General features: G+C 43.7%; 2 protein-coding genes across 3 annotated transcripts; one reads left to right on the top strand and one right to left on the bottom strand.

Annotated features, from left to right (window-relative positions):
- Positions 1–51,456: 51,456 nt before the first annotated feature.
- CEMIP2 (cell migration inducing hyaluronidase 2) lies at positions 51,457–143,939 on the bottom strand. 2 transcript variants are annotated; one of them, XM_075560550.1, is made up of 24 exons: positions 143,826–143,939; positions 118,193–118,529; positions 112,868–113,008; positions 111,464–112,025; positions 107,196–107,365; positions 100,891–101,079; positions 98,676–98,845; positions 97,268–97,477; positions 96,707–96,912; positions 96,493–96,562; positions 90,806–90,934; positions 88,496–88,584; positions 83,671–83,802; positions 82,618–82,653; positions 81,214–81,369; positions 76,940–77,117; positions 75,412–75,627; positions 71,333–71,541; positions 64,894–65,076; positions 62,582–62,801; positions 59,200–59,298; positions 56,907–57,058; positions 53,791–53,894; positions 51,457–53,461 (listed from the first exon to the last, which is right to left on the bottom strand). In XM_075560550.1, exons 2-24 carry the CDS (start codon positions 118,524–118,526, stop codon positions 53,265–53,267), a joined length of 4,152 nt encoding a protein of 1,383 aa, XP_075416665.1. In that variant the 5' UTR covers positions 118,527–118,529; positions 143,826–143,939; the 3' UTR covers positions 51,457–53,264. The 2 variants fall into 2 exon arrangements, with proteins under 2 accessions (XP_075416665.1, XP_075416664.1); XM_075560549.1 differs by lacking the exon at positions 143,826–143,939 and adding an exon at positions 142,768–143,327.
- LOC142458002 (large ribosomal subunit protein uL24-like) lies at positions 132,470–132,914 on the top strand. The gene has a single exon (XM_075559068.1). The coding sequence runs from the start codon at positions 132,477–132,479 to the stop codon at positions 132,912–132,914; it is 438 nt and encodes a 145-aa protein (XP_075415183.1). The 5' UTR covers positions 132,470–132,476.
- Positions 143,940–144,179: the final 240 nt, after the last annotated feature.

Genomic DNA, 144,179 nt, shown 5'->3' with positions numbered 1-144,179 from the left:
TGGTGCTGACCCTTCTGATGGATTTTTCAATCAAATCTGGTCATGTGCCATGCCTTGCCCACCGGTTTCACAGTCTACCTTCAGGATTCCTTGAGGACTTCATTGCTTCGCTCCCCTTGCTGTTCCATTGTGCTCCATTGCTATAGTGGAGGGTGGGGGATGGGGGGGTCAAACTGGGCACAATACTGGCACCGTGTCTCCAGTACTGTCCCCCATAGCACTGTGGGTCAGTGATGGGGTGACGTGTCTCGTGGTGTGTCCAGTCCCACAGTCCTCTCTGTGCAGTGGCTGCTCTGAGCAGGAATGTCGTCCTCTGGGCTTGGTGGGCCAAGATGCAGATCTCTCTCTCTCTCTCTCTCTCTCTCTATCTATCTATCTATCTATCTCTCTCTCTCTATCTCTCTCTTTTTGCTCTCCTGTGGTCTGGGCAGACCCACCACTCTTCCCAAGCTGTATCTTCAGTGCTGTCCTTTGTGCTGCATTCTTCTGGGAAGGGAGTTATTTCTGTTAGTTCACTGCTTCATGCATGTGTACTGCCCTCCAGGCTTGGCCCCCAGGTTGAGGTCCGGTCCCTCTCTCACTTTCTCGTATACAATACCCTTCCCCTGTTCCCCCACTATCCATGTCCTCCTTTTTCCCCCCTTTCCCCTCCTTTTTAGTTGGCTTGGGCTCTCTTTTCTTATAAAGATTTACAGCATTGGAAGCCCACAAGGGCAGTTCTACTCTGTCCAGTAGGGTCACTACAGTTCAGAATGGAGGTTTCAAGGGCATTGGAGATGTTTGTTTGTTTCTTGTTTTTGTTTTTTGCCATTAGGTGTTTTCTGACTCATAGCAACCCTATTGTTAGGTGCTGTGTTGACTAGAGAATCAAATCCAGAGACACTAATACATGTGGAAGAGAGAGTTTTGTATCAAAGAGCAATTGTATATTGAGAAAACATTCCCGCCCAGTCCAAGTCCATAAGTCCGATATTAACCCGTAAATTCCTCTTCAGACTCACACAGCACATACAATGATGCTGAAGGAGGGGAGATCACAGGCCAGTGGGTATAAAGCCTGTGGATCCAATGGCAGTGAACACATCTCCTGTGCTCTGAATGCCATCACCATGGCTCCATGTGGCTTACCAACAGGAAGGCGAAACAGAGTGTGTCCTGCCTCTTCTGATGGTAGAATCAAAAGAAAGAGTTCCCAGAATTCTCAAGAGAAGGTCACACCCATAACGAGGCATCCATCGGGCTGTGACATGATTGTCAGGCTAGACTCCACTTACAACCTAGTTATCAAGTTGGCATGAAATGATGTAATGACCACAGGCCCCATCATGTTGTCTCTGATTCACAGTAGCCTTGTGGACAACACAATGAACACTGCCCAGTCCTGTGCCATCCTGACATTTGCTGTGGCGTGGGAGACCTTTGTTGAAGCCAGTATGTCATTCCATCCCTTTGAAGTCTTCCTCTTTTTCACTACCCTTCTACTTTACCAGCATGATGCATTTTGCCAAGGACTGGTCCTTTTTGATAACATACCAAAGTCCATAAAAAGAAGTCTCTCTGTCCTTGCTTCCCGGGAGCATTCTGGGTGTGCTTCTATTGGGACAGATGTGTTTGCTCATCTGGAATTTCAGTGCTCTCACTGCCCTTGTGGTTTGACGGACGTAGAAAGCCCTGTCTTTCTTCTGAGGATCTGATGGTGGTTTCAAACTGCTGACCTTGGAGTTAGCAGCCTAACATAAAGCCACTATGCTACCAGGGATCACTACAGGAAAACAGAAATAATTAAAGAAGAAATTTTAAATTTTCTTGAAGCAAATTAAAACACTACATAAAAGATATTTTAGCCACACACAAAAAAGCAGGGCTTGGATGGCAATGTATAGCAATCTTTAGAGAAACAAATCCACAGAAATCCATATATATAAAAGAGAGTTTTCTATAAAGGTTAAATGCACATCAAGTAAACATCCCAACCCAGTGCTGCCCAAGCCCACAAGTCCCACATTAGTCCATATGTTCAACACCAATCCACAAAGTCCTCCTCCGTCCCCCAAAACACACACAATGATGCTGACTGCAGGAGGAAAGCAGAATCAGTGAACATGTAAGCATCTCAGCACTGGAAGGGGTCTCCACACAACTGCTCCAGCACCCAGGGCTGCACCGGGGTAGGTCCATGTGGCTTCTCCTCAGGGATGTCTTGCAGGAAGTGAGCTTTGCCAGATGAAGCAGGGAACTGGCTAAGGCAGCTGCACCCTGGTCCAACCATCACAAAGTAAGAGACCGGAGAACTAGAAAGGCGAGGCTCACTGAGCTGTTTATCTCTCCGCCCTTCAATTAACCCCACATGTGTTTATCGGCCAGGTTGGCACAATAAACTTTAACTATCTGAAGCAATATACGCACACATCAAAAACTAAATAAGCAAGAACCAAAATCAGCACCTTAATCCAATATCTCTAGCAATTAGAAAATAACAGGGAAATAACCCTGCAGACACTAGAAGAAATGCAATAATGAAAGTTTGAGCATAAATAAATAAGAAGAATAAAACAGAAAAAATTAACGAAACTACAGATTGGTTCTTGGAAAGGCTTACTAAAACCAACACTGGCAAGTTTAACAAATGAAAGAGGGAAATGCAAATAACATGAAGGTAGGCTATATCACTGCAGAGCCAACTGAAATAAAAAATGATAATAACAAAATACCAAGACCAACTGTGCTTCAACAAATTTGAAAAGCATAGGAAAAAACTGGACAAATGTCCACCCGCCCAAACTAAATCAATCTGAGGAAGCAATTTTGAACAGATCCATCAAAGAAGAAATTGAACAGATCATAAAAAAACCCTCCCAACAGACAGCTTCATGGAAAATTCTCTCAATTCAGACAAACATGTGCACAAACACATGCATGAGGAAATGACAAGGGGCCCACTTCTTACCTCTTCTGACCAAGGATGGGGAAAGAACCTAACCCCGCGTCTGCCCAAAGATGACCCCTGTGACGCAGAGCAAAGACACGCCTCCACCCTTCATCTTTCTGGTCTTCTTCTGACACCAACTGTCCCTCCCACAGCACTTTATTTCCCAGGTGGAAATAAAGGATAATCCACTGCAGTAGCCACATAGAACTCACAGACAACCCTCATGCCTATAGAGCGTGTCAGGGAAGTTACCATGTTACAAGTCAACATCAAAAAGCATGAAGGACGCTGTTATTTTGTCTGCAAAGCCCCTTCTCAGCCCTGCTGGCGGGCTTGTCTCTCTCTGGTCCACAGTCTGTCAGTCACACTGCCCCTAGTTCTCTGCCATGCCCAGTGAAGTGTTACAAAGCTCTTTCAGATGCCCAGAGGGCACCCTCCTCTACAAGGCAGCATCAGCTAGACTTCGCCCATTCCATGGTCTGAGAAGCTTGCTGCTCTGCCACACGGTCTCAGTGCCTCTGCTAATGTGGCCTCGGGTGGCTCTGCTGCCACTGCCACGTCACACAGGAATCTCACACAAGCTCATCAGCTGGCTGTTCTTCCTTGATGGTCACGGAATTCTCTCTGTTCCTGCTTCTGAGGTGGTTCGCTTTTCAATCACTATTATAAAAAGTTACAAAAAAATTTCCATATACAAAGAAACGGTCTTTGAAGCTTACCAGGGAGGGACAGGGAAAAGAAGTTAAATTGCTAACTAGAGGGTAGATACATATCAATTTGCCTAAAGGGGGTGGAAGGAAGGATTCCCATGAAAGGGTAAAGATAAAAGAAGACACAGGGAGGAACACAGTGTTTAATGTAGCAACAAAACATACTATTACACATACATGCCTTCAATACTGTAATAATAATAATAATAATCTACAAATGGATACATAGACATGCAAGCAAACAGTTGTGGAAAGGTAATTGGGACTATACCCATGAATATGAATATCTATATATTTATATATCAGAGTATATTTCTAATACATATTTATATATGCTGCAAACACCATGGTGGCCTAGGAGATTACAAATTGGGCTGCTTTGGTAGTTACATAATTTCCTGTCAACTTGATTTATAGAATTGTAGGGGTAGCGTCTAGCCTGTCCAACAGGACACAGGCTGATAGAACCTCCCTGTGGGCATGGCCTACTCATTAGGAGGGTCCTGGAAACCTCCCCTTCTCTCTGCTTTTTGCTTTGTGTTGGTGAGCCAAGCTGAGATCTGCCAGAGCCAGGTGATTCCTCCACCGCCACTGGATCCACAAGACCTTGTGCCCACCGGCCTGTGATCTTCCTGCAGTTTGCATCATTGCATGTGGCTGCATGAGTCTGAAGAGGGAGTTACGGACTTATGAATTTGAGTTTAGACTTATGAACTTGAGTTAGACTGGGCTGGGATGTTTGCTTGATATATAATTACTTCTTGATATAAAGCTCTCTTTTACACATATATGAGTGACATTGGATTTGTTTCCCTAGTCCCCCCAGACGAACACAGCTTCTAACTGCCAGATCAGCAGTTCAAAACCACCAGTCACCCCACAGTAGAAAGATGAGACCTTCTACTTCCATAAAGATTTACAGTTTCAGAAACTCACCAAGGCAGTTCTACTCCGTCCTGTGAAGTCATTATAAGTCAGAATCAACTTGATGGCAGTGAATTGTGAGAGTAAATATATCCATGAATATTATGGAGCATATGAGGGGCAAAGTTATGAGAACATCTTAACATCATAGCCAAACACCATGAGAAATGATTTGTCCTGCACCACGGTCTCAAAGGAAAAAATAGGTCAACTGGTACAGCACAGTCCATGAAAACAATCTTTCATCTCCTACTTGGTGAGTAGCAACGGAATTCTGAAGTGCTGTGAGCAGTTATTGAAGATGCAACCATTGGCCCCTCCCCAGCCTCCGCACAGCATGAAGAGAATGAAAGAGGCAAGGAAATAATGTTGTAAGGGGCTAATGAGTGACATGATCCTCAGCCTCCATAACCCTGGGACAAGAACTAACTGGTGCCCAGCTGCCACTGCTGACCACAACAGGAGGCTGCAAATGGTGGGGTACATCTGTCGCCCGCTGACTTCACTAGGGGGAAGGAGAATCTAACTCCACACCGGCACAAGGCCAATTCCTACAAGGCAGAACGCCGGCATTCCTCTATCCTCCATCTTTCTTAGTCTTCTTCTGACACCCACTGCCCCTAACAACGCTCTACTTTTTTGCTGCACTCAAGAATCCATTAAAATAATTCATATAGAATTCACAGACAATATTTATTTATGATTATGGAGGGTTTTAGGGAAGTTAATAGGTTATAAGTCAAAACCAAGAAACATTAAGGATGCAGTTCTTTGGTGGGCCATACCTAGCCTCGGCTATGCCAGTAGACACCTCTCTCTCTGGTCCCTCAGTCTCTTAGCCACAGACACATGGCTCTTTCACCTAATGGAGTAACTATTACAAAGCTCCTTTAGCAATAATAAATAACCAAAAGGCAATCTACAAGTTTGTTTCCTACCTGACAGAACTAAGCCTTACTCGAGTATTCAGTGGCTGTCTCATGGCTGTCCTCCTGCTTCTCTGCTGCCTCTCTGTGGAGGGGTCTGGGAAGGCCTACACTACTTGTTCTTCTGTTTGGTCATCAGGGTATTCTCTGTCCCTGCTTCTAAAATGGTTCCCTTTATACCCAGAGGAGGGGCAAACCTGACCAACCTCCGTAAGGTCAGCAGTTCACCCTCTGGAGAAAGATGATGCTTTCTACTCTTATAACGCAATTCAATCGTGGAAACCCACAGGGGCGGTTCTACTCTCGTACAGTCACTACGAGGTAGAGCTGATTCCGTGGCAGTGAGTTTGGTCTGCTATTATACCTTATTTGCATGCTCACCCAGTCATTTGGTGAGAGTTGCAAAGACAGTGAGTCACTTCAAATAAATTCACCTGACCACAGCAGTCATGGAGAGAGAGAGAGAGAGAAAAAGGTGTGGAACAAATCTCAAAATCATTTTCTGAAAGACCAAGCTTATTGGTATGATAGACTGATGGAACCCCCAAGCTATAATCCTTAGACACCCTTCAAATCTAAAACTAAACTCACTCCTATGACTCAACTTTCAGCCAAATGATAGCGAGGTACATAATCCTTAGACCCATCAACCAGATGAAATTAAAGGGGCAGTGATTACTCCCAGATAAACCTCATAAGGCAGGAAGGTATAGTAAAGAAGATGAATGGAAATGGTAAATAGAGGGAGGGAGGGGGAAGAGTTATGTTATAAGGGTTACAATCATTTTCACAAAATAAAAAAACATGTGAATTGTGCAGTGTTTAGCCAGTTCTATACATGAACTTTCCCAAAATCACACTAAAAGGGTTTACTTATTTTTAATGTGGACAACAAAAGAAGGGCAATTTGTTCTATGAACTACTTCCAAAAGTTAAGTTAAAACACTGAATTTTAAAGATAGACAATCAATTGGAAAGGTTCTTTCTTGGCAAGAGAACTTACCAGACCAAGAGAAGCAGATAGCACATAGCCATGGAAGTTGCCTGAAACAGTGAGAAAAGTAAGATTTCTCTTGCCAAATGTTTGGTGACTAGGAGTTATATTTCTTTATATAATGGGTTGTCAGCAAAAGAACTTCTGTTTTGTTTTTGTTTTTAATATAATGACTTTTTCTTGTAATACACACTAAGCAAACACTCTAGAAGAAGTAATGGTTTGATATTACAGTTTCAGGCAAAGTCGTCCTACCCAACTTACTTGACACTGTATTTTCTTGCCAGAGAATGTTCTGCACGAGCCTTACTTGCACTCATGTGAATATAAATCCAAAATTGTTTACTTTCTTTCTGCTATGTGAGAGGTTAAGAGATAGAGCACTTTTTAAGACTCTCTATTTTTTCCTTCATCAATAGAATCTCCATATTTCTTTTTTTTGGCAATTACATTCCATTTTTAAATTTTATTGGTATATAATTTGCATATCATACAATTTAATAGTTCAATCAAATTAAGAAGAGGTGAACAATCATCACCATAATCCATTTTAGACTATTTTCTTCTTTCTTATACTCCTTGTTATTAGATCTTCATTTCCCCGCTATACCCTCAAGAAACCATTAATCCAGTTACTGTCTCTATAGATTTACCTGTCCTGGATTTAATTTACAGAATTAATAAATAAATAAGTAACAAAGTAAAACAGAGACAAACCTCAATTGAAAAGAAAGCAGAAAATATTAAAAAACAAAACAAATTTAAAATTGGTCAAAAGGGGATCGAATGATAAGGTGTTAAATTTTAACCTAACTGCATCTGCAATAATCTACTTTCCAAAGCATTATGCATAACAAGGCTGTTAACACCCCTGGTCTATAGTCAGAAGGGATTCATCAGAGGCTTAATATATGTGTATTTCGCTGTTATTTTTTTTAACTAAAAACCACTGTAAAATGTGTCAAAGGGGAGATCAAGTGCGAAGGTATTATATTTTAACATGGTTACATTTGAATCTCCATATTTCTAAGCACTGTCTCATCTCGCCTTACTTTGCTCTAAAGTGGTTTTATTCTGCTACGTCTGAAGTGCATTTTGAAAGAAGATATTATGAACTCCGATAAGGTTGCAAGTTGTTAGAAAAAAGAGGCAAAAATATGAAAACCATTTGCCCAACAAACTATAGTACCGTATTCAGTGCACAAATTATTTACATCCAAAAGGTTACTTATTATTTACATAAACTTGTCTTTTATTATCCAATGTTCATATCAGGGTACATCTCAGAGGTGCTATGGAGCAGATGATTACCTTTTTGAAGTTACAAAATAAGTTTTTCTGTCTTTCAGTAAATGAACCCCAGAATTAATTAACCTATAGGGGTAGAAAATAGGACAAGGGGGGCAGGGAGGAGGTACAGAAGGGGGGCTGATAAAAAGCAAGATGATCTCAAGGTACCCAAAAGAAATAGGATGTTTGGGAAGTGATTATGGAAGCAATCGTACAATTCTGTTTGATGAGATTGAATGATGACATTTGGGTTAATTCCCAAGTAAGAATAAATCGAACAACAAATGAATAAACAAGCATAGGTTCAGGAATGGTTGGGGGCTCACACTAAATCCCAGTTCCAACTTAAGAACAATTAATTGTTGCATCATGGACCTGCTTGATACTCACCTCTAGGAAGGGGACACGGAGGAGATGTGTGCTATAGCAAAATGTGGTGAAGAAATTAGATGGTGTCCGGCTATCAGATAAAGTAGTATCTGGGATCCTAAAGGCTTGTCTCCGAACAGCAGCCATCTAAATGAGAAGTCCGCTAAGTCCACATGAAAGAAGCACACAATCATGAGTCATAGAAGGACTGTGAAACATATAATCCCAAATTAGCATCAGACCCTAAAGTCTGAGTGCAGCCTTCTGGTTCCCAGAAGGCTATGGATGACATCAGGAGAGCAAGATGCTTAGGTGTCACTATACAGGAAACAAACCCCCAGGGAACTCCCTCGATCCACAATTGAGGAATAGAAGGAAAGTGGTCACTAAACTGAGTTTAGCATAGAGTTGAGCATAGAAGTTCAAAGGCATGCTAGACCTCATCTAGTTTCCAAAGTCTTACGTATTTTAGGGTTGTATTGTTTGATTTGGTTTTTTATTGTACATGTTAGGGGCTTTTTAGGGATATTATGTTATTGGGGGGTCACCCTCTTGAAGTTGTGGTATTTTTGGTTTTGGGGGTATGAAAACCAGAACTGATGAACCTATAAATTCAGCAAGTGGAATTTGGGTTTTGGGGGGATAGGGACACAGAGGGAGTGGCAGGGTTAAGGAGTAATGACATCAAGGGGTCCATATAGACAAAGAATGTTTGGAAACTCATTGTGGTAGCAAATGTACAATTCTGCTGGACATGATTGAACTATAGAGTGATTTCATCTATATATTAATCCCTATTAATAAAAAGAGAACAAAAGAAAGAAGATACACAAGTAGAGAGCATTATTGGCCAAGGGATCCTGAGCAAGGAAAAGAATCCCGAACACAGATGGTGGATGAGCAAAGCGCTGCCCCAGAAGCGAGGGGAAATAGAGGAAAGGAAGGCTGCAAATTCCGATGTCTGGGTCAGGAGCAAAGGGGAAAGAAGTTAAGGGAGGAAAGCCTCATCTACTGAGAACATGGGCTGCTGCTGAGAGAGCTGGGAGCCTTATGATGATTTGTGTAGTTGTCGTGGACAAGTAAGAGGTTGCTCGTGAGAAATGTGCTAAACGCTAGTGGAACAATGTTAGAGATACTGCTGAAGACTACATCACAGAAGACTACATCTCTCTCACAGAAGACTACATCTACTCACAGAAGACTACATCTCTAAGACACATATCCTGAGAGTCATTCTTTTGTGTTTTGATAGCCTGGTGACATAGTGTTCAAGAGTTGGGCTGCTAACTGCAACGTCAGAATTAAAATTTTAATACCATTCTCTCTTCTGGTTTTAGATTTCATTATCTACAATCCTTGGGTCACACGAGCTATTGCGCTCCTGTGTACACCTAGCTGACCCCTCATTTAGATGGCTACGTTTTTTAAGACAAGCCTTTAAGGCTTGCTATTGGTTCTGATAGCCTGACATTATGTGATTTCCTCGCCATGCTTTGCTCTACCAACTCCACCTTCAGCGAACACTTCCTTCAGGCAAGTATCAAGCAGGGCCACAGCCTAAGAGCTAATTGTTCTTAGATAAGGATTGATTTTAAGAACCAGTTTCTTTTGAGTCCTTTCCTCCAGGGAAAGCATCCCACCACAGCAAGAGAATATCTATTGGTTGTAGCCAGAGCTCTTCTGCCAAAGTTGTTCAGAAAGGACTTTGGGGCCAGGGCGTGGTGCCCCAACAGACTGGACTGGAAAACGCTCCTAAGGGCCAGCAAACGATCCCTGAACTAACTACAAGCTTTTCTCTTGTGAACTGTTTTGTTCTGTTCTTTGTCAGTGGTTTGTTTTTGTTATTTTGTTGTCTGGTTGTATACTGTTGCTTTGTTTTCCTCTGTCTAGTTTTTGTGCATGTTAGTGACTTCACAGGTCTGTCTGAATAGGACAGGCTGGATGAACTATCTGGAGGAAAAACAACGGGACCGACAGTTCCGGGGGGACTTGGGGTGGGGGGGTAGGGAGGGGTCAGGAAGTGGTGTTAACAAACCCAGGGACAAGGGAAAAACATGGGACCGCAAATGGTAGAGAAGGGGGAGTGGCAGGACTGGTGGGAAATGATCAAGGGTAAGGTTGCTTAGAGAAGAGGTATACTCTAGCCCAGGTGGCAATGAAGCATGGTAGTAGGGCAGGAGGAAAGTCAAGGGAGATGGAGGAAAGAGCTAGGAGTCAAAGGGCATTCATGGAGGTCTAGACAAAGACATGTACATGCAAATATATATAGGAGGATGGGGAAATAGATCTATGTGTCTATATTTATACGTCAAGTATTAAGGTGGCGGAAGGACCTTGGGCCTCTATTCAAACACTCCCTCTATGCATGAATACCTTCTTTTATTAAATTGGAACTCTATGATGCTCACTCTCCCGACACAACGGCTGGAGCCAAAGTGGGTGAACAAGTAAATGTGGTGAAGAAAGCTGATGGTGCCCGGCTATCAAAAGAGATAGTGTCTGGGGTCTTAAAGGCTTGAAGGTGAACAAGGGGCCATCTAGCTCAGAAGCAAATAAGCCCACATGGAAGAAGCACACTGGCCAGTGCGATCACGAGGTGCCCAAGGGACCAGGTATAAGGCATCATGCAAAAAAAAAAAGACATAAGTGTGTGTATGTATGTGTATCTGTATATACGTATGTATATGTATGTATATATATATATATATATATATATATATATATATCTCATATTAAATGAAGGGGGAAGTGCAGAGTGGAGACCCAAGGCCCAAGTTTCGACCAATGGAGATCCCCTCATAGAGGGGTTTAGGAGAGGAGATGGGTTAATTAGGGTGTGAGGTAGTATCGATGAAGAACACAGCTTTCCCCCAGATCCTGGATGCTTCCTCCCCCCAACTACCATGATCCGAATTCTACCTTGCAGGGCTGGATAGGACAGAGGCTGTACACTGGTGCATATGAGGGTTGGAGGTACAAGGAATCCAGGGTGGATGATACCTTCAGGACCAAGGGTGTGAGGGACGATGCTGGGAGAGTGGAGGGTGAGTGGGTTGGAAAGGGGGAACTGATTACAAGGATCCACATGTGACCTCTTCCCTGGGAGAGGGACAGCAGAGAAGGGGGGAAGGGAGACTCCGGATAGGGCAAGATATGACAAAATAACGATGTATAAATTACCAAGGGCACATGAGGGAGGGGGGAATGGGGAGGGAGGGGGAAAAAAAAAGAGGACCTGATGCAAGGGGCTTAAGTGGAGAGCAAATGCCTTGAGAATGATTGGGGCAGGGAATGTATGAATGTGCTTTATACAATTGATGTATGTATATGTATGGATGGTGATAAGAGTTGTATGAGTCCCTAATAAAATGTAAAAGAAGAAAAGAGAAAAAAATGATTAGGGCAAAGACTGTACAGATGTGCTTTATACAATTGATGTATGTATATGTATGAACTGTGAAAAGAATTGTATGAGCCCCAATAAATTGTTAAAATAAAAAAAAGAAAAAAAGAAGAAAAGAAAATCACAGTCCGCACTTGACCCTGCAACAAAAGAACAGCAAGTTCCCAGACCAACTCCAACAAACCACTTCTGGCCCAGAACCATAACCTTGTTTCAATACATTTGTATGACCACTCCTTGGAAATGTGTCACCTATCCATAATTCTCTCAATTTACTTTCTGGTTTACAAGTATAAAACCGTAAGCCTCCCTTTTTTCCCCCAGAGCTGACCTTGGCTACTCTGGTCCCAGTTTTCTCTCTGCTTGATCAAGCCAAGTAAAACGTTCTCCTTTCACTTTCATTCAGGCTCTGCCTATGTTTCTTAAAGTGCCCCTAGAGAGAACTAAGTAACACTGATCCAGCCGTTCTCAACCTGGGGTGACCCAATCATAACAGTAGCAAAATTACAGTTACAAAGTAGCAACGAAAATAATATTATGGTTGGGGGGAGGGTCACCACAACATGAGGAGCTGTCTGAAAGGTTGAGGACCACTGCTCTAATTCTACTCTCTCCTTCTCTCCCTAGAAGTTACCAGTAGTTTAGTACCCCATCCATGGCTTCAAAATTTATCACCAAGGTATATTATCCATAAATTTTATTTACTTAATGCTATAATTTCTCTATAAATATCACTTGGATTTCATGTCGTGTGATTCTGAGTGGTTTGGAGATATAAATAAGGGTCACCTTACTGTACCTATTCAAGGATTTGTGTTTTTCTATATATATTTTGTTTTTGAGACTTGTCTATATTATTTAGTTGAATTCCAATTAAAATTATAGTTCCTGAATATCAAGTATAGAAGGTTTCATAGTAAGGTCAAGTAATGCCTTGTTAGGAGAAAGATTTTTCATTTTACTAGTTATTTCATTAAAAGCAAAAACAAAACTTTTTTCCAAATAAATGCTTTCAATTACATATTCCTAATTAAACTGAAATGTTTGGGTATACTGATCCAAGATTCACTGCCAACAAGTTGATTCCAACTATTAACAAAATGAAATCCAAATGCTTAGTATAGTTTATTCCTTTACAGAACAAAAATAAATAAAGAGAACACATTAATTCTCTATTATAAATATTCTAACAGATGCACTTTTCTAAAACAAACATACAATTCAGTAGTCTTTGGACAATAGATTTTAAAACCAACTTCTGAGTATTATAGGAACATTCTATGCTAACAGGAATGCAAATATCCCCCAATCTTCTGTATTATGCAAGGGGGTACCCCAAAATGGAAATTTTTTTCAAAGCTATGTATGTAGATTTTTTTTTAACAAAACAACCTATCACCTTCAAAGTACTCTCCATTACACTTAATACATTTGTCAAATCTGTGATTCCATCCTTGGAAACATTTTTCAAACTTACATGTTTGAAAGGCTGACAGCACCTCCCTCATTCTTTTCTTCAGTTCTATGTTATCAAATTGCTGTCCTTTCATGTCCCTCTTCATTCACAGAAATAAAAAAGAAGCCGCAGGGAGCACGGTCAAGTGAGTCAGGTGCATGGGGGAAGAGCAGCATGCTGTTTTTTTTGCCCAAAACTGGTATACTGAGAAGGCTGTGTGAGCAGGTGCATGATCTTGGGGCAAAACCAGTCCCCCATCTGCCACAAATTAGGCTTTTTTGATCACACACTGTTACACAATATCTTCAGTACCTTTCTAGAAAAAGCTTGATTAATAATCTGACCTGGTGGAGCAAATCCAAATGCATTATTCCTCTCACATCAGAAAAACAAATGAGCATCATCTTGATCTTTGATTTCACTTGGTCAGCTCTTGGGGGGGTAAGATGATGACGGGGTCCTTCTACTGGCTTGATTGATGCTTGCTTTCGGGGTGATAAGAACAGCACCAAGTCTCAGTCTCTTTGGAGCTGTTCTTTCAAAGCATGGCATGTTTTTTCCTGGTTCTTTGACCTGGTCAGTCAGAACCCAGGGCACACATTTTGCAGGGACCTTTCTCATTCCCAAATCTTCTGTTAAAATGTGTCGAACCAAGCTCCAAGATAGTCCAGATAACTTCCCCATCTCTTCAATGGTCCGTCATCAGTCTTCAAGTACAAGACCATGAAATGTCAACATTTTTTGTCCATTCTGGACATTGACAGACATCCCGAACTAGGTTTGTCATCAATAGACATTTCACCTTTTTTGAAATCAGAAAACTACTTGTACACTTGAGTTTTTTTCCCCATAGTACTGTCCTTGTAAGCTGTGTTCAACATCACAACAGTTTCTGCAGCATGTTTCCTGAGCAGGAAACAAAATTTCACAGCCTCACACTGTTCTCTTAAATTAGCCATCACAAAAACAAAACAACAACAACAACAAAAAAAAAACCCCGAGGTTTGAGCAAAACTACTTTTATAAAAAAAATTCACTGTGACCAAAGAGAACCTTCCCAGGTAATGCCACTGGGTGCACTAACTCAGAACAAGTTGATAGATGCTCACCTAGCAAAAACACACAAATAAATGCATACTAGGAAAGTTCGTGTTTTGGGGTTTGTTTGGGTTTTTTTTGGCAGGAGGTGGGGCTGGGGTACCTCCTCGTGTTTCTAATCTAAAAAATATATAAGTAACCAAGTGTTTGGAATTCTCAAAACGCTCTTAAATCAGTATCACTGAAACATGTAGCTGAGAGATGCAACTATAATTTTAATGAGGCTGTTGAAGATAAAGTGAGTTAAAAATATTATATAATATATAGGATATGATCAAATGCATGTACATATATCCATATGATCTAATTTTAATTCAATGTAGTACTTCATTATCTGAAGATCCTACATTTTTATTCACACCTTAGCTGCAGAAGTTAGATTCTTTGTTCTTCCCCTTTATTACAGGCTCTAAGAATTCCATGCACATCTCTGGCAATGAGTGTCTCTGGGCTTCTTCTATATAAAAATTTGGGGTCATGTGCATTTTAACTTTATTCAAACTTACTACCATCAAGTCAATTTTGATTCATCCCAGTGTCATTGAGTCTATGTTGACTCATTGTGATCCTATAGACAGACTAGAACCATCACCTATAGATTTCTGAGACTGTAACACTTTTCTCCCACAGATTGGTAGATGGCTTTGAACTGCTGGCTTAGTGGTTCATTAGCAGTCTCACCACTCCACCAGACACCTGAACCTTGACTTACAGCAACCCTATTGCCTAATTGTCCTAAAAGGGATTTTGTCCATATGTTGTTGCACATCCAAAATATGAGACTGGTCTCACAACCCCACTCACACATAGACTTTTTCTCTTTTCAAGCTTGAGGTCAGCATTTGTTAGGTTATTATTGGCCATAGTAGTTTCTCTTTGTGAATTGCCTCATGTTAATTTTCTCAGGATTTTAATGTTCTTTGAATATTTAGAGGAATTCTGGGTAGAATTTTTTTTTAAGTTTTACCATGTGTCAAATCTCTCCTCCCAGTCTTTAAAACATTTTATTAGGGGCTCATACAGCTCATCACAATCCATATATACATCAATTGTGTAAAGCTCATCTGGGGTTCAGTGTTATATACAGTTTTTATTCTTTTGAGGATCTCCATTAAATGTTTGACCTACATACTAAACCAAACCAAACTCACCACCATCAAGTCAGTTCTCACTGATAGCAACAGGGTAGAAATGACCCCTGTAAATTTCTTAGATTACAACTTTTTATAGGAGTAAAAAGCTTCATCTTACTCCCTCAGAGCACCTGGTGGTTTCAAACTGCTGACCTTGAGGTTAGCAGCCCAAAACATAATAAAACATAACCACTACACCAAAATCTGGAGCAGTGGCTCTAAAGGTATGCACTACAGACTAATGATAGCCATCTCACCTGGGAAGAAATGCAAATTCTTAAGTCACAGCCATTTCTAATGAATCAAAGACTCCGAAGTTGGTGCCAAAACCCATGTTCTCCAACTGACTAAATCATTGTTTCTCCAGGAATCCAGAGTTCTGCTTCCATGGAATTAGGGTGATCCACCCAGGCTATCAGTCCTCAGGTGTCCTTTTGAATCTACAAGGAACTGGTTGCCTAGAGTTACCTTCCAGTCAATCAATAACTTAGTAAGCAGCTTAGTGGTTATCATTTCACCTTGTTCTTTGAATTCAGTGAGTTCTTTGGGGGGAATTATTTACATACAGCCTGTTTCCAGAAGCAGGAATTCCAGGTCTGACTAACACTTTTTTTAGGGCGCATGCTTTCTACTCACAAAAAGAGCTACACTCTTAGAAAGCCACAGAGGCAGTTCTACCACGTCTCTCTGAGTCGTGATCAACTCGATGGCAGTGAACTAGAGCTCAAACCATTGTCCTTGATGACTATTTCTGTAACCTCTCCTGGGCTTGGATGATCCCTCTTGAGAAATTAACATAACAGGGATCCTTTAACCCAATTTCACTATTATCTCTTTGAAGCACTCAATTGGAGTTTTCATAATAAATATATGCTGTGACATCCTTTTTATGTTTCTCTCAGCAATTTAGGTTTGGGGCACACGTAACTTTGATGCAGACCAACTTTGAGACGCACTGGTCTAGAAGTCCCCATCTCCTAAACCCAACAAACACTTAGCCTTCTTTTCATACCCAACGAAAAGTGTCCTTCACACTCGTTTCTGCTTCCACCCTGTCCCTTGCTGTTCTTACATAAAATTTTGCTTTTGCAGATAGTCTTTCTCTCTCTCTCTCTCTCTCTCTCTCTCTCTCTCTCTCTCTCTCTCTCTCTCTCTCTCTCTCTCACACACACACACACACACACACACACACACACGGAAATGGTGAGGAGGCCACTTGTGATCTCCTCTAACCCAAAAAAGGGAAGGAGAACTCAACTCCACCTCTACCCATGGATGGTGGCCCCTGTGCTGCAGAGGAAAGACACACTTCTACCCACCCACCCCTGTATTTCTTAGTCTTCTTCTGATACCAACTATGCCAGGGAAGTTCACACATTACAAGTCAAGATCAAAAACCAGGGTGAAAGAGATAAGGCATCAAGAAGCCCAGGAAGGAATAGTATATTTGGAGACTGATTGCAGAAGCAATTGTACAATTATGCTTGACATGATTGAACTGTGGAATGATATGATGTGTATTAATTCCTAATTCTAGCAAAAACAAACAAAAAACAACTATAGATCCAGGGGTGAGTTCTGGGCTCACAGTGAATTCTAGCTTCAACTTAAAAACAATTAGTTCTGATATGGCCTGGCTCATTACTCACCTTTAAATAATGAGCACTGAAAGCAAGCAGGGTACAGCAAAGTGTGGTGAAGAAATTGGATGGTTTCTGGCTATCAAACGGAACAGTGCCTGGGGTTTTAAAAGCTTGTATTCAAACAAGAAGCCATCTAAGCAAGGAGTCAACTAAGCCCACACAGAAGAAACACACCAACTTGTGTGATCCAAAGATGACAATTACAAAATCTGAATATGGCGAAGAGGGAAATATCAGAGATAAAATTATGAACACATCATTGGTAGAAGACTCTGGAAGACCGTGGGAAACCCAAAACCCATCTGTATGTATATAGTCAGACAGAACTGATGGCAGATCCTCTTTAGCCAAAGGCAAGAGTCCAGAACAGTCTTTCTATCAGACAGAGACCATTTTAATATTCATTTGGCTGGATTGAACTTGATACTTGTCCAGTTGACCTCCCTATAGACATGACCTGAATTTGTTCTGGGTACAAGTATCTCTTAGATGTTCTATGACATAAATTTCTGCCCTGGCTTCTTGAGTGTTCATGGGGGTCCTCTACCTCTCAAGCATTATTTGTATTTTGCTTTATACTAATATGATCTTATCCTAACCACCTTAGCATGATGTGATTTTCATTGTCTTCGGTTGGGTTTCCCAGTGGTGAAGCACAGGAGGAGTGGGTGTATAATGATAACAAGGTGTTATAGGGAATGCAAGGAAGGGTTGGGGTGGACACTAGGGAGGTAAAAGGGATTTGGGGAGTAAATAATGAAGGTGGGAAGAGGGAGGGAGCACTAGAATTGTGATTGCCCAACTCATTTTAAAATCAACTTAACCATGAAAGTGGGGGAGATGCTCTAAGATAGATGTGGTGCTGATTGTACAATTCCCCTTGATATGATTGAATTATTGAACTATTCAATTATATGTTATGTAAATTGTGTGCCAAAAAAACTGTTGGGGGTGCAGAGCATTAAGGACACAATTATTTTATCTGCAAAGCCTCTTCTCAGCCCTGCTGGCGGGCTTGTCTCTCTCTGGTCCACAGTCTGAAAGTCACACTGCCCCTAGTTCTCTGCCACGCCCAGAGAAGTGTAACAAAGCTCTTTCAGATGCCCAGAGGGCACCCTACTCTACAAGGCAGCATCAGTTAGACTTGGCTCATTCCATGGTCTGAGAAGCTTGCTGCTCTACCACACGGTCTCAGTGCCTCCGCTAATGTGGTCTCGGGTGTCTCTGTTGCCACTGCCACATCACACAGGAATCTCACACAAGCTCATCAGCTGGCTGTTCTTCCTTGATGGTCACAGAATTCTCTCTGTGCCTGCTTCTGAGGTGGCTCACATTATACCAGTGGAGGGGCAAAGCTCTCCCTCTCCTAATGTGAGAGTCCTCTATACCTTATGTGGTAGTTACATCATTTCATGTCAACTTAATAAGTGTAGGGGTGGGATCAAGCCTGTCAATCAGGTCGCAGCCTGATTTATACCTCCTTGTGGGTATGACCTTCTCATGAAGATTCTGGGAATTTCCTATCTTCTTTCCTAGAGGTGGGACACACTCTCTGTCTTTTACATTCCTGTTGATAAGCCACATAGAATCACGCTAATGGCAGCATGAGTCTTGGAGCTTGAGAAGCCATATGGAGACCCACACCAGCACTGAGATGCTTCCACTGCCACCGGATCCACAAGACTTTCCACTCACCAGCCTGCAATCTTCCTGCATCCGGCATCATTGCACAGCTGTGTGAGTCTAAAGAAGAATTTATGGACTAGTATCAGATATATGAGTTAATATTGGACTTTTGGACTTGGACTAGTGTCAGACATATGAGTTAATATTGGACTTATGGACTTGATCTGAACTGGGCTGTGATGTTTTCTCAATACACAATTGCTCAAATGGGTGTATAAGCAAATGTGGTGAAGAAAGCTGATGGTGGCCAGCTATCAAAAGATTCCACATCTAACACCTTAAAGGTTTGAAGGTAAACAAGTGGCCATCTAGCTGAGAAGCAACAAAGACCACATAGAAGAGAGACACCAGCCTGTGTGATCATGAGGTGTCCATAGGATCAGGTATCAGGCATCAAAGACCCAGAACAAAAAGTCATTTATGAGAATAAGGGGAAGCACGGAGTGATACACAAAGGCCACCTGTAGACAACTGGACATCCCCTCACAGAAGGGTAACAAGGAAGGGACAAGTCAGCCAGGGCTCAATATAGCACTGACAAAATCCCTCAGGACCAATAATGAGAGTTACGACACCCAGAGGGTAAATGGAAGGTGGGGGAAGAAAGGGGGAACCTATCACAGTAATCAACATATAACCCCTCCCAGGGGTACAAACAACAAAAACATGGGCAATGGGAGACAGCAGTCAGTGTAAGACAGGAAAAAAAATAATAATTTATAAATTCTCAAGGGTTCATGAGGGATTGGGCAGTCGATGAGCTGCTTTCAAGGGCTCAAGTAGAAAGAAAATGTTTTGAAAATGATGATGTCAACATATATACAAATGTGCTTGACACGTTGGGTGGATGGATGGATTGTGATGAGTCCCCAATAAAATGATTAATATATATATAATTTATCTTTGATATAAAGCTTTCTCTTACACACATATGTGTCTCCAGATTTGTTCCTCTACTCAACCTGGACTAACACACCTTATTTGCATGATCCCACCCATACTTTTGTTGGGAGTTACAAAGACTATGAATAGAAGCCATACCAAATAATTTCCTTCACCACAATATTGTATATATAATACCTATAATATAGACACATAAAATATTACTGTTAATCAGGTATTTTAATAAACACCTGTCAAGAATAATAGTTTCTCTTTCTTTTTAAAAACAGCTTTATTGTTACATAACCCACATATATAATTTAATAATTAAAGCACACCAAGAAGAGTTGTACAATCAATACTGCAACTGATTTTAGAACATTTTCTTCTTTCTTGTACTCATTGTTATTAACTCCCCATTTCTGCCATACTCCCAAGAAACCATCAATCCAGTTACTATATCTATAGAGTTTCCCATCCGATTATACACTGAAAAACAGACTAAGTAACAAAAAAGCTAACAATAATCACAAAATGAAATAGATCAAAAGGGAAATCAAATGATAGGGTATTAACTTTTAGCCTAACTATATCTACCATAATCCACTTTCCAATGCAGTCTGTGTGATGGCAAGGCTATACTCATCCTTGTGGGAGCCCCAAATGCAGTCATAGATCTATGGCTCATATCTCTGGTTCACATTGTCATTTTATGTTAGAGAATATTGCAAATCATCTCCCTGGGGCATAAGGTAATTCTGTTGATAGTGTCATTAATTTAGCCAAAGGTATAGGATTTGAAACACAGTTTCAAAATGGAGATTATACAACTATAGGCTGACTATAAACCACGATACATGGATTATTGACTTGTATAGATTAAGAATTACAGTTTCTCTGGTGTTTTACATCTCAATACTTGCTTATTTTTGTTTATTCACTGGGGATCTCAAGTGCAACTTTTCCTAATATGTGCTTAAGATTGTTGACTTTGCTCTTACATGTGCACCATTATTTGGGTTTAGAAGTCAATGTTTGCAGTTATTTTCTATCATCTCCTTGAAAATATTATTTTGTTGTAATCTGGCATCTATTAAAAATGAAAAGTCTAATGCAAATTCCTTAGCAGAAATTCTGTTTTTATCTCTGGTGGATTTTGGGTGGTTTTTTTGTTTGGTTTTTTTAATGTTTGAAGTTTCGTAAAATTACCATCTGGGCCTCTGTGTGCAATTATTTCTGTTTATTGTTTTCAGTATTCTGAAAAATCCTCAGCCATTCTCTTTGAACAGTGCTTTTCACCATCTTTTTCTTTTTTTCTTAAATTCCTGTTGGATATTCTGGGAGGTGGGGGCCTTCAAAAATTCATGGAAATTTTTAATTATCTTTTCATTCAATTTGTCCCATGAATTTTCTGAAGCCAACTTATGTGTTGAATACTATCCATCTGTTTTCCATGCCTCCCATCAATTTCCTGGTTTCTCTCTCTCTCTCTCTCTTTCCCTCTATGCTGCATTCTTAGTGTTTTCCTTAACGCATTATCCAATGCACTCAATTTTCTTTCCCTTTTTTCAGCCTAGAGTTAATTAAATATACTGTATGTTTTAGTTCATTGTCTATATGTTCCATGAACAATATATCTAGTTGGTTTTATTTTATGCATTTGTACTTTATTTATTGATCTCACAAATTTCCACCTTAGACAGGGTGCTTGCTATATTATCATATTTCTATATTGCTCTTTTTTTTAGGGACTGAGGAAGATCCCAATGGAATATATATTGCTCTTTATTATCCGTTTTTTCCCAGTTTTATTAATAACTTTATTTTTATAGTAACTTTTTATTCGTTTTATAAGTTTTATAGTAACTTTATTTTTATAATTTTTATCATTGGGGGTTAATACAATAGCATCCCATAGTTCAATAACAGCATTGACTGTACAATTGCTTCCACAGTCAGTTTCCATTCTTTCCCTGCCTGGACTCCTGGATATCATCTCCCTTTACTCCCCCTGCTCTCACTTTATTTCTGCCTCTTTTTTTCTAGATTAATTCTTAATTTTTAATTATTACTACTGGAATACCAAACACATGTTTCAAGTCTTATATAATATCATAAGTCATATTATTTAATTATTCCTAAAGCCATTGCATTGCCATTTGTTAGCTATCAGGTTTAGTGTAGATTCATACGTGCATTTTGGAATTTGCAGTCGCAAACCCGTCTTAGGTGAAATGTCTTTCCCCAGCCCCTTGCCAGGCAGTCTCAGTTTTGAGGTTGCTCTTTCCTGCCCCCCAACTTTAAGTGACAACTTGACACCAGCTCACTTCCTCTATCTGCTGGTGGTTACCCCAGATACTGAAGATCTCCCAGGGTTTGAGACAAGGCTCACTTTCTAGTTGTAAGCTTACACAGAGTCTTTCTCTTCGAGGCGCAAAGCTTTGTAGAAGTGCTAGCCCTACCTAATGATCACAAGAGAACTTCACTCCATCTCACTGATCAGAAGGGGAGTCTCACTCTAGCACCCAGTCTCAGGATACCTCTGCCTGCTCTCAGAGCTTCAATTCAGGCAACATAACCCCTGTCATAGTTTTGTGCTTTTGTTGTGTCTGCTTCAAAGAGATGCTAATCATTTACTTAATATATTCACGACTTTTATCAGGAGCCCTGGTGACATAATGAGTCATATGTTACCCTACTAACTGAATGGTCAGCAGTTTGATGCCATTAGCCACTCCTTAGGAGAAAGATGAGGCTTTCTGCTTCCATAAAGATTTATGATGTTGAAAGCCGTATATGGAGTGAATATTCAAAATATTCACCAAGAGTAGATAGTATTTCCATATTCTTTTCTTTGATAATATGTGTTTGGAGGAAAGTGAGGCTTCAAGAATACGTTTATAGTGCCCTCTTTTCACACAAACTTGACAAGGAATCTGCTTCATTACGCGTTTAAGGCCCAGGAAGGTGTACAATATGATGTACAGTAGTCACGTTAGCCTTCATGTGACAGTTTTAACTGCAGGGTCTCAGTGCTTCTTCTGGAAGATGCTACAATTATTCACTGTAATTCTTTGTAGCATGTCTTCATCACAAAGAAAATTTCCGCCACTTTGAAGTCACAGTTCACATGCAGCAGGGGGGATTGTAAAGATATAGAGACTAACACAGCTGAGTAAGGCCTAAACTACTGTGGGCAAACATTCAACACACGTGTATGCTGGGACTGATCAGGCTCATTAATTTTGGTGTCCTTTAACACTGCATTGGCAGCAGCTCCTGGCTATCTCCGTAAAATGTACTAGGCTGTCACTTCCAATTAACCAGAGTTACCATGCAATGAGAATTGCTTACCATCCAAAGATTACATGCTGGACCCCATCAGCAGCTCCTCGGGAGATGGGAGAGGCTCTCTCCTCCCTTAAAGAGTTACAGTCTGAGAAACCCACAGGGGAAGTTTGACTCCACCCTACAGGATTGTTATGAGTCGGAATGGACTCAATGGCAGTGAGAAGGAGCAGTGGTGACATACTGGGTTGCACATTGCTCTGCTAACCCCAAGGTCAGCAGTTCAAACCCACCGGCAGCTCTGTGCCAGAAAGATGAGGCCTTCTACTCCCATAATGGTTTACAGTCTCAGAAACCCACAGGGAGTCCCATTCTGTCCTGTAGGGCTGCTATAAGCTGGAATCGACTCCATGGCAGTGAGTTTGGTTTTGATAAGGAGAGTGTTCCTACGGGGCCGAAGTGGCAGTGCACCCAGCCTTGCAGGTGTAATATGTGAGATGTGGGGCTGCTAACAGAAAGGTCAGCACATTGAAACTGCCAGTCTCTCTGTGGGGGGACAAGTGAAGCATTCTGGTCCCCTGAAGATTTACATCCTCTGAAATCCATGTGGGTAGTTCTGTCCTGCCCTATAGGGTCACTATGAGCCAGAGTCCACTCAGTGGCAGTGAGTTTGGTATGTTTGGGGGTTGTTGTTCTTTTTAAAGATGTTTCTGAGACAAATTTCTCCAAGAAAACATTCTTTTTGGGTGAGGCTGGGAGAAAAATAAGGTTAAGTGAATTTGAAAACACTGAATTAGAATCACTCAGGTGTTATTGTTTTAAACCTTCCTATCAGACTTATCATACCAGGGAGCTTCGAAGGTTCTCAGAATAGTTACATTATCTTTTAATTCCCTTTTCCCCATGAACTTCCTGAAGCCCTCTCATACATGATAAATTTCTATTTTCTGAACTCCCTAAGCCAGAAAGGAACAGCCTATAGGACAGGTATTCCATTGACCATCCTTGGAGAAGTATTATTCTTGAAACAGTGATGGATACATTACATAAGTACGGGAGGAGGGGAAGTGTGCATAATGTTTCAGGGAATGCTACCCAACAAACTTTGTCTATCAAATGCTACATAGCAAATATCTTGGACTCTGTGGACTATGTGGTCTCTAGGGCATCTGTTCACTTCTTCTTAATGAGTGATTGGCTAAAAAACTGGTTGCAAAAGAATGCTGGGGATGCTTTGTAACAAACAAGCTTTCATTCCACAAACACTGATTGAATGCCTATTTTGATGAAATATTATTGGATCAAAGAGTGCTTGGATTAATATGTATGTGGAAGGTCATGATGCTTAGGGCGATTGCACCGCATAAAGCCCAATGGCTATCATGCAGAGTGCATTGGAAAGTGGATTATGCAGATGGAGTTATGTTAAAACTTAACACCAAATAAATAAATAAATAACTTAACACCTTATAACTTGAGCTCTCGTTTGGCCCATTTTAAAGTTGTTTTAAGTTGTTCTTTGTTTTGTTTTGCTTTTGTTGTTGTTGCTATTTGGTGTGCTTTCCTATATATGAAATCCAGGCTACATAAATCTATAGAGGCAGTAGCTGGATTAATGGTTCTTTGAGGGTATGGCAGAGGAGGTTGGGGGGAAAGGGAGAGGTAGTAATAATGATTACCAAAAATGAAGAAAATGTTCCAAAATTGGTTGTAGTAATGATTGTCCAACTCTTCTTCATGTGATTGAATTCTTGAATTGTTTGAAATTCGGATTATGTGCTAATAAAACGTTTAAAGCTCAAAATAAAATCGTAACTATTTTTAAGTCTGTAAGTGCTTTGGTTTACTTATATAGATGGGTTTTCATTATACATTCTGTAAAATCAGTATGTTGAGTGTCAACATTCCACAGAGGAGGAAACTGTGTGTCAACTACCTTGGGTCACTGTGTCAGAGGTGGCATCTAAGAATGGACAGTACCTGGGCACACCCCAGTATGGTATATCTGAGTCACTTTGTGAGATTGCCTCATAAAAATATTCAAAAGAAACCACTGCCCATGAGCCAGTTTCAGCTCATTGTGATCCTCTGCGGGGTTTCCGAGACTGTCAGTCATTCTGGGAGCAGATAGCGTGGAGGGGCTGGTGAGTGTGAACCGCTGACCTTGCAGTTAGCAACCCACCATTTACCCAACAACACCCCAGGGACTCCTTGTCTAAAGATGGGACCACAAGAAAAGTTTCAGGAAAAATGAACTAGCTAAACATTGCCTTGGGAATGGAATGAAAACAAATTTAGCATTGCACTGTCAATGTGTTCCAAGATGAGAGAGATTCTTGAGTGTCTCATAAGAGGCCCAATGTGTCTTTTTCCTCATCTAGCTCCATAGTCCTCTCACTGAACCCAAAACTTGGCCAGTAACAAGGAAAGATAGAGGTGCCCTCTGACTCTGCTGTGTGTTGTTTTGAAGCCCTGGTGGAAAAGCTTTATTTAGATCTGTCTCCCCTTTATCCGGCAACACTTTCCAAACAAAGGCTTCATGGCTTGGTTCCTTTCCAGGTACTGTTGATTCCTGTAACCAAGTTAGCCCCAAGCATGCTTGGGCTTAGTTCAAATCAACACTGCCTCTATTCCTATGCCCGTTTCTCATGCTGTTTAGACTATTGTATTTGGATATTTGCAACCCACGGTTACACAATGTCCTTCCCTAGGAAAAGACAATACCAAAAGGATGGCCAGCGTTGAGTATCTGACAGCTCCAGAGGCCGGGAAGAGGAAGTGACTTATAATGAAAAGGGAGATCGGTGCTTGTGTTTACTTTCCCAAGCTCTACTCCATCATCCTTTCTAATCAGAACCTTTTTGACTAAGCACTAGATGTCAGCCAGTTGCCAAAAAACAGGCCAGTGCTGACCCTGTAACACAATAATACCCAGTTGCTGATGTGTCTTGTGGTCAGACAGAGGACTGCCATTCCCAGAAGGGTGCATGCCTTGCAAGTCCTTAGATTTGCCTGAGCTGCTGGCCACAGACCAGGGCCCTGGAATGTTTAAGGGAACACATGTTCCCTGTCTAAGCCATTTGTTTCTCTTTCTATGATGCCAATGGCATGTTCCCTATGAAATCCATCAGAGAGCCAGAATGCAGGGAGGGCTGCCTTTTGTCCAATTGTCTTCCACCACTTGCTCCCACCCCTAAGCAGGGCTTTGAACCTCCTTCAGTCTACAAAGTGAAGCCAGAGTGGACCCCAAATTTTAAAACCTGGGTAAAACAAAGCAATAACCAGGACGGGGAATGTCACTACATTCAAAGTAGCAGAGTGGGTTGTTACCATCTCTGAGTGGAACACCACTCCAAGTCAGAATCGTTTCCGGCTCTGTCGGTCAAGAGATTTAGTTGCTATGCAACGTATACACTGCCCTGGTTTTCTAAGAAGGAGATTTAAGGTCTAGCAAGCCATTGACTTTCCATTTTTCTTGTTCTGGTTATTGTTCCAGTTTGTTGACATTTTACAAATTGGGGTCCACTTCAATTTCTCTTTTGTCAACTGTGACTGAACCTGGAACACTGGTTTGAAGTCCTAGATGGAGGGAGGCAATGTATTCAGACTGCTCAAGCAAAAGTCTTCCTTCATAAGGGCTGGTTAGGGCTGGAAGAAATTGGGACCATTCTTCAAGTATGTGACTTAAATGAAAGTGAATTCCTGGGATTTCCTTTCTGTGGGGATCAGTCAGTCTAGCTAGTTCTTCCAGGAAAAGTTTTTGCTACTATATTATCACTAGTTCATAAGCATGTGTAAATTTAGCCTACACCAGATCTCTGGAGAGTGGCACATCTAGGCATGGTATTATTTCCACAGGGCAAACCATTCTTGACCCCAAAACAGATACATTCAAAGTGATGTGAAATGAAAGTGACAAGAGATAGGAGTGACTGATAGATATAGATCCAGGAAAAGAGGAGTTTAGTCTTGGGAAAGAGTTTAGTCTTATGTTCTTGCATAAGGCTCCCATATACAGTGCAAGCCCTAAATCAATTTTTGAGTCACCACACCACAGATTCAACCTCCATTGAGTTATTTCTGATCATTGACCAAAAAGGCGAAAACTTTTCCCTCAGGCAGAGTATTTTTGAAAGTGAATTGTTTTAGAATTACCAAATGTCCCTTAGAGATTACTAATAATGCTATATATATTTTAGCTACATGATTGATTTTAAACTAGCATTTAGTCATAAGCCATAAGCTAAGAAAAAAATCATTCTTAGCATGTGGCACAGCTTGATATTTGCCCACAAGAGGTGACTGCTGTATTGAAGAAATCACATGGTGTCAGGCTACCAGAAAGAATCGCATCTAGGGTCTTAAAGTCTTGTCGTAAAGCAAGCAGCCATTTAAATGAAGTGTCAGTGAAGTCTACATGGAAGGAGCACACCAGTCTTCGTGGTCCAAGGATTATTAATAATAAAATCCATAATGAGAGGAGGGAATTATAGAACTTAAATTCTGACCACACAGTTTGTAGAAGGCTCTCAATGAGAGTGAAAGCCCAAAATCCATTTGCGGAGCCCCCAAACTAATTAAGCCTATATTGACCAGAGATGTGAATATTCCTTCCCACAGTACATTGGGAAATGGATTCCTCCCACCAGCCCATTGAGGGCCAATCGCCCTTAGAGGTTTACCTGAGTGTGTCCTTGATAGAGATCATAGTACTGGAGATTTCGTAGTTGTGAGTCATGCCCTGACGTCTTAGGGAATCCCCTAGATCAACATTGTAAGCTCCTCCGTCTAGCACCAAGTAAGTGTCCCAGTCATGGCCCCATCCTACTTTGGGAGTTCCATCCATAACTATGACACATTGATCTGCCATCAACATGATTTTGTAACAGTTTAGGGACCTCTCCTGTCCTTCTTAAAGCTCTTTCTTAAAGCTTCTCATCTAAGCAAACCCTTGAACACCTGGACTCATGTCTTTCATCCAGATGACATGTCTCTGTAGTTACCTTGTCTTTATCCCATTTAAGACTTAATAGACGTTCTCTTAAAAGATGGTAATGAAAAGTCTTAAGGTTCACAGTAACAACAAACAAAAAAGAAACTGGATCGCTACCACTCCCCTAGACAGCCCAAGGTGGGGCAGTCTAGCCTGTGAGCACTTGCCTGGGTGTGCCTCAGTGTACTAGGGTCACATAATCATGAGTCAAACCCTGAATGCCTTGGTAAGAGGATCCAGAACGAAATCTTGCAACCTTTTCGATCAGCAATAGTATATGTATTTCAAACATGGTCCCTCTCTTGCTTCTGTAATCCCACCTGCAACTGTGATGAATTCATCTGCTGCCAATCATAATTTGGTAATAATTCCATTTATGCTCCATGTTCTATTTAAGTGGACAAATGTCTATACATCTTTGGATATCATTATGACCTCCTGCTGATGGTCCCCTCATCCAGATAAATTGTCTTTACCTTGGCTTTGTCCTGTTAAGACTTAAAAGGTGTATCACTGAAAATTATATTTGAACTTGCAGTCTCATTTCTCCCCTAGAAAAAATGGGGCTCTCTACTACTGTAAAGGATTACAGTTTCAGAAGCTCACAGGGGCAAACGCTGCCCTGTCCTTCAGTGTCGCTATGAGAAGGCATTGCAATGACAGCTGTGGGTTTTGTCTGGGGGTGGTTTCTCCCCCAGACCAGGAGCATGCAGTGCACAATAAATATCACCTGGTCAGCATTTGGAGTCACGCCATCTAAGCACAAGGTTTTGCTTACTATAAACCCCAGGTTGATTAGTTAAGTTGCACACACACACACACACGCGCGCGCGCACGCACGCGTGCGCGCACAAACACACACAAAGGATAACACATTTGATTATTAACTGATCTGACACGTGTGACTTGATTAACTAGCGATTGGATCGATGAACCTCAAACCCTAAAATTACAGATTTTCTAAATCCTTTAACACATAGATTCTATGAAAGACTTTTCACTCCCATCTAAATGAAGAATTAAAAAAAAAGAACTGATAGAAATTAGACTCAGTTTCACCTACTAGTAAAGCCATACTTTTTATGGTTTGTTGCAAATACTGGTTTGGGTCATCTGGGGCCAAATGAAGGCCTCTTAGGCATTTCAGAATTTACTTTAAGTTAGGAAAAAAGCTATACATGTTAAGATTAAAATGTATCAAATACCGTGTCGGTTGGAAATTGGTAGCAAAAATAATAGTCACAGTTAAGTTTAAATTTACCTCTAAATTTTATTTATCTTATTTCTATAAAATGTAATGCCCATAATTCATCGTTTTAAGATACAGTCTCCCACATAGTTTTAGTTCTGAAATTAGGAGGCCATTATACAACCCTACCAGTCAGGCACTCCATGGGACATCTTTTTGTTTCTGCCAATGAAGAGGGGCATGAAATGATGGCAATTTGATGACGTAGAAGAGGTGGAAAACAACAATAAGAATAATGAGGGAGGTGCTGTCAGTCATCCAAACAGATGAGTTTGGAACAAGTTTCCAAAATGGAATAGCAGATTTGACAAATGTATTGAGTGTAATGGAGAGCACGTGGAAAGTGACAAGGTTGTTTTGTAAAAAAAATTTTTTTTAATATATTGCTTTGAAAAAACTTTGTTTTGGGTATAGATAGATAGATAGATAGATAGATAGATAGATAGATAGATAGATAGATGGATAGACATGAGTACTGAGCAGAAAATACTCACCATGGAAAGAATGACCATGCTTCCATATTTCCTTGTACATGCTTTATAAGAATGAAGGAAAAAGATGTCTACAGTTCCTGATATATTTTATATATGATTATACAAAAGAATTACTTATGAAAAGCTAAGGATTTCAAGTGAAGAATAGTTGAGAATTATTTCAAAGGAATGAGGCTGATTTGGTCAATTCATAGAGAGTTTTGCTGTCCAGTGATACATAACATGATCATAAGTCTTTTAATGGAGACAATCATAAAATGGATAGAACCATCAGGTTGATGAAATAAAGCTTCTCATCCTGACCAATTGCATCTAGTTTGATAAGAGTTGGAAGTCATCTGTGGTACTGTACATAGGACTCACACAACCCTCCAGAGTCAAAGTCATTTAGGGTGTCTCACATCACATTCTTGCTGTTGCCTCGAGAGGTTCCACGTCAGAGCAGCCCGATGCGAAGCAGAGCCTGGCGAGGCCCCTATCATTAGTCCACCCATGACAGCGTGCTTAGCAGTACCTTAAAGCCTTGTTTAACAATAATAATAATAGAGCAAACAAACAAAAAAGAGGTTTTTTCTGGAGTTTTCTATCTTGGTTAGTGATTTCTGCATGCACCTAGCTTCTCATCTCAAGACCATAAACGCCTGTGCCATGCCCTCCCCTTCAACTCCCCAAGCTATCTTTCTGGCCTCTCCAAACTAAGGATTCTCACAACACCCTGGTGCCCTGCCTTCCACTCAAGTTTTCCTGCTTGCAAAACCCTCTGCTTCCACTAGGACCTCATAAGCACTTTGACAGGAACTTCTAGAAAATAATAGTTCTCTTTTAGGAAATCCACATGGGATATTACTACAACATTTTAGTTCTAAATCTAAACCTGACAGCGACATTCGATTATTTGAAACGCCTTCTTTCCCGAGAGAGAAAGACAAGCCATTTATGCCTGCAAAGATGCAAAGTCTCAGAAACCCAAAGGGTAGTTCTACCCTGTTCTATAATGTTGCTATTCATCAGAATCGGCTCTATGGCAGTGAGTTTTTCCCTTCCTGAAAGATTCTTCTGCCTGAATTCTGAGATGGGATTTTCTACCCTGGTTTTCCGCTAAGATCTCTGAATTTTTTCTGGGTCAATAATCCTGGAACCATTCCAACTGTTTATACCTTAAAAGTCAGGGTTCAAATCCACCCATGCTTGTGTTGCATCTCATCCAAAATCTACACCTCCTTCTTTAGCCTCAGTAAACGTCACACACAGTCCAAACTTCTCATGAAATCTACATCTACATAGCGTGCAAGGACCTTGATTTCTGTTATCGCAAACTAAAACAAACTGCCCTTCACTGAAATACTCAGTTCAGAGTCCCATTATCTACAGAGTAATCCGAATGAGAAATGAGGTCATCTTTTTTCATTATTTTTCCTCTTCCTCCAAAACAGGTATTCATCATGCAGTCCTGTTAAATTTAACCCTGGCATCTCTCTTAAAATGTTTAATCCTATTTTGACATGTATTTACTGAAAACCTTCTGATAGTAGCTAGTCAGTTATGTCCTTCCTACTTTCTGAGTTGAAACTAGTTGAAAAAGAGAGATAAGAGAATGTGATTTAAGTGATCTGTCTAAATGAGGCTTCTTGCCATGATTCTCATTCTCTCTCTCTCTCTCTCTCTCTCTCTCTCTCTCTCACACACACACACACACACACACACACACACACCATCTAATCTTGCTACCCAACCAGAAACAGAGTCTACATAGCTTATGTGTCCAGCAAACAACATGGTAAAATGGTGCTGCCCTGCCTTGTACCCTTGGAGCTTAGAAGGTTTCTGGAAAACAGGTAAAGGGCATCAACCCGGATGGCTTCTTTTTGGAGCAGACGAAAAGGAGAACATCCCACCCCTTGGGCAGGCTAGTCTAAAACATAACCCAGAAGAATGTAATCTGCAGTGAGTGTTTCTCCAATTTCAAAAAGCCAGATAAGACGTCTACACACTTCCTGGAAATAGTGCATTCTTGTCTTGGATAACATACTATCAAAAATTATGCTTTCAAGGTTAAGTATCAAGGAAGCAGATGGACACTGGGTCGCTACTCAAATCTTCCCTCAAAACAGGAACACTTTATTCTAATAACCTGGCATTCTGTGATGCTCACCTCCCTGACACAATTACTGAAGACACAATGGGTGCATAAGCTATTATGGTGAAAGAAACTGATAATGCCCGGTATCAAAAGATATAGCATCTGGGGAATTAAAGGCAAACAAGTGGCCATCTAGCAGGGAAGCAACAAAGCCCACATGGTAGAAGCACACCAACCTGTGAGATCATTAGGTGTTGATAAGATCAGGTATCAGGCATCAGAAGAACCAAAACAAATAACCATTTTTGATGCAAACAAGGGGACTTGGAATGGAGACCCAAAGCCCATCTAGAGACAATTGTACAGCCCCTCACAGAAGGGTCACAAGGAAGGGACAAGTCAGCCAGGGTGCAGTACAGCACCGACAAAACACACAATCTCCCTTCAGTTCTTTGATGCTTCCTCTCCCCCACTATCATGACCCCAGTTCTATCTTACACATCTGGCTAGACCAGAACATGTACACTGGTACAGATAAGAGATCTCGACACACAGAATCCAGGACATATAAACCCCTCAGGACCAATACTGAGAGTAGCCATACCATAAGGGTAGGGGGAAGATGAGGGGAAAAGGGGAAGAAAGGGGACCAATCACAATGATCAACGTACACCCCCCACCCCCCACACCCAGGGAGATAAGCAACAGAAACATGAGTGAAGGGAAATAGCAGATGGTACAAAATGTGAAAACAAAAATAATTTATAAATTATCAAGGGTTCATGAGGGTGGCAGTGTTGGGGATGGAGTGGGGGAAAGGGGAGTTGATACCAAGGGCCCAAGTAGAAAGTGTTTGGGAAATGATGATGGCAACATATGTACAAATGTGCTTGATAACAATGGATGAATGTTACAAGAGCTGTAAGGGCCACCAATAAATTGAAATATTAAAATTTTAAAAATTGGCTTTCATTCATAAAAGTTTACTTTCACTTACCAAAAAAGAGAAAAAGATAAGGCACTCATGTTCCTGTGAAGAATGTAAAGGTCAGAGAGGATATAACAGGAAATTTTCCTGAACAGTGCATTTACTCCTGAAGAATCAAGTTGGAGTCCTTATAAAAGAATGAGAACAAGGACCCTCCCTCCCCCTATTTTCTCCCAGGTACTGTTCTTTGCACTAAAACATGGAAATTAGAAAAGCCAGTGCAGCTGAGGCATCATGTTTATGTTCAGGTTTTATCTTTCCCATTGCTAGTGCCCTACTGGACTGTCCTTGGAATTCTTTCTCTCTGCTTCAAGTCTAATTAGCCCCATATATATATCCAGAACTGACAAACAGACGAGGCGAGATAGTTAAGGTTTATTGTACCAACCTGGCTGATAAACATATGTGGGGTCATTTGAAGGATGGAGAGATAAATGGCTTAATGAGCCGCGCCTTTCTAGTTCTCCAGTCTCTTGTTCACTGATGGTCGGACCAGGCTTCAGCTGCCTTAGTCAGGTCCCTGCTTCAGCTGGAAAAGCTCACTTCCTGCAAGACATCCCTGAGGAGAAGCCACATGGACCTACCCTGATGCAGCCCTGGGTGCTGGAGCAGCCGTGTGCAGACCCCTGCCTACCCTGAGATGCTTACATGCTCACTGATTCGGCTTTCCTCCTGCAGTCAGTGTCATTGCATGTGTTTTGTGAAATGGAGAAGAACTTTGTAGATTGGTATTTCACATATGGGCTAATGTTGGACTTACAGGCTTGGGCAGCACTGGGTTGGGATGCTTTCTTAATGTACACTGACCCTTTATATAAAACTCTCTCTTATACACATTGAGTTTCTGTGGATTTGTTTCTCCAGTCTGCCCAGACTAACACACAAGGGGTTATGTACATTAACAAATAGTCACTTTAATGCAGCAGTTCTCAACCTGTGGGTCATGACCCCTTTGGGGGGGTGGAACGACCCTTGCCTAAGTCCATCAGAAAACACATATTTTTACATATTTATATATATTTATATTACAATTCATAACAGTAGCAACATTACAGTTATGACATTGCAACAAAAATAATTTTATGGTTGGGAGTCACCACAACACTGAGGAACTGCATTAAAGGGTCAAGGCTTTAAGAAGGGTGAGAACCACTGTCTTAAATGTCTTACCAGTATAAAAATGTGCGTGTCATTTATATCCATGTAGAATAGCCAGAAGTCTTCTTTCAGTCATTCTAACTCAATTCTCAAGGAAAGCGAAGGCAGGAAGAGGGACCAGCAGTGAGTCAGGCAGGGGTCCTTAAAGTTTCTGCCCAGGCATAGCACACTTCACTTCCATTCATTAGCACTGGGCAAATGAAGTCATGTGACTTCTTAAAAGTTCAAACGCCAACCGTCAAACTAAATCCTATTACAGACTCAGACACGAGGAGAACTAAGGTCTGGTGGCGCACTTCTAACAATGACACGTTCCTCTATCACCTTAATATACCTTCCTTGCAGTGGACAATGTCCACTTCCCAGCCTGGCATGCCACGCGGTGGACAGTCTAATCTCAACCTTCACTTCAGCCTCATCCTTCCCCTGGCATTGCCATGTGTGCCCGGACTCCATTACGTTTGACGACACAAAATTCCCTCATCCTGCCATCTCAGCTTCCCAGAACGCATCCACGCGTTGTCCCTCGTCTGGAACAGCCTTCCCCGTACTCGTGCTCCAAGTTTTTCTTGATGCTCATTTCCTCTGGCCCTTCACCTTTTAGTTAGAATAAGTCCCTCCATACGCGATCCTATTTCATGTTTTCAAAACTCATCCGCTGATTGAGTTACTGAAGAAGCAAACTCCGTGCCAGGCACTGTGCTTCACGGGCTAATAAAAACGATGCATAAAGACTCCGAGGACACAATGTGGAGCTTCTCTGGAGAACTGAAAGTATGTACATAAGAAATGCAGAGCCACGCCCACACAGAAGCCAACTGAGAAGGCAAAAGGGAAAGGGGCGGGCTAGACCCCATATCTGCACGGCACACCAGGCCCGGAGGACGACGTCCCTGCACAGAGCTGCTAAGGCACAGAGAGGATTGTAGGGCCGACAACAGCTCAAGACATGATGTCCCCTTACGGGAGCATACCGCGACAGACGACAATACTGGGGACACACGGCATAGAGTTAGTCCGGTCTGAAGAGCCCACAGCGGGGCAAACCAACAAGAGAACATAACAGATCAGCAATGGGAGCAAAGCCAAGCCATAACCCCCTACAGAGCCCGCAAAATAGACTTTGGGCTAGGAGGCCTCCCGGAATTCCTCCGGACCAGTGAGGAGACAATCATAAAGGTCAGCAGACAGACCTGGAATATTTTTTCTTCCTTTCAATCTATTGTTTGGTCTATGTTATTGTTGGTTTACCTACTTATGTAAGCTAGGCATGGGAAGCAAGTTCGAGGAGAAAGCAACAGGACCAATGGTCCCAGAGGGACTTGGGAGAGAAGGAGGTGGGGAAAGGGAGTGGTGAGCAAACAACACTGTAGACAGAGGATCCACTAGGAAATTAAAATCAACAAGGAGGACGTAGAGATCCTGTGCTGTGGGAGCAACAGCAATCTAGCTGAGAGGAATTACTAAGAGGCAGGAGTAGGGTGAGCATGATGGGGCAGGAGGAAGGTCAAAGGAAACAGGAATGACCTAGGAAGCAAAGCTATGGTGAGAGGTGTGTACATATGTAAATACATTAATTCATAAAAATAGAGGTATTGACCTATGTACATATATTTATATGGCAATACACCAAGGGAGTGGATGAACTTTCGGCCTCTGTTCATGCCTTCCCTCAATGCAAGAACACTTTATACTAATAATCTAGCATTCTGTGATGCTCAACCTCCTGGCACAATCACTAAAGATAAAATGGGTGCATAAGCAAATGTAGAGAAGAAAGCAGATGCTGCCTAGCTATCAAAAGATATAATGTCTGGGGTCTTAAAGGCTTGATGTTAAACATGTGTCATCTACCAGAGAAGCAACAGACCCACATAAAACCCATAACAAACAAACCTTATTGTTCAGAGACAAAGGGGGGTCAGAGCAGAGACTTAAAGCTCATCTCTGGGCAATGGGACATCCCCTCACAGAGGGGTTTCAGGGAAGGGATGAGTCAATCAGGGCACAGTAAAGCACCCATGAAACACACAATATTCCTCTGGTTCCTTGAGGCTTCCTCATCCCCCACTCCCATGACTCCAATACTGCCTTTCATTTCAGGTTAGACTGGAGCATGTGCATAGGAACATATAAGAGATAAGAGCTCATGACACACAGAATCCAGAAACAGGAATGGGAATAATGATACCAGAAGAGGAAGTGAAAGGTAGGGAGAGGAGGGGAGGAAGGGGGAATATATTGCAATGATTGACACACACAACCACTCACACACACCTTCAGGGGGATGAGCAACATAAACTATGGGGAAAGGGAAACAGTGGTCTGTGCAAGATAGATCTATGTGCATATATGTATAACTTTAGTATGTATAACTTTAGATCAATGTGCATACATGTATAACTTTAGTATGTATAACTTTAGATCTATATGCATATATGTATAACTTTTAGTATTTAGGTAGCAGATAGACACTGGGCATCTATTCAAGTACTCCCTCAATGCAAGAATACTTTGTTCTATTAAACTGGCATTCGATGATGCTCATTTTCCTGGAACGATCACTGAAAACATAGCGGTTGCATACGCAAATGTGGTGAAGAAAGCTGATGATGCCTTGCTATCAAAAGATATAGCATCTTAAAGACTTGAAGATAATCAAGTGGCCATCTAGCTCTGAGGTAACAAAGCCCACATGGAAGAAGTGGACCAGCCTGTGTGATCATGAGGAGTCAGTGGGATCAGGTATCAGGCATCAAAGAAAAAAAAATCATATCATTGAGAATAAGGGGGACTGTGAAGTGGAGACCCAAAGCCCATCTGTAGGCAACTGGACATCCCCTTAAAGAAGGATTTCAGGAAGGGCACAACTGAGTCAGGGTGCAGTATAGCAACAATGAAACATACAAATTTTCTTTAGTTCTTAAATGCTTCCTCCCCACCCCCAATCCCCACTATCATGATCCCAATTCTACCTTACATATTTGACTAGACCAGAGGATGTACAATGGTACAGATAGGAACTGGAAAAACAGGGAATACAGGACAGATAAACCCATCAGGACCAATAATGACATTAGCGATACCAAGAGGATAAGGGAAAGGTAGGGTAGAAAGGGGGAACTGATTACAAGGATCTACATATAGCCCCCTCCCTGGGGGACAGACAACAGAAAAGTGGGTGAAGGGAGACATTGGACAGTGTAAGATATAACAAAATAATAATAATTTATAAATTATCAAGGGTTCATGAGGGAAGGGGGAGAGGGAAGGAGGGGTAAAATGAGGAGCTGATACTAAAGACTCAAATAGAAAGCAAATGTTTTGAGAATGATGATGGCAACAAATATACAAATGTGCTTGACACAATGGATATATGTATGGATTGTGATAAAGAGTTGCATGAGACCCCAATAAAATAATTTTTAAAAGGAAAAACTATCCAGAGGGCAGGAAGGGATAGGAAAGGTAAATGAGAAAGGTAAATGCAGAAGGAAGCAGGAATAGTGTTGCTTGTGGGGATTACGATCAATGTCATGACACAAAACATGTATAAATTATTGACTGGAAAATCAGTTTGCTCTGTAAAACTTCAATCAAATTACAATAAAAGGTGTGTTTTTTAAAAGAAAATAATAATAATTTATAATGTATCAAGGGGTCACGAGGGTGGGGGATGGGGAGGAGAAAAAATGAGCAGCTGATACCAAGGGCTCAATAGAAAGTAAATGTTTAGAAAAGAATGATGGCAACATGTGTACAAATATGCCTGATACAATCCATGTAAGGGTTGTTATAAGAGTTGTCAGAGCCCCCTATAACATGATCTTTACATAACAAAGGTAAAATAAAGTAGCAGGGGGAAAAAAAGAAATACAAGAGAATGTGTGGCACATATTATAAAACAATGAGTGGACCATGCATCTTGAAGTGAGTACAAGGGAATGTTCATTTCCTATTTTTGTAATCCATCAAGGTAACTGGTTCTTTAAGCTGACCTCTAAGATGCAACCATTTCTGAGTGGGGTGGGCTCCTGTGTGTCCCCTAATGCTATTTCCTACTGTCGTGTTCTATCCTTTTGACATTCATTTGGGCTTAATCTTCTTATTAGGTGTCAGCACTAATGTTGCAGGCCAATTCTGAGGGGGTTAGTATTTTGTTGACATTCCATACCTAGTCATTTTTATATTTTTGTGGTTTGGGGTCCACGTGAAATGAAATGAGAGCAAATTATATGCCAGGAAAGTACTAAACAGAAAAAGTTGACCTACAACATCTCTACGTCGCTTCAGGAGCTTTGGTAACACTGTGAGTAAGGGGCTGGTCAGTAGTTCAAAACCACTAACCACTCTTGCTGAGGAGCATAAGGTTGTCTGCTCCTGTAAAGACTTACAGTCTTGAACACCCTATAAAGAGTTGTGTGTATTAGTCGACCTGATAGCAGTGTCTGACTTTTTTATTTGGTACAGAAGTTAGGGACAACCTAGGTTAACATTCTCCACTGGGAAGCCTCTAACGCGAATAGAAGAACTGGCAAAGTAAACGAGCTGAACAAACGTTTTCAAAGGTAGGCTCAAAAAGTCCAAGTAAGGTATGATGGTGAGCTGGACAAAGACCTGGAATTAGAAGACCAAAAGGGAAAAACATGTTCAGCATTTCTCAAGCTAAAATAACTGCCCGCCCCTGCAAAAAAAAAAAAAAAACCTTCAAGAGGTACAGCATTGAAGAATGGGCAGAATATTAAACAACACAGATGAATGAAGGGAATCTGGATGATATGAAGAAGAGCTCATTAGCAAACTGTGGTATGCAGGCCCCACAACCTTGCTTGCTGAAAATGAAGAAGACTTGAAACACTTATTGATGATCCAAGTCTAAAACATCAACATAAAGAATATTCACAACTGAACCAATAAGCAAGAGTAATCAACGGAGACCATATTGACATTTTCAAAAGTTTTAATTTACTTGGATTCACAATCAACTTCCATGGTTAAAAAAAAGTCAATAAATCAAATTACATACTGAATTAATCAAAGTTACTGCAAGACATCTTTAAAATGTTAAAAGGCAAAAAAGGAACTTAGAGGACTAAGGTTCTCCTTACCCAATGCATAGGGAAGACTGAAGAAGAATTGATGTTTTTGAATTAGGTACTGGTGAAGAATATTTACTATACCATTGACTGCCGGAAGAATGAATCATTCTGTCTTAGAATAAGTATAGCCAGAATACTCCCTAGAAACTAGGATGGAGAGATTTCATCTGATGTACATTGGACATGGTAGCAGGAGGGACCAGATCCTGAAGAATGACTTCATGGGTACAGGGGAGCAACAAGTGATCCAAAATCAGTAGCAAGGAGGGTGTGAGAAGCTTGGTAGGGATTCAGCAAAGGCAAGGTAACCGAAGGAAATTACTGAAACCCAAATGAAGGCTGAGCATGATAGTGGGACAAGAGGAAAGTAAAAGGAAATAGAAGAAAGAACTAGGTGACAAAGGGTATTTATAGATGTCTAAAGACTGGAATGTGCATATGTAAATATATTTATATAAGAGTGTGGGGAAACAGATCTATGTGCATCTATTTATAGGTTTAGTATTAAGGCAGCAGATGGGCATTGGGCCTCCACTCAAGCACTTACTCAATGCAAGAACACGTTGTTCTATTAAATTGGCATTCCAGGATCCACACTTCCCGGACATGATTGCTGAAGAAAAATGTGTGCATAAGCAAATATGGTGGAGAAAGCTGACAGTGCCCGGCTATCAAAAGATATAACATCTGGGGTTTTAAAGGCTTGAAGATAAACAAGCAGCCATCTAGCTGAGAAACATCAAAGCCCACGTGGTAGAAGCACACCAGCCTGTCTGACCACAAGGTGCAGAAGGGACCAGTTATCAGACACCAAAGAACTAGAAATCATATCAGTGAGTGTCCACCTTCCTGATATGATCACTGAAGACAAACATGTGCATAAGCAAATGTGGTGGAAAAAGCTGATGGTGTACAGATATCAAAAGATAGTGTCTGGGGTCCTAAAGGCTCAAAGATAAACAAGAGATCATCTAGTTCAGAAGCAACAAAGCCCACATGGAAGAAACACACCAGCCTGTGTGACCACGAGCTGTCGAAGGGATCAGGTATCAAGCATCAAGGAACAAAAAATCATATCATTGTAAATGTGGGTGAGTGCAAAGTGGAGACTCAAGCCTATCGGTAGCCAACCGGACACCCCCTTACTAAAGGGAGTAGATGAGCCAGTTAGGGCTCAGGGTAGCAATGATGAAACATACAACTTTCCTCTAGTTTTTAAATGCTTCCTCCCCACACTCCCCACTATCATGATCCAAATTCTACCTTACAAATCTGGCTAGACCAGAGGATGTACATAGGCACAGATAGCAACTGGAAACACAGGGAATCCTGGACAGATGACTCCTCCAGGACCAGTGATGAGTGGCGATGCCTGAAGGGTGGAGGGAATGTGGGGTAGAAACAGGGAACTGATTACAAGAATCTACGTATAGCCTCATCCCTGGGGGATGGACATCAGAGAAGAAGGTGGGGGGGGGGGACATCGGACAGTGTAACACATGACAAAATAATAATAATTTATGAATGATGAAGGGTTCATGAGGTAGGGGGAGTGGGGAGGGAGGGGGGAAATGAGCAGCAGATATTAAGGGCTCAAGTAGAAGGCAAATATTTTGAGAATGATGATGGCAACAAATGTACATATGTGATTGACACAATGGGTGTATGCATGAATTGTGATAAGAATTGTATGAACCCCGATTAAAATGATATTTTAAAAAAGACTTCATGGGTGGTCTCATGAAAAGAACCCTCAGTAAGATGGAGTGACACAGTGATTTCAACACTGGTCTCAAGATATGACAACAATTGTAAGGGTGCAAGAGAATCAAGCAGGGCTTCATTCTGGTATGTTACTATGGTTAAAACAACAACAACAATAACAACAACAACAAAATGAAGAGAAGTCTAAGAATCTGGCATTTTAATAGTGACTTGATGCTTCTAATGAAAGCGACTCATAAACCTTACCCTCAGAAGTCCAGCTCTGAACTTCAGTAATTAACAAAGAATACTAGAGTCCAGGAAAGCAAGCTCAGTCGTACAGGAATGTCCCTCCTTCTCTCACTTGGCTCTTTCCCAATGGTACCGGAAACCTTAATGTCCACTCTCCAACAGGCCATAACTGGCTGCTCCAAAATCTAATCAAAGAGAAAGGCCTCTTTCCCTCTCAATTTAGGAAGCTATACGCATCTAAAAACCAAACTTTTCCATGGTAATTAACTGTAGGCTTACTTTCACCCACTGCACGCTAGTGTAACCTTAACTTTTTGAATCTCATCACAAGGTTCTTCTGTATAAAAGTTGTAAACTCTCAAACAAATGGGAGCATTTGATTTTAAACATAAGAATTTGTTTTAAATAGTGTCCTCGTTAAATTAACTCAGGAGTCCAATGATTGGGATAGAGTCCACATATACCGATTTGATCATTTAAATGTAGACATGATTGATAGAAAGGTTAATACAATCGAGAAAAATCCTTTCTTTTTCTCCGTGGGCTCTACTTCCAATGCTATCATTCAAACAAAGAACCAACGGCCAGATAAAATGCAAAGAACCTCACTTGTGTAATTTCAATCAACAATATAGGTAGACTGTTGATAATCCAGGAGAAGTTCATTAGTCAAAATATCAAACAACAAATGTACCTCACGGTTATAGACTTTGAATTTCATTATTTAGCTAATGCTATATCTAAAAGAATAACTGAATGTCAACAATTCACTTTCTGGGATTTTAAATAAGCGTCAGAAAGGAGAGGTCACCAGTACGAGAAGTTCACCACCTAAACAAGAGGGAAAAAAATCATTTAGTTTTTGTAGTTGACCTTCTTCCTCTGGATAAAGTGCTCAGGAAGCCCCTAATCTTTGTTATTCCTCGACTTGTTTCTATATCATCTATCCACGTGGCCCCTCCCTTAACCTTGCTGCCATTATGTTTTCAGAACAGAGCCGCACAAAGGGAAGCTATAATTGCCAAATCTCTTCCTTTCAGCTATTGAAATCAGGTGATTTACAGAAACGCAAGGCACTGTAAACAAAGGGGATTCTCCAGTGTTCACGGAGCACAGCATCCAGAAAAATGCGGGGATAAATGTGCCTTCCTGTGGCCCAGGCCCCGGGCCTACAGTCTAAGTGGATGATGTGTTTCACAGCCAGGGGGGGTTACCCTTCTGGTCTCCTTCTCCTGAGAACATAGTTTAAGCAGAACAAGAAAACACAAACCTTTCCTGAAGGGGTAAGAGGGGACCCCAATACACTGACTTGTATCCCAAAGAGGACATGGGCCCCATGAGCCCGCAACTGACTGACAGATTCGTGGGGTTGTAACTTCCTCTTCGAACAGATGGCCTCAGCCACCTATATAAGGTCAAGTGGCTAGAGGGCAAAAATCATTTGGAAAATAACCAAATGAATGTTTCCCTTGAGCAATATACTCTTTTAAAAAAAATCATTTTATTGAGGGCTCTTACAGCTCTTATTGCAATCCATACATCCATCCATTGTGTCAAGCACATTTGTACATTTGTTGCCATCATCATTCTCAAAACATTTGCTTTCTTCTTGAGCCCTTGGTATCGGCTCCTCATTTTTCCTCCTCCCTTCCCACTCCCCCCTCCCTCATGAACCCTTGGTAACTTATAAATTATTATTATTTTGTCATACCTTACACTGTCCGACGTCTCCTTTCACCCACTTTTCTGTTGCCCGAGCATTATACTCTTCTAAGAACTAACTACATACAGGCATCCCGGTGATGCCGTGTCAGGTAAGCACTGGATTGACAGCTAACTACAAGGTCTGCTTTCAACCCACCAGCTTGTCTAAGGGAGAGAGATGGAGCTATCAGCTCTCATAAAAATTTACAGCTTCGACATTGGTACAGATAAAAGCTCTCGACACAAGGATTCAGGACAGATACACCCCTCAGGAATAATAGCGGGAGTAGTGATATCATGAGGGTCAGGGGATAGTTGGGAAGGGGAAGTAGGAGAAAGGGGAAACCTATCACAAGGCTGGATCTATAGCGCCCCCCACCAAGGGGATGAATAACAGAAATGTGGGTGAAGGGAGACAATGGACAGTGTAAGATACAAAATAATAATAACAATATATAATTGATCAAGGATTCATGAGGGTGGGAAGGTGGGCAAGGGAGGGGGAAAAGAGGAGCTTGTAACAGGGGCTCAAGTAGAAAATGTTTTGGAAATGATGCTGGCAACATATGCACAAATATGCTTGAGACAAATTGATGTATGGAATGTTATAAAATCTGTAAGAGCCCCCCCCCAAATGATTATTTTTAATTAAAAACTAAAAATTTTTGGCTTCTGAAACTATACAGGGTCGTTCTGAGTCAGAATTGATTCAATGGCAGTGGGTCAGTCTGGTTTAGGTTTATACAGGAGCAAATGAACAACAGCAAGCTAAATGATAATATAGGAATCCTCGAGGCAGAGGATTTAAGTTCACAGGGGAGCAACTCAGAGTGTCATCAAATGTCACTGCTATAAATAGAAACAGCTGAATGGGTGCATGTTTTGCCGTGTCTGCTCCTATTCTCAATGACAACAACAACCATAGAAATAAATTTAAAAGGAAAAACCTACGCAGATGAGATAATTAAGTTTACTGTAATGCATTCTTGTTTTTCTTCAAACTCTTCCATGAAAATGTATTTCATGTTCTACACAAAGTACACATCATGTAAATGAGACATCACCACAGTCACAACGGTGCCACAAGGAACAACTGATCACAGCAAGACAAACATTTATCACAATAAAACTCTATTTAAAAATGGGGGGAGGGGACCCTCTTAAGATGGTGAGGTGTTTTTTGGAAAGACAGAACCATCCTATTCAATATTGTGGGCTTGTCGTGGACAGGGCAGCACATTTCTTTTAGCACTGCAGGCACTGGGAGAGATAATAAATGGCTTTGCTTTCCTAGGAGGGGATTTCTTTCATCCATGACACTTGACTTTAAAGAATTCATTTAGCAAGTATTGATGGTGGAACACAGACCATGGAAAAAATGATGAGGAAGGAATTGTGCAAAAGCAGTCGGGGAACTCTGTCTCATCCTTAAGTCCCCAGGTGATCTAAACTGTTAAGCATTCAACTGCCAGTTGAAAGGTTGATGGTTTGAATCCACCTAGAGGCACTTTAGAAGATAGTCTGGTAATCTGTTTCCAAAATGTGACAGCCATCCCAAATTCCTGTGCAGCGTGGTTCTTCCTCTGTACATGTGAGATCACCGAAAGTCAGAATCCATTTGCTAGATGCTAATAGCAGCAACCAGTATGAGAAAGGTCCCTGAAGCTGATCTTGAGCAGGAGGGAGGAGGAAATGGAACCCAGAAACACGGGAAGAATTGCTGCCAGACATTCATTTCCCAAGTCTCCAAGCTCAGGGTCCACATGTCATGTATAAATCTTAGCAGTGAAACATCTCATTGCATGTCCATGTGTTTCTTACTTGGTAGGAAGAAAGAGAGACTGGCAGTGATTAAAGATCTGAAAGATAACTGGCAGTGAGTGTTTTTCTTTCTTGTAGTGTATGGTCAAAGGATGGGAAGAGGCAAATGGTTCGCCCAACCGAACTTGCCTCTGGCTCAAATAGGGAGCAGACCACACCACACACACAGCTGCAGGGCAGGGCTCAGCTACAGCTTTTCATTTTTCCTTCCATGTTGAACAGCTCCTGTCTGCACCCAGCCAGTTTGCTGAGCCAAGGAACTGGTGCAATGAGACATAAATGCAGATCTCACGGGGACCTTCAAACCAATTCACTGTATAAGCACTGTCAGCCGGAGGCACTGTTTCTAAGTAAAAATAACTGGGCATCACAAGTGTATCAAAACAAGAGCAGAAGATCTTCACAGGGCAGTTTTCGTGGTCTCCAAATCTGGCATTGCCTCGGAAGTTTGCTTTAGAAAAACAAAAGAGATCCTCTAAGCCTCAGTATCCATAAAACTGCTGAATTAGAATTCTCAGGAGTCTGAATGGTTTAAACGCATCCCACAGGCATTGTTGACGAGCAGCCAAATCTGGGAGTCATGCATTTTCCACGCTTGGACGCTGCTAAAAGACTAGTCATCGCATTTTATAGATTAGAAAGCTGAAGATTAGAAAGAATAGGAGCCTGGCCAGCTAGCACTGCTTGTAAAAAGTCTCTTGGTGGCGAACAAATAAAACACTACTCCAAACGTTGGTGGTTCAAACTCATGCAGAGGTGCCTCGTAAAACAGGTTGGGGGGAGTGCTTCTGAAAGTTCACAGCCTTGCGACCCCCAGGGGGCCGTTGTACTCTGCACACCTGAGTCAGGATAGGCCTGAGGGTACTCACTGTACTTCCACAAACTGCTCACTGATCAAGAGTCACTCTCCTTATCATGTTGATCAGTGCCCATTTTGGAAGACGGTAAAAAGTTTGTCGTCCTATGCTCTGTCAAAATTCTTCCCTCCTCCCACCCCTATTGGGAACTCATGATGCTTGCTGATACCAGACTTGCAAGGCGGACATCCTCCTACATTAGAAGGCCCAAATCTGACCCAAACCTTCCTGCACAGGACTTTGAAGCACTTCATGACGGTACACCTATGACTCACCTGGGGAGCTTGTTAAAATGTAGATCTGGTTCAGAATAACTGGGATGGAAATGCAAAGTCTCAGCAGAGGACTGAAATCACTTGAAGCCCTGCTTCCACAGGAACGGGGTGTCAATGTGCAATCGGGCTGTCAGGGGAGATTGCCAACCAACCACCCTCTCCAAATGTGCTCCCATTGACCCACAGGCTTGGCAAGAATCCCTTCCATTATCCCCAACTCTATCACACCACCCCTCACTCCGTTCCTCCATGAAACTCATATGTCAAAAGACTTTTGTGCCAAGTTTACAGGGTGTTTATTACACTACAATATTTTTCAAAGCAACCTGATTATAAGATATAAGCCATCTACTTTTTAAAAAGGCGTGTACAACAGCCAATCAGAGCGTCAGTACTTTGAATAGTTGCACACAAGCAAGACCCCTCATTTTCCAGTCTGCGCACCTTCTCTAACTTTCATTGTGAATCATTATAATAACCACTAGAGCTTGCCAAAATCAAGAGCGACTTGGATTTCAATGTAGAAATAACTGCAGCTGAAGGAGTCATTTTAACCACGAGAATTTCAGATATTGTAGTGGGGGTTGATCCTGGCCTCTTGATCTTGGTCTCAAGCACCACAGTATGCTCTGCTGTGTATCAATCTGACTCGCACAAGCCAAAAAACCCTCTGGGGAGAGAATGTAGACGGAGATGGCGTGGGGAAAACAACACTCGGGTTTCTCCAGATCTGTTCTCTATTGAAGGGAACAAAAATCCAAACCTCCTGCCCCTAAGTCCATTCTCCTAGAGACTGCAATTGCTCCAGAGGTTTTCTGAGGCCGTGCATCTCTATGGAAGTGAACTGCTCACAGCTTTTCCCCATGGGATGACTGGTAGGTTCGAACCACTGACCTTTTGGTTATCAGCCCGGTACTTGAACAATTGTGCCACTCAGGAGGCTTTACTGAGAGGAACCCCAAAAGCCTCAGTGCCATTGAGTTGATTTCAACTCATAGCAACTCTACAGGACAGGGGAAAACCGCCCCTGTGGGTTTGAGACCATACCTCTTTAAGCAGAAAGCCCCCTCCTTCTCCGCTGGAGCGGCTGGTGAAAGGATGGGCGCTGTTGATGACTACCTGAGATTCTGCCTGTCTCTAGATTTTTATGTTATAGGAGGTTAATACACCATGGTTAAATAATACGTATATATTTTTAGTCTAACTTCCAGAGATGCTGAGTCTCTGCCTTAAGCTGAGGCTTGGCATTCTGCATTTTCTTTCAAACACTTTAGGCGATTATGGTGTAGTTTTCCCTCCTTTAACTGTTTGTTGTTGTTGTTGTTGTGTTTGTTTGGAGCGCCACCAGGGTTCCCTTTATTTATTTAAAATCATTTTATTGGGAGCTCATACAATTCTTATCACAATCCATACATAAATCCACTGTGTCAATTACATTTGTACATTTGTTGCCAGCATCCTCAAAACATTTGCTTTCTACTTGAGTCCTTGATATCAGCTGATTCCCCCCCTCCATTCCCCCTTATGAACCCTTGATAATTTATAAATTATTATTATTTTGTCATATCTTACACTGTCTGACTTTTCCCTTACACCCACTTTTCTGTTTTCTGTCCCCCAGGGAGGAGATTATATGTAGATCCTTGTAATTGGTTCACCCTTTCTACCTGACCTTCCTTCTACCCTCCCAGTATCACCACTCTCACCACCGGGCCTAAAGGGATCATCGTCCTGGATTCCGTTTCCAGTTCCTATCTGAACCAGTGTACATCCTCTGGTCTAGCCAGATTTGTAAGATAGAATTAGATCATGATAGTGGTGGTGGGGGCGGGAGGGGGGAGAGGAAGCATTTAAGAACTAGAGGAAAGTTGTATGAGTCATCAGTGCTACCCTGCAGCCTGACTGGCTCCTCTCCTCCCTGTGACACTTCTGTAAGGGACTGTCCAGTTGCCTATAGAACGGTTTTGAGTCTCCACTCTGCACTTCCCCCCTCATTTAGAAAATGACTTTTTGTTCTTTGATGCCTGAGACCTGATTGCTTTGACATCTCATGATCACACAGGCTGGTGTGCTTCTTCCACGTGGGCTTTGTTGCTTCTGAGCTAGATGACTGCTTGTTCACCTGCAAGCCTTTAAGAACCCAGGCACTATATCTTTTGATAGCCGGGAACCATCAGCTTTCTTCACCACATTTTCTTATGCACCCATTTCTTCAGGAAGTTCCAAGTATGGTTCAATGAATACCCATATGCCTTTCACCAAGACCAAAGGTCAACACAGTTTCAGTAAAAGGCCAAGTAGTTAATATTTTTGACTTTGAGCACATATGGTCTTTTCCACTACTCAGCGTGGCTTTTACAGCATGAAAGCAGCTACCAGCATAAATAAATGAATGTGCCTGGTTGTGCTCAAAGGAGACCTTGTTTATGGACACTGACATTTGAGTTTCCCATCATTTTCATATTCATGCAAGATTACTCTTCTTCTTTTTCCAACATGTATTTTAAAATGGAAAAATCATTTGCAACTCAGCATGGGTACAAAAACAGGTGGGGGTAGTAGAGTGGAGAGGGGGAGGGGTGGGGTAAATTTGGCCCACAAATCTTAGTTACCAAACCCTGATTAACTAATTGAAATTATAAAGTCTATGTTTTTCTGTGGGTGAACTTTAAATCTGTAGTTTTTCATATCCATATTAATCACGGGGTCACTTTTAGTTATCTAGAGTTGTTACAAGAGAAAACCCACAAGTGGATGAGTTAATGAGCAGAGATGTATTTTCTCGTGGTTTAGATGTCTCCTTGAAATTCAAATTCAGAGTGTCAGCTCAAGAAGGCATTTTTGGCAGCAATTGTACAATACTGCTTGACGTTATGGAACCATGGAATGATATCTGTACTGGTTCCCCCCTTCCCCAATTTTGGGGGGTGGGGTGGGGAGAAACTGCGGCTTTTTCCATCAGTTCTAGAGGGAAGTCTTTGTTGTCTTTGAACACCTGCTGGCCTGGCATAAGTAGGAGATTGCCATAATCAGAGATCTCCATGTGTCTTTGTGTGGGTTGAGGAGGTTCTCAGCACTGTGACTCTGGGTTCAAAGGACTCTGCTCCCAGCTCTTCTTTCTTGAAAATAGTGAGGCACACCTCTGCTTTGCTTACTTCTTTCTCCTTTCATCTTACAAAACCTGTGACTCAAGCAACGGCATACCTTCAGGGAGGGTGTGATTAGACTCACACTTTGGGGTAAGACTGCCTCACCCCACGCTGATGCTGCCTCATGAACATAAAGAGGTTAGGATTCACAACACATCCCAGAATGGAAGGCAACCGCACAACTCCGGGAATCATGGCCTAGCCCAATGCATACATATTTGCGGGGCCATGACAATGTCCTTCTTGGGAGAAAAAAAAAACATATAGAAACAAATCTATGAAAATGTTTTTCTGACCTGCCCTTTCCCGTGTTTTCAGATATTACACCTTCACAGCTTGCTCTCACGGACACTTACGGACTCCCTGTGCAGCACAGTTCATTTTTAAAATCCTCCTTGTCCTAGCCTGTCATTCTCTAAATTTTATCATATAAAAAATTAAAGTGTATTTGTCCTTTCGATTTATTTCTCGTGCGGAATGGCAAAGAAAGGCCATTTGCCTTCTACATACCTCCAGAGCCCCTACAAGGTGTGGCGTCTCCGGGTGTTTGAGAGGAGGGGTGTCCTTGTGGGGGCACGTTGGTGCTTCGTCAATCATTTGTTGAAAACTACCTCCAGTCCAGTCTGCTAGATTTGTAGCACATTGGGTCAGCATCAGCATCAATTAGACCAGCCTGTCACCCAATTACACTCATTGAAAGACTTGAAAGACTTCATCTCCCAGGAATGTCTCACTCTATTAAACCTTGTTTAATCAGTACCTGAAAGCCCAAACAAGAATTAGGGGAGATAATCTCCAATTCTGTATCACAGAATCAACAATCATCATTGTTATGGAATCTAAGCAGTTACCTAACGTGGACAACTGAAAAACAAAACCAAAACCACACTTAAAATCACAAGTGCTTGCCCAATCGAAATGCCTTTCAAAGGACTCATTCACACATTATCTCACCTCTTAATTAAGGAATGAAAGGCTAGTTGTCTCAAGTGTTCAAATTTCTGTCCATCCCCCAACCCTCTAAAAAAAAATGGCAGGAAGATGAGTTCTCATCTGAAGGTGAGAAGAGAGGACTCCCAAATCCCCGAGTCTAAACATGAGCTCAGCAGCGGCTTTGGCGTTACAGGCCACAAGACTGTGTGTCTGTCTTTCATCTGCTAGCAGGCCCTCTCGTTCAACTTCCACCGAAAATATATGCCTGCTGGCTCAGGTGGAGAGACAGGACTCTTAACAGCAAAGTCTGAAAGCCTAAGTCGGATAACATAAGAAAGCCCTGGTGTTTCTCATCAGCCAACTGAAGTTCAACGGCCTCACCTGATGGAATATGCTTAGAAATGCGTAAGTCACCTTGAATAGATTTTAGAGCTAGGAGAGCATTAGCTTCCATTTGCCTGAGATGTACAGAACCAATCTAACTTTGGAGAGGAGCCCCAGTGGCGTAGTGGGCCGCACATGGAGCTGTTAACCAGACAATCAGCAGTTCAAACCTACCAGTCCCTCGGAGGGAGAAGGACCAGGCTTTCTGCTTCTATAATTGAGAAGTCTTGGAAGCCTTAAGAGGCGACTCTATTCTGTCCTATAAGGTCACTAGGAGTCAGAATCAACAATGGCAAGAGTTTGGTTTAGGGTAACTTGGGGAGGACTACGAACTAAAACTGTATTTTAATGTTCTATTCGAAGGGAAAAGTGTAGGTGTTGGCTGCTAACCACAAAGTCGGTGGTTTGAATGTCCCAGCTATGATCAGGAGAAATATGAGACAGTCTGCTCACATAAAGATTTTGAGTTTTAGAAACCCTGTCCAGATAGGGTCTCTGTGATTTGGAATTGACTAAGTGGCAGTAAGTTTTGTTAGTCATAAGGAGACATGAAGTTCTGGTACAGGTTACATGAACCTTGAACACATTACACTGACTATAATATATCAGGCCTACAAGGACAATTATATTATTATACGTTTATGGAACATACAGCCCAGAGACTTAAGTGTAGGATTTCCAGGGACAGAGGGGAGAGCGAAAAGGAGTTATGGCCAAGTTTTTCGAAAAGGATTGGGGAAAAAAACAAAAACCGTAACTGATTCAGACTCCTAGTCAGACTCACAGAGTAGAGCAGAATAGAACTGCCCCCACCTGAGTCCTGAGACTGTAAATATTGCCAGTGGCTGGCAGCTCATAGAGAACCTGGTGCCCTTGGGCTGCTGACCTTGTAGCTTGCAGCCCCTGCACCAACCTAGCTTCTTAACAACTAGCGGTGGTAATTGTGGAAGATGGTGACTGTACCTCCTATCATTAAATGAAGCACTTAAAAGTGGTTAAAAGGGCAAGTATGTACCTATATTTAACATATATATAGTCATGATAGATATGTATAGGATATATATATATATATATATATATATATATATATATATATATATATATATATATATATATATATATATAGAGAGAGAGAGAGAGAGAGAGAGAGAGAGAGACAATAGAGCAATGTTTCTTTAGGACTGGGAGTCCTCACAGTAAGACAAGAATCCCAGAGGAAAACAATCAATCAATGTATTTTTTTCATTTTTAGTTATAGCTTAAATTAAGCACTGGACTTAAAATAATTTTTTAAAAATCCAATGGCTAGTCCTACTGTAGACCACTTACTGTGACTAAGAATCTGACAGGGAGAGTGCTGGGGATGAAGAGGAGCATGAGAGGGTGGGGATGGAGGGGAGGGGCGGGTTGCAGCCAGCATTGAGACCCAACAATTGGAGAATATAGCCCCTCCTCTTTTCACCCTTAGCTTAACAAAATCTACTTAATGTTTCCTTTCTTCATTTCTGCCCATACTGCCATTACAGCGGAAAATTTGATGCTAAAAAGATCGAGCGATCGGGAGGTTGATTGATTGACACAGATATTTAAAATCATGCACACACATTTTTATTTAACTTAGGCCCTGATGATTAGTATAAAGAATCAGAAAAAGCAGAGTGCCTCGGGACTTAAATATCCTTTTCCAAATCTCTGAAGAACCACTCTCTAAAAACACACCTGTAAGATATTTAAGTCATTAAAAAAACAACAACAAAACCCACATATACAAACTTTAATCACCTTCAGGAACCATGATCCAATAATATATTTAATAAGTGAGATCTGACTCATCGATATACAAATACAGACAAACAAACAAAAACCCACCAACTAAACTTTGATAAAGACCGGTGCCCTGAGTAAGAGCACTGACAGTTGGGAAGGTTTACTGGTAGTATTTGAGGTAGCATATATTGTGGAGAACGGAAGCCACAGAGCTGCGTGCTGCTTCTCCTAGACTCAGATGTGCAGGCTGTCGACCTTGGCCCTTGGTAGAGGAAAGTGAATTTGCCTGTACTCATGAGTGAAAAGGATTGCTGACCGCAAAAAGCCCTTTTGCCCCCAAACACTCCCTACCGTCTCCCCTGTGCCCTGCCTGCACTACACTGCGTGCCTGGTGGAGGGAGGAAACCGGGATGGCATGTTGGTGCATTTTCCCTCTGGGGATGGCAAACCCCCCACCCAGGTTGTGGAGTCATTTCCTTTTGCCCCGTGCCATCCTCGTAGGCAGGAGAGCCTGGCAGCCAGGGGGAGAGGAAAATAGGGCGTAATGGAGTCTGTATTCCTCCAAGACTAGCAAGTGTGCCATTTCTGGACATGCCCAGGGTTCTGGCGCTTCGAGCTGCTCCCCTGCCTCCCCCACCCACCCCCTGAATACAATCATTTTGTGGTATCATTAAGCACTTTGCGAGTTTCCTGGCAGGATCATGAGCAGGAAAGTCGGGTTGTTTTTTTTAAAGTCCACAAAAACAACAACAAATTCAGGTTTGGGAGCACAGCTGAGAACAGACTTCTACTGTGTGAAGGAAGTGACACGAGGTTCCAGTTAGGGCGAGTGGGCCTGAGTCTTTTTCAAAAGGCAAATATTCACCTCCGCTCTGCCTCTCACACACAACTACACAGATGGAACAGGCGGAGGAGTGAAGCTGCAAAATGATCCCAACAGCCTCCCGCCATAGTGCGTGCGGGTCAACCTTCCTGCCCAGGCGTCATGCGAGTAAAGGATGGCTGACCACTAAAAGCCCTTTGGTCCCAATGCATTTTTCTGCTGTGTGAAGAGTCGAACAAGTGGAAGTCAGTGACAGGTGAGTGAATATTTAAAGGAGAAAGCACATGTCCAGGCAAAAAGGGCATGAGCTGGGCCTGAGTTGCCACTCTGTCATCTGGGCGACATAGAAAATCCTAAAAAGCTGCCCGGAAAGAGGGCCAAGGCATCATGGAACACACCAGCCACCATGTCAATCACCACACGACACCAGGGAGCTCTAGGCTTCAAGTATCCAAGGTACTACAATAGCTGGTCCCCTAAGAGCTCAGGCTGATGCTCAGAAGCTCCTCCCACCCACCCCACCATCCAAAGAGGAAAACACTGCTTTGGGTCACTACAAAACCCTGGGGGGGTGGGGGGTGGAACAAGGACATCTGGGACATTCTGTACAACTACAAGGTGTAGAGCTGGTACTCAAGCACTGCCTTCGAACGGTTCTGTTTTGTGTTTTCCCTTCCCCATTCTATATCAAGCAGGAAAACGGTTCCATAGGGTGAACAGTGTCGATTTTACATGTCATAAATTAAATAAGTTAGTTCACATTGTTTGTTCCTTCCCAGCCCTTCAGGTACAGTTCGTCTGTCTCAGCGTGCCTTCGCAGCTCGTTTCAGCAGTTCCAGGTCCCGTCTGTGGACAGCGGCGACTCCATGACAGCCATACTCGCTCAGCTGCAGAGGCAGGAACTGTTCCAGCAGCCCGAGGCCCTCCCCGGCGGGACTGGTGAATAGCTTAGTCCAGGAAGGTTTAAAGTTTCCGCTGAATCCCAAAAATACGGTACTCCCTTTCAAAAAAAAGAAAACAGGAAAGAAAAACAACACGGTTCGATTTGTAGTTCCTACTTCCGGGCACTGGCACGCAGACGGTGAGCATAACAGGGACAGCTACACGCCCTGACGTCAGCAGATGAACTCTGACCACCCACCTCTGGCCCCAAATAACACCCCACATCCCAGCACACTTCCTCTAATGCTGTCTGTCCTCGTCTGTACAAGAGATCTGAATGAAACCCATTCCGGCAGCACAAGCTCCTGAGAATGGCAGCTATGGTGCAGCATAAAATGCGGGGCTAGTGGTTTCAGGTGGGATGTGTACAATGCTACACATACAAACCTTTGTTATAGAGATGAGCTGGTTTGACTAATCCCAGAGGTACTAATGACGCTGAGATATTCAGCTGCTTTATTTCTCCCCTGGTGCTCAGCAGAACAATTGACCTGTAATGGAAATTTTAAATTATCATACAGAACTTCGGCACGTATTTCTTGAGCACGACTCTGAAATGAGGACAAAGCCAAAGAAGGAGCCAACGGTCATCAAGTTGGTCTCCGCTCATGGCAACCCGCATGTGGCAAGGGAGAACTCAGGACCAGAGTTTGTTTTTTGCCCCATGACTGTGATCTTTTAGAAACAGATCACCAGGCCTTTCTTCCGAGGTGTCGAAGGGTAGATCGCAATCCCCAATTGTGCCGGTAAATTACTAACTGGGTGCTTAACCATGTGTTACCCAGTGACTCCCAAACTCACTGTCAGGGCAAGAAATCTGTGTATCCACTCGGATCTCTCCTTGGAGTCTACGGTCTCTTCCTCTAATCCCTCTGTCTTCTGCCAAGACTATGCTGATCTAATTATACTGGCTTTATAAGAGATTAATACCTAAGTCCCTTTTTATTATAATATATCTTAAACTATTTGATTACTCCTCTACATTTATTATCCAGGTGAACTTCAGAATAAACTGGCGACTGCAATGGAAATGTAATCGATTAAGATAGTAATGGAAACATTCTAAATTTACATTTTAATTTAGATAGAATGACATCTTACAATATTATGTTTTCCATCCAGAAATAGGTCCCCTTTTATTCAGCTCTTGAGTAAAGCATTCATATTCTACTGTGGACCTATATATGTATTTTTTCTAAATCATTTTATTGGGGGCTTGTACAATTCTTATCACAACCCATATATCCAGCCATTGTATCAAGCACATTTGTACATTTGTTGCCATTATCATTCTCAAAACATTTACTTTCTGCTTGAGCCCTTGGTATCAGCTCCTCATTTTCCCCCTCCCTCCCCACTCTGCCCCCTCATGAACCCTTGATAATTTATGAATTATTATTATTTTGTCATATCTTACACTGTCCGATATTTCCCTTCACCCACTTTTCTGTTGTCTGTCCCCAGGGAGGAGGTTATATGTAGATCTTTGTAACCGGTTTCCCCTTTCTACCCCACCTTCCCTCCACCCTCCCAGTATCGCCACTCTCACTACTGGTTCTGAAGGGATCATCCGCCCTGGATTCCCTGTGTTTCCAGTTCCTATCTGTACCAGTGTACATCCTCTGGTCTAGCCAGATTTGTAAGATAGAGTTGGGGTCATGATAGTGGAGAGAGGAAGCATTCAAAGACCAGAGGAAAGCTGTATGTTTCATTGTTGCTACCCTGCAACCTGACTGGCTCATCTCCTCCCCATGACCCTTCAGGAAGGGGTGTCCAGTTGTCTACAGATGGACTTTGGGTCTCTACTTTGCACTCACCCTCATTCACAATGCTATGATTTTTGGTCTCTGATCCCTTCTACACCTCATGGTCACACAGGGCCTATATGTTTCTTACTTAAATTACAGCTTCAGCTTTATGGCGGTGTCGGTGGGTTCTTGCTTGTCGTCTTCCTAAAGCAACCACAACTCAATCCAGAGTCAGAAGAGAAGTCTGACCTTGGCCACACTGCAGCCCTAACATTCTTTGATCAGTTGCTCAATCCAGTCCCAAGAGATTATTTACAAGTGAGACCATCTTCCCCACACTTTGAAGTCTTCATCTCTTTTACTCCACCATTTCCATTTGCTCTAGCTACTCTGTCCAAGAGCAAGTTTCTGAGTCGCTTTGACAGCCTTTTGGTACTTTTGCTTGTTGGCCTTGGTAACGACCGTTTTATATCCCTAATGTTATCCGTCTCCGGTCGTTAGTGTTCAATGTGTCAAGCCTGTTCTTGAGCTGCTTTCTAAATCCAGGTGAGAAATGCACAAGGTGGGTATTTCTGCTTTTGTGAACTTGCTTTAACTCTCTTCAGCATCAACTTCACCTTGCGTACCAGCAGTTCATCTGCTCTTCCGTTGGCTCCTCAACTTAGCATGACAAATTAATATCACTATTGAATTGTATGCAAATATCTAAGTGTTTCCCATTGATAAGCAGTTGCTTAGTCATGATCACGGAGTCAAACATAGGTGATAAAAAGAGTTAACCTCACTCAGCTGTTCACCAAAAGGTTGGCGTCCACGCCCATTCCGAGGCACGGTGGAAGAAAAGCCAGGAAATCCACTTCACATGAAGGTGGCCATGAGTGGATTCCAACAGCAGTTAGTTTGCTTTCAAAAAAATCCATGGTGAGGACTGTAGTGTCAAGGAATAGGGCCCTTCTAGCCAATATTCCTTATGTGATATTTTAATTCTGGAAATTTAGATGCATCTGGCTGTGGTTCCATTTTGGAAGGCCTTATCTACTAATGGACAGGAACAGGTGTGATGAAGATCTAACCTTGGTAGAGGGTGTGAATCAAGGCATATCCTTTATTTCTTTGACGGATCTCGAAGACCTCACTTCAGAAGAGGGTGTGAACGAATCACTTCCTTTGTTTTCCCTGGATATCAAATAGCACCGCCACATAGTTCTGCTGCGCGGTGCCTCACCTGGAATGCCCGGCCTGTTTCCTGGTCGTGCTGTGGTAGAAGACATGCTGTGACTTGTGGACACATTGGGATTCAGGCTCTGGACACAGCATGTTGCTTATCTCTTCCTGACGTTTCTATTTTGGACTGAACAGTCCCCACCACCCCATGAGACATTTCCTTCAAGTTTCATGAGGGTTTTTCGCAGGGACTCGGGGAATGCAGAGACATGAGAAGAGGCACTCACAGGAGATAGCACCTTGGAAGAGTGAATTATATCGTCTGATATAATTCTCCTACAAGGGCTTATTACCCCAACCAGCCATTCAGACCACACTGGCCCTGGGATGAGCTGAGGGAAGGAGTGAATATCTTTCAAGGAGCTCTAGATGCCCAGCAATGATGAAATACTGGGTAGAAAACCCTGTGCTCAGAAATTTGCCAGGCACCTTCTTTCTGGCAGACTCCAAGGGAACCAAACCACAGCCTTTGCTTCCTTGATGGCTACCTGAAAAGTGGCCCGTTGCTGCCAAAGCGCAAGCTTCACCTACCTGGGAGGGATCCCTGCTAGATACTCTTTCAGGCGACTGACATCAGCAAGAGCAAAAGTCTTTTTGTCCGTCAACCGGAAGGGAACACTGCAGGCATCCACGATCAGGAGGAAGACACCTGAATTTCGGAAAGTGAAGTCTGTGCCATTGACCTGAAAGAGCAAAGGTGATCTCTGAGGGACTAACCACTCTGGTTACATGTCTAGGATGGCTGGTGCTCTTTCCAGCCCTGCTTCCTAACCCCGCATTCGCTATCTGTGTCCAAGGTTCAAATGGGACATTCTACTTCCTACTTCCCTGCAAATATCTGGAAATCCGGCCTGCAGGGAAGATGCTCTGAGTAAGAGCTGGTACTCTTCATGACTCTTCCCACAGTGCTGAAGCACTTTCCCATCAGGGGCTAGGTCCAGGCTTTGTCATTTGTAGGCTAGGCCTGGGCAGTGCCCAGAAGAACAGGTGGAACCTCTGTCCCACAGCGGATCTCAGACAGCTTTCTGTCATCAGGATTCAGTAAAATACCTACCGTGTATAAGCCGAGTTTCTCGGCACACTTTTAATGGCATTTTTGTGGTACAATTAGGTGCCTCGGTGGGTATTGGGGTCAGTGTATACTTGAGTATCTACAGCACTATGCCTCAACTCGTATTACCAACAACCCCCTCAAGAGTTTAGGATTGAAATAGCCTAGGTGCTAGCTCACCTTCATCTCCTTCACCCTAAATAGGACTCTCTCCGAAACCAGAATGGAAACAGTCATTTTACTGGGATTGAAGCCAGAAGGCACCATTATATTTTGTTTTGTGGCCTGAGCTGGAATTTCCTTAGTTATCCTCTCTAATTTGCTAGTGTGAGAACTGTAAACCCACTATCATCGAGTCAATCTGGACTCATGCCAACCCTCTAGGACCAAGAGACCTGCCTCCTTGGGTTTCTGAGATGGTACATACTCACAGGAGCCTTGTTCTCAGATCAGCAGGTGGTTTGAACCACTGATTCTGAGGTTAGCAGCCAACCCCTAACAAGCCACAATTTGTGAACTAGACTTCCAAATAGCTTTAATTCCTCCATCCAAAAGCAAACAATGAATTGACTAGCATGAGACATGATTCAACCATAAATCAAGCTCATAGGCAATGTTTCTGTTTGTGGCATGAAAGCACAAACTGTTCTAAAGACTCCTGGGAGAAAAAGGAGGCTGTCTGTTGCTGCAGAGATTTACAGGCCTGAGGACCCTATAGGGATGCTGAGCCAGAATCAACCTGATGGCAGTGAGGTATCCTTAACTCAGCGCTGTTAAAAAGCAAACTTAAATTCGGTCCACACCTATAGATGGATTTGTGATAATGTTGTCCACGAGTGGGAAAAACCGGAACTCTGAAAGAAACCAGATGAGACTTGGCCCAGGTACTGGATGGCTCAATAACGATAGGTTAGACACCTGTCAACCAAAGGGCTCTTGATAAGGTAGCCTCGCATTCGCTCTGATTTCACACAGGCCCAAAGACCTGGTTCAACATAAACCCAGTCATCCTGAGGTTGATTCTGACTGCTGGCAGTCCCATGGGTTTCAGAGTAGAACTGTGCTCACAAGGGGTTTCCACAGCAATTCACCGAGTCTTTTTCTCAGACACCTCAAGGTGAATTCAAACGCCCAACATTGTGGCTAGCAGCCAGGCGCATTAACCATCTATACCACGCAGAGACCACAAGAACAGGTCCCCCGTGGCTCTTTTGGCTCTAGCCCCCAACCTAGGTCTGACACCCTGGTTTGGCTCTCTCCTTCCCATAACGCACCTAGAAAAGCCAACTAACACTTTACCTCTTCAGAGCCTGCTTCTGCAAAGGGGGGAGCAAGGGAGCTCTAAAATAGAAGGAAAGGCTAAAGAATGTTTTTCATGTCATCTATATTCTTCCCCAAACAATTTAGGGACCTAGGTTTTGAAAAATCAAGGTAAACATAGCTTTCTGCATATTCTCAAGTAACATGACAATGATCTTTCACCTAAGGTGGCCTTTTCCCTTAATAGAAATCTGATCTACATCGAACATGCCTAGGAAGAAGCAAAAAGGAGAGGGATGGATAAAAAAAGTTGAATAAATGCAAATAATGTTAAAAGGCAAATGTTTAGGAGGTATTTGTACTACCATGACACTGCCTGGACATGTGATTATGATGTGACTGCAGAGTCAAATGTTGAGCATAAACGAGTGAAGGCAGTCAGAGACAATGCATGTTACCAGGACCCAACAAGAAAGCAGCGGCCGTGGCGTGCACCACGCTGGGGATACTTACAGAGATAACCGTTGGGCTTCCGTGCCGCGCTTCCGCCTCACTGGGTGACTGAAACTGCAAGGGGAGGTAGCTTTTATGAGGATCACTGGTGAACACCACCTAGACAGGGCACAAGTTCCATATTTACATTAGCATCCTCTTTCGCCAGAAGGTTCCTTCCAAGAAAGCTCGATGACATGAGAGCCAGTAGGTGTCTAGCTTCTTTTTCTGAACCTGGCATGCACCTTTCCTGACCTGGAACCTCACCTTCTGATGTAGGTTTAAGACAATTAGTGTTTGGCCCTGATTTTCAGGAACAGCGCCGGCTTCAAATAGTTACCATTTTGCTGGTCAATTAAATAAATTCCATCAACAATGTACCGAGTGCATTTTCATGTAAATCTCCAAAAACATTTTATAGCAAGAGTCACAAAGCCATGATGTCACTGAAATGAAATAGTCAAGTACAGAGAAATCAAAGATTCCTAGTGCTCCGAGGGGAGAAGGGAGCTCTTCCTTGGGGATGGCATGCCTGCTATCCAGGGCTGCCATAATGGAAACACCACGCGTGGTGGCTGTCCGAAGCAGACAGGTATTTTCTCACGCGTTAGGAGGCTCGGTGGGCAGCCAAGCTCAAGGTTAGGCTTCCTCTTTGTCGGCTCTAGAGGAGGGTCGCTGTCCTGAGCGTCTCCTCCTGGGAGATCTCCGCCTGGCGTGCGATCTCTCTTCCCCACCAGTTGCTTGTTTAATCTTTTACCTCTCAAGAGAGATGAATCAAAACATACCGAATCCTGTCTCATTAACATGCCCCACTCCCAAATAAGGTTATGATCTCAGGCAGAGAGGTTAGACTTCCCAGCACATACTACTGGGAAATGCCATTCAATCCATAGCAGGGAAAGGTAGAGATAATGATTGTATCACAGGAAGAGTAGAATCAATAGCACCGAATTATACAAGTAGAATTTGTTGAGTTGGCAGGTGTTTTGTGCCTATTTTTAACCAAATTTTTAAAAACTTAAAAAAAAAACAGGAAGGAGATAAAAAACACTTAACAGTGGAGAGCAAATGCTTTGAAAATGATGAGGGCAAAGAATGTACAGATGTGCTTTACACAATTAATGTATGGATTGTGATAAGAGTCGTATGAGCCCCTAATAAAATGTTTTTTAAAAAAAGACACTTAACAAAAGAGACAAACAAACAAGCAAAAAAGCACAACAGTCTTAAAAGGCTCAAGCCAATTGTCTTGAATTAGGGAGTCAATCATTACAGGCCTGAAGGAAGAAATGTAAATAACACTACCTCAATAAAACATACAAACACACAAAAATAGTGACCTTCTTACATGACCAGATGGAACACTTCTCCATAACCTACAAAGGCCTCCATGGATGGAGCAGGCCCTGATCTCATTTTCTCTTGTCTGTCCTCTGCTTTCACTGATGCTGTTCCCTCACCTAGAATGCCCCTCTCTTTGTCCTTCTACTTCATTCAACCGCCCACAGTCCCACAGTCATCAAAGCCTTATCTCCTCACTTAAGTCTTCTCTCCCCTAAGAGCACCTTTGGGCTCATACAATTCAGCATTTAAAAGTATTCAAGAGCTTCAAAAGTTTTGTGAAAGAAGTCTGTTATCATTTTTTTAAAATCCATTGTCCTTTAATTCCATTTTTCCTTGAACTCTGTGAAGCCAGTCCTATTGGTAAATGAGTAGTCCTTACAGGTCAATATTAACAAATTCATTTGCAAGAGTAAATAATAATCATGATACTAAACACTCACAAGCAAACCAACATTATGCAAAGTCTCAGGTTTGGGGCCAGGCATTCATGTGACTTTTAGTACTTACTCCTAACATACATGTTTTTGCTCTTAATATTAAAAAAGAAAGATCCTCCAAAATTTCTATATAAAAATAATGCTCCCAGATACTCTAAATGCTCAGCAATTGCACAAAACAAGCGCTCGATGAAGTATTTAAACGTGATTTATGATTAGTATAAAGAATGGAGAATCTATGTATTATGCCTACAAGCATTTAACAACATGGGCCTACAGTATTTCCAGTGGTGATTACATTTGCTTTTATATACTAAAATTGTACTATAAATGATTAAAAAAAAATCATGTCTCTTGGGCAATGGAGCTCTTTCTCGATGAAGCCCATGGAGAATTAGGCTGGGAGAGTGGCTTTGCTGTGAAGATGATCCTCATCCAAACATTACATGGGACAAGTAACGCCACACAGGACCTTCCTCACATGCATACTGCGTGCTTTGGGGTTGTTATAATGGGGCATAGAAACAGCTCAAGGATTATCACTCACCAATTACCACTGTGATAGTGAAACTGACATTTTAAGAAATGTTTACCGTCTACCCTACAGGAAACCGTATGTCCATCTTTCTCTCCCTGCTCCTTCTGCTGTGAGCGAGCAGGAAGGAATGAAAATGTATGCAGTGCAGAAAGAAGTTTTGTCTTCTCAAAGCACTTAGATTAAGAAATAAAGAAAGAGTTTGGAATTCCCCCCCCTTATCAATAGGAAATGTACTTAAAAAAGGGGGGGGACTGGTGGTACTTGTGCTAGGCTGTCACTGCAAGGTTCTCTGTTCAAGCTCCATGTCACTCTGTAGGAGGAAGATGAGGCTGTCTGCACCCGGAAAGATTCAGTCTCCAAACCCTATGGGGTCACTAGGAGTTGGAATCAACTCAAAGGAAGTGGACTTAGTTGGGGTTTTAGAGTAATCCTGGCTTTTTCCCTTAGGAATTGGCCTAACTCCTTTTGGCTGATGTGTGTCAGATTTTAGACTCGGGGGGAGGAGGGTAACGGTGTGGGGGAGGCCACGGGACACTTATGACAGGAATAATAAGTGAGGAGAAGCATTTTCTCTTCTATCCCAAGTTAATCTGTACTTTAACTTACAGATAAATCAAATAGCACATGCTTCCAAATCTATCGATTTTCACAAGAGCTGCATTTTCTGAAGAGAAACTTCACACCACAAGATAAACAATGTTTTTGGTTGGTTTGGGTTTTGTTTTTTTTGGGGGGGTGGGGTTCATTCCTGATTCATAAACCAGAAAGTGACATCAGTGGTTGCCTTGTGGGAGGCAGGGCAGCAAGGCTTTTTTCTTCTAAGACACTATGGAGCAGCCTCAAGCTTCCAATCTTGAGTCTGCAGCCAAGCACATCAACCGTTTGTACCGCCCACAAGTTCCAGTAGTTCTTAAACAGCGGGGCTCTTGTGTTCCTGCTGAGCGTGGCGTTTCAGAAAGAGCCAACATTCAGAAGAAAACACCCAACATGCACCATATGGCACCAGAGATGTTTCAAAAAACAGCATTCTCTGGTCAAGAAACCTTTGACTTTTCTCTCAGTGCACACCTCCCTTCGGCTTTACCTGGCTGGTGCCACAGCCTGGACAGGGTCCGGAAAGCATGGCTGGCATCTGCTTGGTGGCTGATGGCTTTCGGTAATAGCGTGGATATGCTTTGGCCATGCAGTTACTGACGTCTTTTGAATCCGTTGTCGCCTGGATCTTGACCCTTTCGCATCCCTGAGATGAGCAGTAACTGTGACCGTCCCTGCTGCTTTTGGCCTTGAGATATAAGAAGAGCAACCTGCACAAAATAGAAACCAACCCAGTTGGCATTAGGCATCGTCTCAAGCACAAAGACGCTTCCTCAAACAAAATGTACTGGTCAAAAAAACGCTTCCTCTCACACAGTGATCTTCTCTTCAAATAAAAGTAAACTTACAAAACTTCTATTAAGTTGGTTACCTCCCCTTTCTCGAATGTTAGCATCCTGAGACAAATGCAATATACTTGGAAACCCCGATTCAGCCATTCTGGAAGATATCAAAGTTGGTTTCTGGTTTGAATTAGTTCAAAAGGTAATTGGGGAGGGTGGAATTCGGCTTGGCTCAAAAATCCCTAGGCAAACTTGATACTATTGCTGAGTTCAGAATTTGGGAAATTAGTGTGGCTTATTCTAATTTGGGAGGGTCCGTAAATCATTTCGGTTTAAGGCACAAAGCTGGAATCGTAAAAAAGGCAATTCTGACTTGTTCGGCTACGGCCAGGATATGGCCTCAAGTCAGTTCCTGTGAAGTTTACAGAGAGTAGATGGAATTGGGGTCCTTCCATTTGTCCTGGGGCCAACAGCAGGCGAAATGAACAGTCCCACCCACCCGGGATTATCCTCCTCTTGCCAAGATGAAAGAAAAAGTCTAAGGCTCGGGCAGCAGTCCACCTCTTGTCAGTGAACCTAATCCTTCTGAACCAGAGAGTCTAAAGATGAGATCAAGTGGGATTGATCACCGGAGGCCCGTGCATGCAGCGCCGTTGCAAATTGTCCCAACATCCAGTCATTTTAACACACACACTTAAGGAATGACAAAGATCATACTAGATCAAGTGTGGAATAACTGAGATACAATGAAAAGAATTCAAACCAATAGGATTAAAAAGTATTAAGCGCAGACGAGGACATATGCCCCAAGCTTTCATTCAGTTAAACATTCGTTTAATGACAAGTCATCTGACTGTCCTTACAAAATGTGGGTGTTCCAGACTGTAGACGTTCTAGAACATACAGAATGAAATCTACATAGATTGTTTAAGTCTTATCAGAAATTGTAGACCAGGAAAACTTAGGAGCGAATCGCATCACGTTTTTCAAAGGCTAACTCGTCACTTAATGACAGAAGCCCAACGTCATCTCCTCTAATCCTGCACCCCTTCCACTCTGCACTTTCCCCCTTTCCAAACATGCCATGCCAGTCTGCCAAGCCTCCATGCATTTGTACACTCTGTTCCCGCTGCCTGGAACAGCTCCGCCTCGCCCACCTGCTCTCCCACCCCTCCCGACTGCCTCTAGGGTCGCACTCTTGAGCTGACACTGGTTCCACGGGCTACCCTCAAAAACCACACTATAGGATTTAAAGACCATTTAAACTGTCTGCCTTCCAGTGACTGGCCCATACCCTTTAGTGGACTATGAATCCACAATACTGAAAAAAATATGTCTTATTCACATTATCATCCTTCCTGGGTGTATGACAGTGACCCACGTAGGAATGTCCGCTACAGGGATGGCTATCCGAGGAGCATTCTACTTGATGGGAGAGGATAGGAGAGGGGGCCACCATAAGCCAAAGGCTGGAGACTGTACCAGGCAAAAAGTAGACAAAGCCAACAGCTGCCCGGAAGAGCAGGATGAGAATTAAAAAGCGGACAGACGCAGCCTAGAGAAAGCTGGAAGCCAATATGCCAAGGTTACACAGTGATTTGGAAAAACTCCAGGTGAACTTGAGAGAGCCTGCGAAGTCGGTAGGAAGAATGGGCTTTGACTCCACCAGTAACTATGCCATGTACAAATAATCATCTGAAACTTGTTCTGGAAAAAAATCATTTTAATTTCCAATTTGGCCTACTGGCTCTTTACTGACAAGGATAATTTCTTTCTCTCAATTGCCTTAATAGGTATACGGCAAACATTTGCACTCGATTCCTCCCGACAACTGTAATTACACATCATTCCTCTTCTCCTCTAAGCCTTTAATAGCGATGTGCCCCGAATTACCCGCCGGCAGCTGCTTGTCTAAGCAGCCCCCGCATGACAACCTATTCTTAGCAACTCTGAAGAGCTAGTAATTTCACCATTCACGAAACATAGCAATAATCCTCCATTCTGGCTTCCACCGAATTACCCAGTGCTGGAGTCAAAATAGAATTTCCTCTGGGATTGCTTCCTCTGCAGTTCTTCCAGCGAGCCTACAGGCTCGTAGTCCTCCATCTTGGATAACGAGCCATTGTGTCGCTGCAAAAAGCCAAAGGTAACTTGAAAACTCGTGTTGGATGGATAGCAGAGGCCAACTCGAATCCAGTCATCCCTACGGAGGAGAGATAATGAAGGGTGAACATACTCGAGTCAGTATCTTTGTTTTTTTAATGATGGTAATAAATTATCTAACAAAACATGCGCAATTATTTTTCAAGGTACAATTCAACGGCATGAGTTACATTCATCCTGTTGTGGAGCTACCACCAATATCCATTTTCAAATGGTTTTCACCATTCCAAAGAGAATTTGGCACGTCTTCCACAATAACTCCAGATCTTCCTCCTCTCTCAGCCCCATACCCGTTAGTAAGGCTTTTGTCTCAAGATTTTTCACATAAGTGGACTCACACCACTGTGCCGTTGGGGCCTGACTTGTTTCCCTCACAGCAGTATGTCCAAGGTGCCTCCGTGTCACATGGATCAGCACTCTCTCCTTTGGGGTGACTATGCCTGCATTATATTTGGGCTCAAACTTACAAACCGTTGTGAGGGGGACCCTTGACCAGGCAGCTTCGTTTTGTTGGGCACAGGGCTGTTAGGGGTTGGGACTGACTTAATGGCACCGAGAGCAGCAACATATTTCTAAACATCTGCCTAACCAGTTACAGCATCCCTTTTGCTACTGTGAATAATGCTGCGATGAACCCGAGTACAGAAATATCTATTTGAGTCCCTACTTGCAACTTTTCTGGGTTTACAGAGTGGTAATTCAGTTTAACTTTTAAGGAGCTGCCTGTTGTCAATAGAGGCTGTGAGCCCATCTCTTTTGAGGAGTCCAGCACAGGCAAATTTTAGCCAAGGGTCTCCTTCAATTCCTGCTGTGTACTTTCTGGTAGTGGGACTACAAGGCCTGCCACCTGACAAACTAAAGAACATTCTACTTTTCTCTATTACCCATATTTGTCTTGCCGACATTTTGATAAGAAAAAAATTCCTGGCATCTCTAGAACTCGAGGACACGTGCAGACATGAGATAGTATGCAACGCAGATACTGTAGATGGATAAGAAAATTCAGTGAGATGGTTGAGCAAGAGTGCATTACAATAGAGACACTGATGGCAGAAAGGTAGCTGGTAAGATTCCAAAGAATTTGGACCCCATAGGCTACACCTCTTCATATTGGTCACAGATTGACTCGGGTAACCCACTCAAGAATAATTCAGAAGGCAGATATAAGATGTACACAAAAAGATGTTCTACAAGGTATCTATCATAGCAAGAAAAGGGCCAGTCGGGGAAGAATCTAAATGTTCACTAGGGGAGGAGGTTAATGAAATGCATCAGGTACATCCATATTCGGAGTGAGAAGACTTCAGGGTGGGGAACACCCCAAAATGCCGCACTATGAACGGTATCATTGAGGATTATTTCTATTTTCTCTTTATGATTTCCTATATTTTGCATAAGGAATCAGTATAGCTTTTTTAACTTTTAGTTGTTGTTTTTTTTTTCAGGAATGGCATTTTGACAAATACTGTACCCTCCCATAATTATATTCAATAAAACTAAATTAAGGAGGGGAAAGAACGTGCTCATTTCCCCCAACTCTTCCCTCTGCCCACCATGTAATCTGTAATTTTTATGAAACTTAGCTAATTTACTATATAAGGAAAGTGTGACTGAATTTCAAGCCGATGCGGATTTTTATAATTTCTTGGTTCCGCTTTTTTCTACTTTAAAATGGTTTTCCTTGCCCAACAGTCACTCACTTTTGGAACTTCCAAAACCCTGCAAACCTTTTGACTTTAATATCTCACCTCAAATTCATTACTCAAAGGTAAAGTAACTTTTTGGATTCTTGATCTCACTCTTCTATGTCTGTCTTCTTTCCTTCCTTCCTTCCTTCCTTCCTTCCTTCCTTCCTTCCTTCCTTCCTTCCTACCTTCCTTCCAGAGTGATTGTATCAAACTGGGCTTTGAGAAATCTCATCACAGACAAAACTAACGTCTAAGGATTAACAGTACAGAGACCAAGAAGGAAGCTGCTGCAGATGTTTAGGCAAAAGGATGATGATGGCCTAAACAGCATGCTTAGTGGGAGCACAGAGAGATGAAGAGACTGCAGGCAGAAGGCTTGCCATCAGTAGGGTGGTGAGATGTACAGAAAAAAGGAAGAGCTGAGGATCTTCGCCGGAGTTCTGGAATAGGTGGTGCGGGGTCAGTGAATTATTTAACGCAGCTCTTCTGGCCAAACGCTAATTCCCACCGACCTACCTTTTCCTACATGGGTCTGGTAAGAAGGTAGCGGGGAGATACTAATAGACTTCACCTGTGAGTAATTATGAATGGGATTCGCTGAGAGTCCTCCTGCGGTGTATAAAATGAACCATCTGAGAAGCCGGAGTGAAGCTCATTACCAGTAAAAGCCAGGAGTGGAGTGTACCCTCTGGACTCCAACCCCCTGCCCAGGGGACCTCCTGGGTCCAGAGGACAGCTATACCATCACAGGAGCAGCAGCAGAACCAGGAGAGAGAGTGTGGAACCGAATGATGCCGAGTGCTTTTGCGCAGGAGGCTGGCTTATGGCGTGGGGTGGCCTTGGACACTGAATTAGGGAAGTGGGACTTGCTGGACATGGAAGCGGAACTGAATGCCTTTATAGTGAGGCTTGCTGGAGTGAGTGCCACTGGACACTGAATTCAGGGAGCTGAGCTTGCTGGCCCACGGAGCTTGAGCTGAATGCCGTCAGGTTGCGGCTTCCATTGGAGTGGTATGCCAAGTCGGGCACTTATTGGCACACCTGAAAGACCTTTGTAACATGTCCTGATAAACAACTCAGCCCTGAGCATTTCTCACTGGCATTACGACTTCACTTCCTGAATTATCCTTTTATTCATGACTTTTGTCTGTGAGTTCGGGGTTACCACTGCAATGGATTAGAACCCAGAGAAGTAAAATAGAGACCATTAATTAAGACAACCCAAGTGGGATCACTATTTTATAGAAAAGGCATAGAAAAGCAACAGCCTACGTTACAGGAAATGAGTAGAGGATGTGCCAAAATGACTACACAGCTCAAAAACAAGGGCACCCACCACTGTGTGACTTTCTCCTTGGAAGTGATCTTGGTGACCAAATTCTCACATGTTCCATGTCCATTTCTAGTCATTTGAACTGGCTGTTTTAAGAGCATTCTGACAAGTCTGAGCTTTATGGTCCACCAGGCCACCTCAATTTTTACGTACAGTCAAGAGAACGCGTCATCTTACTTTCTATGTACTGTATATACTCCAGCATAAGCCGACCCAAATATCAGCTGGAACCTAATTTTACCACACGAACTGCATTAAAAAATGTGCTGAATATCCATACAGGGGACAACACTGGAGGCACAGGGTGGGAATTGCGCCCGATCTGACCCCACCAAACCGAAGCAAAACACTAAAGGTGTGCAACAGCACAGCAAGGGGAACAGAGCAAGCAAGTCCCGAGGGGATACCAAAAATGGACTTTGGGCCCAGGGCGTGGCACCCCAACAAATTCCACCAGAAAACAAAAAGCCCTTGAACTATTTACAGGCTTTTTGTTTTTTGTCAGTGGTTTTTTGTTGTTTTCTCTTTTTTTCTTTGTTTTGCTCTGTCTTGGTTTTTGTGCATATTATTATCTCTGCAGGTCTAGCTAGAAAAGATAGACTGGATAAACAATCGGGACAAGAAAACAAGGGGACCAATGGTTTTGGGGGTACATGGGAGAGGGGGAGGTGGGGGACAGGAAGTGGTGTTAACAAACCCAGGGACAAGGGAACAAGCGATCTAATATCATTGGCAAAGGAGGGTGTAAGATGTCTAGTAGGGCTTGATCAAGGGCAATGTAACAGCTGTGAGGAATTACTGAAACTCAAATGACGGCTGAGCATGATAGTGGGACAAGAGGAAAGTAAATGGAAATAGAGGAAAGAACTTGAAGCCAAAGGACATTTATAGTGGTCTAAATATAGGCATGCATATATGTAAATATATTTATATATGATGATAGGGAAATAGATCTATGTGCACATATTTATAGGTTTAGTATTTAGACAGCAGATGGACACTGGGCCTCCACTCAAGTACTCCCTCAATGCAAGAACACTTTGCTCTATTAAAACTGGCATTCCATGATGTTCGCCTTCCTGACACGATCACTGAAGACAAAGTGGGTGCATAAGCAAATGTGAAGAAGAAAGCTGATGGTGCCTGGCTATCGAAAGATATAGCCTCTGGGGTCTTAAAGGCTTGAAGATAAACAAGCAACCATCTAGCTGAGATGCAACAAAGCCCACATGGAAGAAGCACACAAGCCTGTGTGATCACAAGGTGTTGAAGGGATCAGGTATCAGGCATCAAAGAACAAAAAATCATATCATTGTGAATGAGGAGGAGTATGGAGTGGAAACACAAAGCCCATCTGTAGGCAATTGGACATCCCCTTACAGAAGGGTCATATAGGGTGCAGTAGAGCACCAATGAAACATACAACTTTCCTCTAGTTTTAATGCTTCTCCTCCCCCTACCCCCCCCCCACAATCATGATCCAAATTCTACCTTGCAAATACGGCTAAAGCAGAAGATGTACACTGTACAGATATAAACTGGAAACACAGGGAATCCAGGGCAGATAACCCCCTCAGGCCCAATAATGAGAGTAATGATACCAGGAGGGGAAGGGGAAGGTAGGACAGAAAGGGGGAACTGATCATAAGGATCTACATATAACCCCCTCCCTGGGGGTCAGACAACAGAAAAGTGGGTAAAGGGAGATGTTGGACAGTATAAGACATCACAAAATAATAATAATAATTTATAAATTATCAAGGGTTCGTGAGGGGAACGGGGAGGGAGGGAAACAAAATCAGGAGCTGATACCAAGAGCTCGAGTAGAAAGCAAATGTTTTTAGAATGGGTGATGGCAACAAATGTAAAATGTGCTTAACACAATGGAGATACATATGGATTATGGTAAGAGTTGTACGAGCCCCTAATAATTTTTTTTAAGGTACTGTAAAACTTGGCTTATAATGAGTATATATGGTCCGTTTCTGAGCGGTTTCCTGAAGTTTGGTGGGTTAACAGTAACATTCTTCGAGACTGGTTACCCAACCTTTCTAAAACAAGATCAACCCTTTCTCTTTCATGTTCTGTCCCTTTTCCTAATGTGGCCTATGCTGTGTCATCATGGAGTCCACTGTCCCTTGAACAGAGCTAGCCTCGACCAGTTACCATGGCGTCACTTCAGACCCCTGGTATTCCTGTGAAGAACTGTGCTACATAGAGTTTTCCATGGCAATGCCCTTTGGGAACCAAATCAGTCTGGTCTTCATCGTGACCCACCTAAAGGTGGATGTGAGCTGCCACCCTTTCAGTTAGCAGCTGAGTGCTTAACCATTTCTACCACTGAGAAACTCCTTCGTAGCAAGACTTTCTCAGAGCCACTTCTGTAGGGCTCCCTTGCCCAACTCCATTAGTCAGAATTAGTAGCTCTAGGCTTTGCCCATTAAAAACGGCTGCTTATTTATTTACTTGAGTGCTTTTCCATCTCAATGCGACAAATTCCTATAGGACATGTATTTTCTCGTTCATTTTTATATACCCACCAACTAGAACAGAGTAAATATTTTAGTGGATGTAAAACTAGAGCTTTGCTTGAATTTGATATTAAAAGATTGGCTAGATATTCCATTGAGACATGAGAAACCATAAAGGGACAGAATGACACTGTGAGAGGAGGGTAGCAAGTCTGGCATTCGTGCCCTGCCCCAACCCTTGCCCACAGTAGACATTACTAATCAATCGTATCATTCTTTGGTGTTCAGTGCCACTTGGCCTTAAAAACAAATCCTTCCATTTTCCAGGGAGCCAAATGAGCAGTCAGAACATTTAATAAAGTTTTCTTTCCACCCCAACAATCAGAAATGAAAACATTCTGCCGACTATGTTAAAACATCATTAAGCAGCTTTCGAGATGTAATGCTCCATTTCTACAGAAGCTCTCTCCGGAAGAGATGCTTTTGGAGTGACGGGGTTCTATTGGTATGACCTTTTGAGCGTATCGATAGGAAATGCACAGACTCCCTACACCAAGCAGAGTAACGTGCATGATTCTGGCATCCTTTACTTACTACTTAGCTAATTCAAAGTTTTCCTGGGTGGCGTAACTGGTTACGTGCTGGGCCACAAGCCCAAAGGTTGGTGGTTTGGAACCCAATCCAGAGGCACCTCAGAAGACAGGCCTCCTATGTGTTTCCAAAAGGTTATATAACCTTGCAAACTTTCTGCTCTGCACACACGGTCCATGTGCCCTACAGGAGTTAAGCCCGGTCAAGACATACTTGTTGAAGTTTACGAGGTATAGAAAAGCAGTCCGTGGCGCTGGTCCGTTCCAGTGGATGGTGTAGCCCTTCTGCAGCATGATTACCGGCTGGTACTGGGGGAAGACAGCCTTCTGGTTAATGCCCCGGAGCACCATCGGCTGGGATGGGTACTCATCTCGTGCGATGGTCATAGTCAGATTCTGAGCACTCCGTGTTTGCACATAGACCTTCAAATCAGAACAGACAAATAAAGGGAAGGAAGGTTTAGATCAACAAGCCTTTCCAGAACAAAGTTGAGTGTCATTACTTTGCAAAGAGATTCTGTGGTCTATGCCAGACTAAACCAACAGCAGCCAACTTCACACTAGGAGCCAGTTGGCATGCAGCCTGACCAGTCTGAATGGTGAAACAGATCATGCGCTCTGCTAGCCAAGATCTTCAAACGCTCCCCCACCACACAAAGGGCCAGCTTACTCATCAGAATATAAAAACCGCTGTGGTTGATACAGCTTGTCAAAGCCGTCACACCACCTAAAGAGCACACACACACGCAAAATTAGTAAACGAACATGAAATGGAATACCCTCTAGCCTAATCCAAAAGACTTTCGGCTAAACCAAGAAATGAAGTATTTACATATCCCGGGGCTTTGACTTTCCATTTTCCAGGACCTGGATCAGCCAAAGTCATTTCTTACCCATCCAAGAAAGTAAAAATAAAAAGCTCGGCAAAAACTGGAAAAAATGAAACTGGAATCACTTTGAAAGTTCTGAAGTTATTCCAGTGACATTTGGCCTGCTTGCCATTCGGAAAAGAAAAGAAAGCAACCCCTTCTCACACAGTTCCACCAAAGATGAGCCTGAAAACCATTTTCCTAAAACGCGCCGGTCTCCTAGAACCAAATTCCCCAGGGGAATGAAGACACTGGCAGAATGTTGACCTTAGGTCATAATATGTGAAAGCCTTCACAACCCCCCCCCACAAGGCGAGTCTCTAGATGCTCGTATTTGTTACTGTTATCGGGTACGATCAAGTCCATTCTGACTAAGAAAGGCCTCATGTGACAAGAGGAGAACCCATTCAGAAGGATTTTTTGGGGGGTGGGGGGTTGCTGTTGTTGCAATCAGTACAGAAGCAGGTCTCAAAACCTTTCTCTCACAGCGGCTCTGTGGGTTTGAACCACCAACCTTTCAGTTAGGAGTCAGGAGCTTAGCCATCGAGTCACTAAGGCTCCTCTCAACAAATGACCACGGATCCAGGCTTCCAGCCCAACTCCATATTCTCAGGAGCGAATTTCTGACGTGAAGTCATGTCTGAGTTCTTATCTATAGTCCCTGCCATTCCCAGAGCCTCTTGGGAAATAGTAGCCAACTGAAGTATTTCTTTCTTCAGCAACAAATAAAAATAGAATCACCGCTCTATGACACAGAAGGATCAGGTCTACATTCTTAAGAGACACTAAAAAGCCAAAGGATTGAGGAATGTACTGAGAAAATGTTGAATGAACAAAACAGCTAATAATTGTCATTTCTAAACAGCCATCAGGAGCCCTGGTGGCATAGTAGCTAAGTATTGGGCTGCTAACCTAGAGCTTTACAGTGTGAACCCACTAGAGGGTCCGCAGGAGAAAGACGAGGCTCTCCCATGAGGAGCTGGGCATCCACAGGGACAGTTCTTCTCTGCCCTACAGGCTTGCCGGCAGTCAGCGTGGACTCCATGCAGTGAGTTTGCTTTGTTCTTTAAAAAAATCTAGCCATATATTGTACAGACACATTAATAGTGACTTTAAAAATATAATGCTTCTTTTTAATATATCTATAATGGTGCTTCTGGTGAGCGCTTTCAGACAGCGTACACATGAACATGTGACTGGAAAGAAGTTTGACTACCACCAAAGCAGCAAAAGAACGAAAACCTTTCTGGTTTTATTTTTCTTTAATGCTAGACTTTTTCACAACCGACTTGCAACACTTAGAAACAACTACAACAACAGGTATCGATGGGTCAACTAATTTGAGCAAAGGGCCTTCTGATGACAAACATAATTTTATTCTTTCTTACCTTATTAGACTGTAGTTAATTCTCCATCTATCCTTTCCTTGGCTCCCTGCCCCAGGAATTAGGCAACTATTGTATCCTTTTTTCTCATAGGAATAAAAAATTCCACAAAAAGCCACCATCCCATGAAAAATTATCAGAAACTCCCTCCAGTCTTTATTAGTTCTAAGACTTTGTTTTGTAAACAGATACAAATCTAAACACTTTGAAGAGTCTGCTTGGTTTTAAGAAACAGAGCCTTCTTCGGGATCTGGAGTCAGAAGAAAACAAGTTTGGGTCGAGCCCATTCCAACTCCTGCCGACCCGTATGTGTCAGAGTAGAACGGAGCTCAGCAAGCCTGTCTCTGGCTGATTTTGTTGAGTAGATTTCCAGGCCCCTTTACGAAGGCACCGCTGGATGAACTTGCACCACCAACACCTTTAGGTTAGGAGCTGACTAGACCATCATTAAAAATATACCAACTTACTACCTAAAATACAGAAATAAATTTCTACTCTCTTCAGAATGATAGACAACCGATACCTCCACTCTGCAGCCTCCTCGATCCATTCAAATAACACCATTAAAATCTTTATTATTTCTTTTTTTTTTTTTTGGCAACTAGTGCCCTGCTATAAGTAGCACTTACAGCAGCAAGCATTTCATTAACAATATGCTCGGTCATTCATTCATTCATTCTTCACATAGCTATTTAAGAAAACAAGCATCGCCTCCCTTACACACTGGCACCAAGCACTGAGTCCACTGCTCCGTGAGGCGTCTGAGAAGGCCAACCTTAGAGAGATGTAGAGACTGCCATCGCTTTCTCCCAGGAAGCGGTTGTTGGCTTACAATCACCAACCTTTCTGTTAGCCTTTCCCCTTAATTAATTCACCTTCACTCGTATTTTAGGACGTAACAGAGCCACGGTTCACACTCAGGCAGAGTGTGAGTCTTAACCACAATAAGAGAAAGAACTGCCATCGAATCAACTCCAACCCACAGTGACCCAGGTGGGCCAGAGTTGAACTGTGTGCTCCGTGCTCTCTCAATGGCTGTTTTTGGGGTCAGTAAATCATCAAGCCTTCTTTCCATGGTATCTTGAGATGGACTTGAACCTCTACTTTCTGGTTAATAGTCAAATATTGTAAATGTCTGTATCACCCAGGAACTGCTAAGCACATAGTCAAATGAAAAAAATTAAAAAGGACTACCCCACCCCCAGTCAATTCCAACTTAAACTGACCTGTAAGCTAAAGTAGAACAGCCCCTAGGGCTCCCTTCCAGAGTGTAAATCCTTATGACCGTTGACTTCATCATCGTTCTCCTTTGGAGTGGCTTAACAGATTTACGCTGCTGGCCTTTTGGTTGGCAGCCCGATGCTTAACCCACTGTGCCATTGGGCCCCCATACATGCTACCTCCAAGTGACCCTTCCCTTACTGGGTTGTACTCTGAGTCGGCATCAATTCCATGGCAGTGAGTTTGGTTTCTGGTAGGCTACCAGCAAGTTAATGAGTATATACTAGGCTTTATGGTTTGAAGGGCGCTTCTCAACTTGTATCACCTCTTCTTTAATTTTACAGACATTATATTTTCATATAAACAGAAGAGTTTGTTTTCATTCATTCCTTGATTTCCCTCCTTCCCAATTCCTAGCCTCGTCCCTGCTTTCTCGGTACCTCCTCAGCCTTAGAAGCCAAACTCCCCAATTTCACGGAGATAATTACCCTGACAGCAAAGAATAAACAGAGCTTCTTTGGGGGCCCAGTTACAGTGTGGCAAGAACACCCTGGCCAGCGTGTCAGGAGATAGGAGTTCTTGACCCAGCTCTATTTAGCCAATGGTAAACCACTCCTTACTCTGGGCCTCCCTTTTCCATGTGTCACATTAGTTTAGGTTAGGGAGGGAGGGAGGAATTGTGCTTTCAATAAAATTCTATGACTTCATGACCTCATCTATTTTTCTCGTTTTAAGAAAAAGTGGTCACATGGACAGCTGGCAAGGTCTCCTCACAGGAACAGTAGGCAAGCAGGTAACACAGTATGTTCTGAACTGACCTGGGCGTACGTCCCACTACAAATCACAGCATTCCACTTGGTAGCGTTAACACAGCTTGGGTGGCGAATCAGGTAGTTGTCCATTCTTCCCACGTAAGCATCCTTGTACCCTGTCACAGAGCCATCGATGTCATGGAATATGGAGTTCTTGTCGCCATCGAGCTCACAGTCTTCAAACCAGGGACCAGGCTTTCCAAAGAAGACATTCAGAGAGACCTGGCAGCAGTGAACAGCAAGGACATCGCAACATGAGGACTCCTGCTGTTGTACAGAGGCCGGACAAGAACAACTGAGACATGAGATTGGAAGAATGAACAGTTTATTAACAAAAAAGGAAAAAAGAAGAAGAACCTGCGCAGGGACCAGCAGCCTGAAAGAAAGAGGGAGTTTGGCTGGCTGGTCCCTTTTTATCAAACAACTGAGCTGTGCAGCTGTGCGTGCAAGCTGGTACAGAAGCAGATCCTGCGGTTAGGCGGTTAAGCACAACTTCCTGGTGCAGGGTGGTCTGTTGCCATCTCTAAGGATAAGAGGCTATTTTGTTTTTTTCTGAGAATGTCATAAGGCCTGTGGTTGCACTTTAGGACTGGTGCAGGATGTTTGCTTAATACAAAATGGCTTTACTTAGTCTAACTATTACACTGCCAGATGCAAACCACACCTGCAAGGCTTCAACTGCACATCCCTCACCTCTGCTGGATGGGAAAGCAGTTCTGCGTGAGAGGAGGAAACTGCCAACTATAAACAGAACAGTTTCTTATCGATTAATGGCCAAGGTCCCTTGCTTTCTGATGGTCGGACCAGGGTGAGCTGCCTTAGCCAGTTCCCTGCTTCAGCTGGCAAGGCTCACTTCCTGTAAGACATCCCCGAGGAGAAGCCTAGTTCCCCCAGACTAACACACATGGGCCTACTGGATCACTGTGAAATTCACTAACACTTGCTAACCGGTGTATGTGACTGTCTCTCTCCTCAACACAACGTGAGCACAAAATCATTTTCTTGTCAAGTAGAGTTAAAAGTCCTCATTTAACACATGCTATACAGAAGGTTTTGCATTGGGAAACCTGCAGCCAAAGACCTCTGGAGAGTGTGAAAACACAAACACCAAGGTGTGCCTGACGTAAGTCATTAAGCATACAATTATTCTTCATCGCCTCATCTGCATATGCAAAAGCAGGGTAATGGGTAAGGAAAACAGGAAAAAACCAGATGCATGCATATGTGTGTCCCTTATTTTGGACCCATTATTGGGGGTAATGAATCACTACAGAAGGTGACCATGCTTGGTAATATTGATGGACAGTGAAAAAACAGGAGACTCTCATTGGCATGATCTGGCACCGTAGCTGCAACAATGGACTCACACATAAATATCTGACAATGGTACAGGACCAGGCCATGTTTCTTTGTGCTACACACAAGGTTCCTATGAGTTGGACCCAACTCAATGTCACCGAACAAGACTTAACAACGTCACGCAAAGACACAGAGTCTGGTTACTTACTGGCACCTATTACAATGACACACTTACATGTGGGCTGAATTTCGCCAGGGAGATGTTGTTCCTCGGAGTCATCTGCCAGGAATTCTTCATGAGGAAGCCAATCGCACTGCTGTACCTATCTGCGGTTGGCACGTATTTTTGGAAAGTGCTCCTGGTGAGATGAATGGGTCCATCATATATCTGGAAGCCTCGGATGGGAAACGTCCTGTCAAAATGCAAGATTGTATTTCATGCGCATGGCCTTGACCCCGTAGCAGCGCTTCCTATTCTTCCTTATTCACATGAGAGAGACTGCCGCACTGTAGACACAAAGCATCATTCAAGGCTCTGTAGATACAGCGATAACCAAGACGAAGTAAGCCCCCTGCCCTAATGAAGCAGACACGAGAGGACGCAAACAAAGAGTGATTGGCACTTTCAGAGAACGGTCATGCTATGAAGACAGGAAGACACAGTGAAACAATAATCAGAAGAAGGAAGAGATGCTATTTGCTGCCAAATGGAGATGGACAGATGACTTCCTTGCTGAGCCCCAGAGAGTGAGAAAGAGGGAGGGCAGATATTCGATGTGGAGGCCATGCCACGCAAGAGAAGCACAGAGGTAGACACCAGCTTGATGGAAGGCCACCGCAGCCGGAGCAGTGGGGAGAGTGACCAGAGGCCACAGCAAGAGAGCGGGAGGCCACGAGGAAGAATGTGGCTAACATGAGACAAGAAATCGCTGAGGGTTTTGAGCAGAAGAGTGTTAAGATCTAAATTTTTTTTCCAGAAGCCCCTCTGACTGCCCTGGAGAAAGCAGATCATACAGGGGCCTCAAGAAGTTCATACGGGAAAAAGAGAATTAAAAACAAATAAATGTTTTCCATGAACTTCTGGAAGCCCCACTGGAGGGGATGCAGTCAGTCAAGAGATGTGTTATAAGGTGTAGCCTTGGTGAGAGCTACCTGTGGACTGAATAATGATGGAAGCTGTGGAGGTGGAGAAAGAAGAGGGATCGGTGTAGGTAACGAGAGAAAAAAACATTCGCTGACGAATCTGCTGGTGGGGTTATTTCAACAGTTTTTGTTATTGTTGTGTGAGTTGGTTTGTTTTTGAACTTACACAGCTGGGCCGGATGTGGTACAATTTTTAAAAATGAAGAAAATGATACCCTGTGGCTTCTTACTGGATTTAATAAGCGAGACTTGTTAACTAGTTGGCAAGGGCAAGAGCATAATTAAACAACGTTGCTTCTTGAAATCCCTAAGCGAGGACCTTTCCCATGGTTTCTCTGGGCCCCAAATCTTTGGCAACAAGAACAAAAGATCGACCTGTGCTTAGGCACCAAGAGCACTTTTGCAAGTCCACTATGTTTGCATGAAAGTGGTCTACTGAAAGTATGGAAGTCCTTAAGGCTTACCTTGTCAAAGAGGCTAGGTAGGTCGAGAAATTCAGCATACTCATTTTTCTCCTTTTTATTCAGACAGACTCCTTAGCCATAAGCATTTAGAAGCAAACCATAAACCACCAATCATAATTAATGTGGGTGAAATGCTACTGCATAAATATACTAGATTTCACAGGCTTACCTTCTAATCAAACCTTCAAATTGCTCGCAAGAGGATTTCCACAAGGACTAATTAGTTTACGAGCTGGCAGTGGGTCCCAATGAAAAGCATATGCATTATTAGAAACTCAAATAAGCCAGACTCATTGTTATCAAGTCAATCCTGACTCATGGCAGCTCTATAGGACAGGGCAGAACTGCCCTGCGGGTTTCTCAGGCTGTGCTACTTACAGAAGCCGAAAACCTCATCTTTCTCCTGTCTACAAACAAATAGCCGGGTTATAAATCTCTATCTACATCATACTGTGTTTCTAAGTGTATCTCAAAATTGTTCTTCCTCACACGCAAAATTAATAAGGCATCATAAATGAAACCTAGATTCACTATCCAACAGAAAATCTTTGTTTTAAATGCGCCTGACACAATGGATGCATTGTGATGAGGTTGTACGAGCCCACAATAAAATGATTTAAAAGAAAAAGGAAAAAGAAAATCTTTGTTCTATAAAATTCTCCTTAGCAAAGCAGCAATAAACATTTTGACACAAAATTAGAAGGCTGCTATGGAAAGAAGAGAGTGCTATTGATTTGGCTACTTTTGGGGATTGAATTGCATTGCCTAAAACTATGTGTTAAAAAGCCAAATCTCTATACCAGTAGTTGAGGAGCGCTGGTGGCATAGTCAGTTACACGTTGGGCTGTGAACTATAAGGTCAGTAGTTCAAAACCACCAGCCCTTCCATGGAAGAGAGATGGGGCTTTCTACTCCCATAAAGAGGTACAGCGTCAGTATCTCCAGTAACAACTCTGGCTTGTCCTGGAGGGCCGGAGTGTGAATCAACTTGAGGGCAGTGAGTGAGTGAGAAGGATCGTTGCAGCGACCCCCAGGGTGACCACTGCCCACTTTGGGCAGCACTGGTATAAGGTGTCCCTGGAACCAATCTCCTTTGAGATGTAAAATAATTAAACACAAGCTGGCCAGCAGATATAGGGGAAAAAAGAGGCCAAGACACATAAGGTCACCCAGAAACAGGTACTTAAAGAGACAAAGACCTTCCCCTGGAGTCAGCACCCTGAATTTAGACCTCTTAAACGCTAAGAAAATATATTTTTATTCATGGAAGCCACCCACTGTTAGTATTTCTGTTATAAAAAACAAAAACCTACTGTGACAGGGTTGACTCCAACCCCATATAGATAAGATTTCCAAGACTATAGATTTATGGTAGTAGACAGTCTGGTCTTTCTTTCAGTGAGTGGCTGGTAGGTTTGAACTGCTGAACTTGCAGTTCAAAGGTCCATAGCTTCACCCACAATACTAAATACTAAAACAGTTATCACATTGAAGTCCATTCACGGTACATGTTCCTTTTTTAAAAATTGGCATCGGAGGCGAGGCAGTGGCCCCACCATCGTGAAGGGCACAACAGTGAAGCCAACTTAAGTGGGTTTGAATCCTTCCTTGGCCACCTGTGAGCGAGGCGACCTTGGGCAAGCTACGCATCTGTAAAGCTGGCGATACCTAGTCTGCTTTGAGAGTGAAGAGCAAACGGGTATGTGTGAAGTGCTAACAACAGGGTCTGGCTCATATGAACAAACGGGCTTCACAAAGTTCATGGACGAATGCCATCATCTTCTCGTTCTGTGTTCCTGTGGGCTCTGTGCAGTCTGCTCAGATTTAATGAAGGCTTACCTTTCCCTTGGAGGCTTTCATGGTCTGACTCAGGAGATCTACATCGAGCGTGATTATTACGGTTGCTCAGTATTTCACAATGACAAGCAGGGTGGGAGAGGAGCCAGCACAAGGCCCCATCACAGAGCACTAACGGCCTATGTCTTCCCCTGTCCGCTGCCCGGGGCCAGGTGCATGTTCAGAGGGAGCGTGTCTTTGAGGGTTGGGCGGCTGATGATGTTGCCACTGACACTGAAGCCAGCAAGGCCTTGGTTGAGCTTTTCTCTGCCTGCATTTCTCACAAGTAAAATGAGAACGTTCTTCAGACTTGAGGTACAGATTAATCCGTTAATAGTTCCCCCCAAAGCTTTGAAGAATCTGTCTAGTGCTACGTACTGTGTTAATGACTGTGTGATTATGATGACAGAAAACATGCCAACGGTCTGCCCCCGGCCCCTCCAGCATCAGTTAATTGCAGAGCCGTGGTTACGTCTGAGTCAGCGTTGGCATCAATCAACTCTCATTTTCTAGGCCTCTCTTCAGTAGGTAATTTCCTTTTCCAGTGGCTATTTTCGAAAACCAACACCATACATGGGGGGAAAACTGACCTAATGTCATAGTTATGGTTTGGCAACTCTCCGTGGCTTGGGAAAAAGAAGAAAAGAAAGAACTTGTGTCAGATTATGTAAGGCTTTCCATGGGGAACGCAGAGCGCACAGGCTCCTGTCACACAGCAGAGCAGAGGCTCCCAAGCTTGCATGGCCTACTGCCCTCTTTTCAGGAAAAAGGTTACTCGGTAGCCCCTTTTGTAGTACAGGCCTTTGACACATCATCCGGGGTCTGGGTTTGCAGCACCCCTGGATCATTCTAGCACTCCCAGGGTGTCACCCGGCAACCCTGAAACAGAGGGGGAAGAGTCTCCTCACTAGTGCCCCAAGGCTCCAGGAAGACACACACAACAACCACAGCAAAAGGATGGGTGAAGCGTGAAGGGTAGGAAGCAATCCATCAAGTATGAATACAGCAGCCTCCTTCCAGGTTAGCTTTTTCCACGCTCTTGGTTAAGCCTAGCATTCCTGCTCACCTGTTCCGAGGCAAAGTCCGGGGCTTATGGTCTATCCCTCCGGTGCCAGTATACTTGTTCTGACCACCGTGAAAGCCGTAATTCCTGCTCTCGCCGACAAACAGAGATTCCGACACCTCCTGGCTGGACCCTTCATCACTGGGGAAGCTGCCATCACTGTCAAAACAAGCACAGTCATGACCCACCCTTCTGCCTCTCAGCAACTCAAGTTCACCCTCCTGCGATGCCAGGGGAGCTCTAAAACGAGGGAAAGGCTTTAAAAGAAGCCAGTCGCTTTTTCTGATGCACAACGTCACATCATTAGTAAGTGTTTCTAAACAGGAACAATCCCGCATAATTTAATGAACGTGAATTTTGCATAAATCAAATTCATTTCATTTCACTGAGGAGCAACAACTGAATTACATCGGGCCCAAGCCACAAGCTGGCAAATGGGGAGAAGAGACTTACCCCAAGTGCAAGAACTAAACGACAAACATGTTTGAAAGCAAAGTCACCCGACGAAAACTGTAACCTGAACATTCGAATTCTCCAAGACGGCTGCTAAAACCCAGCAGCTTCTTAGAAACTCCCAATATTCACCCTTCATTCTTTTAAGCCCATTTTTAAGAATGTGAAGAGTTGGACTTCTACCAGCTACTCCAAGGGAGATAGATTCAGCTCCCTGCTCCTGTGCAGACTTTCTATACAGGGTTCCTATGAATCAAATGGACTCAAGGGCAGTGAGCCTTCTTTGGGGTTTAGGAGCCCTGATGCTATGGAGGGCTTTGGACTGCTCACCACAAAACCAGCTGTTCGAACCCACAAACAGCTCCTTGGGGGAAACACGAGGCTCTCTACTTCTACAAAAATTTACAGCCTCAGAAACCCAAGGGAACAAGCTTAGGCTCTCCTTTCTCTCTTGACGCAGTGGCTACTCATTGGGCCGGGAGGCACAAGGTCAGCAGTTCGAAAGAACCTCCCTGAGGGAAGACAGGGCTTTCTACTCCCGGTTCTGGAAACGCACACTGGGGCAGTTCTACCCTGCCCTAGAGGGTCACTATGAGTCGGCATCAACTTGATGGCCGTTTGTTTATTTAAGGGTCATTATAAATCAGAATCAGCTCGATGGCAGTCGGTCTAGAAGCGTTGGTTAAATCTAAGCATTTTCTTCTAAAGGGAAAAGAAAAACAAAATAACAATAGGCCTACCCTCTGTGAAATTCCAGCTGTACAAGTTTCTACTCAGGTATGGATTAAATGATCGATAAAAATATTGTTGGGCCCTCTGGTGGCATTGGGAAGACAGAAATTTTTAGAAAATGAATAAATATGTAACCTTGCTGTATATCATCTTGAAAACCAAGTGCAATTCTACCCTGGATCGCTAAGATGGCCAAATAACAGTGTTTAAAAAATTACAAACCTGGCAAAGGTCAGTCCTATTCCATTATCTGCAAATCTGTAAGAAAAAGGAGAATGAAGGATTATTTGAAAACTCACCAACCCATGTAAAAATATTTACACAGACCCATAGCCAGGGATCCCAATAAACACAAAAAAATTCACCCAAGTAAGAAGAGTACAGACTCTCCATTTAGGGTGCCTGCCTCAGGCCCAAGGCTTCCCAATGACTAGCGTGTGATTGGGGGTAACCTCTGTGTGCCTGACACATAGAAGCAAGCACTGTAATTATTTTATTAAAAAAGAAGTCAAGATCAGGATCTTCTCTCCAAACTTTTCAACACCTACACCCAAACTGTGCTACAGATTTCACCAGACATAAATGTTTAGATGATAAAAATTGTTGGTAGTGATGAAATGTCAAATGTCGGTGCCAGACCAAATATTTTTCTACAGACTTGAGCACCAAATTTTAGCTCAACAGGTATCAGACCTCTGCTAAAATCCATATCAATAGGGGGAAACGAGATGCTGACTACCTCTGACACGCTAAGACAGAAGTCCATAGGTTTCTGAAGGTGAAAACTGAACAACTTCTGTATGGAATGCCATTGAAGAACGTCAGAAACACTTTCAGGAGTTTCCAAGGAGAAAAAAAATACACAGGTAGTTCCAAAAACCTTTATTTAGTCTCTGACGTGTTTGTTATGGCAAGTTCAAAAGCCCCAGTTTCTGTGCAAGCTCATCCAAAAAACTCTGTCACAGACAAGTTCAGGTCCAACCAAAGCACTCGAATGAGACAGCTCCAAACACGAGCAGTCTGTCCACGGGCACATGCTTGCCCGTTGCCCGTCCTGTCTGTTAAGACTGCTTCTGTGATCCGGGAACCACCACTGAACCCACAGCCTACTTTTCAAGTCCTGAGAAATGAGAACACTGGGGCCATCCGATGACGATACCCCGAGGACTGTTAGGCTCTCTTGTCTCAGGTCTGACTCAAGGTCACCCCCGTGGTCAACAGAACAATGGAAAGACGCGCTGCCCAGTTCCGCGGTGCTGCGCATTGGATACCCACGCTGAGTTCTGAATGACAATGTCTCCTCCGCGGACCCACGCGCCGTTATCGTTATTTTTAAACGCGATGAGTCTGTCGATGACCGCAGCCACACGCGGCTTTTCAGGGTCTGCGTCTTCATGAGGCCGAAACCTGGGGGTTGAAAAAGACAGGAGGGAGGGGCTTTGTAACGGGGCAAGGCAAATTAGCTGTTCAAAACTGCGCACTCCAACGCCAAGAGTTAAATATGACCGAAAACGAATGCAAAATAATAACAAGCATCTTGTGAGGCAATTTAATCATGGGTGATTTACGTAGCCAAAGGGAAAAAGTTACAATTACTCAAACGAATCTGGAGAACTGCCTTCATAATCTGTTATTTTTTAATAATCTTTTGTCATATGACATGGGCACACTGCACAACATTCTAAATGCCAAACCCATGTTTGAAACAAGCTCAGGGCAGAAAATGTGGCATGTTTTCACAAATGCTTAAGCATCAGGATACTGCCATAAACATGCTGAGTAAATTAACCGCATATTTTAGCATGCATGGATGTGCTCTGGGATATTATTTGAGCTGTGTGCTAGGGAAATTGCTAAGAGTCAGACAAAAATTTGGGTTGCGCTCTCAAAAATGTCTAAATTTGAAATAGATTCCTTTTAACTGATTTGTTCAGTATAAAGACTTTCCAAACCATGACTACATTTCACCGTTTCTTTCTCTTCCTTTGGAAACACCAAGGACTTTAACATAAAGGTCCAAAATATTCATGCCAAAAATCACCACCATCCCCAATAAAATGATAAGAAAAACATTTTTTTAAAACTGCCACCTTACAGACCAGTGTCCAAATCCTAAATACCCAGATTGCAGAAAGCCCCAGATGACAGAGGTAGCTCAAAGTCCATGGACAGGGGAACTACAAGGGATTCAGCCTCCAGGGAATGCCCAGGGCACATTGGCTAGAAACAATAGCCCCCAGGTCCAAGGGTGAGCCATGGAAAGGGGCGCTTAGCCAGAATGTAACATGTTGTAATTCGATCTCTTTATAGACCCAAAGTGAATTTATTCTAAACTTTTTCATATTCTCTAATTTCTATTAGATTGTGGTCTCTATCCGTTGTGTGTGGCCATTGTTGGTGGGTCCTTGCTTGCTATCTGCCCTAGTCTTGTACAGGATAGGGAAACTGCAATCGAAGGAAATACGAAGATAGTCATGATAGACGATTGCCTGTGGTGATGGTGGGGGGGGGAGGGTCAGAGAGGGGTGGGGAGTAGGGACTCGACACATCAATGTATGAAAGAAGGGGGGCAAGTTCCAAAGCTGGCAGTGCACATGATAGCACGGTCAGTTGTGATGATTAAACCATTGAATTGTATATGTATTTATAGCCTAATTAAAAAAGGGGGTAAAAAGGTGTCCTCCTTAACAACTGAAGTAATCCCGTAACAGAAAAATCAAACTCACTACTATCAAGCTAATTCTGACTCATAGTGATCCCATAGACCAGGAGCAAACTGTCCCTGTGGGCTCCGAAAACTATGACTCTACAGGTTTTGAATGGCTGACCTTGCCGTTAGCAGCCCAATGTACAATCAATCAACCACCAGGAAGACCACCTTTAAAAAATGTTTCTTTCCTAAAAGGTCATTTCTCTCTTAGTCTACAGAGCTGGGGGGAAACACTGGCTAGCTTTTCTTTTTTTTTTTTTAATTAATCATTTTATTGGGGGGGGGCTCTTACAAATCTTCTGCTCATCCATAATTCAATTGTATTAAGCGCACTTACTTGTACATATGTTACTATCAACATTTCCAACACATTTTCTTTCTACTTGAGCCCTTGATATCAGCTCCTCTTTTTTACCCCTCCCTCCCCCACCCTCCTCCCATCCTTGTGACTCCTTGATCAATTGTAAATTGTATATTATTGTTGTTGTTTTGTGTCTTACACTATCCGTTCGTCTCCCTTGACCCACATTTCTGTTATTCGTCCCCCGGGAGTAGATTTGGAAAAAACCCAATTCATCAGGAGATGTTCTATCACGTCATGAAGACATACTATCTGCAAAAGTGCTACCCGCACACTGGGTGGGCTGAAACAGGAGCCCGCTACACGTGCCTGCTGGGAGAAGGAAGAGGCAGGGTGACGCGACAGCACAGAGGACCGACCGCACATGCTAAAGTCGCTCTGCGGGAGTGACCTGGGGATGCGCAAGGAAGAAGACCATGAGTTGGAGAGTAACAAGGAAGTACCAGTACCAATGAGGTTCTGAATTCTAAATGCGGTCAGGCATGGGATCCAGAAAGTAACATGAGCTAATTCACTCGGGTTTTAAAATTTTGTTTTGCATTTAAGCAGATCACTGACTGCCACTTGGAGATGAGATTGTCAGAAAGTACTCTCTGGAGTTCCTTAGGTTGCAGGCAAAGAAGCGGCTGTGACATGGAGATAAGAGCATTACATCCCCCCTTAGACCACATGTATCACCCAGACCCTGACCCCTCACTAGTTCTGACCTAAGAGATACAAAGTCTGAATCTAAGCCATTTTATGACACTGTAGCCACTGCCAAACAGCTCTGTAATCGTTACATAATGTTACACAGATGGAAGAGCTTTGAACAGAACTCTATTCAATGTCTTTTTTTAAAAAGCAAAAAGAAAAGGGCCACTAGAGCGACGTCTGCTCCGTCGCTGTAGCCCCCTCATCGTCTTTGAACTTCTCTCCTTTATACGCCCACTGCTGGCTACTTGCCTGTTTTGTGGATATGCTGCATGGGAAGTCCCCGGGTTACGAACAACATCCATTCATTCCTCTGAGCGTCTTTAAGGCACTTTTTAAAAAAATAAGGACAAACGGCTGCATAGGGCTATTATTTAGTTTTACTCCAGTGCTAGAAAAGACCTGAAGTCTTTTCCATGATTAAACACTATGTGCAGCTAGTGAAGGTGCTTCTAATAAAGGAATTGTGGCAAGGATCTGCTGGTTCAGGTACGTCACCATGAGGGCATATTTACATTGTATTGAAGGACATTGCTCAGAAACTGGACATTGGTAATGAGGGACCGACTGACCTCCGCCGCTCTGAGTGTGCGGCATAACATTCATTTCCCAGTTTTCTGCTGTCATCTACGGGCTTGCAACACACTGCCCAAAACTCCCTGAATGTTTCTCTACTCCTACTGTACTAGTCAGATCTGGTGTCATTTCCCTCTTTTAGACAGAATTTCCCCATCTAAACCCAAGCGCTTTGGGAGCAAGAGAAATCCCCATCTTTGGAAGCCTCTGTAATTGCATGTCTTGAAAACAAAGGGAAAGACTCACTTGCTTAACTGTTGTGTCGCCCTCCACTTTGATGAACGCACTGACTCTTTTCTGGATAGTCCATGAGTCTGATGTTTGATTCATGGCTGGGTTGATTACTCAATTAATTGGGAGTTCTACCCTTTTACTCATGCCTGGGCTTTCCCATGTCTGGCACAGTTCATATATTAGATTATATGAAATTACATGCATTAGCCAGCTGGCCCCCAAATTGGGACTCTCCTGGTAAAATTGGTTCTTTTTAATAAGCTTCCAAGTAAAATCTGATTTCGTGTCAATATGTATGCATTTATAAACTAATAAGACACTTAATGGAAAGCAGAAGAAATGTGAAATACTATCCTAATTTCATGTATACACAATGTGGTTGGTGTGAAAAACATTTTTAAGCCATATGGATAAACTTTCTCTGCTTAATTTGTCAAATCTAATTAGAATGACAACATGTTTTAAAATCTATTTACTCATCCATCCATTTTTTTTTAATGCCTTGTTTCTTGGCTCCACAAGAGCTATCAGAATATTGCTTTAAAATATTTCGGAACTCAAACTAGCCTTTTAGTAATCCTGACAAATCATGTCATTAAGGACAATTTGCCAGTATTTTCCTGACCTCGGGTCTTATTATGTCACGAGTCCTGCCTCACCCTTCGGTAGACTCACTGACCTACAAAGTGCTTCCTAATTTATCCTTCTGTGAACAGCTGGGTCTGGTGCTCTTTTCTTCAAGGGCAAGCAGTAGAGTCTGCTAAATCTAGCATCCTTTGAACTTCGGAGGCTGGACCATTCCATTGAATGTAGAGAAACAACACATCCACTGAACTTGACATTCAGTTTGCCATCTCATTCCCACGTGAAACATCTCCTGTGACGCAATGGGAGTGGCGTTGCTCTGCTGATGCAGATTCCAACAGTGTGTGGTGGCGACGGGAAGTAGTACTGTGGTGTGACGTGATGTGACTCCACGGAACCCGAACCTGCTTGACCATCAAGCGGGGGGCCCTTCGCTCAAAACTGATTTCAGGCAGCGTCCCATGGTGACCACTAAGAATTCATTCTCTGTGTTTTGTTCTTCAGGGATTAAACTAAAACAGGATTTTAGTTTGAACTTGTTCTTCAATGAGCCATATCCTACTTTAGGCCAATGTAGGCTCCTTTCCCAGCGATCTCTCCTCTTATTTTAGGTCTTTCTATGTGTCTCTCTAACACTCGTTTGCAGCGGTGGAAAAGAAGGCAAACATCAACTCCGGCCTTTCAGGAAGACAAAAGCCCAGGTGTAGATCCTTTAACAGCAGAGTAAACATGTTTCCAAAAATGGTCCTAAACACGTTTGAATCATCATTTCAAATGTATGCGGGGGCTTCCAAAAGTTCCCAGTGAAATTCCATTCTCTCCCCATTCCTTTTCTGTGACCTTGTGGAAGCCCCTAGGATTACCCCCCATGCACCCCCAAGACAGCAGTTTTTGTTTGGGCGACATATGCCTTGAATGCAATTTCAAGGGACAAACCCTACCTGGCACTGTTATCCAAACAGAGATATTCCCTAGGGTCCGCAGCAGTCGCGTTGGTTGTCTTGACACCCTTGTCAATAAATAAGCCAGCCTGAAAAAGAGTTATGGACTGAGATGAACAAAAATTCCAACTTTTATATCTACATATATAAAAATTCTAGAGAACAACTCTTAGCTAATTGCTTCCACCCAAAAGAGGTGACATGAGTGAACACCAAAGTAAAGGTGGGGTGAAAATGGCTGCCTTTCCTGCCTAGTGTTATCATTGTCCTTCCTTGGTCACTCAATACAGATTTGGTGACCTTTTGGCAGACACCAAGACATTAACAAGAAAAGCATTGCTCATGCTTTCAGTAACCATGAGCGTAGGTGAAGAGGTGTAACTAAATAAATAATTACAAGCCGGTATGATAAAGACAGTACATGCTGCTTTGGAAACATAGTAAAGGCATCTAAATGAGACCTTTTAATTTTCTTTCTTTCTTATTATTATTTTATGCAGAGCAGGGGAGAAAGGTTCAGGGAACCTCTCTTGAAAGCAGTGACCACTTAAAGCCAACACGTGAAGGATGAAGAGGAACTAACCACACAAAAGAATGGCTGGGAGACACAAGCATGTCGGCAGAACTGAAGAACCCAGAGAGAATCATTTGTACCAACGTCTGGCGTGGAGAGAGCATGGCACAGCTGCAGTAAGCACACCTTAGCTGGACGAGGCAGCGTAGGCGGCGGGAGGAAGGGTAAGAAGCAAAGCTAAGAAGGCGCGAATGCCAGCTCATACAGAACCATGCACTACAAGGCAGGGCGATGGGGTCCTTAGCTCAATACAATCAACTGCATTTTCAAATAAAAGGCGATAGTGGCAACATGGGACAGCTGTAGTAAGGGGCAATAATTGTGGTACAAGATGAGGCAGTCATCCAGGAGAGGAAGAGAGGTGGCCTGGAACTGGGGCAGCAACAACAGAGTGAGGTGTACAGGGTGGGAAGTCTTTACCAGGTATTGTTACCTTTTAGTAATTCATAAAATCCCCCAAAGTGACAGAAAGAGACCAATAAAGGATCATATAGTTCTTACATATTTATGCAACAAAAACACAGAAGTCAGTGTGAGGGTAAAAATAAGGGTTTTAGTCCTAAAGCTACTTTATTTATATGCCTATGTGCGACTGGGTTACAGTGTCTTGGACTGCTACGACATTTACGGCAAGGTCAGTAGTTCGAAGCAGCAGGCGCCCCACTGATGAAAGAAGAGGGTATCTACTCCCATAAAGAGTTACAGTCTTGGAAAGCCGGGGCAGCGCTAGCCTGTCCTACAGGTTTGTTATGAGTTGGAATTGATTCATTGACAGTTGAGTTTGAGCATGAGCTTCAAATGCTGCTGTGTAGACAGTGACATGAACTTGGCCAACCTGGGCTGAGTACAGCTTCAGAGGTCACCAGCAACTGAAGCCATAAGGTCTATGCGCTGTGTGTGTGTGTGTGTGTGTGTGTGTGTGTGTGTGTGTGTATTGGTAATACTGGGGATTATGTACATGGGGGGAGGGGATATTAAGACCACAATCAACACCAATAAGAGTAAAGCTAGGTTGAGGATATTGTGATTGAACAGAGGGGAAAAGAAAATTCAAAATACAGCAACAGACACATTTGAAGGAAGCCGCAGCGAGGGATGCCGGGCAGCATTCTGTCTGTCTCCCAACAGCATGCGATTCCCGTGGGTGTGTCTGCCTTTACGGGAACTGCCAATCTGGCACTGATGCAGAGTGGCCCTATTTACAACAGAAAGAAATGCTGCTAGGCCCTGCCTGCACCATGCTTTACATCTGCCCTGTGTTTGAACCGATCGCTTAGCCACTATGTCAATCCATCTCCTTGACAGTCTTGTCTTGGATGTCCTTCTCCGGGGACTGTTTCTTGCTGATACGTGCACACACACATTTAAAAAATTAATTTAAAATTCCGGTTCAACCATGTGGTTCTTTTTTTGTTTTCTTACCTAATCGCAAGACACTCAGCTATTTCAAACCCTGCTTTGGCTTCGATTCGCATATTTGGCTGACCAGACACCAGCTGCAGCTTTCGAGAATAAAATGGAAGACTTGGAGCAAAGGATTTAGAAGTCTGTGAATCATGGTGCAACTCATGTGTCCCAAATGTGCCACAGCGGTATGTGTGTGTGTGTGTGTGTGTGTGTGTGTGTGTGTGTTTGTGTGTGTGTGTGTCTACATGGACCCCACAGGGGTAGGTCTTTTCCTAGGTCTCCAAAGGAGAGGAAGCATCTATAACAATTACTGAAATGTAGGAACCTACCTTAAAATTTGAATGGACTCGGTTGTTATAAAACACACCAAGAGGTGTGAGTTCTGGTTTAGCTGAGAACAGCAATCCACTGGATTCTCCAGTAGGTTCCTTGTGGAATAAATACCATATTCCAGCATCCTGGGAAGGCAAAATGACAAGAAGGTTCAGTTTATGAAGCCACGCTATGAATCAGCCGCATGAACGTCCTGCTTCGCAGTCAGATTTCATCTCTTGGATGCACGTTTTCATTGGTTCGGGTTAAGTATCCCTACAGAAAGTGGTGGGCACATCTGGCTCGCTCAAAGCAGTTGTACCATGCACACTTTCATTGTGAACAGGAAATTTCTTAAAGGATTCGAGAAAATAGTCGGCCAATTCTAAACTTTACTTTCAAAATAATAGTTCATCAGTCATCTCTTTCAAGTGTTCTGCAGGCGCTAGGCAGAAAGGAGCCTGCACTGTACCTAGGAAAGCACAGCCTTCAGGAATCTTTTATTTCCCGTTTACCTCAAAGCTGATCAACAGCGGGATCGTGCCTATTAAACAACCCTCCTGCAACCGGGCAGAGTTCTCTAACTTCTTGCGAACTGTTGCAATGTCCTTCCGGTCCTTCTTCACATTGTTGCCATTAGCACATGCGTCAATCAGGATTCTACTCAGTCTGAATTTCCCCTCTTCCCTCTCAGTGCTACTCACCTTACGAGGAGCAGCAAGAACGTTTTAAAAGGACTGACACCCAAATAAAGGATTGAAGAGGGAAATACATATTCTTAATTCCTCTGACAGCTTTTTATTTTAAAGTCAATTATAAACCCGCTTCGTGTGAAGGGCAAAGCAAGGAGATGCAATTAGACGTGTTAAAACATACACGTACAGTATGAAAAGGAAGTCTTGGAGATTTGGCAAACATTTATTTTGCCCAATCTGTGCCCAGTGGTACAAAATGGTTCACTAAGAGGCTAGGGGTCTGAGTCCCACCCAAAGGTGGCTTGACCGATCTAAAGTGTTAAAGATCTGCCATTGAGAAAGCCTTGGAACTGCCTTCTACGCTGACACACATGGAGTCCACTTGGGTCTGGGTCAACTTCATGGCATCTGGTGCTGGTGTCTGCACAGGTTCACAGTAAAATGATTTTCAAGGGCTGTGTAGTCTAATCAAAAGCACACAGATCACTAAAATACAATGAGGGGCTCCAGTATGTTGGTGGAAAATGTCCATTGGTTTTTCATTCAAATTCCCCGCAGATTTTTTGAAGCCCGCTCGTCGTGTGCAGTGATTGTGTATTAGTTGAGTTCGCAGGAGCCCTGGACCTGTGATGCTTGGACACAGGCTTGAATGAACACGCTGGCTGTCGGGATCGGCCTGCAGCTCCGAGAAGACCTGGCTATCTGCTCCCCCAAAGACGACTACTGTTGAGTGCTCCAAAGAAGACTTCGACTCACAGGGCCCTGTGTGACAGCCTTGAACTGCTCCGAGGAGATTCCTAGGCTGTATCCTTGGTGGAAGCAGACTGCCAGACCTCTTGTACTGTGAGGTGGCTCGTGGTTCAAACTGCTGGCACGTTAGCTCACAGTCAAGCAACTGTACCACCAGCGCTCCCCACTGGGTTGCTTTCAGTTGGAATGGACTGGACAGCACACACCAGCACTGCTGTGGTTCTTAGTGCCATGGAGCCCGTGCCAACCCACGGTGACCTGATGCCCAACAGAAAGAACCACCCCTGGTCCTGCGCCCTCCTCACATTGTCTCCATGCCCGAGCCCACTGTTGTAGCCACTGGGTCCATCCAGCCATCCTTCCCCGCTTTTGCTGCCCTGCTGCTCGACCAAGCAGGATGTCCTTCTCCAGGGACAACGCCATTACACACACGTATACGGATGTGCAAACAGGCTCTGGCAGTACAAGCACACCCAGGGGAGAAGGAACCCCCCAGGGAGCCAGTCTGATCTCCACCTAGGGCCCCATGAGCTGCAACCGAGTGGGGAACATTAACAAGCAGCACCGTCAAAAGCACTGGAGGAGGTGTGCTGAAGCCAGTCGGCGGAACCCGGAGGGGAAGAAATGATGGGAAGCACGTGTCTTTAGCAAAAGAAAGGCCGCGCTGGACGTTCTTCCCCACGATTAAAGTGAACAGATGGATCTTAAGAGCAAACCCTCCTAACAAAGTGTGTCGTCTCAACTCCGGTGCATACAAAACTGAAGGGAAGAAGACTTGGAGGCTGAAAAGAAGGCTGCGTGCCAGAGCCCCAGAAGCACCAGGCAGGCAGTGGCGATGTAGAAGGGACAGCTGGTTCCTGTGAAACACACTGGTGGGTTTTTAAAAATCATTTTACTGGGGCTCATGTAACTCTTATCACAATCCACACATACATCATTTGTGTAAAGCACACTTATACAATCGTTACCCTCGTCATTCTCAAAACACTCGCTTTCCGTTTGGGCTCCTGGAATCAGCTCCTCATTTTTCTTTTTTTTTTCCCCTCCCTCCTCGCTTGCCCCTCCCTCGTGAATCCTTGATAATTTATAAATTATTATTTGATTATATCTTACACTGCCCGACATCTCCCTTCACCTACTTTTCTGCTGTCCGTCCCCCAGGGAGGAGGTTACATATAGATCCTTGGAATCGGTTCTCCCTTTCTAGCCCCTCTTCCCTACACTGGTGTTAAACCAGGTGCAGAGAGCCTTGTCAAAGGCAGTGGAAAGGTTTAAAGAAGAAAGGGCTTGATTTACTTGGGGAGGAAAAACCGTGTCAAAATACAAACTTTGCTGGCATGGTGGTTCTAAGGAGACACGAACTCCCTCCCACAAGGGAAAGGAAGGCCACACGAGAGACAAGAAGGGAAGAGACCTGCTTCCTCCTCGTCCCCCAACTGGGCCAAGACCTCAGTAAGCACATGTGCAAGCCCACCTCTCATTTGTCTCATGAACTGGCGGCCGTTTACTTGGGTCTTCAGTGCAGGGTTTGCAAAAAGCAACGGAAAGAAATGTGTGCCTTAGCTGCGCAGGTCTAGACCACAAAGTATCAGTGTTTAATAGACTGATTGTCAATCTCTCGGCTCACCTTTACCCCAAAATTCATCTTTCAGTGCGCACACTGCGCATGACCCTCATGTGCGCTCAACAAATATTAGATGAAAATTAATGAATAGAAATCTGAGCTGATGCACTGAGGGAATACTTGAATGGAGGCCCAGTGTCCATCTGCTAGTTTAATACTAAACATATAAATGTATGCACATAAATCTATTTCCCCATCCTCATATATAAATATATTTACATATGTACATGCCTGTGTTTAGACTTCTATAAATGCCCTTTGCCTCCTAGCTCTTTCCTCTATTTCTTTTGACTTTCCTCTTGTCCCACTATCATGCTCAGCATGGAAGAAGCACACCAGCCTGTGTGATCATGAGGTGTCGAAGGGATCAGGTATTAGGCACAAAAGAACAAAAAATCCTATCATTGTGAATGAGAGGAAGTGCCAAGTAGGGGCTCAAAGCCCATCTGTAGGCAACTGGACATCTCCTTTCAGAAGGGTGACGGGGAGGAGATGAGCCAGTCAGGGTGCAGTGTAGCAACGATGAAACATACAACTTTCCTCTAGTTCCTAAATGCTTTCTCCTCCCCCACCATCATAATCCCAATTCTACCTTACAAATTTGGCTAGACCAGAGGTTGTCCACTGGTACAGATAAGAACTGGAAACACAGGGAATCCAGGACAGATGATACCTTCAGGACCAGTGGTGTGAGTGGCGATACTGTGAGGGTGGAGGGAGGGTAGTGATAGAAAGGGGAAACTGATTATAAGGATCTACATATAACCTCCTCCCTGGGGGATGAACAGAAAAGTGGGTGAAGAGAGAAGTTGGACAGGTCAAGATATGACAAAATAATAACTTATAAATTCTTAAGGGTTCATGAGGGAGGGGGGAACGGGGAAGGAGGCAGAAAAAAATGAGCTGATGCCAGAGGCTTACATGGAGAGCAAATGTTTTGGGAATGATGAGGGCAAAGAATGTACAAATGTGCTTTACACAATTGACGTATGTAAGGATGGTGATAAGAGTTGGATGAGTCCCCAGTAAAATGATTTTTAAAAATCTGAGCTGATGAAAGGTCCAGGCATCTGCTTGTCACATAAGAATCTTTCACTGATGTGGGTCTTGCACATCTGTTTTACATATTTTAGGAAAATCACAGCTTTCAAGTTCATCCACCCATCCAACCAGGGATGCCTATATTCTAGTTATCTCAAACATCCCCTTTGACAAATCTTTTACTTCATCTTAGGAAACAATGTTAAGTTGTTTGTTTGGGGTTTGGGGTGCTCCCCCTTTGAAAATTTGACTAAATATGATATAAAAATAGAAGTAAATATTCAGGTATCACTGCAAAGTCCACCACCGGAACTGTTGTTTTCAGCACAGATACAGGTTTAATTATAAAGTACCTGAAAGACCGACTTTACCACTAATTAACAGTTTTAAAGTGCATTCATGTTAAATGTAGATCTATCCACACTTATCTGCGGAAGATCTCTGCCATCCCAAATAGTTCTTTATCCCTTTAAATTAACCCTTCCATTTAAGTATCTAAGTGAGAGTCTAAAACAATTCAAAACATATGATGGCACAAGAGGTTAAGTGCCAAAGAAGACACCTCTGGTGAGCTGTGACTAAGAGGTCAGTCTCAAAAGCCCTATGCAGCAGTTCTACACTGGACACCGGGGAACACTATGAGTCGAAATGAACTTGACAGCAACTACCAACAAGTAGAATCCAGCTGCGTGAGTAAGGCGATGGAGTTCTCAAGTGGCCATGACCGCAGTACTCAGCCAGGGGACGTGTGTGCCCCTGACCAGGGGAACAATTGCCACTGTGTGCTACTGAAGGATCCATTTACCCGGAGCAAAGCTTTCTTTGTCAACACTAGATGCTGAAATGACCAGATACTCAGCCACACAGGACTGAAGCAGGAGAAGTCAGAAAAACTCTCCACAGTACAAGAAAATTCCACTCGTGGAGGGAGGATGGGGTCGAAAGGGGGAACCGATTACAGGGATCTACATATAACCTCCTCCCTGGGGGATGGACAACAGAAAAGTGGGTGAAGGGAGATATCGGACAGTGTAAGATATGACAAAATAATAATTTATGAATTATCAAAGGTTCAGTTCATGAGGGAGGGGGAAACGGGAAGGGAGGGGGAAATGAGGAGCTGATGCCAGGGGCTTACAAGGAGAGCAAATATTTTGAGAATGATGAGGGCAACGAATGTACAAATGTGCTTTATACAACTGATATATGTATGGATTGGGATAAGAATCGTATGTGCCCCTAATAAAATGATTTAAAAAATAAAATAATAAAACAAAGAAGTGAAAAAAAGAAAAGAAAGAAAAGTAAAATGGTAGAAAATTCCACTCTTCGAATGGCACAAGGCAACCAGAAACTCATCCACATCTCCCCACCACTTGGCATCTAACCAGCCTCACACACACTAAGTGGAACAAGTGATTTTTCATTTCCTGCTCTCAACTACTCTAGTGCTCTATCTAAAAGCAGGATCAAGCTTGGGTCCCATTGGCACACATCACCCAAGTCCTCATTCCATTCCATCCATAGAAATCAGATTATTTATTAACATGAACAGTACCAAAAAAAAAGTTGGAAGCACTTTAATCTTATTTACCTGTGATCCAGCAGCTGCATTACTGATCAGATTGTTGTTGGGATGAGCGATCCAGAACGTTGAAACCGCCCTGCAAGGCATTTTTTTAAGGTGATTTAAACATTCTTCATGAAAAATCCTGCCCACGATCAACTTCCCCCAAAACGGCTTTCCACCCCCGAAAGTCAAACACGCTGACCAGCACACGTGACCTCTCCCTGAGCCAGGCACTCACATGCAGTCCGTGGCAGGCACAGGGACATAGTTCCCAAATACTTTATTCCGGATGGTGGCACACATGGAATTGTTCCTGTCCGTGGGGAGGAGAGTGCCGGGCTTGGTGAGGAGCCCAAGATTGTGGAACAAAGTATTTCTCTGTTCCACGCCATCCTCCAAAAAGAAACAATGGCCCAGTGTGTCAAACCCAATGGTGTCTTTTATCTGCAGAAATACAAGTACATAATGTGTTGGTAACAAGATGGATTACGATTTAAGGAACAAGTGCTATTCAGCATAGCATGCTCAGTACAAATGCACAAAGACGTCTCAATCTTAGCAGAAGGAGCGCAAGTCAAGTGCCAGGATTTATTTTCTCTCTGAAGAGGATAATTTGGGAAGGGGAAGGGGAGGGCTGAAAAAGAAGGCCTCATTCAGAAAGAAAAACATGATCCTCAGTAGGGGCACGAAGCAGCAAAGCGTGCAGGGGGACAGTTTATCGGTACACAATTGGGAAGTCGTGTAGTCAAGGAAAGTCAGCTGCTTTAGTACCATGCGTGTCCATATCCAGTCTGCTTACCAGTAATCCATGCGTCCCGTGCACCGTGATGCATCTGGAGAAGCTATGATGAATAGCCAGGCCATCCACAAATGTCCCGTGTCTGTACCCTCCCTTAGAATCCACATCACCACACAGATGAAAATGCACAGGATACCGCCCCAAGGACTGCTGGCCCATGTGCTTCAATTCCACATATGAAAGATGGACCGAAGTAAAATTTTTCTTGATCTACAAAACAAAGTATCAGGAATCAAACTGATGATCCCATGAAAAAGGAAGTAGCAAACAAAAATATATTCTAAATTAAAATGTAAATATATACAAAGAAGCTTCAAAAAGTATGTGGGGGAAAAAAACATTATCTTTTAACTCAATTTTTTTGAGTTAAAAGTTAAAACGCCATTATCTTTTAACCAATACAAGCACCCTTGCATACTTATGTATAAAATAAATTAGATATACGCATATATTGTGAACATCTGAAGAAGCGTGTCTATTAAAACACTTGTTTCTTTGGAATCCTGTGTCCCTGGACCATGCTTACTAACTGAACAAATATTATAACAATTTCACTTTATACAGTGAAAGTCTTAAGTAGCCAAAAAAAAAAAAAAAGCCTCTAATGAGGAATAAAGAAAATACAAGAAATTCTGTCCCTATATGTCCTTTGATTTGGTGTAGCACTTTGGCCGTCTCCAGTCTTGCCCTTGTTACTTCATTTCTACCTCCTTTACTACAGTTGAATAGCTATTTCCTTTTTGTTTTTCATTTTTTTATTTAAATCATTTTGGGGGGCTCTTACAGCTTATCACAATCCATCCATTGTGTCCATCACATTTGTACTGAATGGTTATTTCTAAATGTTCCCTCAGTGTTTTAATCAGTCCATGATCTTGTTTCTTGCCTTTAAAACTTCTTTCATGGTCCCAAAGTTAAGCACACTTAATGTTTTTTAAACCCTGGGTTTTCAACCATGTGGCTAGAAACAAAGGAAAAACATGGATCAATATTTTAGAAATTAAGGCAAGAAAAAAATGTCCAAGACCACGGCCTCTGCGGCACAGCAAAACTAATTTTAAAATACACGTAGACTCCAGGCCGCCCACTGGACCACATTATACTATCTGCCATTTATTCAACACATGTGTTGAATGAAACAGATCAAGATCTGCATACAAAAATGCTTTTTAGGGACGTTCTAAGTGCATGTGACCACAATGTCATTCATTAATAATCTCAATTGAATATTATAGATCGCATATGAATGTCAAGGGTTGTGAACTTTTTGTCCATATATTTGGTTCATCCAATTGCCTGATTATCATTTGGAGAGAGAAATAAGATTTCCCTTCTACAGCTGTAGAAATCTCATTCCGGAACATGACCGGTCCCTCTGCGAAGTATTTAAGCAACCATTTTGACATACCATGACATGCCCCCCAAACGTATCAAAGTCCAAGAACTGGCACTGGTTTTCAGCATAGCACGAGTCCTCCATTTCTCCCCGGATCACAACATTCCGGCTCAGACTTCCGACCTCGGCTCTCATGTCCACACCGTCTACAATCTCTCCCATGTGCAAGAACTGCGGTGTTTCTGGTTGGCGTGAGGAAATGGGGGATAAACGATGTCAGAACAAAAAACACATGACTCGTACTTTAAAGAGATCCCTCCTCCTCCTACATCACCCCCCCAGGGCGGAATCAATCCTTTTGTCTTATCTGGTACTGTTCTCAAAGGAGCCCTGGTGGAGCTCATGGATAAGCAGGGAACTACTAACCAGGAGGTCGGCGGTTCAAACCCAATGACCACTGTGCTTGAAAGAGAAAGTGAAGGCTGCCCGCTCACGTGAAGCTTGATAGCCTTAGAAGCCCTGTCTGGTGTCCCAGGAGAGAGAATTAGTCCACGGCAGTGGGTTAGTAACATTCTCACAGTAGCCCTGGTGGCACAGCGGGGAAAGCAGTCCAAACCCTGCACCTGCTCATCAGCAAAAAAGATGCGGCAGCCTCCGTCTGCCGTAACACAGCCTAGAAAACCTTTACTCTATCCTACGCGGTCACCAGGAGCCAGACGGACTGGATGGATGTGGGCTTTGCTTGGGGGTTTGTAGCACGCTCTCTCCCCTTAGACACCTCGAATAACCTGGTATCTGGCTAATAAGCCAGTCTCTCTCCCCTCAGTCCTGTCCGCGTAATCTTCTCCCACCCACTTCCCTAAGGACACGCGAAGACCCACAAGCACGGCCAATCCAGAAAGACAAAGGGCTCTGCAGACGTCGGCAGCTGGACCGGAAGCTGGGAGCTACTTCCATGACACAGCAATGTGCAGGTGGACGCTGACGGCACAGAAGCGCTAGTCTTTCGCAGCTCTTCTTACTTTTAATGTAGTGTGCACTCAAATTCGGATTAGAAATGTAGACGCATTTTGACAATGAGCTTTCCCTCTGATGCCCAGAGTATCAACTCAGAACAACAACAAGAAAGATAAGTAAATCATGGGAACGGAAATTGTGAAAAGTCATTTCCATGAAGACTTGTTAACAAGAGTGAAATTTTCCATGTCCACAAAGAATTAATGCCAGATGGCACTATTTGTTTACCTATTTCTTTGATTAAGCTTTGCTTATGTCAGTAATGCTGAGGAGGAAAAGTACAACACTGAATAAAGCACAGAGGAAAAGCAACAAGTAAATTTTCCTGTTTTGTGTTTTGTTTTGTTTTGTAGCGGAAAAGTTTCCCTTACACTTCAATGCTTTAAATTACCCATGAAGTGAGCACTCACTGAAACAGTCACTGAACTCTGTCTTGTCCCAGAGGCAGGAGAAGCGGTGTAAAGGGTGAAACACAAGCAGGCTTTGCCTTAAGTGCCAGCCTCAGAGTAAGCACCTAGTAAAACAACGATTTGTAAACACAGTGTATGGCACAGAACCTCTGTGCACTGCCCATTCATGAAAACAAATGTCCATGTGTAACTCACTGCCATTGTGTCGATGCTGACCCACAGCAACTCTGTAGGACAGACTAGAACTGGCCCTGTGTGTTTCTGACACTAACTCTTTACAGGAATAAAAATCCCCATCGTTCTCCAGAGGAGGAGCAGCCCCATACGCAACCACTACATCACCAAGGCGTGTGTGTGATGGTGAGAGTGGTGGGGCTGGTGGAGTTGGGGTTAGAGATATATAGTCACCGTTAGCATAGGTTTACAAAGTACCTTTTGCACTGCATTTTAAGTATTAGTAAGATTTGCTCTTTCGACAAGCAAGTGGACACTCAAAATCCCTGGAATTTTTTAACATAGATAAAAGACGTCTTTAAAAAGTAGCTCTGAGAGTTGGTTTGCTATTATTTGATAATGAATAAGACACTGAAAAAGACTGAACGATCAGGTCAGCAAGTATCCATCTTTCTTCTTTTTTTCAAATATTAAACTGGAGTCCAGAAACAGTATTTTGTCTGCTACACATCATTCACAGTAAAACTGTGGGTCAGGAACTACTTGGATCACTTATGCTCTGGAGTGTAGATCCTATGCGCTCCATGGTGAAGAGCTCAGTGGAGGAAGAGGAGGAGGAGGAGGATTCTTGGAACACATCCGGAGAAGAGTGTACGTTTATATGATATGTGCTGGCAGTCTGGTACCTTTGACTTTGACCTGAAAGCGGCTGCACTCGGGGCAGGGCAGTAGCGTGAACTCCTCAGCTTGGTACATGGAATAGTCTGTGCTCGCTACCACAATCTGGTCTCCGGGCCTCCAGCTGCTCACGTCATCCAACAAATGCAGGATCACTCCATCCACAACCTCCACCTGGAAGCCTGAAAAAGAGACACCTAGACGAAAAACAGGAAAGAGAAGGGTGCGTTACCAGACACTGTTGTCTAACATCTGTACTGAGTCGCAAATCAAACGTTAAAAGAAACACAATTTAGCAACATTGTACCAATGCCAGCCATGGATCAGTCATTCTGCTGAGACTAAGTATAAAAAAAATTAAAGCTATAGCTAGCTCCCTGTCCTCAGGAGAAGCAGCCCTGCTGGGCCATGGGCTGCTGCATACAAGGTCAGTGGTTCAAACCCTCTGATGGCTCTGGGGGAGAAAGAGGAATGTCTGATCCCATAAAGATTTAGAGTCCTCGACAACGTTGGAACAGTTCTACCCAGTTCGATGTGGTACCTCTGGCCATAATGGGCTAGAAGCTCTAACTTCAGTATACTATTCTCTAATCACTTACTTCTTTAATCATTTTTAAGAAGGCCTTTTGATTCCCAAATCTTGTGTTGTATTTCAATGCACTGCTAGACTCTCATGCTGCACTCAGTTTCTATGCAACTTTATGATTCACATAGAAGTTGACCAAGCACAAAACTGATTCACAATAAGTATCCAGTGCTCTATTTTGACCCAAGTGCAGAACAGGCAATAGGACATTGGCAGATTTTCTTAGTTTACAAATAACAGCTGGCCTTTAGACAATCCTTTATTTCTGTGCCTTTATTCCAGCTTTATTCTTTACCAGAATATTGTTTCCAATGTTTCTCACCAACCAAAATAGGATCCCTTTGATAAGATTCAGGCAAATGCTCCTTCATCCCAAAAGACTTCTAAAGATCTTTGATGGCAGCAATATATATTTTTCTTTTTCTTATAATGATTCCATCTGATGCGAGTGCACATTGTGATCACTCGAAGTCGTGTCCATTTCAGAGTGCCCCCATTCTCCTCACGCAAAGCCTACACAGGAAGCTGAGTCATGAACAAGCAGTGCCCAGGACCCATATCCCTACCCTGCAGGCGGTAACGGAGATCATTTAGCAAAATCAGGGAACAAAAGGCCAGTGTGATGAGACATCCTTGACCCTTTGTACCAAATGCCAACGGGCACAGACATGCGTGTGTGCCCAGAGGACCAGGAACACAGCTAGTTACCACACCCATGCAGTCCTGAGGGCCTGTCCTGCTGGAGTCTGGTGAATGCCAGGGACAGAAGCAAGGCCATCACCCCACCCTGAGGGCTCACAGAAGACACCTAGGATGCTCTGGCCCCTATAAATTCTCCACACAGCCACTCTCCTGAATGACTGTATTGCTGCTTGTGATTCACCTGGTTTTCTCAAGCTGATCGCTCTGCAGATGCTGCGTCCCAAGACTGTGCCAGCTTTCCCTGTTGCCTGGGTCTCCCCCTTCCTGGGGAAAGAAGTATCTGCTCCCCATCAGCAATGTCTGTTACTCTCCTGTGGGGGGTGGGGGAGGAGGGGTTGGGGGGGTGTTTGTGCGGTATGTGTAAGCTGTAATATAAGTCACAGTTTCCAGGGTGTTAGGATAGCTCACTTCCTGGGTCCCTATATTAGTGACAGCAGCAGAGTGCCTCCGATGGTGAGTTGCTACTGTACCTGGTTCCTAAAACAGGTGCATGAGTATTTATTGAAAATCTGACCAACGTTCCCAAGTTGGATCTGGAATGTGCGCTGAGTCAGACCCGGTTGTGATCTTCTCCCACGTGGCTGCTTCCCAGGACAGCACGACACTGTGCCATCCAGGACCTGCGCCTGACCGACCTCTCCTCATACCTTCTTCTAAAACACAGTGCCTCACAGTTTGGCAGACAAACATTGGAAAGTTGAGCCATCTTCTCCACCACGGACACATCTATACTCAATCAGATAGAAGCCAACAACTGATTTCATGGAAAAAGAGAGAGATTTGATGAGAAGGAAGGGCAAACCACTAATGAAGAAAGAAAAACCAGTGTATTCAGAGAGGTCGACTGAATAAACCGCTCTACTTCTCCCTCAGTTCTCTTTAATTAGTGGCCACACTACTTTGGTATCACTTTACGATGCTGAGTCAGCAGAAACATCGTGAAAAATCAAGTCTCCTCAAAAGGAGAGCAAATCAGGCATGGCCCAGGGATAACCTACGCGGGTAAGTCAAAAGTATTACTACAGAAATAGCCGAATCCTTGATCCAAGAAATCTATCAAATGCAAAGCTGTTTGTTGACATGCCCTTCACCTAGGTCTGTACATTTCTATCTAAAAGTGGTATTTCCATCTCACGAACACTTCCCCGAAGTGTGTGTGTGTGTGTGTGTGTGTGTAGACAACAGTCTTTATATCCTCGGGGCACTCAAATTGTTTTCCTCTGAAGCATCTTTGACGGTTGGGAACTAAAAGAAGTCAGAGGGGTGACATCAAGGCAGTAGGGTCAACAGGGGAAAGCTTCTCAGTGGTGCTGCTTGTGGACCAGCCAGGCTACCTTCCAGGGTTGAGTGGGTGAACCGCCATGATGGAGAAAAAAATGCCTTGGCACAATTTTACTGGCCTTTTTCTCACCAATGCAGTTTCCAATTTTCTTAAAATTGCTTCATAGGTCACCATGATTGTCCTGTATTCTTGGAGTAAAATCGATCAAGGGAATTGATTACCTCTTGGAAATCCCCAAAACAGCTGCCATAATCTTCAGAGCTGACCTTTCTGCCTTGAATTTAACGGGTCCAGCAAATCCCCTTGGGAACCATTGGATCTTTGGGGTTGGGGGTGGACAGGCACCACAACAAGAATCAGACAAGTATATTACTAAGAGGACTGGTCTGCAGCCACCCACTGGCTGCACAGACATGGTGAGACGAATGTCTCATTTGGAACAAAGCTGTGTGCTCGATATATAAACTGGAGCCCCAGGCAGGGGCCACCTGTATGACTTACTCTCCTAGCTAATGTGAGAGCCTGGAGTCAACCAACCTGAGCAAACCTAAGCTGGGTTAGGTTTACATCAGTCTTTCAGAGTCTGGTCGACTCTTACGTGTCTGCTTCTACAAAGTGCACGCACACATACACACACAAATAGTAAATGTACAGTGTGTTTATAATACGATTCTTACATCTAGATATTAGCGCCTCCAAGCTTTGTCCAAAAAAATACTAATGGTAATAACTCTCTTAGTAAAATGAAATAATCGCTGTTGAGCCTACACACACATAATTATCTTTCTTGCTCCAGACAACTTCAAAAGATAGAAAGCATTCTAGACAGTAAAGGTGAGGAAATCCAAGCTCAGGGAGGCTGACTAGCAGCTGAAAAATGAGCAAGCCCAGAAGTAAATGCTAATGTAATTCTCAAGCTCCATTTCCTAACCTTTACGCAATGGCCTTGCTTCCTTACTAACAGCAAGGTCAGCAGTTCGAGACCTCTAGCTACACCTCGGGAGCAAGAGGAGGTTTTTCAAGTCCCGTAAAGAGTTACAGTCTTGGAAACCCAGAGGGGCAGTTCTATCTGTCCTGTAGGGGCGCTCTGTGTCAGAGTCAACATGATGGCAGTGAGTTTGACTTTCTGGCTTGGGGCATCATCTGTTTTCCCAAGAAACAAAATAAAAACAAAGATAATTTCTTAAATCTTTTTTTTTATTTTTTAAATCTTGAGACATCAAAATAGAATCAGAACTTCAAATTTTAAATATGGACCCAAAAAGAATTCCCCTAAAAAGAACGAACAAGAAACATCAGTTTGCCCAGATGAGATTTCAAGGACACTCAAAAGGGAAGCATGGGGAGCAGGCAGTAAAGTTTAGACTTGAAAAAGTTTTGGAAATAATCTCTTTTAAAACGGAATCGTTGGTTTGAAGAATGCTGAATTGGCAAATGTTGTATTATCCAAATTCTTACAAATCAAAAAATATTTTTTTAAAAGTGAAGGGTTACATAGAGAAGCTAGTGTCCATTTAAATAATCCCTCCCTTGTGCTGGCTTTGGAAGAAAACCCTGCCTAGTATAACCTCCTACTAGCCCCAGAAACTCAGAAGGAGAGAGGAAATGTTTATCCTCACTGCATCCTGAAAAGAATTTCTCTCTCTTCCAGAAAGTGGGAATCAGTCAGGGCAGGGGACACAAACAATATCCTAAGAGAGATAACGAGAATTCTCTCACTTCCAGAAATGTGAAACTGACAGCAGGATTTCCCATAAAGGAACTATTGACTCAAAGGCTGTGGGTAGTTATGCTTTGCTTGGAATCTGGCTTACAGATCCAGTACCACCAACCGCGCTGTGCAAGACCCAATTCCTGTTTGCAAATGCTTGCCTTCCACCAGAACTTTCTGCCAGCAGCAGCCACAGGATGCGAGAGAGAGCACCAGTCTGGGGATCAGAAACGTGGACTTGATCCCAGTTTCCACAATAAAGTAAGCTATCATTCCCTCACCCCAAACCCAGCGGATTGCTTGGAGGGAACAAAATCCTTGTTAGAAACCAGGAGGTCTGTTTACTTATTCCTTTTGTGTGAAAGCAAAATATTTTCTCTCTTGAATCTACGTGATATACAAATATCCCCTTCATAACCCAACCAAGCCACGTCTGCCTAAAGACCTACATACTCTTGGAGTGACTTCTACACGTGCTGTCGGGAAATTCACACTCTTCACACGCGCTGCTTGGGGCAGCCCCAGCGGGTAGATTAGCTTGTGGCTGTTTGTTTTATGCTCCTTTGTCACATGAGGAAATTGAAATGTAGGAAGTGAAAATCTCGTGCCCACAGTTAGATGCTGAGTGAAAGAGCAGGGACAGGACCCGCAGGCCCATGTTAGGAAAGATTTTGCTAAATTGCTGCCTGGGAAAGGCAGCGATAGTTTACTACACAATTATACATGCATCTCTTGGTTACCCATTTCACACTATTTCTGTGCTGCTTGGGTGAAAAGTGTCATGACCAAGCACTTTCTGGGGTTGACAATTCATCTCTGAAACCAGAGAATCTGCTTCCAGCCAGTTTCAAGCCAAACTAAATCCACTGGCATCAAGTAGATTCTGACTGCTGCCAACACGAAAAGAGAGAGAAACTGCTCTGTCGGATTTCTGAGACCGTGAATCTTGACACGAGCAGAGGGTCTCACCTTCGTCCTAGGAGCCGCTGGTGGGCTCGAACCACCAACCTGGACATTACCAGCCCAACACCTATCCCCAGCAGGACCCCCTGGCTCCCTGTCAGTAAAAAACTCCACAGTAAGCATCAAGAAAAAGGTAAAAAGAGGAGGCCTCCCTCCCCAGGGCTGGACAGCTTACATTTTCCCTGTAAGAAAAGTTACCATCACGTAAACTAAAGAAGCGAAATGGTTTCATTTGAATCATCATTGTAATTAGGTAATAAACGCAGCTCTGGCCTGAGTCCAGTAGAAGGTTTCAAAAGTAAATTAGCATAGAGTTTGATACATGGGAGCTGGACTTACTGAAGAAAAGATTTTGGACAGTTTTATTGACGTATAATTCACATACTACACAATTCAATGCTTTGAAGAAGAAAACTGAAAGGCTTAAGAACATAACAATATGTGATTTAGGGAGAGAAAAGAAGGTTTGTTTTTTGTTTTTAATGAGGTGGGAGGGGGATATATACAAGAGGATACAGTTTAAAAAAAAAACTTGAATATCATGCACCAAAATCATGATTACTGAATGTCAGAGCTAAGATGTTTTATGTTCTTCTTTATACTTCTCTGTATTTTTCAATTTGTCTATATTAGCAGAATCATAGGGTGCGGGGGTGGGGGTGGGGAATGAGAAGTTTGCATTAGACAGCAAGTGTCTGCAGTTACAGTTACTGACGTGGCGATCCAAAGTACAACATCGTGTTCATTGTCAAAGAATACGACCCAAAGCGCACTCTGGCACACCCAGATAGGTGCAGTCGGCACAAGGCAAACAAATAGCATTTCTGCTCGTGAACTCTGCTCCCACACGCAAGAATCGGTGGGGTGGGGTGGGGTGGTGAGTGCTCAAACTGGAACCAATCAGTTTCAGAAAGGGTAATTGTGTCCATAAGCTAAAGTGCAATAAGAAGATTCCAGGTTTCACGCTCACCTCGTTGAGAAATCCAATTACACAGACGACCATGTGACTACGACACGCCTTCAGGATACTTACCATTGCCCTACAGGAGGACCAACAGTGTTTGCCTACCTTCAACCCACTCACTGTAAGCTGTCACAGCAAACTTCTGGCCATCCAAGGTATAAAATTCTCCGTGGGCAAGAGCCTTCCCTCCACTACTATGATTTTCATAGTTCCTCACAGATTCACTGCAAGACGTACTGCCACCATCAATGACGCCAACTAGAGCCCACGCCTGCCTAAAAGGAAAAAAAATTGTGTGCACGTCATTATTTGTCATGATACAGAGCCAAACCACTGACACGGATGTCATGGTAGGTGCCGCTGCAGTCTCAACCTCATTGTTGTCTGTGGCTACCACCTTTGTCAAGATCCTCCACCCCTGAGCAGCCAGCATCACACAAGGAAATGCACCCCCAAATACTTGCCAGTCGAGCTTTGTAGCACCAATGACTTCACCTTCTATGACTCAGCGCCTTCCTCCCTGCACGCCCATCTTAATCACACATGATTCTGGCCACTGCTCTAGTTAGTTGTCTTATTTTAAAGTGATTATCACCTGCATGCTTTTGAGTCTAAGTGCATGTTAAAAATCACACAGGGAGCTTACAACCAATATCAGTGCTTTTAGACCCAGGGGCACCTTGTACCCTAAAGGCGAGGTAAACACCGGCTTACTTATGCTTACATAGCTACTCCTACTTAGTAATTCACCGGTGAGAAATGTGAGCCTGTTTACTACTGTTTAGTAAGTAAGCACAAGTAGGCTTATTGTTACCTTGCTGACTGGTTAGTTACTCTGTCTCTGATTCTGGAGGAAGGGGCTGTGGGGTTAGCAGAGAGGTAGCCACACCAAGAAGCACAATCGGTGATTTGTTGACAACATGTGAAATTGTTCGCCTCAGATTAGTAAAGTAAGAGATTTGTTGACAACATGGGAAATTGTTCACCTCAGATTAGTAAAGTAAGATTCATTAGTTAATTCCACACAGCTAAGACCCATGAACTCATAATTATTACACATGAGGCCTAGCATTGGTATATGTTCTAATCTACCCAGGCGGTTCAAATATGTACTCAGAACACAATGAGTTACTGAGTTAAAAGCAGTGATTTTAAAATAGGCATCGGCATCACCCAGAGGATTCAAGAGATTGCTGGTCCCACCCTTGAGTTTCTGAGGTGGGGCTTGAGAATTGTCATTTCTATAAAGTACCCAGGTAATGCTGATGTTTCTGGATGGGGACCACCCTTTGAGAAGCCCTGAATTCAATTAAACATTAGAGCCGTAGTTTTCCATCTTCATTGGTCTTTAGTAGTATTGGGGACCAACCTCCCCCTGGCGGTCTAAGGTGAGGCCTTGGAAACTGAATGTTTTAAGTCTCCCAGGTTGCCACCAAGCCAAAGACAAACAAAATATACCAGGTTTCGTAAATGTTCTTAAACCGAAGCTATAAAATCATTACCTCAAAGATTTTACTTTCACATGCTCTGTGTTTATTTACTGCGAGCAATGTGGTTGAAATATCATTCTATTAATGAGACTCTACACATTCCAGAGCCTTGCTCTCGTTTGTGGCCAAGTCAATCAACGAGAAAGGATAATGATACAAAGCCACATAATTTGCCTTACATGTCCTGGTTTAAAATATGAGAAGAAAAAGATCAACTTTCTAGTCTAGGGGAAAGGTGCAAATGTAATCTTGCCAGAGAGATGGTTGGATGTGTACAGATAAAAGTTAACTGAAACATGCCTACACTCATCGATTCCATACCCTCTCCCTGTGTGGGTTCACTGCCCTTTAGCATTTATATCCCTTTAAATAACATGGGGGGTGGGGCTCTTGAGGGGTGAGCAAAGGAAAAATGTCTCGATTTATTAACTTCTACTTGAGAGGGAAGGAGAGGCTGAATATGAGAGGCAGCTTTCATTTACCAGAGCCGACTCAGCGATTACAAGACAATGTCCTAGTCTATTGACATGATCTGCAGAACTCCGACTTCCCCTCCTCCACTTGAGAGAAATGGGAATGCACTAGAACATGATTTCAAAGGCTGGACGGTACACTGGAGGTAATGTCGATGCAATCGGAACATCGGCAATGGATCACGACTCTTTTTAGTTCCTCCATCAAATATGTGGCAAATATTTTTAAAGGAATTTTTTTAAACCAGTAGGAGGAGAAACCAAAGAAGAAATTCAAATACAATATTCACAGCTCATGGTTCCAAAGTAAAAAATTAAAACTAGAAACCTTAAATGCATGGAAACAAAACTTATTCCTTGGCATCACTGCAAAGAGAGGCAATAAAGTTATGTCTCTTTAAATTAAAAATGATAAAGCTTCTCTTTCTAGTATAGGAAGGGTATATAAAGTATAGAAATATATGAATACTTTTGCACCAAGAAATGGGTTAAAAAAAAAAAGAGAGAGGAGTATTTTTTTATAACAGGTCCAAGATGACAAGACAACCCAAATTATAGCAGTAAATTAAGTGTACTGTAATCATGCCAGAGAAAACACACAGCACTGAAAATGAGGGGGCACTACGGGCCGCAGCAGGACGGGTACTACATGAGACAGCTGTAAGCAGAGAAGGCAGATGTAGAATATTCTACATTGTGTGACTCTATTTCTACCAAGTTCAAAGGCAGGCACACCTACGCTACCGTGTCCTTCCTTCCATTCCGCAGAGTGGTGTCCTTGGTCAGGGAGGAAGCGATCAGTGTATCGGAAGGGACACCGAGGGGCTTCTGGGTCGAGGCAAGTTCTATTTCTTGAGTTTGGCGGTGGTTACACAAATGCCACATTGTGACATATCACGGAGCTATAAATTCATGTTTCTATCTCTTGATGCATGTCCTACTTCCTAATAATGAAAAATGTTTTTAAAATGTTCCACACGCCTGACGTTTGGTACGCCACCCCCTCTGTCTAGAGAGCTTTCCTTCTCTGTCTATGTACCACAACCCTAACTTCCCTCAGGCCTCCCACCTTCAGGAAATGCTAAATTTATATTCCGAATTATACCCTGTAGCTGAAGCAAGCACCACCTTTGGAAAACTCCAATGATTCGCTAGGCCAAAGTTCAGGGCTCCTTCTGTTTACATTCCCACTGCAGCCTATAGCAGTAGCCAGCAGGATCATCAGCTACTACATCTAGAGGTCTCTTTTTATCCACTAGACTCTAGTCACTTAGGGCTCAAAGATGGTTGTCTTCATTAGAGTAACTAGTACTTAAAACTCCCGACTCACTGCCATCAAGTTCATTCGGACTCCTACTGGCCCCTATAGAACAGCACAGAACTAACTGCCTCCATGGGGGTCAGAGGCTATAAATCTGTATGGGAAGAGAAAACCTCATCTTTCTCCCATGGAGCGGTTGGTGGTATCGAACTGTGGACCTTGTGGTTAGTAGACCAATGTGTAACCCACTGGGGTCACCGGGTGTCCTGCATCAACACTTAGCATTTCTTAAATATCCCTGGGTATTGACATTTAAAAACAAGATGGGGTCTCTTTCTTCACGAATATCTGTCTCTCCAATTTTCTTTAAGATTTCTGTAGATAATGTTCAATTCCAACAATCTACCCATTAAAGAAAAAATTTGTTTGTGTTGAATTAATTGTTGAGCCAACTACTTCCACAAATTCAAGACTGACTGCAAGCAAAACTCCTGTGGACTAGAAGATAGCTCAAGAACCTTGACCCTTCTCTGAAGTGAGTTTCCTAGCCTTCTTGATATTTCTTTCCTCGCATAGACTGGGGCTCTAGAGATTTGCACCAATAATCTGTTCTGGGGTGCTCTGCTCAACAAGCAGATTTTAATTAGCATGCAAAGGCTTCAGAAGAAAGAAAACCTGCTTATTCCACCCCCTAACTTTCTACCCTCACCCCTGCTTCATTTTAAGACAGGTTTCAAATCTTAGCACGGAATTGTGCCCTAACCTTTCAACCCATAACATGCCTCAACTGCTCTGAGTTTTGCATTTCCTGCAGAAGGTAGTGAAAGAGGAACTATCTTCAGAAGCAAGCTGTTCTTCAACTGCATGACTGCTTTTCAATACCACATTTCTGTTGTTAACTGCACCAGCCTGCAGTCCAGTGAGCAAAGGAATTCATACACCAAAGCTCAGGGCTGGTGCATCCCATACCCTGGCCCATGATCCGATGTTTCACAGCAAGAGGCAACCTGGCCTACATGCAGTTGTAGCCAGACTGACACCTGTGTGGTATGGTGCTGTGCTGTGCCATCTTTGTCCCCCTGCCACTCGCTCTTCTCCAGACAGGGACTCAATACACAGCTGACAAGGAATAGGGAAAGGTATGCCTACCTGTAGCTCAGCCCTTGGATCAGCTTACTTCCCAGCCTGTCCTGGATCATCTGGGTAGTTCCTTGCAAGAGGTTTTTGGCTGCGGAATCTCCGACTGCAATAGCAACAATCCGCCCTGGCTCCTGGCCTCGCAAAAATTCCTGAAGGCGTTTGCTCTCATTTTGGTACTCATGGGTATCGAACCTTTCAATGTCCAAAATTTTGGCCGTGTCTTGGTCAATGACCCTGACATTGAGGCCCCGCGAAAAGTCCTTCTTGAAGGTATAGGACTCAAAGGTCAAGCCTGAGAAGTGCAGCGTCCTTGCTAAGAAGGTCCAGGATGTCTTCCGGGCCCCGTGCAACTCCAGTGTCCCTCCAGCCTCCACACCAATAAATTTTCTGCCAAATGTTGGCATACTTTCTCCGTCCTCTGACTTGCCGTACAAGGTAATCGTCGCTTTGGATTTGTAGCGGCATTTTTCTGCTCCAATATGAAGCGCCCCACCATCCTTGATCAGGATGTAACGAGTTCTCAAAGTAATATTTCTGGATCCATCTTTATCGTCCCCAAATACGAGCAGTCCTGCAGAGAACAACACTACTGTGTGAGCCAACTTTTCAAACACCTTTGTGAATAAAAGTAGATGTGTCACCTTCAACCAGCGGGGGGGGGGGTGGGGGGGGGGGGTGGAGGTGGGGGGTTGTCTTTTTACTCAGTAGCTACTGAGATAATTAAGTTGCTCTCCAACAAGGGAGGAAACAGAGTAAGGGAAGAAAAACATGAAAAAAGAGATTTCACATCTCATCTCAATACATTAAAGAAGTGGTCATGTAAATGAATGTCAATCTACTTGAAATACAAGGTTTTGAAGTCATCTTACTTTTTCACTGCAGATAATCCCAGGCTTATGAGAATATTAAGAAATTACAATTTGTTCCTTAATTAAATAGCGGGCCAACTCTTTCCCCAGACTCAGGACAAACTAAAGAAATCATAGCTAACAGGAATGTGCACAAGACCTCTCAGTGGATTATTTCTTTATTCACGTGGAAGAAGTTTTCTGTTCATTTTGGAAGTGAGTTAATTCTACAAAAATATCTAAGAGCATCTCAATCTGAAGCGCGTTTTCTTATATGTTAGCTCCTGTTAAGAGTCTCATCATTCTCTGTCAGGTGTAAACATGATCTGGCTACGAGATAGCACGCGTACTCCTCTATGCAAATGTCTGGCAGTGAGTAATTTCCAAAGTCCATCTACCCTCTTAAATCTCTATGGTTCTAACCTCAGGCTTCTCACCTCTCACGTCTAAGTAACCTAGATGTTACTTTGTCAAAGAATTGTTTTCTTTGCAAAAAATAAGCATCAAACGTCTCTCACATTAAGGAATAACCTTTGGGTCTCTCGAGAAAGGAAGCAGTACGCACCTCCATCCTGAATGACAATAGAACGCACGGTGGCATCGGAGGTCAGGCGGAACATATCTCCTTCCTTGATGACAACTTGCTTGGCAGCATCTTGTCCTGGATCCCAGTTCCTGAGTTGGGGATTTTGATCTGGGCAATTCTCTAGGACGCAATGCAACATCAACATCCCATCAGATCCAAGGACGTGCCAGAAAACCATTTGCTAAATGCAAAACACGACTATCCCTTAAAAGCATGAGATCTTCAAGGAACTCCAATGCTGCCGTCACTCAGGATCTTGCGACCTGCAAGGGACACGCTAGCACCCTTTCCTTTCTTGCCAATTCAACTGGAAATCATAGGCAGCTCCACCTTCCTCAACACATTAGAAAAATAGTTTCACTGCAAAACTCATCTACTTGGATCCAATTTCACAAAATAAAACCAGAGTTCCCCTGAGCCCTCTAGGCTGAAAATAAGCCAACGAGAAACAGTAAGATTACCAAGTGCCCTTGGGATCACCCTGGAAAGCTGTTTTAGGAAAAGAAAGAAACGCACATTACAACCTGACAAATTTTTAAAATGTAAATTACTTAACGGTGTACATATTCCAAACCCAAGACCACACCTGTTGAGTCAATTCCACTTCACAGCGAGCCAACATAGGGTGTCGGAGGCTGCAAATCTTTAAAGACACAAACAGCCTCATCTTTCTCCCAAACAGCAGCTGGTGGCTTTGAACTGCCAGCCTTCAGTTAGCAGCTTAACACTTACTCCCCAGTACCACCAGAGCTTTCTGTGTGCATATTAGGTCCTCATATAAAAAAACAAACATACATACACATACATTCCCATGTTTAACATTGGCAGAAAGATGTAGCTTTCTCTTTTTACCCCAATTTCATGAGATTAAAAACTATATTGTTTTCAAGCAAAACAATAACAATATGGGAATTCATGTGGCAGGGACTACTTTGTCCTTTCAGGAAGATCATCTTGATACTTTGGTACCCACATAATCTAGGCCAGAGTATAGAAAAGGCCGTTCTGGCAAGAACAACAGAGAAAGAAAGCTGCTGAGGACAGATGGTTAACTGGACTTAGTGCCGGGAAACCCAGCAAAGTCCAAGTTCACTCCAGTGACCACCCATGGGACAATATGCATAAATACACACACATAAAAATTGACCGTTTTAGTAATGAAGGAAGGACTACCATTATTCAAAGAAACATGAGAAATATCAGGGGATATTTTAAAAGTTTTAAATTGGATATCAAGATGTTTGTTGTTAATAACAAAATCAGTTCCTCTTAAGAAAGCCTTCCTTTGGAAAGCCACAAAAAGTCCTGTTCCTTTCCTCATTTCAGGAGAATCCAGAGTGAGGCTCTTAACCTGGCAAGCAGTGGAGCCTTTAATATTTCACGGTAATAAGTTTTCCTCGCAATCCATTGTACTTTATTCATTAAAAAAAAACAACATCCTTCTAATTGGAACCTGGGCATGACCAGATGGCCACAGAAAAGGCTGACACTCCAGAGAGTCCCACGATCAACCCCAGTCCTGTCATCAGTCCCAGGGAAGAATGGAGCGGAGTGGGTGCACAAGCCCCTTCCCATAGAGTAGCATGAAGCAGCAGACGAGAGCATGCAGTGTGCTGCCTCGCCCCTTTGAAGGGAAGAAACCTAGTTTCCCAACACAACTGTGACGTCTCGTTTCCAGAAATGGGGAAACTGCAGACTAGAGACGCCAAACTCAAGACGGCTCAGCAAGCTGAATGGTAAGGAAGTGCCCGCTGTGGAATGAGGCTCTTCCCTCGTGGTGTTCCTTTTAGAGACTCCAAATTTGCCTCTGGAAAACAGGTGAGGAGGAAAAGTGACAGCACCACCACGCTTCAAATGATGCGTAAGCCCACGGGGTTGCCACCATTCCTTTTTGTCTGCCATCACTTGGAAGGAGGACTGGGGAATCATCGCTTCAGTGTTGATTAAAGAGTCTTTTTTGAGAAGGAATTGATCCACTTGCACCACGTGTGGTACATTTTAAGAACGACAGGATGACATGCGTAGAGGCAGCAGTTAACTATGAATGATCATCAGGGGCTGAAAGGTTGGGGGGATTATTGCCAGGGGTACCACTGGAGTTTCTGTTTGGGGGGTGAGAGAAAACATTCAGAAATGAATAGTGGTCAGTATAGTGGGCTAAATAACGTGGGGGGGGGGGAGTAATAAGGGTCCACAAAATTTGAATTTAAAAATGGCTAAAATGGAAAATGTTTAGTTATCTAGACCTACAAGCTAACATTCAAAGTAGCTTAGGATAAAAGAGCCCAGGGGGGCAGGAATAATTGAGGTGCTTCATGGAAGTGGTGACAGAACTCCTGGCTCCATAAAATCAAACCAACGAATTCACTCATCCACTGCCATCAATTACACTCTGACTCACAGTGGCCCTAGGGGACAGGGTAGAACTGCCCCTGTGGGTTTTGGAGGCTGGAGCACTTCATGAGAGGAGAAAACCTCATCTTTTCCCCTTGAAGTGGCTGGTAGTTTTGAACTTCTGACCTTGCAGTTGGCACTATGCCATCAGGGCTCCTGGGTCCCTTAAAGGGGGATAATATTTAAATATAGACAGGAGAGGAGAGGAGATAAGAAAACTGGTCAAACAAGTCCTTTGAGTTCTGGAGTCAGACTAGCAAGCGGTAGCTAAAGTAAAGCAAAGGTGACGATAAGAGTAAAATGTGTATGGGATCCAAAGGAAGCTATCTTTGTCATCAAGACGGGAGGGACACAGGCGGGGAGGAGATGAGAAAACATTGAGAGACGGGATTATACGTAGGATAAAAAAATGACTCCTCCTTCGGACTTCTGCAACCTGACAGAATCATCTCCTTTTTCTGATGCTGCTACAGGCACTGAGGCTTTCTCCTTAAGGTGGAAGCTTCCTCCGGTCAACATCAACCTTGTCGTGTAAGCCTTGGCCAATTATGTTCATGGTATTAATGCTTCTCAAAATAAAGTCCTTCTTGCTGATCATCGTAGTTGCGATGAATCGACTGTCATCGTTTTTATACTAAGAAGAGCCCTTAACCGGTCTTTCCCACCTAAGACACACAAAATTCATTTAAACACAAAATTATTCCATTCATTCTAATGGAAGACTAAGATTTCTTGACTTTTTCTTTTAATCTCTTCTCTATCCGTAAAGTAGCTAGTGAAAATTCTCCATGGTGTTCTATCAGAAGTAAATGTAGTCTCCATAGAACAAACATTGTACCCTAGCGACAGAGAAGGAAATCTAGTCTTTGGAGGGACAGAATCTATAACAATAAACAATTCTTCTTACTTATTCATAATGATTTTCCAGGAGGATTTATTTCTTCAGTACCACCACCCCCCCCCCGCCCAAATTCCAGTCTGTCTCCGTCTAGTAAAGGGTACCTAATGCAGAGATCCACAAAGCGCTCAAGAAATAACTCAGCCAGCCCCACCTTCCTGGTTTTCCACTGATGGAATTTAGAGCAGTGGGTGCTTTATCAAAGTCATGTAACAGCAGTAACCAGTGAGGCTGACCCGACATATTCCAACATACCAACCTGTTCCACTGATAGTCTGCACTTAACAGTGCCACAGTGTGAGAACAAAAAGATGTAGATTTAAGGAACCCCATCAGTAATTCGATGTCTTACACAGAATATAAAAACCCCAATAAAAGCCACGGTATTCCGCTCTGATTCCCCCCAGTTAGGATCCCTTTAGAGCAGATGACTGGGAAAGAATGAATCAGGAGCATTAAACGTAGTTTTTCTACTGAGGAAGGAAAGGAAATCAAGGTATCAGTAACAGAACACAATGTCCGTATCCAGTATCTTGGTCAGTTGCGAAATCACCACTAGACCAATAAGCAACATCATAAGACATGGGGAAAAGATTGAAGTTGTCAAGGATTTTATTTCACTTTACTTGAACGCAAAATCAAGGCCCATGGAAGTAGCAGGCAAAAAATGAAACATGCTATTTAGATTGGGAAAATCTGTGCTAAATGATTTATTGATAAGTGTTAACAAGGAAACCTGTCATCCAGAGGACGGAGATGCCCTAAGGTAAGTCATTGTATATTCAACTGTGTCAGTTACATACTGGAACTGGGCAATAAACACAGAAGACCCCCGCTGCCCCCCAAAAATGGGAATTGATGCATTTGAATTGTGACGCTAGCAAAATTACTGAATAGACCATGGAATACCAGGAAAAGGTCCAAACCTATCATAGTAGTAGTACAGTCAGAATGCTCCTTACAGGCAAAGAAGGCAACACTTAAGTGTCCTATTCTTTGGGCATGTTACCAGGAGGGACCAGGCTCAGAATCGTGCTCCATAAAATAGAGGGTCGTTGAGAAAAGCCCGCACTGAGACAGACTGACACTGTGGCTGCAAAAATGGGCTCAGACTTAGCAACTGCTGCAAGGTAGTAAGATCTGGACAATATTTTGTCTGTTGTAAATAAGATCACGCTCAATGGCATCTAAGAACAATAACAAATCTTAGTCAAAAGGGTTCTGACATGGACATCTTCCTTAATTGAAGTCAATACTTCTAGATGTGATGGCACTAGAGCTCCCAAGACCTACACATCTCAAAAAAACAAACAAACACAAAAACACCTCAAGTGTCCATAAAATGAAATAAAGTAATAATTATAAAAGTTATATGTATATATATGGTAAAAATCATTCTCAGATGTTGTTTTAATTTAAGGAGGTATCCAGATTTATAAAGATCTGTTGTAGACTTTGTTTAAAGCAAAAACACTACGGAACCTATCCAGGTGCTAAGGCCTGCTCTCTTCCACTCTCTTCCACTTACAGCTCTGAGCTCTCTGATCCAATGTTAGAGCGAGGGACAAGATAACTTTTAGGAGGGAACTCTTTGGTGGCATTATAATAATAAGCCAAATCTGATTGCCATTGTAGTAAGATGACAAAAATCAATAAATAACCAGAAACAAATAATTAAATAACCAATTGTGGCGGTTCAAAATCATCTCTAAAAGCAATGTCCAATAGACTTCTTTTCCCCAATATATTTCTTGAGCACTAGGACCAAGCCACAAAATGAAAGGACTAGAGGTGCTTTCATGTCATCATTTCCAGTGGTTTCTTGAACAATTGATCTAGACCACGTAGTGCCCAACAGTACATGAGTGTTTACGAGAACCAACGGAAATAGGAAAGAAGAGCCACACACCCAAAGGTGTCATCTGTGCTCTTCTTTCTTCTTCTCTTGTATATTCTGAGTGCACAAGTCCACACACACACACACACACACACACACACACACGCTCACTTACCATCTGGAGCATATTTGGAGGAAATCCCTAAAATGACTGCAAGAGCAACAAAAAATGAAAGGCTAGTAATAGCAAAGCAAATGAAAGTATTCTTATGTCTCTTCTGCTTCTGGCTGTCTCTCTGGGTTTGCTGCTCTCCAGGTGAGAAAGCGAAGGTTGCCCGTGCTTCTTGTCTCATGGAGGTAAATTTGGCTGAAGCCTGGCTCTTTGGAGGTGGAGGTGGACGCAATGGAACGACCTTCCCTGGAACATAACCAGATGAGCAGTAGCTGTTCCCATTCTGTGGTTGTTGGAAAGCAGGGGGGCATCCCCTGGAACCAGTGGCATACATCATACACTGTCAATGCAAAAGAGAAGAAAAATTAACATTCACAAAGGGGAGGACTGTAATGACTTCCTAAAGAGTAAAATCCACATTTACTAGTATGCCACATGTACCGGTTGCCATGTAATCAATTCTGACTTTGTTGCAAAAATCATTAAGAGTGTCAGAGTACCAATGAGGTAGTTAAAGTTTATTGTGCTAACCTGGCCAATAAACACATGTGGGGTTAATTGAAGGGCAGAGATATAAATGGCTTGGTGAGCCTTGCCTCTCTAGTTCTCGGGTCTCTTGCTTTCTGATGGTCAAACCAGGGTGCAGCTGCCTTAGCCAGTTCCCTGCTTCAGCTTGCAAGGAACTAACTGCCTTAGGCAGTTTCCTGCTTTCTTCAAGACATCCCCGAGGAGAAGCCCCATGGACCTACCCCAATGCAGCCCTGTGTGCTGGAGCAGCCGTGTGGAGATCCCCGCCAACACTGAGATGCTTACACATTCACTGATTTGGCTTTCCTCCTGCAGTCGGTGTCATAGTGTGTGTTTTGTGAGATGGAGGAGGACTTTGTGGATTGGTGTCAGACAAATGGGTTAATGCTGGACTTGTGGGCTTGGGCAGCACTGGATTGAGATGTTTTCTTGATGTGCACTTAAGCTTTATCTAAAATTCTCTCTTATACATGAGTTTCTGTGGATTTGTTTCTCTAAAGCACCCAGACTAACACAACCAGTGTTCCACAGGGTTGCCATGACTGTTTTTCAAAACATCTCCAGGCCTTTCTTTGGCACTATCTCTGGGTGAACTTGAACATCTAGTCTCTCAGTTGGCAGCCACCCACACTGTTTGCACAAACCTTCCTCCCAAAATTAACTAAGTTCACTGCCATCTGGTCAAGCCTGACTCATAACGACCCTGTAGGTCAGGGTAGAAATGCCCAGGTGGGTTTTCAAGATTCTGTTTCTAGGAGTAGAAAGCTTCATCTTTATCCTACAGAGAAGCTTGTGGTTTTGAACTGCGTACCTTACAGTTAGCAGCCCAACACATAACTACCAGGCCACCAGGGGTCCTACAAGCTTTCCCAGGGAGTCCAAAATGATAGCACATCCCTGATAAAAACTGTTTGAAAAGCACCTTTAATAATTACCTCCTAATGCCACTTCATCCAAGCTGTAGTCTCACATTATAAACACTAGCTAGTGCCATCCTAAAAAGCAATTAAACCACAGAGCCTATGACCCCAACATCAGTGTCTAGGAAATCCTCCCAAGAGGATTCCAGTAAGTACGTAGGTTGAGAACCACTGTTCCATAATGGCTAGGCGGATCTTCAGTGTGCATAAGAATAAGAAGAGCTGCCTTTGCATTGTGGTGTTGACACAGAACACGGAATCAACCAGGGACTGCCAAAAAATAAACAAATTTGTCTTGGAAGCCTGACAGCCGGAATGCTCTCGGGAAGTCAGACTTCAGCTCAAGTACTTTGGACAAGCTACCAGGAAGGACCAGACCCTGCAGAAGAGAGAGCATTCTGCTTGGCAACAGAGAGGGGCAGTAAGAAAGGGAAGGCCCCCGATGAGATGGCCTGAGTCACAGCAACGGTGTGGGGGTGACGCAAGCGTAGGCAGTGCTTCCTGCTGCTGGGACCCTGGGTCACTCTCATTCGGAACCGACTCAACAGCACCTAATGACAACCCAGCGATCACTGGAGAAGCCTGTTCAACAAGCAGTGTGCTTCTGGCGCATTTGGCCTAAAAATGGGTTCTGGTTTTCATCTTTCTGGTGTTGATGAGCGACTCGGGAGAACCCACGTGGTACAGAGTAGAAGTTCTCCATAAGGTCTTCTTGACCGAAATCCTTAAGCATGATGGTCGCCGGGTCCGCTTTCACGCCTTTTGGTTTTCCAGCTGAGCACAAACGGTGTGAGCCACGCCAGGACCTTGCCTTTCCAGTTCAAAGGCGCTATGTGGTCGCACCAATGCAGGTGGTCTCATCCTGAAAACCTGCACACTACTCTTTTCAAACTGAAGTTAATCCCGTGTGTCATCCGAAGACCACATGGTAGACTAAAATTTCTCTGACACACGAACCTTCGTGTTTATGCGTTTAACTTCCCCCAGGACATTTATTTCTTGGTTCAGTAATCCAAGTTTTGCTATATAAGTCATCACTTGCCTAAAGACTCCTGTGGGCAACATCAATGTACATTATCTCTTTAAATCCTCAAATTTCGTATAGCAAACAGTAGACCTTCCAATATTAAGCAAAAAGAGCTAACTCTCTTCTGCTTCTGGCATTCTTCCAAACATATTACATGTAATTTCTTCATAGCTTAAAATTAACTTACTAATTAGATTACCGACCACGGTGTCAGCAATTCAAACCCACCAGCCAAGGCTGGAGAGACAGCTAAGGCTGTCCGCTCCCATAAAGATTTACAGTCTTGGAAACCAAAAGGGGAAACTCTACTCTGTCCTAGAGGATCACAATGAGTTGGACTCAACCTGCCAGCAAGGTGGGGGAGTCGGGTTACTTTATACACAAAATCCCTCAGCTGGTATTCTTAACCTCGTTTTACATCGGAGGAAAACTGAAGTCTAGAAAGGTGAGTTAACTTCCTAAACATTTTCTCTCATAGTCCAAGGAAGAACAACCAAACCTGAACCACGCACGGTCCAAGAACTAGAATATAGTCTTTTGTTCTAGGGGAAATGTAACACAAGGTGATAGGTGGGCAGAAAGGAGATTTTATTAGGCACATGCAGCAAAGAGAAAACAATGAGAAATGGGCAGGCGTGGCATCAGAACGAGGACTGCCCATTCTGAAGAAGAATATTCCAAACCCAACAGGAAACACAAAGTGGAAACACCAAGAGGCGCTTCAACTTTCCATAACCAAACCAGAAACCCAAGCCACTGCCGTCAAGGCGATGTCGATGCCTATCGACCCAACAGGACTCGATAGAACTGCTCATGTGAGTTTCCGAGACTGTTTAACTGTTTACCGGAGTAGAAAGTCCGCAGGACGGCCTACTGGTGGTTTCGATCTTGCAAATCACAGCCCCGTTCATAACCACTCGGCCCACGAGGCTCCTCAACCTTTTGCAGCTAGGCTAAAGACCATGGAATCCTGGTGGCTGTCTTTCAAATGACCATGGATACAAAGTTACAGTAATAACAGGCAGGAAGGTCTTCATTAGTCTCTCAAGGCCACACAGAGAAGACAAAAGTATGTGTCTCTCTGTTCTGAAAAGAATGCGCCCAAGCCATGTTCCCTAGTCCTTTGCGTGAGTGCCAGTTACTCTTCCCTTCCTGGGGCTCCCCACACACCGAGATTCATGGTCACTGCCTCTCCCTCTTTTTCCCAAACGGTCAAAATCACCTTGGCCATTCAGTGGTCAGAAGTGCGTAAAGAACTGAAGGCGGCTGGCTGAACTTATATGCAGGCTCAAGATGAAGGTAGTGCTCTAAAACGCTTTCAAAACAGCGGAGGGCAATGCACTCTGTCTTAGTGGCTGGCAGCACTAGGCTGGCACGCCAACGTCAGAAAAGGAGAGATTGTGTATGTAACCCAGAATAGGGAAATCTACTGGATTCACAGTGCCTGGGAAGCATGGTGGTGAGAAATAGGGAGCGCCCAACAAGGAGCACAAGAAAGAGAAGATGTTGTAAAACTGACGGTGGTGATGACTGTCCCACCCTTTTCCTCAGGATTGCACTATGGAACTGCTAACGCTGCTGAAAAAAGAAGAAGAGATTTTACTGAAAAAAATTATTGCATTTCATGAAATGGAAAAACCATACTGCTTTAGGGGACAATGCACCAGTCCCCTCCCTCTTGGGAGAAGCACTCAGTTTTGACTTGTCAAAAAGCAAACAAGAGGTTTCATAGCAAAGAGAGAGGCATGGTGGGGTGGGAGCTGGGGGGATTACACAGAGCTGTCCAATTGAACTTTTCCAACAATTCCCAGCAACACAGTCACACTTCATCTCCAGACACAACTGGACGAAGACAAAACGTCTAAAACCCACCACGTCCACTTCTTGCTGTGGGGGTCCTGTGGCTGCAGATCAGGTCAATTCCAGTCTGCGTCCTTCATGTGGCAACAGTAAGGGAAGAAGAAAAGGCTGAATCAACTCTAATCTGAAGCCTCTGAAACAAAAGCAGGGTTTGCTTGGCCAAGGGGAAGTACACATTGCTCAGGCAACTTCCCCTGGCGATTCAAGAGTCGTGTGAACCTGATGGAACCGATGAAACAGACACCTTGCCGCTGGTTAAGTGGGTCGTGACCCCTTTGGGGGTCAAATGATCCTTTCACAGGGGCCACCCAATTCATAACAGTAGCAAAATGACAGTTATGGTTGGGGGTCACCACACATAAGGAACTGTCTTAAAGGGCCACAGCATTAGGAAGATTGAGAACCACTGGTCTAGTTGTTTAATGCTTTCTCCCCACCATCCCCCGCTATCATGACCCTAATTCTACCTTACAAATCTGGCTAGACCAGAGCATGCACATGGGTACAGATAAGAGCTCTTGGCACAGGGAATCCAGGTCAGATAAACCCCTCAGGACCAATAACGAGAGTAGCGATTCAGGGAGTGTAAGTAGAAGGTGGAGGTTGAAAGGGAAAACCGATCACAAGGATCTACATATAACCCCCTCCCAGTGAGACGGACAAGAGAAAAGTTGCTGGAGACATTGGTCATTATAAGACATGAAGAAAATGATAAATTATAAATTATCAAGGGGTCATGAGGGAAGGGGGGCAGAATGAGCGGATACCAAGGGCTCAAATAGAAAGAAAATGTTTTGAAAATGATGGCAACAAGTGTACAAATGTGCTTGACACAATGGATGGATGGATGGATGGATGGATGGATGGATGGATGGATGGATGGATGGATGGATGGATTGTGATGAGTTGTATGAGCCCCCAATAAAATGATTTTTTTTTAAAAGAATCAAATAAACAACTCTTCCTCTGGGTTAGAAATTCTGCTGCTGCTTTGTTATGGTAGCAGGGACACTTGTGACAGGGAAAAGGGCTGGATCTCTTTAGAAAGTTAGAAATGATTTATAAATGATCAAGGGCTCATGAGAGAGGGAAGGTAGGAGAGGGAGGGGGGAAAATGAGGAGCTGATACCAAGGGCTCAAGTAGAAAGAAAACGTTTTGAGAATGATGATGGCAACAAAGGTACAAATGTGCTTGACACAATGGATGGATGGATGGATTGTGACAAACCCCCAGTAAAATTATTTAAAATTTTTTTTTAAAGTTTGAAATGAATGTCTTGGTTTAAAATGAAGTTTTGATTAAGGTCTGAAGTCACTATTCAGAAATATTAGCACCTCACTCTCTCTGTGCTCAGTCTCAGAAGGCATGCCTCTATTTGTGCTTCACAGATAGTGTGTTTCTTTTACAAACAGAATGTTTGTAAAACAACACTTCTTCAGCAAGTCCCTCAGTGACATGTCCCATCACTATGTGTTCACATTTGGTATCTATGTCACATTTTGGTAGCTCTCAAAAATCTCAAACTTTTTCATCATGCTATTGTACACAGAATAGACAGCAGTATGGTGTAAGCATATTACATGCACTGGGAACCCAGAAAGACTCATGTGACTTACTGTATTGAGACACTCATTTCACAGCCATGGTCTCTAACTAAACCCACCACATCTCCAAGCTTGACCTGAATGAATCTCTTCAGAATTCTTCAAGTAGAAATTTAGCACTGTACACACAATGCTTTCTTATTTGAGTAAGGGAACCCCAAAATTTAGGCACCTGCATGACCGAAATGGCCGTTCCAGATCAAAAGTGAACCTTACTGAGCAAATCTGGAGGGTCGCCAGCGCCTGGCTGATACAAAGACACTTCAGCATCTTGTCAATGTTGGAATCTAAAAAGAACAAGGTTCAGGATTTTCACTCCTGCAAGGACCGTTTGTCAAAAAAAAAACCCAGAGAAGTAGCGAATGAGAGTGCAGGAAAGAAGACTCAAAACAATGAGTGGATTCTGATTCATCATGGCCTAATAGGGCAGAGTCAGTCTGTTCCTGAGGCTGGCCAAGAGTAAATCTTTGTCACTGGAGTCTGTCTCATCTCTCTTCTGAAGAGGGGCTAGTAAGGTTTGAACTGCCGACCTCCTGGTAAGCAGCCCAATGCTTCGCCCACTGTGCCCCCAGAGCTGCCAGAAGAAAAGGTGCTACACACCTATAGTGTTTATCCTGCAATAACTGTGTAAAAAAGTCTACTCAACAGTGACAGAAACATGATTGTCATCCTCCTCAACTGAACATCCCAAAGCCACCTGATTTCACGCAAGACTCCCACTGTCCATCTCCCTCATCTTCTGCCAACACAGTGAATAAGATGCTAGCCACCAGGCTACCTCTGAACTGCTTTGAATGGCAGTAAGCCCATTAAACACCACCCAGGCTCATTAGAGAAGCCGGAAACACATGGTCCCTGGACCAGGCCATCAGCATCTGAGGATCAGAGTCACAGCACATCTGTCAAGATTACTTTTAAGCTGGATCACAGAAACAGAAGTGGGGTAATTATTTTGATGAAGGCTAATCTTCATGACAAAGGGAAAACAATGGGATTCAAGGTGCTTTTGAAGAAACTGCTGCTGGTGCCAGGCAGCAGAGCAAAATAATGGATCGATTCTGCTGGAACAAATCAGAGCAGACTCGGTTACACAGAGCCCTTTGTGACACTCCATTAACAAAGAAGGGCCTCAACTGGCCAGTCTGAGCGCCAGGCTCAGCTTGGGGGGGGGCAGGGAGGGAGGGGGTGTCACCTCTCCACTCTGAAATGAAATACGGAGCTTTGTTCCGAGATTGAAATCATCTGAAACTTCATTGTTTCGGAGGGAGAAAGGTTGGTATGACTTCACAGACTGGAGGGCTTTTGGGGGGGGGGGGGCGATAATGGGTCTCCTCCAGATGCACACACAATAAAATAAAAGGCAGTTAGAAGCTGAATGGAGTCACCAGCCCACTGGGAATCATTTGCCATTTGCGCCTTCACAGTCACCAAATGGTACCCTTCCGTGAAGATTGGAATGGCATCTGCCACAGACTAAAAGGGGATGTCAATAGGAATGAGCATGGCTGTGGTTTCCCCCTGGCCCTTCTGCAAAACTGTGTATCAATGTGCTTGAGCCTTAAATTCCTTCCTCTTTCTGTTATCAGCACTGCAGTTAACCACTGAAGCTCGCCAGGCTTCCTGCTCCACACGCCACGCTTGCTCGCTGCCACGAGTCTTTGCTGAGTCATATGGCATCTCAAGAGAGAGAAGTGAGCACCCTGGTCATCTTTTTACTACATACCAATGTGTTCACTTCATATGTTGTTCATGTATTTATATTACAGACCTCCCCCCCTTTAAAACTGTATTCCCCATGTAGAAAGCACACACTGAGAGTCAAGGAGCCCCTTATATTTTGGGGCATTCCCAGTCTGTGTGACTGTCTGTGACGGAACATAAAAAAGGACCGATCACACAACATCCAGTATTATCCACGTCACTCGAAAATTATTTTTGACATTTTTCTGGTACACTGAAGAAAGGCCATCCAAAGGCTTGATTACACTAAAATCAAGAAATGAAGTCAGGGACATAGGAGATAATTAAAGAATGACTAAGAGTATGACAGAATATTGACTTAAAGATGTAGACGCTATGGATTGTTAGTTATCAGAGCTGTAAGAGCGAGCCCCCAATAGCATGATTTTTAAATAAATATATATAAATAAATAGAATGATTAAAAAGAGATGTAGATGCAAACGATGAAAACCTAGTACTTCTGTCAATTTCTCAACCACTCTGTCCCATACAAATATACCCACACCACACCTTAAAAAGAGGCTGTTATTTTCAATAAAATTTTTTTCTAGGAGGGGAAAAAAGTATATTACCTAAAAATCAAGAGCTCAAGCAGTTGGAATGAGTAGCTCATTATTGTATTTGCCAATAAATTACAGTAATCACAAGAAGTCACTTATTTTTAAATTTCAATAATATTATAGGGGTCATCTTTTTATTGCCACACTATTTCAGGGAAAGAGATTCTCATTTAAAGTTTTTACTCATGGTACTAACTCATCCACGAAGCCTTCTCAAGACTTTCTCCACAAGAAGTTCCTGTTCTGCTGGTCCCCATATTCAATTAAAATCCTTAGGAGATCATCTGGCTGTTTGCTTTCTGTTTCATTCAGCTAACACACTTGTTCATCCAAAGTCCTCTCGTCCATAAATGCATCTCTTGAGATTCCAGGTAGTGTCTTTCTGGTCACACAGACCCTAATAGGCATTCAATCAAAGTGTTAGCTGAATTTGAATCCTAGAATCTCTCCACGTGGCATCCCGCAGTGGTGCCCGTGGTTAATACTCTCTCAGCAGCGAGCCAATCACTGCTCGCAAAAGGCAATCCCTGTATGAATTCTGACAAGTGAGATTAAAAGGCATTACCAAGGTCACAACTCAACTTTTCAAAATAGTATGTAATGGCTTTCTTAGAACTTTCTCATATGGTTTCGGTAAAAGTTCATAGAGCAAGTCAGTTTTCTATTCGACAATTCAGCCACATTTTGTTTCAAGCCACTGATTGCAGTCCCCACAATATAACAGTGCTCACCTCATTTCCTCCCTGTGTTTTCCATGTCCATTTGTCCTTCTTTCCTGTCCCTTCCTGTCTTCTGTCTGGGCTTTATCCTTGGATGAATATCCTTGGATGAATGTCCTTTAGATCACGAACTACTGATTGTCCGAAGGAGAGTATCCCTCCCTGGTGTTTTTGTTCACTGTAGTGGCTACAGTGGGGTTCTCACCCTGTGGGTCGAGACCCCTTTGGGGGTCAAGCGACCCTTTCACAGGGGTCACCTAAGACCATTGGAAAACACATATTTCTGATGCTCTTAGGAACTAAGGCACTGATCCTCTATCTGTCTCCAGGTGGGTCCGACCAAATAAGAGTACCCAGCGTGAAGACTGTTACCCATGCCACACCATGCTTCAAAACAAACTTTCATTTATTTGCCATCAGAAATAAATATTCCAAAGTATATAATTACATGGTTTTTGTGATGAATCACTATGCTTTAGTGATGTTCAATTTGTAACAATGAAAATACATCCTGTATCCCCCAGTAAAATGATTTAAAAAAAGAAAATACATCCTGCATATCAGGTATTTACATTATGATTCAAACAGTTAGAAAATTACAGTGATGAAGTAGCAACGAAAATAATTTTATGGCTAAGGATCCCCACCACATGAGGAACTGTATCAAAGGGTCGCGGCCTGAGGTAGGTTGAAAACCACAGATCGGCAGTTAGGCTGAAGGATGAGCCAGGGGAGTGCGCTTAGTTCTAGATGAAAGAAAGAATGGCTAAAGGCAATAGTCTCACCAGTAACTAAGTTTTACCACTCTCTATCAACCAATGAGATGATCTGGTCTATTTTTTTTTTTTTTATCATTTTCAGCTTTGTTCCACATTTTTCACCCAATCTTTCTAGGCCCTTCTAGTTAAATTCCCTCCAGACTCCCTCACTGCCCCTGAGTTGATTTCAACTCCTAGGACCCCTCTAGAGCACAGTAGGACTGCCCCTGTGGGGAACTGTTTACGGGAGCAGAAAGCCTCGCCCCTCTGCCACACAGCTGGTAGATTCAAACTGCAGACCTTGCAGTTAGCAGCCCAATTCGAAACCCACTAAGCTACCAGGCTCCTATCAGAGTGGCTGGTAATGGCAGTTCTTCGGGTCTCAAGGTCACAGAGCTATGCTTCATATAGTTCATTTAGTTCTTTGGCCTAATTGTCATAAGACATCTTTAATTTTCTTCACTCTATATATCAGGGCAATGGTGGTGTTTTAACTGACTACTCACAGGCCCTCAAGACATCACCAAATTAGGATGCAAAACTTTTTCTCTGTGGACGATCTTGTACCAACTGACTTTGATCTCCCTGGAGATGAAGGTCCTGAGATCCAGCTCCCAGTGACTCATTCCTTCAAAGTATGTGGTTATGGCTAAGAAGTTTTCATAATTATGTTCTATTTACCAAATGCAGTCAAGAGATCAAAGGGCGAGTTAGGAACATCTGCTGCAAAAGACCTCTTTAGAGTATTGAAAAGTAATGATGTTACTTTGGCTTGACCCAGGCCATGGTATTTTCAATTGCCTCGTATGCATATGAAAGTGGGACACTGCGTAGGGAAGACCCAAAAAGCATCCGTGTGTTTGAATTGTGATGCTGGAGAGGAATACTGAAAAGTACCATGCACGAATTACTAAAACAACACACAAATTTGTCTTGGAAGAAGTACAGCCACGGTGCTCCTTAGGGGCAAGGATGGCAAGACTTCACCTTGCCTACTTCTTTGGACATATTGCCAGGAGGGATTCGTCCCTGCAGAAGGACATCCTGCTTGGTAAAATAGAATGGGCTCATGCAGAAGTGCAAGTGTTATGATGGCACAAAATCGATTGTGCAGTGGTTCCTTCTGTTGTGCATTGAGTCCCTATGTGTCGGAACTGACTTTAGGGTACCTAACGAGAATATATTCAGAAATATGCCAATATTTGCAGCATGAGTGGTACATAAGAAGAAATATTCTCTGTTAAACCTAATTTTTGGTAGGTGTAGTTTTAGCAACACTCTACAAAGTCCTGTAGAAAACCAACAACCAAGCTCACTGCTAATAGAGTCAATGCGGACTCATAGCGACCCTCTGTGGGTTTCTGAGACTGTAACTGTTTAGAGGAGTAGACGTCCAGTCTTCCTCCCAAGGAGCTTTGGTCCATGTGGATGCCAGCCCATCGCCGTAACCACTATACCACCAGGGCTCCAAATTGAGCCATTATACTTTACATTGTTATGTTGACAGCCCAACCAGTGCTGTGATCAGAGGGAAAGTCGTCTCAATACAGAGATAGCAGCAATAATTAAAACTAATGGAAAAAAAAGAGATCAAACCCACTGGTTAGGGTTCCCAGGGCTGTAAATCATTATGGAATCAGCTGGTGAGTTTGAACCATTGACCTTGCAGTTAGCAGTTCAATACTTTACCAGACAATGCCACCAGGGTTTCTAATTAAAACTATTCTCACTTACTGAGTCAATTCTGACTCACAGCGACCCTATAGGGCAGAGCAGAAAGAACTGCCCCATGTGAGTTTCCGAGACTATATTCGTTATGGGAGTAGAAAGCCTTATCTTTCTCCCAAAAAGTAGCGGTGGTTCCAAACCTCTGACCTTGCCGTTAGCAAACTAGCACATAACCCACTATGCCACCAAGACTCCCATTTAAAACTAATGGGAGCTCTAAACTAGGGCAACTGGGGTGGCTACGGTTTACAGGGTCGTGTTCTCCACTGAGATGCTAATAAAGGAGACAACCTTACATAGCAGATGTAGCACTTGAGATGTAGGCCATCATCCTCTTCAGCACTTCCAATCCAGTGCAGAGGGAGAGCCTGGTGCAGCCCTGTGACATGCACAGGGGACTCGTCCTATTTAAGACCTAATGGAAATGCAGCACTTTGGACTCCTTTAAAGAAGCCCTGGTGCCCTGTCAGGTCGGCAATGAACTGCTCATCAGTTCATTGGTTGAAATGGTTGATCTCTGGTTCAAACCGGAGGTTGTCTGCTCCCATGAAGATTGACAATCTCAGAATCACTACACGGGGTCATTAAGAACTGACTCAATGGCAGTGAGGGTTGGACTCATTTAAGTTCTTTTAAATCCTGCCTACATGTTTAACTAGAAGTTAATTTTTAATGGAAAATTCAAAGCTGTGATTTGTTAACAACAACCAAGGAGCTGGCTGGGCTAACACAGTTACTGGTCTTTTTTTGACCAAGAAAGTAATTCTTGAAACAAGTATCCAACCCAAGGGTCAATTCTACAAATTACCATCGTGACCTTTTCAATATAACTGACCAAAGTCTGGCTAAGGAAACATTTCCTTTTATTTGGATCTCGGAAAGACCTTTATTATGCACTCACTATGGTCTGCCCTGCCAGGACAGATGATCCCTTCAGGACCAGTGGTGAGACTGGCTGTACCCGGAGGGTGGAGGGAAGATGGGGTGGAAAGGGGGAATCAATTACAAGGCTCTACATATAACCCCCTCCCTGGGGGATGGACAACAGAAAAGTGGGTGAAGGGAGACATCGGACAGTGTAAGACATGACAAAATAATAATTATCAAGGGTTCATGAGAGAGGGGAGAGGGGGGAGGGAAGGAGGAAATGAGGAGCTGATACCAAGGGCTCAAGTAGAAAGCAAATGTTTTGAGAATGATGATGGCAACAAATGTACAAATGTGCTTGACACGATGGATGGATGGATGGATGGATTATAATAAGAGTTGTACGAGCCCCCAATAAAATGATTTTTTTTAAAACTTAAAGGTCTGTAAAGAATTCACATCAGCAAATTAACTACAACTTCACTAAACTGATTATATCCTTGGCAATGAACACTGGAACCTCCTATTAAAGTTATGAGTCTCTGTCCCCATGGTCCACCACCCCCCTAGAAAAAAAGTATCTATAATGTCTAATGTCCAAATTTAGCAAGTATTTGCTTATTTTACAGTGAAACAATTAAAGAAAAATGTTTGGTTCCTTCTTATATTTCTTCCACTAATTCATGGCCCAGGAAGCAAATGTCTCATTGTTTCTGCCACCAAATATAACTAATTAGCCCTGCCCCTTTTCACCTCTGTTTAACACTGAGAAGCAAAACCTGACCCCACAGTCAAGCGGGCTGACATGGTGAAAGGCTGTAGAACACTGGCTAGCAACAGAGAAGACTAGCATCATTAGCCCTAGCTAATTAAAAAATTTTAAACTATAAATATTTAGGCCTCTAGCCTGAAGCCAGGAACAGGCGGATAAGCAAAACTGAGGCCCATTGCTCTGGAAGCCAGAAAGTTGCAGAAAGAGGGAGAGAGTGATTTTCCCAGTCAGTCCTTCTCCCCTCTTTTCCCTTTGTGTCCTCATTCCTCTGCTGCCTCTCTCTCTTTTCTCAATGATTCCCAAAGAGAAGAGCGTCCTCTTCTTCTCCTTTGCTCCCCTTTCTCCAAATGCTCCCTTGGGTACCCCGCCTTGGTCCTTGTTGGTCGGGAATCCAAACAAACCTGCCAACAAGGACAACAACGGATGCGGATGCGGTGCCATGTGGAGACACACTGTGCAGGTGACAGTGCAGGCGCAGGCCTGTCATCAACTGTGCTGCTGGCCAGAGCCTGACCCCAGGGAATGCTGATTGAATTCAAGTCTTCAGGGCAGCCTGCGGGCTGCATCCTCTGCAGTGTGCCCCGGGCAGAGCTTTAAAGGGCTTCCCCCAAGAACAACACCCACAAAGTTAGGTTGGTGGAATGTTCAAAGGTGAACCATAAAAGATGGCAGTGCCGTGATGGACTGACAAACACCAGTGTATCAAAAGTTCAAGAAATAATAATGCGTACACATCACCGTGCACTGACAACTAGGAAATGCATCCACAAGTGGGTAGTGACAGGCATTTCAAACGAAGAAATCATCCAGGCAAATAAGATGCTGGGACAGAGCAACCTCCGAATTAGTCTGACATCACAGCAAAACTGCTGCTCATGGCGATGCAGGCCCAGAACTCAAACACGATTCCTTTCGAATATAAGCCATCGCCTACTTTTAATGCAACCTTAACTTCAGGTAGAAAAGTCTTATCAAACAAGGGGCAGTGAACAAGACTTAGCACCTCTGTAAGACAGGCTACCAGACACTGGGGCCCTCAAAAAAGGCCAAGCTCACTGCCACCGAGATCACGTCAGCGCACAGCGCCCTCCGGGACAGGGCAGAATGGTCCCCATGAGAGTCTGAGGCTGTCGCTCTTTAGAAGAGTAAGAAGCCCTGTCCTTTTCCCTTTTAGGGCCATTGCTGAAGAAGTAGCCGCCAAAATGAAGTCCAATCCCTTTGTGACTTCGGTCCGGAGCAAAAACCGGAAAAGGCATTTCAATGCCCCTTCCCACGTTCGCAGGAAGATTATGTCTTCCCCGCTTTCCAAGGAACTGAGACAGAAATACAATGTTCGGTCCATGCCTATCTGCAAGGATGATGAAGTTCAGGTTGTGCGAGGACCCTACAAAGGTCAGCAGATTGGCAAAGTGGCCCAGGTTTGCCGGAAGAAGTACGTCATCTACATTGAGCGGGTGCAGCGAGAGAGAGCTAACGGCACCACTGTCCATGTGGGCATTCACCCCAGTGAGGTGGAGATTATGAGGTTAAAACTGGACAAAGACCGCAAAAAGATGCTGGAGCGGAAAGCCAAATCTCGCCAAGTAGGAAAGGAAAAGGGCAAAGACAAGGAAGAATCACTTGAGAAGATGCAAGAGTAAAATATCTTGTACACAACTTTCATTAAAAGCGGCACATTTGAAAAAAAAAGAAGAAGAAGCCCTGTCTTTCTCTGCGGGTGCGGCTGTGGTTTCCAACGGCTGACTTTGCAGTTGACAGGCCAAACCTGTCACCTCAAAGCTCGGCCATGAAGTCAATGCTGACTCACAGTGACACCCTGTGTGGTTCCGAGACAGTAATTATTGATAGGAGTAGAAAGCCCAGTTTTGCTACCACAGGGCTGCTGTTGGTTTTGAACTGTCAACCATGAGGATCGCAGTCCAACACATCACCACCACACCGCCAGGGTTCCATGAAGCCAGGGGCCTTCAAATCACAGTCCTCCTGGGATGCCGAAAATACACACAATCCCTACTTTTCAGAAACCCAAGGCCTGGTATACAGGGACAAGTTAAAACACACACTCACACACACATCAATTGCTGTCAACGGAATGACTCCGGTGTTGTAGGGGAGAACTGTACATTACCAAGTTTCCCAAGGCTGGGTTTTCAGAAGCTAACCACTAGGCTTTTCTTCTTGCGTGCCTCTGGTGGATCCAAACTGCCAAATTTGGGTGAGAAGGCAAGCACTTAAGCCTTCACACCACCCAAGAACCTTGTTGTGCGGGGATGGGGAGGGGCGAGGAACGATGACAAGACTAAAACAATAATTACTTTGCATGTTAAGGCAAAGGAACTGGGCAGGTGGGTTTGAAGACTTGACTGTCTGAGTTTATTAAACCCCGGCGTCTTAATCATGTAAAGATGCTATGATAGAAACACCACAAACAAATGGCTTTAACAAACAAATTAACTTGCCTGAAGTTTAGGAGGGGCCCCAGTGGCGTCGTGGGTGATGTTTTGGGCTGCTAACTTCAAGGTTAGCAGTTGGAACCCACAAGGGGCTCCTCAGGAGAAAGATGAGGCTTTTTACTCACATAAAGAGTTACAGTCTCAGAAACCAATATAGGGGCTGTGCTACGCTATCCTATAGGGTTGCTATAAGTCAAAATCAACGCAATGACCATGAGCTAAAAGTCAAAACTCAGAGAGTGGCAGCTCTAGGGGAAGGTGCTTACATTCTGTGGGTTCTGGGAGACGTTCCTTGGCTTCTTCCACATTTAAACTCTGTGTCTATGGGGATCTCCGTCTGTCTTGTCCTCAATTGTCCTTTGATTCTAGGATATTCTCAGTACAAGGACCCTCTCAGTTCCCAGTTCCTCTTTCTTGGTGATACTAATGTTCCCCCTTCTTTTTCCTCTTGCCTCTCCCTTTCTTTTTTTATAAAATCATTTTATGGGGGGCTCATACAACTCCCACCACAATCCATACATACATCAACTGTGTCAAGCCCATTTGTACATTCATTGCCCTCATCACTCTCATAACATTTGCTCTCCACTAAGCCCCTGGCATCAGCTCCTCATTTTCCCCTTCCCTCCCCACTCCCCCTTCTCTCGTGAACCCTTGATAATTTATAAATTATTATTCTGTCATATCTTGCCCTGTCCGACGTCTCCCTTCACCCACTTTTGTGTTGCCCGTCCCCCAGGAAGGAGGTTATATGTAATTGGTTCCCTCTTTCCACCCCACCCTCCCAGTATCGCCACTCTTCCCTTTATTTCTTGCAAGCTAAAAGGCAAGCTTATATTGACTCAGGACCTGAATAAAGGTATTGTGACCCACCTCAATCCTCTAAGAATTAATTAGCTGATTACATCAGGGGGATCACCAGGGGATGATCACATCATTATATAAATGCCAAATGACACCATTACATAACTACCACACCACCTAACTGCCAAGCCATGGAGAATCTTGTCCCAAACCAACTTGATACAGATTTTGTTTGGGTCCCCATGCCATCCATGGTACCCTGTAACAGAGTTTAAACTTTCTAACTACTCTGGCAAATTCACTCAGCTAAATATGTACAGTCAGACTACTCCTGATAGTGCCCATCGTAGAAACTAAAATTCACCGCTGCACACTGCCAATGCACTCAGTCCAACAATGACCAGTATGTCCAGGAATGCCCCAACACAAGGGGGAGGGGGAATACAGAAGCAATAAGTCTTTTGTATTCTTTGGAAAGCTGGCGAGCTGCAGCGATCACATTCCCTCTTTCCTCTTGTGATTGTTGAGCTACCAAAGGGACCCAATTGTCATTCTTATTAAGAATTGATTGTATTGGTAAATCGAGTTTTTGTTGTATTAATGAGGCCACTTCAGTGTTAGATGGACCTTACAATTAATCACTTCTCAATTACAAAAAGAACAGGTCAGAGGCAGAAGCAAGCAGAAAAATGGAAAGTCAAGCATAAATATCTGATAATGATGAAGACAAAGATGAATCCACAAGCCCTGAAACTCCAACGTCTACTAGAAACTGAAATACACAGAGAAGGGCCTAACACAAGAGCCACGCACTCTGAATTTGGATTGCAAGCCTCATGAACTAGGAAAAAAGAAATGTGTTACAGAAACACCAAGAAGCTAAGACACCTCCTCAAGTTTTCCTCAATGATCAACTGTCAAGACTAAAAGCCAGAAAGTCAGAAGGTAAGACTTCCAACCAACATGTCAGTTACTCAGGGCCCTGGTGGTGCAGCCGTGGGGTCAGTGGTTTGAGTCACCAGCTGCTCAGTAGAAGAAAGGTGTGCCAGTCTGCTTCTGCAAAGATTGCAGCCTTGCTAGCCTGACGGGGCAGTTCTACCCTGTTCTATAAGACTCCCTATTATGAGTTGGAACTGAGTAGACGGCAATGGGTTGGGTCGGGTTTAATTGGAGAACAGTAGCTGGGCTTTTCAGAATGGAAAAGGGCCAGAATACAGCCAAGAACAATAGCAGGACAGACAGACAGACAGACAGGGGGTTGTGTGAAGCACTTCAGTGCCATGAGCACAAACAGAAACCAGGAAGAACTGCTCTGAGTAGAGCTTAAATCCTGAGCACCTTGGTTTGCAGAAGGGTACGGAGGGGTGACAACCCCAAATCCATTTGCTGAGACCCCACACAGATTAAGCCTCCACTGAATTCCTTCTGATCACTAACCAAAGATGTCAATCATCTTCTTGCCCTCAGAAACAATATGTTGGAAAGGCCAATAGCTCCATCCCTCTCCATCCAGCCCAGGTAAGGGTAGTCTCTTAGGCGCTTACCTGGGTGTGTCCTCGAAGGAGGTGTGTTCTTGGAAGACAATACTTGCAATCAGGTAGATGTAAGTCATGCCTTGTCAGTCGTGTCGTTACTGCTTTGGTCAGAAGGCCCTGGACCAATCTTGTATATTCTTCTATCTACCCCGCTGTACACTGGACTTGTTCCGATCATGGCCCGGTTCTCACTTCTGTAGTTCCACTCATAACTGGGGTGTACTGATCTGCCACCAAGCATGAATTTATGATGGTTTCCTTAATCCTAGGCTTTTCAAACTGACATCCTGACAGAATCCTCAGATGCCATTCTGACCTCCTGCTAATGGCCTCCCTTATCCGGAAGATGTGTCTGTCTGTGACTTTGTCCCCTTTAAGACTGAATCAAGTATTCTCTTTAAATTATATTTCTGATTGGGGCCTCTTTTTTTTTTTTCTTCACCCTAAACCAATTCTAAAGTTAAAGTCAAGCTCAGACAATATGGCAACAGAGCAGCTTGGGTCACTGGATGCTGCCGGGCTAGATTGATAAGGACAGGCAGTAGTGTATTTCCTATCGATTTCCAAGCTCCCCCTCTCCCGGCCACGGGTCACTAACATTGGTGTTGGATTCTGTCATAGAGGGCTGACAAAGGGCTATCAGTAAGGAAGCACCTCCGGAGAAATAAAGGCAACATCTTCTCCCATGAAGTATAATAATTTTTAAATCCAGATACAAACGGCATTTCATGATGATGACAATGGGGGTATCCAAAAACAATGGGGTCTCCCCTCCCCCACTTCTTCTGGAATCAGGCATTTGTCCTTGAGCTAACCTAACTTTTTCCAAGCTCCAAAATTAAGTAGTTAACTTTCCAACCTCATTGTATGTGAAATGCTATTCATTCCTAAGGGAAGTGAATCACTATTAGCAGAGACCATGAGACAACAGAAGGCTTGCTGTCTGGACTGGACCAGCCAATAATAAGCCGAGTCTCCAAATCAATAAGGACTTCATCCTCAGGAGAGATTTATTACCAGATGTGACTGGGATACCAGCTTATGGTGGATTCCTGTGTTTTCAGATAATTACATTCTCCTCACAGGGAACGAAGTCCAGGCTTTTCTCAGTGGCTCACTGTCTTAACCTACAACAATGTTCCAACCACATTGCCAAAGAGAATAAAAGCCAATTTTAATATAATACTAATATAAAAGCCAGATTTAAAAATAGTCTAAAGCAGCATAAAAGCTGGTTTTAGTATTTTTGAAGGACCCCCCTAAAAATGTTGATGGACACATGAGATTACACAATAACGGGATTTTCCCATGAGCTTTCCGAAGGCCCCTTGTCCTAATGCTAGGCCTGCCATAACCTCTCTTAAAGAGAACTTTTCATCGTGTAAGATTTACAACCACTGCAACCTAGTTTTATCCATTGTTCAAACTAAAGTGGGACCCCCCAAGGCCACAGGGTAAAAAAGCAAGGAAAGCAAGTGACCGGTTATAAATCAGATGGCGTGGTTTCCCTAATAATTGTCATCACAAAGCAGACTTGTCCAATAAATCAACGGACAAATGTGTATGGAGAGGGCATTTTGGTACGTGGAGACCTCCACAGCCTCCCAGACGATTTGACTTAAAGAAAAAGAAAACTCTTTAATAAAGACCCTCTGACTTTTTCATCTCTGTCTCGCGGACAGCAATCAGCCCAATGTCCTGCACATACTAGGAATGCGACCAAATATTTGCTGAACACAGTTCCTGACAGTCAACACTAAGGCTTCACAATCCAAGGCCAGGGAAAACAAAGGAACATGTAAACATTTCTAGTAGGCTTTTATCTCATGATTTAACCGCATAAATCTGAAAAGAAAAGAAAAAAACGTTTCCAGGAATTTGCTTCTTTAAAAAAAAAGAGGACATTTGTGCAATATGTGAAATTTGAATACGGTTCGTGGAAAATGCAAGCTGGAGAGGTTCTGACCCTTAGTTCCTTCTTTGTCAGAAATGTGTGACAGGGACCATCACGCCACTCTGCGCGCCTTAGCGGATGCAAGTGCTGTGGGCCAGAGAGGACCACTCAGTATCACCTGCCTGAGATGCAGGAGCAATGAGGGCCCACAGGCCAATCCTCTGACTATGTAACATGAAGATAGCCAATAAACTATAAAACTAAAATAGACTGCACGGGGCTGGGGGCTGGGGGGAGGGGTGTTGGTTGGAAATAGGGACAAAGGGGTTCTTGTCAGGAGTCAGCCCTAAATTTACTCCATGACCTTATCTCGGTCTCAACTTCCTGGTGTTCGCATTATTTTTAGGGCCCTTCTACTTACATGCCAACATGAAAACCCATCTGACTTGGTAGTTTTAAATATCTGAGCTTGGACTGCTCGTCAAGGCAATTCGTTAACATGTCTGGGGAGCTTCAGTCCATTAGGAGTGGAGCATTAAAGCTAAGTAGTGCTTACAGATTCAAGTTTCACCTACCAGACGGCAGCTGCTGCTGAGAGCCTCGCCTATCTTTAACAGATGCAAATGACACCTCTTTACAAAGGGAGGAAACGAGTCAGGGTGGTTTTCAGGCTCCCCAAAGTGCAGACACCCAGCTTTGCTTGTTTGGCGTGTTTCCTCTATTCATATCCATGTTGCTGTGATGGAGAAAGGTAAAGTAAGGGGCCTCTCTAACCTTGGGGGGTGAGTATGGAAGTTAGTGTACAAACCCACACAGGGCCCTTACAACCGGTGCGTAGAAAAGGCACAGAACCCAAATGAAATGAGAAGACTTCCAGTGGCTGGGATGCGAAGAGGCTTGGAAAAGTGAGGAAAGCATAAGACAAGCAATGAGTCACTGCCATCCGTTCAGTGCACACGGACTCAGAGTGGCCCGAGAGGGCATAAGCAAAAGTGGTGAAGAAAGCTGATGGTGCCTGACTATTAGAAGATATAGCATCTGGTGTCTTAAAGGCTTGAAGGTAAACAAGCAGCCATCTAGCAGGGAAGCAACAGAGCCCACAATAAAGAATCACACCAGCCTGTGTGATCATGAGGTGTCGAAGGGATCAGGTATCTGCAGATCCAAAACAATCATACTGTTGGAAATGAGGAGGGTCAGAGTGGAGACATCCACTCACAGAAGGGTTGCAAGGAAGGAAAGAGTCAGGCAGGGTGCAGTATAGCACTGAGGAAGCACACTCATCTAGTTCTTTGATGCTTCCTCCCCTCCATGATCCTGACATGGTTCTACCTTACAAATCCGGCTAGTCAGGAGCATGTACATTGATTGGTACATATAAAAGCTCTTGACACACAGAATCCAGGACAGATAAACCTAAAAAAAAAAAGGAGGAGTAGCGATACAATAAGGGTAGGTAAAAGTTGGGGGGAGAAAGGGCAGAAAGGGGGAACCTATTGCAATGATCAACATATAATCCCCCACCCCTCGAGGGGGTCAAACAACAGAAACATGGGTGAAGGGAGACAGCAGATATCAAAATAACAGACAGTTAAGGTTAGGGGTTAGAGTTTGTGTTAGGGTTAGGGTTATGTATAGAGTTAAGGTTAGGGTTAGGTTTAAATAATAATAATAAAATAACAATTATTTATTATTTTTTATAGGTTGGGAGGGAGGAAAATTAGGTATAAGGTGTCAGGGTGGGGAGGGAGGGGAAAAAAGACGAGCTGATACCAAGGGCTCAAGTAGAAAGAAAAGACTTTTAAAAGATGATGGCAACATATGCAGAAATGTGATCGAAACAATTGATATATGGGATAAGACCTGTAAGAACCCTCAATAAAATGATTTTTTTTAATTTGCCTAATGGATTTTTAAGCACTTTTACTAGATGAAGAAACCATGGGAGAGGGATTAGGGGACATGCAACATAAGTTAGTAACTGTCTGGGCATTCCTACCCAACCTGCCTCAAGTCCTTCAGTCCCAACCTGCCTCAAGTCCCACCAGATGTGAGGTGGAAGCCGCCAGATCTGGTCTTCCTCTGGCTTCCCAAAGCATCCTATACATCATTGTACCAAATGTTTAATGGTGAATGTCCTTGTCCCCCTGGTAAGAGGGCATTCCTCAATGGTCAGTAGACTGTGTTGTTCTCATTTTATAGGTAGGAACCACCACACAGAGTGGTTCTGTGGCCTCTCCATCCCAACTAACTCGCCTCCAAATACCACAGGCCAAAAATTGGGTGCTGAGGTTGCTCCCAGGGGAGCTGGTACACAATAGGAAATGAGTTAGCTGGATGGATTGGTGGATGAGTAGATGAAGTAATACTCATTGACATTTTAGAGCACTTTATAGTGTACATATTTACATAGAGTATCTTATCAGAATGGAAAATCATGAATTTGAGAGCAATTACTTAGGCTTTCTCATTTTTTCCAAGTTCAGAAACATGTCCAGAGGCACAAACCTAGTAACAGCCTTTCACATTCAGAAGTGGTCCCCAAAACTATAAAATCTGCCTGTTTTTATCTCTCTTTCCTTTCAAGGCAGCTGCTGGTGGCATCATGAATAACACACGGAGGTGCTAACCCTAAGGTCAGTGGTTCCAAACTGTCATGGGCTCCACACAAGAAAGATGAGGCTTTCTATTTCCATCAAGAGTTAAGGGGCAGTTCTGTCTGTCTGTAGGCTTGCTGTGAGGCAGGGTTTTAGGTTGAGGACAGACTTGATGAAGCCCATTAGAACATGAAAGAGGTGTTTACTCCATTCTGGTTTCCTGTTGTGTAATCTTTGCAAAACCTTTTTTTTTTTTTTTTAAGTTCTGTGTTACTGGAACCTTGACTCAAACAATTACTGTGATGAAGGAAATCTATGTAAACATCATGTGAGAATCTGCAGATCCAATTTCCCTGTCCCCATACACACACATTTGGGCCAGGCTAAGCCTTATTCTTGAAAAGCAACCACTCCACAGGAGAAAAACATTGAACCTTTCTACTCCTGTAAAGGGCTCCACCTTGGAAATCCAGAGGCAGGCCTATCCTACCCTGCTCCACTCAGGCAACACTAATCCTCGGGGCCAGGTGAGCACAAAGCTGAAGGAAGACACTGGTTTCGGTGTTTAGGATAAAGCACCACAAAGTACTACCCAATATTTATTCACCAAGCCAAGGAAGGGCACACTGTGCATCTTCGGCCTGGCCCAGAGAGGCAAACTGAGAAGAAACTCAGACACAGTGAACAGGGAATCAGAGGCACACAAGCAGTGTTCAGATGCCAAGACCGATTTTGAAGATGGCAAACTTCCTTCAAGGACCAAGCAAACAGAAATTAGCTCCATTCGGGTCAACCAAAGAACCAAAAGACTCAATACTTTTAAGGTGTTTCTCTTTAACCCAGAGCTGTGATTCCCAACGGGCTCTGAGGTCTCACACCACACTTGGCTCACTAAACAGACTCCTTTCTCAATCTTCATCGCACCAATCTGGGAAATAGAACCCTGGTGGCGCTACCAGGTAAGCCTTTGACGACTATTCATAGGGTTGGCAGTTCAAAGCCACCAGCTAGCTCTATGGGAGCAAGACCAGGCTGCGTATTCTGGTAAAAATTTACAACCTCCATCATCTCACACAGGGTCTCGATGAGTCAGAATTGACTTGATGGCTCTGGGTTTGGTTTTAGTGTGTGTACAGTGGGGATAACGCCAAATAATGACATCTGTACATCCCGAGTACACGCAGCTGTGCAGCCTCGCCATCTCATTGTCACAGTCTAACCAGGCAGTCCTTAAAAACGGCGCTCCATCCTTACCACCACCACCACCACCCCTCACTGCTGAGGAAAGGAGACCTGCCATCTGGACGGTTTTTCTAACCTTACTTGGAGACTTTTAATTGAGTGGTTTCTTTCCCAAGGCGAGGTCAGGTGACACATAGCTGCCCACAGCAGAGAGTGCCCAAGGACCACGGGTTTATGGCTAGGGGTACAGCAATATATCATCAACTGATCGCTTTGGGGTCCTTACAGAACGAGAACCCCTCCCACTAGTGCCAAGATCCTTCAACTCTGCAGCGGAAATTTGGGGCGGGGGGGGGGGGGAGGGGGTGCCGCGGGGGAGTGTCCGGTGGCAAGGTTATTTCCCAGTTTTCAAGAAAGCTGCGCACGATTTTAAAGAGTGACCTTACTGGAGGCGAGTGGGGGGTGGGGAGACATATCAAGCCGTGGGAATAATAAGACAAAGATCACCCCCAAAGTAGCCGCGCGTGCGCGCGCAATGAAGCCGGGACTCTGCGAGGCACATTCCATCAGCCTTTCCCTGTCTCTGCTTCCTGTGGGGTTTATTCCCCCCACTCAGGGGGGGACGGGTCCGAAAGTTTAGGGCTGTTCACACGGACTTTCAAAGGTCCATTGTTCCTTTCCCAGTAAGCGTATTGAAAAGCCAGAGACAAAGAAATCTCCGGGCGCTTCCCAAGGACCTCTTTGCATGCAGAAGATTTGCTCAGGGGTAGGAGGGGGGCGGGGGGGGGGGAGGCCGGTCCCTCTGAATCCCGAGAGGAAAGAAGCGGGGAGAGGAGGCGCGCGGAACCGTAGGTGCAGCGGGGGCCCTGAGCGTGTCCCCACTTCTAGCAGGCACGCCCCCGCGCCGGAGCGGACCCGGCGTCGCCCAGGGGTGAGACTCGCTGCGCCCCGAGCCCTGGCAGGACCCCCCCTCCCCGCCCACCTGGAGCACGAGGGCAGCCAGGCGGGTGACCCCTCCCCTCGCTTACCTGCCCTCCCCCGCTGTGGGTCCGTCCACTCTGCTGCCTACACTGAAGTTCAGCGAGACAGAGCCGAGCTCCTGGCGCCCCCCGGGCCGGACCCCCTCTCCATGGCCAGGGAGCCCCTGGTCTCGGCGTCCGCCGCCGCTGCCGCTTTCCCGCAACTGGCAGCCGCTCTCAGCCTGGAGGTGAAACCCTTTGCTCCCGGGAGTGACGCGATCTTCCCTCCTCCTCCCCTTCCTCCTCCTCCTCCTCCTTCTCCTCTACCCCCCAGCCACAGGGCAGGGGCCTCGGCTCGCCGCCTCCCGGAGCTGCCGCTCGGCGTGCTCCGCTCCTTTCTCTCCCGGAGGAAGAGGAGGAGAATCGCGGCCGTGGCGGCGACGCAAGGCCGGTGCGTCCCCGCGACAATGGAGAAAGAGGCGGCGGCGGGTTGACGCGGGGCAGAGCGAGGGATCGAGGGCGCCAAGGGTGGCGCTGGTGTCGGTCGGCGGGCGCCGCGGCTCGCTAGGGTCGCGCTCAGCCGCCGCCGGCCACACCAGCCGCCCGGCTCTGCTGGGCCGAGAGCCGCGGGTTGGGCGGCCCGGCGGCAGGGAGGCTGGCGGGGAAGGAGGAGCCTGCGGCTGGAGAAGGCGGTGGCCGCGCAGGGCTCCTCCCGGGGCCGGGGCCGGGGCCGGGGCCAGCTGCGGACGGGTGGCGGGTGCCCAGCGCCACTCGCTGCCGCGCCCAGGAACAGCGCCAGCGGCTACCGGATCTCGGGCCGCGCACCCCTGCTGGCAGGGCCTCCACCTGGTCCTGCGCCCCCTGCTAGCTGCGCCTGACCCTCCTTCCACCTCAACCCTGGCAGAGCCTGACCCCCTCTACCTCTACCCGGTACCCTAGTCTGTACCTGGAAGTGAGCCCCCACCACCCGGGCATGAGCTTGAGCCTGCGCCTCATCATCCCAGGCGGAGCCTGACCCCATCACCCCAAGTTGGATCCAGCACAACACCCCTATAACTCCAGAATGAATCTAAACCCCCCCCCCCACATTTTGTGTGCGTCCATTTACCGCCCCTTGCTGCCCCCACCTGGTCAGCCACGGGCCCCGGGTTCTTTTCCTGTAGGGAAGAACTAGTCGCCTGCAGGCAGCTTGGAGCAGCACCGGCTGAGCCCTCACAAACCAGAATAAATACACCTAAGGCTCCCCCACGCCCCCTGCCCGCGCCGCTCTGGAGTGGTTGCCGCTGAAAGCCACTCCCTAGCGCAGCCCAACTCCGAAGGACCTCCGTCTGTATGGGCAACAGCCTCCCCACCACCCCGCCCCCTCGGAACCCGGGCTGCTTTCATCGAGGTCAAGGCTGAGGCTGAATCAGATCCAGGAGGTCCCGGTCTAGTGACAGCCGCAGAACTGCCCAGTCCAGTCTGTCACCGTCGTCACCCTC

Source organism: Tenrec ecaudatus, chromosome 10, assembly GCF_050624435.1.
Source record: "Tenrec ecaudatus isolate mTenEca1 chromosome 10, mTenEca1.hap1, whole genome shotgun sequence".
Classification (NCBI taxonomy): domain Eukaryota; kingdom Metazoa; phylum Chordata; class Mammalia; order Afrosoricida; family Tenrecidae; genus Tenrec; species Tenrec ecaudatus.
The sequence above is the reverse complement of the archived record's forward strand: the minus strand, read 5'-3'. Positions and strand labels throughout refer to the sequence as shown.

What these genes read in the sequence shown, in the direction of transcription:
- CEMIP2 (XM_075560550.1), bottom strand. Translation starts at nt 118,526, where the DNA reads ATGATGTATGCCACTGGTTCCAGGGGATGCCCCCCTGCTTTCCAACAA. An exon ending in CTCCAAATATGCTCCAGATG is followed by an intron (nt 113,009 to 118,192) that starts GTAAGTGAGCGT and finishes ATTGCGTCCTAG; the next exon opens with AGAATTGCCCAGATCAAAAT. An exon ending in GAGTCCATTCAAATTTTAAG is followed by an intron (nt 88,585 to 90,805) that starts GTAGGTTCCTAC and finishes ACTCTTTTTCAG; the next exon opens with GCTGGCTTATTTATTGACAA.
- LOC142458002 (XM_075559068.1), top strand. Translation starts at nt 132,477, where the DNA reads ATGAAGTCCAATCCCTTTGTGACTTCGGTCCGGAGCAAAAACCGGAAA.